General features: G+C 40.1%; 3 protein-coding genes and 1 pseudogene across 12 annotated transcripts in view; 1 reads left to right on the top strand and 3 right to left on the bottom strand.

Annotated features, from left to right (window-relative positions):
* Positions 1 to 578, bottom strand: part of RIPPLY1 (ripply transcriptional repressor 1) — a 6620-nt gene extending 6042 nt beyond the window's left edge. For all 8 annotated transcript variants that reach the window (XM_066249456.1, XM_066249454.1, XM_066249457.1 and 5 more), the window contains exon 1: positions 326 to 578. In XM_066249456.1, coding sequence (XP_066105553.1) covers positions 326 to 468 — 143 coding nt within the window. In that variant the 5' untranslated portion in view covers positions 469 to 578. The remainder of the gene's footprint in view (positions 1 to 325) is intronic.
* Positions 579 to 40532: 39954 nt separating this feature from the next.
* On the top strand, positions 40533 to 43395 carry CLDN2 (claudin 2). Its single transcript, XM_066250008.1, has one exon. It carries the CDS (start codon positions 40706 to 40708, stop codon positions 41396 to 41398), a length of 693 nt encoding a protein of 230 aa, XP_066106105.1. The 5' UTR covers positions 40533 to 40705; the 3' UTR covers positions 41399 to 43395.
* A 6620-nt stretch (positions 43396 to 50015) lies between these two features.
* MORC4 (MORC family CW-type zinc finger 4) lies at positions 50016 to 112512 on the bottom strand. Of its 3 annotated transcripts, none has more exons than XM_066249464.1 (17): positions 112161 to 112512; positions 111970 to 112042; positions 103520 to 103652; positions 98351 to 98568; positions 97502 to 97649; positions 90952 to 91084; positions 90503 to 90631; positions 87458 to 87577; positions 85562 to 85662; positions 73910 to 74008; positions 70226 to 70354; positions 68370 to 68438; positions 67938 to 67989; positions 66391 to 66566; positions 56223 to 56916; positions 55434 to 55679; positions 50017 to 55081 (listed from the first exon to the last, which is right to left on the bottom strand). In XM_066249464.1, exons 1-17 carry the CDS (start codon positions 112260 to 112262, stop codon positions 55001 to 55003), a joined length of 2703 nt encoding a protein of 900 aa, XP_066105561.1. In that variant the 5' UTR covers positions 112263 to 112512; the 3' UTR covers positions 50017 to 55000. The 3 variants fall into 3 exon arrangements, with proteins under 3 accessions (XP_066105562.1, XP_066105561.1, XP_066105560.1); XM_066249463.1 differs by having other exon boundaries at positions 50018 to 55081; positions 55396 to 55679; XM_066249465.1 differs by lacking the exon at positions 111970 to 112042 and having other exon boundaries at positions 50016 to 55081; positions 55396 to 55679.
* A 3309-nt stretch (positions 112513 to 115821) lies between these two features.
* LOC136317639 (tigger transposable element-derived protein 1-like) lies at positions 115822 to 125864 on the bottom strand (annotated as a pseudogene).
* Positions 125865 to 144179: the final 18315 nt, after the last annotated feature.

The raw sequence follows: 144179 nt of genomic DNA, 5'->3' as shown, positions 1-144179 counted from the left end.
CCACCACCCCACCTCTTCTGCCAAGGTCATGTTAAATCTAGGTTTGACAGCGTTCTCCCGTGTGCTTCTCAGTGGACTAAGCAGTCCTCAAGTCCCCTACTGTCACCCAAAGGGATTAGTGAAGTGAAAAGTCAGTTGAAATATTCTAGTCTGTGATATGAAGGAAACAATTCTTGAGAGCTGAGGCCTTTGCCTTTTTTGTTTGTTTGTTTTCCTTTACAGAGAACAGGGACACCTTGGACATCTCATTTTCTTTCCTCTCCCAGGAAACCCACTGAGCCAAAGTTGCCAAAGTTCAAGTTGCCAAAGACCAAATTCCACTTACCTTTCACTCCCATCTAGTTGTGGTCCAGAGGAAGGAAGAGGTGATTGGCCTAACAGGCCAGGGAGTGCCAGGGGGTCCTGAGCTATGTTTAAGGCCATGGCTGGGACAGTGGCAGCAGCAGCACAGGGAGCAGAAGGATCCATTCTTAGAGTGTCAAGACCAGGCAGGCTGTGAGGGCTCCTATTTCTCAAAACCTGATGCACTCTTGGCCTTTCCCGGAAGACCCTTTATAAGACCTGCTTGGACTCATAAATTATTCAGGGAAGTACAGAGGTGGGGGACTTGGGGCGGTGAAGATTTAAGAAAGGCCCTCAAGGAGGGAGAGCTGGGTTCCTGGGTGTGAAATCTTTCCCAGTTGAATAAACAGAGAGTCAGTGGGGGGTGAGAGGTTATCTTTACCTCCAAGTCAGAAAGGAAAACACAGAAGGGGCAAATCACACACCATTTGTGCGAATTCTCCAGGCAGTAGCAAGGCCAGAGGAGGAAAAGGTGGGAAGCTCATTAGTACCAGAAACCACAGAAAGTTGTCAAGCACAGAGGGCTGGACAGACAGGCTTCTAGTACAGCTCATTCCCCTCATGAAGGACAGCTGACTTGGCTAAGGAGAATAAGGAACTCAAGCATTATTTCAACTCAAACCCCAAATATACTGGTCGCAAAATTTAGGGGATATTTCAAGATAAATATGAAGCAATAAAGTATCCTCTCATTTTTGTGAGCAGTGTATATTTGCCAGGCGGACTTGAGATAAGGAGACTGCCATTAAGCGTACTACCTGGGTTAGGAAAAGAGTGGGTTCTAGGTGGAACAGGTCTAGTTGCCTATGGGGTAAATCTCAAGTCTTCTTTCCACACTCTCCCCTTTAGAGGCCAGTTCATTTACAAAAGTGCCCGAATCCCCTTTCCAGCCTCAGTGGTAAGTGGTTCCATAAAGGAACACAGGTAGAATTTTAAGGGATTTCAGGTCAGCTTCCAGGTTTTAGAGCTCAACTTCCAGTTCAAGAGCCAGGGTGCTGGCGGAGGCAGACTTTTGTCTACCTTCAAAGCTGCTGAAGGATCATCCCTGGCCCAAGGGCTTCATTTTCTTCACGTGTGAGACCAGTGTGAGCTCAGTGGTCCCAAAAGGCCCTGCAGCGCGAACACTCTGTGACATGGGTTGAGTAAATGGGTACTGACCCCAGGCAAGCCCAGAGGCTCAAACACAGACTTGGCCTTAGCCAGTCTTCTGGGCTTTTGACAAAACTTCCAGTTACAACCACTGGCAGGCTTCTTATTCATTAGAAGTCCCCAAAATATTTTCCTGACCTCATTTTCCAGCACCAGCATGAATTTAGCTTTTTGGATAGTCATCACAGTCAGATTTGTAATGGTAAAAAATTAGAAACAACCTAAAATGTCCAATAATAAGAAACTGGTTAAGCTAATTAGAGTATGTTCTTGCAACCGAATACTATGTAGACACTCACAATCATGCTTTAAGAAGTGCGATTATCCACAGAGAAAATGAAAATAAAAAACAACAACAACAAAAAAAAAACCCAGATACTAAAAGAGGATAAATAATTTGATTCAAGGGCTTCTCTTTTCTCTGTTCACCTACCCCCTACCTCTACCACCCTTCAAATTCCAGCTCCACTCTGTTCTTTACAGCAAAGGAAAATTGGAATCAACCTAAATTTCTAATTTTAGAGAGCTGATTAAATAAATCATTGAATAGTTATACAAAATTTTGTATTACAGTTGTCTATTAGAAGATTGGGGGAAAGTTAATGTATTGAAGAGAGAAAAAAGGAGCCTTTACAGTATGACCTAGAGGAGGGTCTCATTTTGATAAGAAAAGAGTATAGAATATATAGTATTTAGGGAGGGAAAAGACTGGTTAAAAGAAAAGAGAATGTTATAATGGTTGATTCTGGGAGTAATACAGTATTATAGTAGATCTTTATTTCCTTCTTTATGCTTTTCTGAATTTTCTAAAAAGTTCCGCAAAACCTGATATTATTTGGATAATAAAATGTAACGACACATCAAAATACAAAGAAAGAAATGCTTATCTACACAGGAGAGAAAACTCTTGTGGAAATGGCAGCCATTTTCAAGTATCTGAGGATTAGACTGCAATGGGATTGCACTTGTTCTGTGTGACTTCAAAGGAGAGGGTAGATAGAGGCCCAGTGGTGAACGATATAAGGAGACATTTTGGCTCAAAGGAAAACTTTCTAACTGTTCAGCCACCACCTAACCCAAGGGCCTGGCGCTGTACTGGTCCTTAATAAACAGAGGTTTATTACATGTGGTGAAACGGGGTTAGCTCTCTCTCCATGAGCTGTGGAAGTGCAGACCGTATCCTGGATCCTTTGAAAAAAAATCTTTGGGGATGAAATGATGGGTGCTGGGGAGCCTGAGTTTCTATCAGACCTCTGAGGGTTCTTGCTAAATTTACCTCCAGAAGATGAGAATTTGCATACTCTGTATTATTGACTCAAAAGAGGAAGGAGGCTGAGAGAGACTACCAGGTCGAAGTGATTGAGCTGGAAGGAGATAGTAAATGAGAAAGAAATAGACAGACTGACCAGGTGGTGGCGCAGTGTATAGAGCGTGGAACTGGGATGTGGAGAACCCAGATTCGAGACCTCAAGGTCACGCGGGCTCATCTGGTTTGAGCAAATCTCACCAGCTTGGACCCAAGGTCACTGGCTTGAGCAAGGGGTTAGTCGGTCTGCTGAAGGCCCGCTGTCAAAGCACATATGAGAAAGCAATCAATGAACAACTAAGGTGTCCCAACGAAAAACTGATGATTGATGCTTCTCATCTCTCTCCATTCCTGTCTATCTGTTCCTCTCTCTCTCTCTGTCTCTGTAAAAAAATAAAAAAAATAAAAAAATAAAAAGAAAGAAAGAAAAGAAATAGATATACTGTCATACCTGGGAACTTTTTGGCCTCTGGGTGGCCATGGTTTCTGAAAATAGGCAGGAGGAAAGAGGGAAAAGAAGAAGAGGTAAACATTATTCCTGAGCCTAAGGTTCATATCCAACCAGACTTAACCATGTCACCTTTCACCTTGAGCAAGTGTTCATTCAGCCATAATCCCTCATGACTGGGGCTGTCCAGAGCCTTCACTCCCTTGAGCAGCAGTCCTCACAACCTGCTTTCCTGGAGTGCAGACAGCTTTCAGGCTGATCTCCATGGCTCTTTGTTCTATCTGTACAACTGCTCTGTCTTGCTACTTTCTAAGAATTGCCTCAGCTACACTCAGCTTATGAGAGATGCAACCACTGGCCTCTCTTGTTGGCCTCTCTCCAGTCTAAAGGATTTAAGGCCTGCTGCAAATGTTGTTGGCAAAAGTGGGAGCCTTGTTGTCCTCCATTACACTCAGCACAAAGCAAAAGTAAGGTGGCCAACAAGGTGGCAGGAAAGGCCTGGAACAACCAGTGAAGAACTTCTCATCAGGGCAATTACGGCCCTACCTCTGTTTCCCCTAACAGCCTTATAGTGCTTCTGGCTGTTTTCAGTGATTGCTTTGGCAAGTCCTTCCAAGAGGGCTGGGTGCCTCCTCTGGGCCAGATACTGCTGGGCATTGTCAGGCCAAGGAATGGGCTAGAAATAAGAAAGTCCTGCGGATTCTGCCTCATGGTGCTTACAGCCTAGGAAGGGAGACAAGACCTGCACAAGGGAAGACACTCAGTCAACGTCATCTGGGCCCCAGTACCCCTCAGCCACAGTTCAGCACATTCCCTTGTCATGTTCCCAGCTCCAGCAGTCACATTTTCCTGGGCCAAACTCCAAACATTCTTCCACTCCCTACCATGTTCCTGGCCCATCCCTCTCCCTGAACAATTTCTCCTCCCATTTCCCTGAGAAAACAGAGGCCTTTGAGCATGAATTACCTCAGTGCCCTGCCCCACCCCCCAAAATTGGCCTGTCTTTCCAACTTCCTTCCCCTCCAGACCTCCCTTCTCAGGGGACAAGGTGCCCATCTCTCGTTAAAGGCTAATCCCTTCCCCTGGGCTTTGACCTCATCCACTCTCTTTCACTGGGTCCTTCCTTCAGATGGTATGTCTCTTCTCTTTAGGAAACTTTGGCTTCTTTATACTAGTGTTTTCTCTTTCAATTATAAAATGCCTATTTCTGTTATCTCCCAAAACAAGCTCCCTTCCTCTTCAAAAGGATTCTTTTTCTTTTAATCTATCTATCTATCTATCTATCTATCTATCTATCTATCTATCTATCTATCATCTATCTATCATCTATCTATCTATCTGTCTATCTATCTATCTTAGAGAGAGAGAGACAGGCAGACAGACAGACAAGGAAGGAGAGAGATGAGAAAAATCAATTTATGGTTGCAGCACTTTAGTTGTTCATTTTTTGCTTCTCATATAGGCCTTGATCAGGGGGCTCCAGCCAAAATCCAGCGACCCCTTGCTCAAGCCAGCAACCATGGGATCATGTCAATAATCCCACACTCAAGCTGGCAACCCCACACTCAAGATAGTGAGCCCATGCTCAAGCCAGTTACCTCGGGATTTCAAATCTGGGGTCTCAACATCCCAGGTAGATACTCTATCCACCACACCACCACTGGTCAGACTGAAGGGTTCCCTTGCTTACCTAACTTGCTCTCTTTCTCTCTTTGAATCTCTTTCTTTCTCCCCATTCCCTCCTTCTCTCTCTGTTTTCTTGCCTTTATTTTCAAATTTGTTGAGAGTAGAGTCTGTACTCCAAACTGACAGTTTTCCCAACATCCTCTTCACAATTCAAACTTACTGAAATTTGGCCCCAACCCCATCCTCTGAGTGAAAGGGCACTACCAAAGGTCACCAATGACCTCCTAATTGCCAAATTCAATGATCGCTTTGAACTCCGGATAGCAAAAGACACTGTTGGCCAAGTCCTCATTTCTGAATTCTTATTCCTCTTTTGGTCTCCATGATCACTCTCTCCAGGTTTTCCTCTTATTTCTGGAATCATTCCTCTCAAGCTCTTTTGCTGACCTCTCTTCCTCTGTCCAGTCCTCAAATCTGTGGTTCTCATAGTCTATAAGCCAGGATGATACACAGTGATGTTTACTAGAGGTCATAGCAAAAGGGGGGAAACATCAAATGTAGTTTTTCAATGTATTCAATTATAAAGGACTGCCTTTTATTCTGAGATTATGCCCTCCTTATATTTTGTGTGTGGCAAAATATTCTCTTTTTTGAAATAATGGAAATGGTTGATGTTACTTTATTTCTTTTATTTTTACTTTATTTTTTAATGTCAAAATAAAATGTTAGTTTCTCTATATTGGTTTCATGAACATGTTTTGAATTAAATACTGAGAATTACTTTCCAGCCTGAAATTCTTCCAATGGTATCTCAAACTCATTCCAAAATAGAATTGGTTTTCTCTTCCTTCCCCAGCCTCCTCTGTACCTGCTTTGGTAACCCTCATATTGGCCCAGTCATTCAAGCTGAACACCTCAGCCAACAAGCCCTGTTGCTTGTAGTCTTCACCATCTATCTCTCACATCTGTCAACTTTGTGCTCCCCATTCTCCCAGTTGTTTCTACAATTATGGCCTCATCTTTCCTTTCTCATCCGGATGCCTGAAACAGCTTCCAGACAACTTCCCCTGTCTTTGACTTGGCCTTTTCAATCCATCTTCACAGCCACCCCAGTGATCTTCCTAAAAACTAGGTAAGGTTTTCCTGTACTTAAAATCTACCAGTAAGCCCTAATTGCCTATAGAAAATGTCCAAACTCCTTTGTGTGGCAATCGAAGCCAAGCTTGCCTCTCCAGTCTTTTGTCTCCAATGCCTTCCACATACCCTTCATTGCAGCTCCTCTTGACTTGACTTGCACTCTGTAAACAGGCAATGGCCTTTCAACTGTAATCTTTTCAAGATTTAGAGCCTCTAAAGGTCTTAAACTCACCTAGTACAGGGCTTACCACAGAGAATATTATGGATCATAACTAAGGACAGGGCTTAAAATTTATTTAGTTACAACCTGCATTTAACAAAATGAATGAACAGCAAATAGAAGAGTAAATAACATGTGGTAAGGGCACATATTGTTCTGTGAAACTTTTGTTTTAGTCATAAATCTAAATCTAGATTTAAAGATACACAAACGTATGTACTAGGACATGTTGTAAAATATATCTCTTACTGTGGGTTCCAGTTGCAAACTTTGACTGCTTTAAAGAGGCTAGATGTTATTTTGTGATTCATTTAGTCAGTGCTGTTCATGTCACAGTTCTTGCTCTCAAAATGGGTCTAGTTTCACTGAGGAGTATAATGGAGGTCAGGAGAATGAGTAATGCCAGGTAGACCTCATGGAGGAAGGGGTGATTGAGCTGAGCTGGGCTTAAGTAGGCAATGAGAAGGGGAAATGTAATCCTGGCAGAGAGAACTGGCACAGAAGTTGATAGTGAGAGGAGAGAACATTTGTTAAACATTTATGTACCAGGCACTGTTCTAAGCATTTTGCATGAATTAATTTAAGTCTCTCACAAGCAACCCTCTGAGGAAGATACTATTACAAGCCTCGTTCTATAGATAAGATTGTTACTTGTCCAAGGTCACAGAGCTAAAAGTGAGAAGGCTGGGATTTGAACTCAAATAGGCGCTTTGCTCTCAATCACTACACTACACTGCACTGCCACTGGGCACAGTGAAAAGAGGGCTTGTCCAGGGAACGGCGAGAACCTAGGCCAGCAGGAAACAGATGGAGAGGGCTCTATAATGCTAAGTTGAAAGCCTTCAAGTGGGTTTTGCTCTCATCTTGGGAAAGGAGATCTTACTCTTTCCCTCCAACCTCTACTTTTTGAGCCAGAGCCTTTGTGGTTAGGAGCAGGAGGCCTCATGAACCAGTATGGGGCCAGATGGAAGTAAGAAGCAAGGCAAGATTTGCTCTGAGAAAGGAGGAAAGGAAAAGATTCTCTCCCCCGCCCAAACCTGTCCCCAAAACAAAAATAGCAAATGGTGCAGGAGACCTCTGCCCTCAAGTCCAAATGTCCCAAATGTGCCAAGTCTTGGACCCACTTTTGGGTTCCTGGGAAAAGGGGTCTCCTCTGGAGAAGAGTTTGTTGCTGGGTCAGCTCCCGTCCTGCATCCTGTGACTCTTAACCCACCATTTGAGCCAGGGCTGTGACCCATGTGGTGCACGACTCTCTTGGAAGAGCCTCTAGCAACTTCCCATTTGCTCCTCATTTGGACTACAGGGGCCTAGAAAAACAGAGCTCTGAAGAAGCAGAACAGTTTGTGGGGGAGGGTGGCTGGGAAGGTCACTTCTAACCAGGCTCCTTCCCTACCCCATTTAATCAGCCAGCCTCATCCCTGGCTCCTTTAGCAAACCTCTCTAGCCCCTGGGCTCTGCCTCAGTCTCCTTTCTCAGCCTGGCTGGAAGCCACAGAAAGATGCAGCAATGCTGAATTTTCAGCACATTCTCTTCTCTTTGTAGTCTTGGCACCCTGCTGATCCTGCCTAAGTAAAAAACAGATACTGTTGACTAGTGGTGGTTGTCTTCCTGAGAGGTAAATACTGACAAACTAACAATAATAACCACCACCACAACAAAAATCAGTGCCATTAACCGAGGACTTACAATATGCTATACTGAGCACTTTCTTACTTTATTATTTTATTTACTCCTTATGAGGTACCTAGTATTATTGCTTCCATTTAAAGATGGGCAGGAAATTAAGGCACAGAGATTAAGTGATTTACCAAGTAACTAGTGAGTAACAGATCTGAGACTGGAATTCAGTGTTTTAATTCAACATTTTATAAGATTTTAGAATACAGCTGTGTGGAGAGTATGATCCATTTGACAATTGCTCCAGGCGCCTCGCTTAGGGCCACGTGTGCTGCTGTGGAGTAGGGCAGATTGCAGAAGGGGCCAATGGAAGTGGGTGACTTGTGCCACAACCTGAGCAAGCCACATAGCCATCAGCAAATTTCTGGGCTGGGCCTCATCTGTTAACTACTCATCTCACAACTACAAAATTGAAGCAGCCAGAATTTCTGTCAGTGCTTCCTTCATGACAGCTCTTGACTCAGCCCTAACTAGCCATTGCTATAGAGTGGTTTGAACCACTCCACCTCAGATCCTTATTATCATTGAATGTCTGTATTTCTGCAGTAGACCTTAAAGTGAAAAAGCTTGAGCTCTAGAAATAAACTTGAGTGTGTGTGCCAGCTTCAACACTTACCTTTGTGGCCTGGGGCAGATGACTTAACCTCTTTTTTCTTAGTTTTCTCATTGTGAAATGATAACAAAATGGACCGTATCTCACAGGGTTGTAGTGAAGATTTAGAGCAGGGGTCCCCAAACTACGGCCCCACGGGCCGCATGCGGCCCCCTGAGGCCATTTATCTGGCCCCCGCCGCACTTCCGCACTTCCGGAAGGGGCACCTCTTTCGTTGGTGGTCAGTGAGAGGAGCACATTGACCATTTCATTAGCCAAAAGCAGTCCCATAGTTCCCATTGAAATACTGGTCAGTTTGTTGATTTAAATTTACTTGTTCTTTATTTTAAATATTGTATTTGTTCCCGTTTTGTTTTTTTACTTTAAAATAAGATATGTGCAGTGTGCATAGGGATTTGTTCATATATTTTTTTATAGTCCAGCCCCCCAACGGTCTGAGGGACAGTGAACTGGCCCCCTGTGTAAAAAGTTTGGGGACCCCTGATTTAAAGAAAGAGTGTGATGAAAGATTGTTCAGCCTAACGCATAGTTAATACATAATGTGACTGTTATTATTATATATTATAATTATTCCTTTTCCCCACTCCATCATGGGTTATTTAGAGCAGAGGCTTTGGGAGCAGGCCTGGGCTGTAATCTCTCCTGGGTAGTTTACCATCTAGGTGACCTTGGGTAAGTTACCCAATCTTTCTCAGCCTCAATTTTTGGGAGATGAAAACAATAGTATCCATCTCACAGGGCTGGAATAAAAATGAAATTAAACACTGTGGGTAGTTTCCAGGCCCCTCCATATTGTTGCAAAAGGTAGTATTTCCTTCTTTTTCATAGCCCTATAGTATTCCATTGTATATATGTACCACTGCTTTTTTTTTTTTTTTTTTTTTTTTTTGTATTTTTCTGAAGCTGGAAATGGGAGAGACAATCAGACAGACTCCTGCATGCGCCCGACCGGGATCCACCCGGCTCGCCCACCAGGGGTGATGCTCTGCCCACCAGGGGGTGATGCTCTGCCCAACAGGGGGCAATGCTCTGCCCCTCCGGGGCGTCGCTCTGTTGTGACCAGAGCCATCCCCAGCGCCCGGGCCATCTTTGCTCCAATGGAGCCTCGGCTTAGCGGGAGGGGAAGAGAGAGACAGAGAGGAAGGAGAGGGGGAGGGGTGGAGAAGCAAATGGGCGTTTCTCCTGTGTGCCCTGGCCGGGAATCAAACCCGGGACTTCTGCACGCCAGGCCGATGCTCTACCACTGAGCCAACCGGCCAGGGCCTGTACCACTGCTTTTTAATCCACTCGTCCACTGACGGACACTTGGGCTGTTTCTAGATCTTCGCTATTGTGAACAATGCTGCCAAAAATATGAGGGTGCATTTCTTTTTTTCAGTCGGTGATATGGTGTCCTTGGGATATATTCCTATTAAGTGGGATGGCTGGGTCCGTTGAGTGAAATAAGCCAGGCAGAGAAAAAAAATATCATATGACCTCACTTATTTGAGGATTCCAAGGAATAATGAGAACTGAGAAACAGAATTGAGACAGAGGAGGGATCAAAGGGACCAGAGGGAAAGCGAACAGAGGGAAAGGGGATGATAGGATGGGATAAATCTGAAGGGAAGGGGGGAGGGCGCTGTAGGGAAGGGGGCAGGGGAGATGTTGAGGGGAATAGGGAGTAGGAGGGAGGCATTCGGGGTGACCCTAGAATCTATGTAAACACAATTAAATAAAAAAATGTTAAAAATAAAATAAAATAAATATGGTGGGTAAATTATTATTTCTTTTGGTCCTTCACATTTTCAGTTGTATTCTGCAAATTTAGCCAGAGTTGGCTTCCTAAAGCACAGCTTTCATCCTGCTCGTACACCTGCATTGGGAACCCATGACTGACAGAATAAGCCAGACATTCACCATTTTCCTTATATCTTTAGCTTTGCCTCCAACTCCACCTAGCTCTCTTTCTCTCTCACTTGCAGCAGGCTTGTCACTATACTGGCCTTGCACACGATAATCTCTGCTCCCCTGCTTAGGTCTAGAATTCCATCTCTGACCTCCATGATTAAAAATCTACCTCTCCTTCCCAGGTCCTCCTTAAACCCACACTTACACCAGGAAGTATCCAAGATGTACTAATGTCTGCTTTCTTTCATAGCCCTCTTTTATCAGCTCCTTTTTCAGTTGTGAAGCAAGCCTTTCTATTGACATGACTAGGGAAGGTACTATGGCTTTATCACCCCTCTTCTCTTCCATCAGCACCTGACACAGACTGGGTACATAGTAGGTGCTCATTCCACGTAAATAGAATGCATTTGACACAAAGTAGTTGGTCCAAGAAGACTAACAAGATTCAGTCTGGCAGAGCCTTGGGCATTAGGGTAGGGTGGCAAAAGGTCATGGGCCAGGATGGAATTCTTTATTAGTGTTTTGGACTTGCAAGATTGAACATCCAAGATCTTAGGATGGCGTAGATTTGCAAGGTAGTTGTTTCCTTTGTTGGGATAGTTCAGGAAGAAGGCAAGCAAGAAGTAGAAAGCAGCAGAGCAGAGATCCTTGGGAGAAGAAATCTAGAAATTCTTTCCTCTTTTTTATTCTAAATTTCCCCCTCTATCGACCTATCAACATGATATTTTTAAACCTGATTAACTTTTTTTTTCTGAGTGAGAGACAGGGAGAGAGATGAGAAGCATCAACTAACTCTTAGTTGCAGCACTTTAGTTGTTCACTGATTGCTTCTCATATGTGCCTTTACTGAGGGGGCTCAAGCTGAACCAGTGTCCCCTTGCTCTAGCCAAAGACCTTGGGATCAAGCCAGTAACCTTGGGATTATGGTAATGACCTCATGCTCAAGCTGGTGAGCCTGTGTTCAAGTCAGATGAGCCCGTGCTCAAGCCAGCAACCTTGGGTTTAGAACTTGAAACCTCAGCTTCCCAGGTCGACCCTCTATTATCCACTGCACCACCACTGGTCAGGTTCGGCATGATTACATTTCTATCTCCATCTTTTTATATCCCTCCTCTTCCAGCCTTGGCCTGGACAAGCAGCCCTAAAAGTGTGGTCCAAATCCCCTGGGAACCGCCAAGATTCATTCAGAGAGTTCAGTCAAAACTATTTTTATGATAATGCTAAGACATTATATGCCATTTTGGATGTGCTGGCACACTGATGAAGCAAGAGCAATAATGGGTAAAAGTGCTGGCACTTATCATGGATTAAGGCAGTACGCCAAACTATATTCATGTTATTTCTTCATTAGCAATGTATTCCCAGTAGAAGAAATGTCAATTTTATTTAAGAAAGTCTTGATGAAACAGCAGAAATCTCTATTTTTTCATAATCAATCCTTTGATTACACATCTTCTTAATAATCTGTGTGATATAATAGGAAGAATGTATAAAGCACTTCTACTATCAATATATACCAAAATATGATCATTGTCATGGAGAAAAGCACTTGTGCAATTGAATTGCAAGCTAAACTAGCCATTATTTTTATGGAACACTTTGTTTTTAATTGAAAGAATGAATAACAAATTCTTGTTATTGAGACTTGGGTATTTGTTTAGCCTTTTGTTGAAAATGAATAAAGTGATCCTGTTATCTCAAGGAAAATGATTGATAGTATTTGTTGTCAATGATAAAATTTAACCTTTCAAGTAAAAAAATAGAATTTTAGAAAACTTGCATCTGCCACTGTGAGCTTGAGAGTTTCTCAACACCCTAAAGACATTTCTGATAAGATTAGTAGTAATATTATTAATGAATGTGGTTTTTTATATTGTATAATCATGAAATGAGTCAACAATTGGAAGATCTATATAACTGGTTGGGCCAATATTTTACAAATGACTAATGCATGATGTTACAAAATCATGCATGGATAATAGATCCATTCAAAGTGCAATATAGCCCAATGGATTTCAATGTCACAGAGTACAAAAAGTTCATTGATATGGTTTCCGATTCAACGTTGCAAATAAACATTAAGAAACTACCACTTCTTGAGTTTAGGTGTGGTATCAAAGAAGAATATCCACAATGTATTAGTTTTCTATTGCTGCCATAAAAAAATTAACCACAAACTTAACAACTTTAACACAACCCCTGTTTATTATTTCACAGTTCTGTAGGTCAGAAGTCCAGATGTGTTCACCTGGGTTTTCTGCTTAGGCTCTCAAAAGGCTGAAGTCAATTTGTTGGCTGTACTAGGCTTTTATCTGAAGACTGTGGAGAAAAAATCTGCTTCTAAGTTCATTCTGAATGTAAAAAAAAAAAAAAATGAGACCTTCAAGTTGTAGGTCTGAGATCCCCACTGCCTTCCTGGCTGCCATCCAAAGTCCACTCTCTGCTCCCAAAGGCTGCCCACTTTCTTTTTCATGTGGCCACTTCCATTTTTGAGCTATCGATGGCAAGTAGAGTTCGTCTCACATTTCAAATCTCTCTGACTTCCTTTACTACCACTAGGCAAAGAAAGCTCTCTGCTTCGAAAGGACTCACATGATTAGATTAGGCTCACTTGGATAATTTCTCTTTGTCAAAAAACTAACATGGGAATGGTAAACATCATAAATGCCTACTCTCATAGGACAAAAAATTTATACACAATTCAGGGTAATTTATGAGTCATTCTTAGACTTCTGCCTTAAAAAGCTGTTAAATAACCCCCTTCTTTAACTACATTTCTTTTTCTTCTTTATTATTGATTTGAGAGAGAGAGGAAAAAAAAGAGAAAAACATTAACTCATTGTTCCACTTATTTTATGCATTCATTGGTTGATTCTTATATGTGCCCTGATCAGGGATCAAGCCTGCAACCTTGACACATCAGGACAATGCTCTAATCAACTAAACTACCTGGCCAGGGCTTAATTACATTTCTTTGTGAGGCTGAATTATCTTTATACATTTTAAACAAAACAACATATTGCAACAGATTGAATGCAAGAACAAATATGAGAATCCATCTGCCTTTTATTCAGCCAGATGTTAGATTTAAAAAAAATGTAATACGATGTTGCTTTTCTTGCTAAAATTTTTTTTGTGGGGAAACAGTTTTTTATAAACATGTTACTTATTTTAACATTCAGTTGGTTTTCCATTACCACTTTAAATTAAAAATAGTTTCTAAATCTATCAATTACTTTTAATATGGTAAATATAAATATATATAACCTGTAAAAATAAAAGTTTTTGGAATATTCAATTACTTTTTTATAAATATTTATTAATTTTAATGGGGTGACATCAATAAATCAGGGTACATATGTTCAAAGAAAACATGTCCAGGTTATTTTGTCATTCAATTATGTTGCATACCCATCACCCAAAGTCAGATTGTCCTCCGTCACCTTCTATCTAGTTTTTTTATATATATAAAATATATATATTTTTTATATAATATATATAAAATATATATATATTATATATATAGATTTTATATATATATAAAAAATATATATATTTTATAGTGATTGAAGCCTTAAGCAAACTCTTGGCCAATACAGCAAGAATCCTAAAAGAGTAGTGTCCTTAACATGTTCACCAAGTCCAAGTTGGCACCAACACCATTCCAAATCCCTGCGAATGCCACCCAACCCCAGTTCAGTCCATTAGTCCAGAGCAGGAGTCCAGAAAAAGTCCACATCCAGGAAAAGTATGCATGGCACTGGAATTGTTGTCACAATTCTATACTTTGCAGCTCACGTCCAAGTCCCAATGACTGCTGCTTCTAGCTGCTAATGATTCAGGTAGACTGGAAGAGCATGTGTGGAGATGGAGCCTCTGTTCTCTGCCTGGAGAGATGAGACCAGGGTGCTTTTCCCTGGAGCTCTGCAACTGTAGCGTGGTAAAGAGAACCTTAAGATACACTAAGCTGGGAGGCAAAGGTAAATTCACAATAGAAGTTGGCAAAAGGGGGAGAGAGAGCTCTAAATTAGGAGTAGGTCCCAGCTGGAAATATGAGTGGGGCATTGAGGTAGGGGGAATAAAGGAAACACTATATATTAAACAAAGCAGCAGAAAATAGGACTATCAACACCCACAACAGAGATCTTCGAGGGAAGAATAAAAAACCTGACTATTCAGGCAAGACATAGTTAAGTGGCCCTTGTGCAAATGAGATCAGTTTACCTGCTTTTTGGAAGAAATACCCTAGGCTGGTGTTTCCCAACGTGGGGCCCACATCCCACAGGGGGGCAATTCGATAGTTAAGGGGGGCAATTTGAAAATAGACTCGACACGACTTTAACGCTAGATATCGGTGCCAAATTTAACAAAAAATGCAATTCTTAAATAATTGTGGTAAATAATTATTAAGTATAATTTCGTTTGATGAGACCAAAATATCAACTGGGTGATTGGCGTCATCAAGCAAACTTGGTCCTGGGTTCACCGCGGAGCGTGCTGTCTGCCACGGGGAACCCCGGACGTTTTAAAAATTCACTAAACAACGCAGTTATTTTCACCTAATTGGCCCATCACAACTTCTGTAGTGTTTCACATCATTCAGTTGGTGTTAATTTGAAATAAGTGTCAGTCAAAACTGTTGTAAAAGCTCATTGATTTAATAAATATACATATATATATAGTATAGATATAATTGGTAAGTATTTGATTTTATTTTTATCAATATTAAACTCTTTATTAAGTACTTCTTGCATCAGGGCTAGAAAGCAATAATATTTTATAAATATTATTGGGGCTATAATAGTGCATGCATGACAATTTTAATTTTAGAAGCATAACTTTCCAGAAAATTTTGTCAAGTGGAAAAAATATAGATACCTTTTGATTTGTGGTGGTAGTGTAGTAAATGTGTTATATACACTTAAATAAATATGAATTTTTAGTATACGTTTACTCTATGTCACATTGAATATATTTTAACACATATTTTAATATTAGTTTTTAATTGATCTTATTTTTATTTCTTATAGCCCATAGTAAAATGAGTGGTGCAAACAAGAAAAAAAACTCGTCAATATTCGGAGGAATATTTAAAATTTGGGTTCATACCCGCTGTTCATGATGAGCAGATTCCTTTTTGTCTTTTATGCCAGCAATGCTTGACCAACGAATCAATGAAACGAGGTCGTCTTGAGGCGATTTGAAGGCGAAACATAGTGCTCATATTAATTCAGATTTGAGTTACTTTAAAACTTTAAAGAAAAATTTTGAAAAAAGAACAACATTAAAGTCTCTATTTACTGCTCATACTTCAACTAATAATCATGTTCTTGAGGCTAGTTATCAAATTTCTTTATTCATCGCTAAAACTGGAGAAAATCACACTATAGGAGAGAATTTAATAAAACCATCAATATCAGCATTTCTTAAAACGGTTCTTGAAAAATATGACAAAGATGTAAAAGCTATGCCATTCAGTAACAATTCTGTTAGCAGAAGAATAAATGAAATGAGTGAGAATATTGAAAAACAACTTATTGAAAAGTTGAAAACAAGAAAATTCTCCTTGCAAATGGATGAATCAACTTTGAGAGACAGTGAAGCAGTTTTGATAACTTCCGTAAGATATATTGATAAAGGACATTTTGCTGAAGAAATGTTGTTCTGTAAAAGATTAGAAAGCACCACTACCTCCAAAGATATATATATAATAAGCTAAAAAACTACTTAGATGTCAATGATATACCAATGAAAAATATCACATCTTGTGCTGCAGATGGTGCTCCCAATATGATGGGCAAGAAAAATGGCTGCTTAAAATTGATGAAAGATGCGAATCCAGAAATAATTCTTGTGCATTGTGTTATTCATAGGGAAAACTTGGTAGCTAAAAACATCTCACCTGTTCTGAATGAAGTATTACATACAGTAATAAAGCGTGTTAATGCTATTAAAGCTAGTGCCAAATGTGAGCGTCTTTTCAAGCTATTTTGTGAAGAACAAAATGAAGACCATGTGAGACTTTTACTTCATACTGAAGTAAGATGGCTATCTAAAGGAAACTGTTGGAAAAGATTTATGGAACTGTTTGATACTCTTAGTGATTTTTTAAGCGACAAACCTGAAATGAAGTATCTGTTAACAATAGATGGTAAAGCATTTGTGAGTTATTTAGCCGATATCTTTGAAAAACTAAATATATTAAATAAGCAACTTCAAGGAACAAATAAAACTCTTGTCGATGCAAAAGCAAAGATATTTGGTTTCATTACCAATATTGAGTTATGTCAGAAACATATTAACAACAAAAACTTTAAATAGTTTCATTGGCTCCAAAAATGTGAAGTAACTGATACCGCTTTACTTGTTATTGTCAATCATTTGAATATTCTATCGGCTGATTTAAAAGAAAGATTTTCTGATTTAAAACAAATTGATTTCCCAACATGGATGATGCAGCCAATGTTAGTGGATTTGTCTGATATATCAAATATGCAGTATCAAGAAGAACTCGCAGAATTGCAAAATGATGAGTCAGTTAAAGCTTTATTTAATATCAAAGGAGCGATAGCATGGCTTTGTAAGGAAACAGAAATCAAATAACCAAATTCAACCAAATGTGCAAGAAAACTATTGCTACCATTTCCATCTTCATTTTTAGCTGAATGTGGATTTAGTGCTGTAAATGATTTACTGGTAAAAAAAAAAAGAAATCGACTGAATATAACACAACGTGGAGACTTGAGACTAAAGCTAACCAAATTGGAACCTAATATAAAATCTCTGTGCAGCAAGCATCAAGCGCAAGGATCACATTAAATTAAAATAATAAATTAATATAGAAAAATCTGTATTAAAATTATTTGGAATTTAAATTTATGTTTTTCATTATATGTTTTGAAAGTTTACTTACTGTGTTTTGTTAACAATTTCATAGTAATTTCTTCCTAGAACCTATCATTTATGTTTATTAAGTGAACAAATCAATTTTATAATGTTAAAAATTATGTATGTTACATAGGGGGGACATAAAAATTTTAGAAAGGTTAAGGTGGGGCATGGCACAAAAAAGGTTGGGAAACACTGCCCTAGGCTCATCCACAGTGTCGTAGATGGGGCTGATGGCCCTGGGCACCTTCAGCCTTCAGTGGCAAACCCCAGCATTCTGGGCAAGGTTAGGTCATAGGTGGCTGGAGCAGGGCTGGAAGAGACTGAACCCTCCCTTAGAGGAGCGAGGGGGAAGCCTACCTTTCAGTGTCCCTTTTTACTCACAGCAAAGGCATGTAAGCCTGGCAGGCTTTAGCTTAATGACCTTCCTTTTCACTATTGAAGCAGGACCCAGATGGATTCCTATGAGACTCCTTTGGGGCATTGGAGCCTTTAAGGGCATATCCTAAAAGCTGGTAGTTCACCTGATCTCTATTGGGCTTTTTCTGCTTCTTGGTACCTTAAAAGCCATGCTCAGAAGATCTTGCTGAGGGGTTTGAGGATCCCCATCCGCCTATATAAACCTTTTCCGTATATCTGGAACTATTTGGAAAAAGACAAAACAGTGTTATTAGCTGGATCAAATAAAAGAAGGTAGAAGTTTGCAGGAGAAGATTTGGCATCTCCTGTTCATCAGCATTCAAAAGAAATTTAAATTTTTTTAAGTAAAAAGCATGATATAGTAGACCCTTAGGAGTTCCAGGATATGACTCCCACCTTTTAAATTTTTTTAAATTGACCTTAAAATATTTGCTGGGTATGCTTTAATAATACCTTGACTTTAAAGATTGTAAGAAATGCCCATAATTCGAAAGGTCTGACAAATGCTTGTAGTAAATGTTTTTGTTACATATGCAGGAGCATTGTCAGTTTTAACCAGTTTAGAAAATCCAATAATTAAAAAAATGTATACAGACAATGACCTATAACCTGCTTAGCAGCCTCTCTTGTTCTGGCAGAGGTTACTATGTATATAAATCCAGAATAAGTATCCACTGTAACGTGGACATAGGGCTGTTTGCCAAATGAAGGTATATGAGTAACCTCCATTTGCCAAAGTTGTCCTGGTAGGAGTCCTTGAGGCTTAACTCCAAATGAAGGGGAAGATTGTAGTATAGGACCCCTTGGACAGGATTTCCCATTCTGCCGTGCTGCTTCCCGAGAAAGTTGAAGCTGTTGACACAGGGCTGCAGCGTTCTGGTGATGAATAGTATGAGACTGAATTGCTCAATCTGTCATGGTTGCTTCAAATAATTTTCTTTTGGGTAGCTTGATCAACAAGGGCATTCCCTTGTGCTAAAGCTCCAGGGAGCATGGAGTGAGCTTGAGTATGTCCTATAAAACATGGAGCTCTATGTTGACATACAAGTCTTTGAAGAAGGAGGAACTGCTGAAATGGTTCATCTGCAGTTGTCCCTAAGACAGCAGTCTCTATAGTGGAAACACCATAAGTAAATATTTGCTGTATGTATATAGATTAAAGGAGGAATATGGCAAATGCTAAAGAGCCATGATAATGGCATATAATTCCAGTCTCTGAGCTGATTTTAAATTGACTGTTTCAGTATAAAGTTGTCCATTGATTTGCAAAAGTGATTTGCCATTTAGTGGAAGTTTCCCAGAGCCATTGTTGTTGATCCTTTGAAAAAAGGAACAACAATAATTTTGAGGATCAAAACCTATAAGCTGTAAGGGTCGCCTATGCCTCTTGATAATCAAGGAGGCGACAAGATCAAAATATGGAAGTGTATTCCATGGGCTATTCGATGGTTCAATGTGCCCAAGCTGTAGCTGCTCTTGTACCAATCAAGCAGCTGCCCTAAGTTTCTCCTGAGAAAGGGGCCATTGGTCTACCCATACAGATAATCCCATACAGGATTATCTGATTTCCAAGTAATTGGGTCTGCACAATGCATTATTGGGGTAGCAGGAGCTACCAAAGCCCCTATGCCAAATTTTGATATCCTAATCCACACCTTCTGGTATTGGGTGCCATTTCTATGGGTGTGAGAATTTCTCTCTGTTCTTTCCCTAGTCCCTTAGTGGGCAAAAATCCCCGATCAAGCATCTGAATACTGACAAAACCATTAGGACTGACAAGCAATGCTCCCATATTTTTTCAAAACATCTCTACCCCAAAAATTAACTGGCCATCCAGGGAGTGCATAAGGCTTAAATAATCCAGAATTACTTTAAAATCTTCCAATGTAAAAAACTAGAACTTTGTTGAGGGGATTTACTCTGCCCCATACCTTGTAATTCTGTGGCTGCTGCCTGAGTGGGCCAGGAAGGAGGCCAATGTAGCTTAGCAATAACAGATACATCAGCTCCAGTATCTAAAAGTCCTTTAAATTTATGCCCTTGTATTGTTAGTTCCATTTCAGGGCATTCGTGACCTATTTTTTAAATCCAGTTGGCAAAATCAGAGGAGCCAAATCGCCAATTTTCTTGGGGCCCTTTTGCAGGATGTGGCCCGAGAAACAGAATTAGTATCCTTATACTATTCTTCTAACTGCCTGAATTAGCCCTGAGACAAATTCTTTTCTTTGACATTGGGGTGACATTGATAAATCAGGGTACATATGTTCAGAGAAAACAGCTCTAGGTTATTTTGACATTTGCTTATGCTGCATTCCCATCACCCAAAGTCCAATTGTCTTCTGTTACCTTCTAACTGGGTTTCTTTGTGCCCCTCCCCTTCCCCAACCCCCTCTCTCTCCTCCTTCCACCCTGTAACCCCAACACTCTTGACCATGTCTCTGAGTCTCATTTTTATGTCCCACCTATGTATGGAATCATATAGTTCTTAGTTTTTTCTGATTTACTTATTTCGCTCAGTATAATGTTATCAAGGTTCATCTATGTTGTAAATGATCCGATGTCATAATTTCCTATGGCTGAGTCGTATTCTATAGTATATATGTACCAAAGCTTTATAATCCACTCGTCCTCTGATGGACACTTGGGCTGTTTCCAGATCTTCACTATTGTGAACAATGCTGCCATAAACATGGGGGTGCATTTTTCTTTTCAAACAGTGCTACGGTGTTCTTGGGGTATATTCCTAACAGTGGGATAGCTGGGATAAAAGGCAGTTCGATTTTTAATTTTTTGAGGAATCTCCATTCTGTTTTCCACAGTGGCTGCATCAGTCTGCATTCCCACCAGCAGTGCAGGAGGGTTCCCTTTTCTCCACATCCTCGCCAGCACTTATTCTGTGTTGTTTTGTTGATGAGCACCATTCTGATTGGTGTGAGGTGATATCTCATTGTGGTTTTAATTTGAATTTCTCTAATATTAGTGATGTTGAGCACTTTTTCATATGCCTGTTGCCATCTGTATGTCCTCTTTGGAGAAGTGTTTATTCATTTCTTTTCCTCATTTTTGGATTGGATTGTTTGTTTTCCTGGTATTAAGTTTTACAAGTTCTTTATAAATTTTGGTTATTAACCCCTTATCAGATGCATTGTCAAATATATTCTTCCATTGTGTAGTTTGTCTTTTTATTCTGTTCTTATTGTCTTTAGCTGTGCAGAAGCTTTTTAGTTTGATAAAGTCCCATTTGTTTATCCTATCTTTTATTTCACTTGCCTGTGGAGACAAATCGTCAAATATATTGCTGAGAGAGATGTCACACAGCTTACTGCCTATGTTTTCTTCTAAGATGCTTATCGTTTCACGGCTTACATTTAAGTCTTTTATCCATTTTGAGTTTATTTTTGTGAATGGTGTAAGTTGGTGGTCTAGTTTCATTTTTTTGTAGGTAGCTGTCCAATTTTCCCAACACCATTTGTTGAAGAGGCTGCCTTTACTCCAATGTATGCTCTTACCTCCTTTGTCAAATATCAGTTGTCCATAAAAGTGTGGGTTTATTTCTGGGTTCTCAGTTCTGTTCCATTGATCTATATGCCTGTTCTTATGCCAGTACCAGGTTGTTTTGATTACAATGGCCTGGTAGTATAGTTTGATATCCAGAAGTGTGATATCTCCCACTTTATTCTTCCTTTTCAAGATTGCTGAGGCTATTCGTGTTCTCTTTTGGTTCCATATAAATTTGTGGAATATGTGTTCTATATCTTTGAAGTAAGTCATTGGTATTTTATTCAGTATTGCATTGAATTTATAAATTGCTTTGGGTAATAGAGACATTTTAAAGAATGTTTATTTTTCCTAGCCATGAGCATGATATATGTTTCCACTTGTTTGTATCTTCCCTGATTTCTTTTATCAATAATTTTCCTAGTACAAGTCTTTAATCTCCCTGGTTAAATTTATTCCTAGGTACTTTATTTTTTTTGGTTGCAATGGTAAAGGGGATTGCTTCCTTAATTTCTCTTTCTAACAGTTCATTGTTAGTGTATAAAAATGCCTCTGATTTCTGAGTATTAATTTTATATCCTGCCACCTTGCTGAATTCATTTATCAGGTCTAGTAGTTTTTTGACTGTGACTTTAGGGTTTTCTATATGCAATATCATACCTTCTGCAAATAATGATAGTTTGGCTTCTTCTTTTCCAATTTGGATGCCTTTTATTTCTTTTTCTTGTCTGATTGCTATGGCCAGGACTTTCATAAGTATGTTGAATAAGAGTGGTGAAAGGGGGCACCCCTGCCTTGTTCCTGATCTTAAGGGGATTGCTTTTAATTTGTGCCCATTGAGTATGATGTTGGCTGTGGGTTTGTCATAGATGGCCTTTATCATGTTGAAGTATCTTCTCTGTATTCCCATTTTGCTGAAAGTTTTGATCATAAATGGGTGCTGGATTTTATCAAATGCTTTTTCTGCATCTATTGAAATTATCATGTGGTTTTTCTCCTTCCTTTTTTTATGTGAAAAATCACATTGATTGATATTTGAATATTGTACCAGCCTTGCCTCCCCAGAATAAATCCCACTTGATCATGGTGTATGGTTTTTTTCATATATTTCTGGATCTGGTGTGCTAATATTTTGTTGAGGATTTTAGCATCTTTATTCATCAGGGATATTGGCCCAAAATTTTCTTTCTTTGTGTTGCCTTTTCCTGGGTTTGGAATCAGAATTATGCTCGCCTCAAAAAAGGAGCTTGGAAGTCTTCCTTCCTCTTGAATTTTTTTGAAATAGCTTGAGAAGGTTAGGAGTTAGTTCTTTGAATATTTGGTAGAATTCACTTTTGAAGCCATGAGGCCCAGGACTTTTCTTTTTTGGGAGTTCTTTGATAATTGTTTCAATCTCATTTGTTGTATTGATCTGTCTAGGTTTTCTGATTCTTCCAGATTAATTTTTGGAAGATTATATGTTTCAAGGAATTTGTCCATTTCATCTAGGTTGTCTAGTTTTTTGGTATACAGTTCTTCATAGTATTTTCTTACAATATTTTGTATTTTTGTTGTGTCAGTTGTTATTTCTCCACTCTCGTTTCTAATTTTATTTATTTGAGTACTCTCTTCTTTTTTCTTGGTGAGTCTGGTTAAAGGTTCATCGATTTTGTTTACCTTTTCAAAGAACCAGCTCCTGGTTTCATTGATCCTATGTATTGTTTCTTTAGCCTCTATGTCATTTATTTCTGCTCTGATCTTTATTATTTCCTTCCTTCTACTAGCTCTGGGGTTTACTTGCTGTTCTTTTTCTAGTTCTTTCAGATGCAGGGTCAAGTTGTTTATTTGAGCTTTTTCTAGCTTCTTGAGGTATGCCTGTAATGCTATGAACTTCCCTCTCAAGACTGCTTTTGCTGTGTCCCATAAATTTTGAGTTGATGTATGCTCATTATCATTCATTTCTAGGAATTTTTTAATTTCTTCTTTGACATCATTGTTTACCCATTCGTTATTTAATAACGTGCTATTTAGTTTCCAAGTGTTTGAGTATTTTTCAGTTTTTCTCTTGTGGTTGATTTCTAGTTTCATGCCATTGTGATCAGAGAACGTGCTTGATATGATTTCAATCTTCTTAAATTTGTTGAGACCGCTTTTGTGTCCCAACATGTGGTCTATCCTAGAGAATGTACCATGAGCACTTGAAAAGAATGTATATTCTACTGCTTTAGGGTGAAAGGTTCTGAAGATATCTATTAAATCGAGTTGATCTAATATGTCCTTTAAGTTTGCTGTTTCTCTGTTAATTTTCTTTCTTGAGGATCTATCTAGTGATGGTAGTGAGGTATTGAAATCCCCTACTATTTATGTATTGCTGTTGATCTTTCCCTTTAAATCCATCAAAGTCTGCTTTATATATTTAGGTGCTCCTATATTAGGAGTGTAGATATATATAATGGTTATATCTTCCTGTTGGATTGCTCCCTTTATCATTATGTAGTGACCTTCTTTATCTCTTACTATAGTCTTTGTTTTAAAGTCCATTTTGTCTGATATAAGTATTGCTACCCCAGCTTTTTTTTCATTTCCATTTGTGTGAAATATTTTTTCCATCCTTTTATCTTCAGTCTATGTGCATCTTTTGTTTGTGTCTCTTGTAGACAGCATATGTATGGGTCCCGTTTTCTTATCCACGCAGCTACCCTATGTCTTTTGATCAGATCATTTAATCCATTTACATTTAAGGTTATTATTGATATGTAATTGTTTTTGCCATTTTATTCTTTAAAATTGTATTCCTCTTTTGCTATATTCTTTTTCTCCTTTGATCTGTTTACAACAGGCCCCTTAGCATTTCTTGCAGCCTTGGTTTGGTTGTAGTGAATTCCTTGAGTTGTTTTTTTTTTGTTTGTTTTTGTTTTTTTTGTCTGGAAAGCTTTTTATTTCTCCTTCAATTTTAAATGATAGCCTTGCTGGATAAAGTAGTCTTGGTTGTAGGCTCTTGTTCTGCATTACTTTGAATGTTTCTTACCATTCCCTTCTGGCCTCAAGTGTTTCTGTTGAGAAGTCGGAAGTCATCCTTATGAGGACTCCTTTGTTAGTGATAGTCTTTTTTTCTCTAGCAGTTTTTAATATTTTCTCTTTACCACTTAGCTTTGGTATTTTAATTATGATGTGTCTTGGTGTTGATTTCTTTGAGTTTCTCTTTAATCGAGTTCTCTGTGCTTCCTGAACATGTGAGATGTTTTCCTGCCTTAATTGAGGGAAGTTTTCAGCTATGATATGCTTGAAAAAAGTCTCTATTCCTTGTTCTTTCTCTTCCTCTTCAGGAACCCCTATGATGCGGATGTTATTTCTCCTCATGTTGTCACAGAGCTCTCTTGGAGTTTCCTCAGACTTTTTGAGTCTTTTTTTTTCTCTGCTCTTCTTCCGTGCCTTTATTTATTGTGTCCTCTAACTCACTGATTCGATTCTCAGCTTCATCCAGACTGCTTTTAATTCCTTCCATTGTGTTCTTCATTTCTGATATTGTACTTGTCATTTCTGACTGATTCTTTTTTATTATTTCAATGTCCTTTTTTATATTTGCTATCTCTTTATTTAGGTGTTCGTAATGACCATCTATTGATGTTCTAATATCTTTGAGCATCCTAACAATCGTTATTTTAAACTCTGCATCTGGTAATTTGGTTATATCTGCTTCATTCAGGTCCTTTTCTGGGGATTTCTCTTGATTCATTTGTGTTGCATTTCTCTGCATTCTCATCTTCTCTGTGTAAAAGAAGGTCTTGGCCAGTGGAGTCCACTGGGTGTGGCCTCTGTTCCTTAGGTATGGTCTGTCTGCAGGCCTGCCACCCCCTCTGCTGTTGCTGCCTAGGGCGTTTGGGTATGGGCATTGCCGGTGCCTGCCCACTGGAGCTGTTGCTGTGGTTTCCACCTCTCCTTCACGGAGTGACTGTGATCACATGCTCGGGTATACAAGCCTTGGTGGCTTTTGCCTTCACCCTGTTCTCAAAGGTGGCTTTATGCTCGGCCCTGAGGGCTATGGCGATCTCCTTTGCTCAGCTGCAGGTCTCCGCCTGTTTCCAGGCTTCTGCCTCACCCTTTCAGGAGGAGCTTGCTCATGAGGCGGCTGCAAGCCTTGTCTCCACAGGCCAGGCAGGACTGCGTGCCCATGCTCAGTAGCAGGACTCTGCCTGTTCTGGGTTTTTGGCTCCACCCCGTGGGAGGAGCCAGCTCCCAAGTCAGGCCACAAGCCTTGGTTCCATGGATGGGGCAAGGCTGTGCTCCTGCACCCTTGGTCAAGGGCCAGTCTCCACCCCTTCCAGGGTTCCCGCCCTTCCCCTGCAGGCTGGATTACAGGCAGCCTGCAGCTGGTCTTGACAGGTTTTGCACACCCCCTCCTCCCCAGCTGGGCAAGACTGAGCTCACACCTGGGCCCAGTGTTGGCCATCCGGCTTCCGCCCTTGCTGATAGAACTGCGCTTCCGTGTCCCGCCGCTGCCCACCCTCTAGCGAGCCCTTAGCCATGTGGGTGGGGGTGCTGCAGCTCAGATCCTAAGACTCACTATTGTAGCCCTGAAAGCTCCCTCCTTCTAAGCGACTCTGCTCTGAGTGCCGCAGGAGAGCTTGTTTGGCTGTTGTCCTGCTTCCCTTTGCTGGTATTGCTGTTGCCAGGGGAAATATTCACTTCAGATTTGGGAAGTGACTCATCCCAGGGGTTAGAGTGGCTGTCTCCCAAAATGTTTCTCCCTGTGCATCCTAGATTACACTCTCTTCCTGCTACTCTGGTCCTCTCCTCTCTCCCTGACCCCTGGAGCCTGGGTGAGTGGTTGTGGGAGAGGTGTTCTGCACGGTCCCTTTAAGAAGAATCCTGGGTCTGAGAAATCAGTCTCTTTCTCATAAACAGTATCCTGTCTTGTTTCCAGCTAAATACTGTCCATACACCTCTTCTAGGCTCTGGGGCTGCAGGCTGGGGCTTTGTTTCTGGGATTCAGGAACCTCCCCTCTCTGCTAAACTCACTTCCCACCACGCGAGTCTCTCCCGGCTGCCGTTCACTCCGGGGAGAGTTCTCTCCGCATTTCCGCTTTTCCTACCAGTCTCGTTGTGGCTTCTCCAGTGTTCCTTGGTTGAAGAGTCCTCTTAGTTTAGTCCAAAGTTGGTTTTTCCAGATGATAGTTCTTAAAATTAGTTTGAAATCCACTTTGGTTCTGGGAGGTAGGAGTTGGTACATCTGCCTACTCCATCACCATCTTGTCTCTCTATTTAATTACTTTTGGTTGTTTTTTTTGTAACAGAGACAGACAGAGTCAGTGAGAGAGACAGATAGGGGCAGACAGGAAGGGAGAGAGATGAGAAGCTTCAGTTCTTCATTGCAGCACCTTAGTTGTTCATTGATTACTTTCTCATATGTGCCTTGACTGGGGAGCTCCAGCTGAGCCAGTGATTCATTGCTCAAACCAGCGACCTTGGGTTCAAGCTGATAATCCTGCACTCAAGCTGGTGAGCCTTGCTCAAACCAGATGAGTTTGCACTCAACTGGTAACCTTGGGGTTTCAAACCTGGGTCCTCCACATCCCAGTTCGATGCTCTGTCATCTGTGCCACCACCTGGTCAGGCTACTTTTAGTTTTTTTTAAACTAATGCCTTTTATTTATTTAGTTTTAAATATACATAACTGTCATTCTCTGAGCCAACCAGCTAGGGCCAACATAAATGTCATTATAATATTCTGTGTGATAAAATGTGGAAGGACACATAAAATTCATTCATTTGGGTGTATAGTTCCATGAATTTTGACAAATACACAGTGTTATGCAACAATTGTTACTGTCCTAACACCCATAATGATTTCCTGTGCCACACCATCCCCAAACACTGGCAACCACTCAATTGTTCTCCATCTTTATAAATTTGACATTTCAAATATGTCATATAAATGGAATTATAGAATTATTAGCCTTTTAAATCTGGTTTCACTCAGAATAATACATTTGAGTTTCATCCATGTATTTGTCTGTATCCGTGGTAAATTCCTTTTTATTGCTGAATAGTAATCCATTATACAGATGTACCACATTTGTTTATCCATTCACTAGCTGAAGGACAATTTTTTTCTCTGTATATTATCTTTACTCATTGAACAGAAAATGCAAATGAGAAAACAGAAAAGACAAAACAAAAAAAGAAGACTGAATGCTCTGCCCCATAAATCTACTTTTGTTGTCCACAAGCAATTTTCACAGCTTTCTAAAATCTCAAGCTTTTTACATTTGTACTTCTAAAAGAATTTTATCCAAATTGGAAGGCTAAGATTCTAAAAAATATCAACCATATTCTTCTTTTTTTTAAATTTATTGTATAGAGAGAGGGGGAGAGAGAAACATTGGTTTATTGTTCCACTTAGTTATGCATTCATTGGTAGATTCTTATATGTGCTCTGACCAGAAGTGAACCTACAATCTTAGTGTATTGGGACAATGCTATAAACAACTGAGCTACCTCACTAGCGCCTTGCTATAGTCTTGAGAAGTCACACCTTGAGCAAGTCACTTCCTGGCCGTGAATATACTGCCTAAGGTGTCTTGTTTCTTTGTTAGTTAAACAAAATGTGTACAGAACTGTAGAATGTGTGTGTTGTCCTGAGTGTACCTGATTGCACACATAATCATCAACTAATTCAATCTTCTCACAGGGAGTGAAAAAGAAGGTATAGGAGGAAGGATTCGGAATCCCAAGGGTCTAAATCTTGACAAGGTCACTTCTTAGCTGAGCAATCTTGGGCAGGTTACCTAACCTCTCTGTGCCTGTTTCCTTACTTCTAAATAAGTTTTTAAAGTGTAAAGTGGTTCTAAGATCACAAATTTTGAGAAATGGTGGTAATGGGGGTGTTTTTACATGGAAAACCGTTACGTGGGTGAAAGAGCTATATTTTGGAGATAAGATTGAAACAACATGCATATCAGATGAGATGTGGTGTGGAGGGTCAGAGAAAGAGAAAAGAGTAAAATTAAGGCTAACTCACTTTTCACAAATGGTGGATTAGTTTTAATTCCAAGGGAACCCAGGATATATTTTGGACATGTTGAGTTTTCGAGGTTTTTGAGCCATCCAAAAAGAGATGTAAGTCTATAAGGGGTCTGAATTTCAGACAAGTCTCGACTGCAAATGATGATTTGGAAGTCAGTAAAGCAGGGTAGTTGAAAGCATGAGAGATAAATGAGACTTCCAAGATTGGGGATGCAGAGTGAGAAGGGAAGAAGGCCTAGGTCCAGCTTCTGAGAAACAGCTATATTTAAGGATTTAGCAGAGGAAAGGAGTCAATGAAGAAGTAGCCAGTGAGATAGAAGGAACACGAGGGGAGAGTTATATATATCACAGAAGCCAAGAGAAGAAAACATTTCAAGAAAGGCAAAGTTATCAAGAAATTGAATGCTGCAATAGAGATCAAGGAAGTTAAGCACTGAAAAGTACCCATTGGATTTGCTGACTTGGAGTCATTTTTAACCTTGACGAGAACTTCTCGGTTTGGTGGAGTGGAAGGGATGAAATGTCAAGAATCATTTCTCTGTCTTAGACCTTAACTCCTCCCTTAGTCCTCTCACCCATGCCCCATTTCCCCTAGAAGCTTGTATTTCTTTTTCTAAACTCCTCTTTTCACAGCACCATTTCCTCCTTCTCTTTTAAAACCTTGCTTATACAGATTTCTTAGATTTTTTTCCTCAAAGACCTCTTTTCTTCCTTAACCCATCCTGCTTTCTTCCTTAACCCATCTCTACCCAGATCCTCACTTTCCTCCCTTTATTTTCTCACTGCTCACTCTTCTCCTTACCAGATACTACATTTCTTCTCTTCTTTCAGTTCCCTATCCATTCCCCCACCTATTTAGGTTCTCTGGATCTCAGCAGGAGTCCCAGCAGGTTACTAAGGAACCTAACAAGTTGAACACTGAAGAGTCATAGTCTTTGGCATGATTCCACCAGGATCTGACAGTGCCGACTAATAGGAAACACATTGTAGAACCTTGCTTGTCCTTGAATGATTGCCAGTCTGGTAACCACATCCTGCCAACAGAGTACCTTTATCTGCCCTGGCACCTTCCCCTAAGATTATGCCTTTTCTTATTCTTTTTTAAATTAATTAATTAATTAAGGTATTTATTTATTACCTTTATTTGTTTACCTTCCCTTATTCTTGGAGTTAATAAGGTATTTCTCTACTACTAATTCTATCTTACACTCAACCACCAGTTTTTATTTGTCAAAATGGTTTTATATTTATTAGTCCAGCCTTGGGAATTCAGCTAGGTTAAACCTAGAGAAAGAAAATATGAAGGCTTGCCCTAGGTCATACAGATTGATTAAAGGATTAATCTGTTATTCCTCCCATCCCTTCAATTTTGTTTTTCATACCCAAATAATCCCAAAACCTGAGCTTAAGCATGGCTTCCCTTTCAGCTTTTCCCAACTTGTCAAGGGGTAACACTCTGGGAGTACTGCCAGGGGTCAGTATTCCATTTGCACCTGCAAGACAGTTATGGGCCACCTTGTGAAGAACAATGATTTCTGGTTTGCTCCACTGGATTTTGTTGGGGACCAAAAGTCAACAGGGTCTTTGCAGTTTAGATTTTGGGGGGACAGAGGTGTGGGAACTGGCAATAAGCTGACAGTCTTCCCAAGACCCCACCTCACTTGTTCTGTGAAGTTGCTAAAGGCTATTTTTTTCTACACCTTCATGTTAGCTATAGTGCTGGATTGTTTATACTCACCCTAGCCCCCCATGTCCCTCAGAAAGACTTGAATAAAGTTTCTTCTTATCCTTTGCTTTGTGAAGTTAAGATGTTATGTATGGTGGGGGTTTTCTGCACTTGGGAGAATTCTTGGGATGCCTTGGAAATGTGATTTTGTTTTAATGATCTCTGATTTGCTAGTGGCCTCACTTTGCCCTTTAAACAAAGCAGGTAGGGGGATGGAGAGATGCTTTTTGCAAGCTATCTCTTGCATTGCAAAAAGACCTTTTGATCCCATCCTTCTTCTCTAAGCCTATTTTTCTTAATTCCGTACTGTTCCCACTCAGGACCTGGAATTACTAGCCATGCTGGTTTGCAGCAGAATTTACACTAAGCAATAAATCTGACAAATCTCTTTAGTATAACTTCAAAATCAAAGTACAGAATAATGATTAAGAGCCAAGATCCAGAGCTAGCCAGGTTTGGTGCCCAGGTCTGACTCTGCAATAGCTCAGTGAAACAATATATAGAAAGGCTTCAGCAGTGTCTGACACTTAGAAAGTGTCCAGTAAATAGTGGCCACTAATCTAATCATTTTTACATACAAATCCTTGGGAGGGAGTCAGTGGGGGTACACTGACAAGTTTACTGAACCAGACATCTAGATAACTAGATGCTAGGTCTAACTATTACTGCCCAACTAGGTACTAGGTATGAAGGGTTACTCATTTATTTCATCTCACAGGGCCTAGGCTTTCTCATCTGGAAATAGTGATAGCTACCCAACTTGTGTAGTATATTGTTTTAACCTTTAAAGAATGCATCCTCTTTGCCCTAGCTATTCTATTCCTAAGAATTTGTCAATATTATGTGCAAAGATTCTAGGTTATAATAGTGAGAATGGAAATAACAAAAATGTCTAATAATTAACAGTTAAATAAATTATATTTCTATATAATAGAATGTAATGTGGCCACAAAAGGATGATCCAGATCTATTTTTTTATTGATTGCTTTTTTATAGAGTGACAGAGAAGGGAGAGAAAGAGAGAGAAGCATTCATTGTTGTTCCACCTAGTTGTGCATTCATTGGTTGCTTCCTGTATGTGCTCTGACCAGGGATAGAACTCATAACTTTGTCATTTTGGGACGATGCTTTAATCTACTGAGCTAACTAGCCAGGGCCAATCTAGATCTATATTTAATTGACATGGAAATAAGACCATGTTAATGTCATATCATTACACTATTCAGAAATGATAGCTTATAAAATTACAGGGTATAATGTGATCCAATTTTGTAAAAAATATTTCTATTCATGTCTTTTACAGTACATCAATATGTTATCAAGACCTGGATTTCCTTCTTCATCCTTTGTTTTCTGAATTCTTTGCAATAACACTTAGTATTTTTTTAAATCAGAAAACATGAAAGCTTCACCTCCCCCCCCCCCCAGTTTGGAAAGGAAACTCCATCTTTGCACTAGACTCCATAGACCTTATGGGAGACTGAAATGATATAAAGTATGCTACTCTTGTATGTGGTACAAAAGGAAGACCTATGGTTGTCATAGCGACTGCTGTCCCACCTTGTAGGGACCTGCTCTTTGACCCCACCTGCAGTATACTTGTTTGCCTTTATACCTTGGGGTCAACCTTAGGAGTGGTGCAGGGCTGGGTGCTTGCCGGAGAACAAATCTGGGTGGAAGAGTCTACAGGGTTATAGGCAGCACAGGGTTGCTTAGACACTAGCTCATTTGGCTGAGGCTTACTTCCTGCTAAGCTGTAAGGCCACTAGCCAGGAACACCTAATGGGCATAAGAGAACCTCCTCCTCTCCCTATTCCCAAAGCTGAAATGTTCTGAATTCCTCCTTGGGCCAAACTGCTCTCCCCCCAAGGCCTCTCCTGGGCTCACAGAGGTCACCACACAAAAGCGCAGCTGGAGTTTTTGACAGGAAAAACACAAAATTCACCAAAAATTTTTTTCAGTACCTCAATCTTCTACAGTCTCCAGGGGTTTAATTTTCATTCTGATCTGTAATAAGTCTCTGATCCAAGGCTGAAATTTGTAGATGGACTTCGCTACGCTGTTGCTGACAATTAGAAATCCTTTATCACCTCAGCCTGGGGTCCCTTGCACCTTGCTTCCCTACATCAGGATCCCTTCAGGATCCCCTCCAGGGCCATACATCTCTTCCAAGGCTCTGCAAAAAGAACTGCTTTGTAAGTGTCTCAATTCTGATTTATTTGCTGCCTTTTAAACTTACTTATGTGGTCTCTTGTTTCCTAGTTGCTGTCAATTTGGCCCGTGGTGCAGTCAGGATGGGCCACCTTGGGTTTCTGAGGGAAGGATATAGGAGGGAAAATTCAGATAGTTCATGGGTTGATAATATTTGTTTCCTCACGGCTACCACAAAGTTTCCAGTCTTTGAAACTACAGGGCTAGAGGAAGCATTCTCCAAATCAGGCAATAACTTCTAAATGGAGTTTTTGAAGGCAAAGGACTCAGATAAAAAGATGGGAAGAAAGACGCTACAGTTCACTCCTCTGTCTAACTTGGGGGGGGCGGTGATTAAACCAATTGGAAAGGGTGCTCTCTCACAACCAGGATCAGTGCTTTCCTCAGCATGAAGGTTCAGGGAGTCAGCAGTTGGTGGAATCTGAGTGAAGTCATAAAGTTTCTCTTTCAAGCCCTTAAATAACTCTCCCTTACTGGTCTGCAAGTTTGTCATTAGAAATTCTTTTTTTTTTTTTTTTGAAGGAAATCCTGCTATTTGGAACAACATGTTGGACATTGAGGGCATTAAGCCAAGTGAGATAAGCTATACAGAGACAAATACTATATGATCTCACTATGTGAAATCTAAAAAAATAAATAAATAAAAAATTCTGAGCTCATAGATATAGAGAAGGGATTGGTGGTTGCCAGAGTCAGGGGTAGAGTGGGAATGAGTGGATGAAATGGGTGAAGGTGGTCAAAAGGTACAAACTTCCAAGATAAATAAGTCCTAGGGATGTAATGTACAATAGTGGTTACTATAATTCATGGAACAGTATTGTGTATTTGAAGGTTACCAAGATAGTGGATCTTAAACATTCTCATCGCAAGAAAAATAAAAAAAAATAATGTAACTATGTGGTATGGATGCTAACTAAACTTACTATGGTGATTATTTTGCAATACATACATATATCAAATTGTCATGTTGTACACCTAAAACTAACACAATGTTACATGACAATTATATCTCAATAAAAACAAAAGAAAATTCTTCTTTGGATAGAGACATTATTCTCTTTGAAAACAGAGCTTGAACCAAAACATTAACAGCATTTTAGCTGGAGATCTTGTAAATGATGTCTATTCTCTAAATTCTACCTTACTGTATTTCCTAGCTTTCTAAAATGAGCATGTTCACTTTGATGATTAGGACAAAAATAAACTTATTTTGAAAGCATTTAGAAAAATCTCTCAATCCATTTGTAGTTTCCTGAGCCATCATTAATCAATTGATACAGAAGGAAATGTGAACTGCATCAAGGACAAACTTTCCAGGAAGTAGGGCTTCAGAGGAATGGGTTTGCCACTTGCTAGAGTCTTCGGCAACAGGGGTTGAGGCACAGAGAGGAGAGCAAGTGTCTTGGATTCCTGTGAGGGGCTGTGAGACCAAAAGAGGGATAAATGAGGCTGACTGGCAGAAGAGGGTTGTGGTGGACTCTACCTCTCCCAAAATGCTACAAGAGGTCTTTCTTTGTGTGTGAGAATTCCACCTGTTCTGTCTCACCCAGTCTTAGGACAGTGCTCCCAAAGAAGGGATACCATTTACAGAACCCTTGAGCAAGATATGATGGATCTAGTGGGGCAATTATCCAGGAAAGAAGTGGTTAATTGAGAAACTGCTGTCTCGATCCCCCTAATCCTCTCTTGCACTTGCAATCCCTCTCCTAAGGAAGATTAAGGTAAGGATTCTAAATGAAGCTTTCTTGCCCAGCCCTTGGGCCATAGAGTGTGTTGGTACCATGCCCAGAAAAAAAAATTCAGCTGGCAAGGCCTAGGACTCCCTGTTATTCCAAGTGCTGGGGTTTGACTTTTAGGGGAATCCCTCATAGAGAGTAGTTTGTTTAAGAGCTGCCTGCTTCTAATAACAGCTGTCAAATATTCTAATATTGGTCAAAGTGGCTTCCTGTCCCCATTAACTTACTTGAGATTTAAAATCTTGGAAATAAAGATACCAAGGCCTGGAAAAGTTAGGGGACTTCCTGAACCAGGTCAAAGAAGAACCAAAACACGCACATTTTGATGTGACTTTGACACTACTCTTTAGGTTGCCAATATGCTTAAAATACAGTCAACGGTTTGTTACGGACATACTATCTTCCATGATCACACTGAGAGACAGGTGTCATCACCATTTTACAGATGAAGAAACTAAATTATAAAGTATTGAAGTGACTACTCCAAGGCCACCCAGTTAGAGAATGCAGAGGCAAGACCAAATCCTTGTCTGACTCCAAAACCCAGGCTTTTTTTCTACCACACCCTACTACCTCTTGTGAAGCTGATTAGTCTCAGCTTCTTCTTTTGATAAGAATATGCTAGGCCCTGGCTGGTGGCTTAGTGGATAGAGCATCTGCCTGGCATATGGACATCCTGGGTTTGATTCTTAGGGCACACAGAAGAAGCAACCATCTGCTTCTCTTCCTTTCCCTTTTCCCCTTCTCTCCCTCTTCTCCTCTCACATTCAGTGGCTTATTTTGTTCAAGCATGGCTCCAGGCACAGTTGGTCCGAGCACAACAGCCTCAGGTGCTAAAAATAGCTTAGTACTCGAGCATCAGCACCAGATGAGGTTGCCAGGTGGATCTTGGTCGGGGGTCCTCACTATATCCTCTCCACTCACCTCCCAAAGAAAAAGAAAAGGAAAAGAAAGAGAGAGAGAAAGAAAAAAAATATGCTAAAGCCAGTGCACAATAATAGAATTTTTGATTTTTTATTTTTAGGCCAGGACTCTCTCTAAACCCTCCACTGCTCATCACACAAACAAAGATAAGATATAACCTGGACCATCACCCAACCACTTTTTATTTTGGTCATCCCTGCCTTCTTGACCTTGGCTGAAAACTAACCTGCAATGGGGCATTTCTCCCAATGGAATAAGCTTCAACAACTTGTTCTTCCTCGTGCCCAGCTATGCTAAATAAGACTCCCTAGAGATTCCAAACCTTGGTGATGGCATTTTTTTTTACCCTGCTTCTTTCCCCCCTATGCTAAACTACTTTCCTGCTTACTCTTACTGAGTCAAGACTGGGTCTGGGGAGAGGATCTCTTCTTGAGGACACTGTTGAATTTTATGGGAAACTCAAGCTGGACTTTCCTGCCACCATCCCAGAAAAGCTGAAGTAGGAACTGCTTCTCTGTGAGTCAGGGGTTCTTTTCCAAGAAAAATTCAAGGTAGCTCATCAATGTTCAGATAGGAAGTATAAAGAAAAAGTATTTAACCCAGCCTGGGTAGGAGGAGGAGTCAAAAAAAGGTTTCAAGGATAGTATGAGTCCTGAAGGATGGCTAACAATTAGGCAAATGGTGGATAGTAAAACGGCATGCTTAAAGACATGGAAACTGAGAGAAAAGCAAAAGAGAAGTACATGTGTTCAGGTAGGGCTGGAATGCATGCATGCGTGCATGTGTGCATGTGTGTTTATGTGTATGTGTGTGGTTTGAAACTAAGAAGAAAAGCAGGAGTCAGACAATAGAGGGATTTCCTGACCTCCTGGACTAGGTAGTTTGTACTAAATCCTGAAAGCAAGTAGGAGTTCCTGAAGTATTTTTTTTTTGTATTTTTCTGAAGTTGGAAACAGGGAGGCAGTCAGACAAACTCCCGCATGCGCCCGACCGGGATCCACCCAGCATGCCCACCAGGGGGCGATGCGCTGCCCATCTGGGCTTTGCTCTGTTGCAACCAGAGCCATTCTAGCACCTGAGGCAGAGGCCATAGAGCCATCCTTAGCGCCAGGGCCAACTTTGCTCCAATGGAGCCCTGGCTGCATGAGGGGAAGAGAGAGACAGAGAGGAAGGAGAGGAGGAGGGGTGGAGAAGCAGATGGGCGCTTCTCCTGTGTGCCCTGGCCGGGAATCAAACCTGGGACTCCTGCACGCCAGGCCGACTCTCTACCACTGAGCCAACCAGCCGGGGCTCCTGAAGTATTTTTAAGCATAGCAAAGAGGTAGGGTGACACTTATGATTTCATTTCTATTTTAGAAAGATCCATGACTACTAGATGGAGAATTGATTATGGGGGTGGGGGCAGAGTAGAATTAAAGAAACCAATTTGATGTGTCTATGAGATTTCCAAATGGACAAGAAATAATATTTACATCATTTGAACTAAAGTTTAGGCAATGGAAATGGGAAAATAAAGTGGACTTATTTAGGGTACATTTTGACAGTAAATCTGATAGGACTCCATAAATGATTATGTATCAAAAAGAGGTGAGGAATCAGGATGACTTGCATGGGATATTAAAGGAATGATGGTCTCTTTAAATAGAGAATACTATGTCAGGGTTTGGGCATAGAGAGAGAAGAGAGAAGATGCTTTCAGCTTTGAAAATGATGAGTTTGAGGTGCCATTAAAGCATTCAGATGGGATCATTTCAAATGCAGATATATATACAAATTTTGAATTCAGGAGAGAGATCTGTGCTAGAGATCTAGATTTAGGAGTCATTGCCATAGAAACAGACTGGATGAAATCATCCACAGAGAATGTGCAGAATAAAAAGTCTAGAAGTCTAGATGAAACCCTAGGTGGAATAGTCAGATTTATAGAGGAAAGAAGATGAAGAACTTATAAAGGAAACCTAAGATAATAATTTTGAAAGGCAGGGGAAACTCAAAGTGATGTTTCAGAAAGTAAGGGAGAAGGCAGTTTTATGAAGAATGAGGACAAGGTCAGATGACAGAGATGTAACATTTGGATTTGGTGACAAGGAAATTGGTAATTTTAGTGAGAATATGTTTGGTGGAAGGCTAATAGCAGAAGCAAGACTACAGAGGGTTCAGCAGTGAGTAGAATAGAGACATGAATATTAAATGATTTGTTTAAGAATCTTGGCTGCAAAGAGGATGCTGTGGATAAGGTAATAGCTGCAAAGGATAAAGAGAGGGTGGCTCAAAAAGAGTGATAATTATTTGAAGTAGTCACCTAGAGATGTTCACCATGGAGATATAGAAGGACTTCCAATCAGCACTGAAAGCCCAGTGGAATGCACAATCAAGATCAGGAATTGTGCTCCATTTAGCAATAAGAAAATCAATGCCTGGGAAAGACTTACATAGGGTCACAGTTGATAAGTGATAGAGCTGAGGTTCAAATGAGATTTCTTTTCTCACCTCTTATCAAATGTTTATTGACCCATGCTCTGCACTGTTTTTGTTTGTTTGTTTTACAGAGACAGTGAGAGAGAGACAGACAGGGACAGACAGACAGGAATGGAGAGAGATGAGAAGCATCAATCATCAGTTTTTCGTTGGGACACCTTAGTTGTTCATTGATTGCTTTCTCATATGTGCTTTGACCGCGGGCCTTCAGCAGACCGACTAACCCCTTGCTTGAGCCAGTGACCTTGGATCCAAGGTGGTGAGCTTTTGCTCAAACCAGATGAGCCCGCACTCAAGCTGGTGACCTCGGGGTTTCGAACCTGGGTTGTCGGCATCCCAGTTCGACGCTCTATCCACTGTGCCACCGCCTGGTCAGGCACTCTCTGCACTGTTTTGCATCAACATTGGCATTGTCACATCCATCATGGATGGATACTATTGATTATCAACTGTGTGTCCAATGCTGCAGAAACACAACAGAAGTTTCATATTTGCTTTCCCCCTTCAAATTGTTTAGAGTTTGGTTGAAGAGACAAGATATTCAACAAATACATATACATATAAAATGATGAAACTTTGTTTTTTTCTACTTGCTTCACTTTTTCTCTGTATCTCTTGTTGTGACTCTGTCACCACTTTGGGTATTCAAATGCACTGTATAAGGCACATGAGATACAGATGCTTATTGTTAACATTTGTGAAGTGCTTATAATGGTCACACAGAGCCATTATAATAGTAACTACATAAGTGTTCTTATTATTATTACTATGATGGAGATAAGCAACACAATATATTGTAATAACATAGAGGGAGGGCCTGACCAATGGTGGCTCAGTGACTAAAGCATCAACCCAGAATGCTGAGATTGTAGCATTGAAATCCCAAGGTTGCTGGCTTGAGCAAAGAGACTCAGTCACAGCCCTGATCAAGGCTGTACAAGAAGCTCAATGCACAAGTAAAGTGAAAGCAACTCTGAGTTCATGCTTCTCATCCTCTCTCTCCTTGTTTGTGTGTGTCTCTCTCTCAAAAAGCAAAACAAAACAATAACAACAACAAAAAGCATAGAGAAGGGACATTTGATCCTGGCTAAAAAGTAAGAGATAGCTGAGCTGAGTCCTAAATCATGAGAAGGCGCTAAACACAGGGAGAAGAATGCCAAGCATTCTACATAGAAGGAATAGTCTGTGCTCAGATTTGTAAGCAAAGGACATTATCTGATTGAACAACTGAAAGTAATTTAGTTCAGCCAGAGCATAATGTATGTGGAGGGGAATGGAGAGAAATGAAAACTTGAGAGGTCATAGAGTACAAACAACTTTGGACTTTATTCTTTCGCTGGTGGGGAGCCACTGGAATGTTTTATGTAGAGTAGTGACTTGATCAGATTAATGTGTTGAAAGATCACTTTAGCAACAGTGTGGAGAATGAATCGGAGGAGACAGGATTAGAAATAAGACCAATTAGGAAGTCATTGCTATAGTCCAGGAGAGAGAGGATGGAGAAGCCCTGAATTAGGGAAGTAGCAGTGTAGATAGAGATGGTACAGCCATGGATTTGAGGCACAGCCAAGAGGTAGAATTGGTGAGACAGTGACTGTAGAGAGTGAGGAATAAGTGTGAAAGACATGCCTGACCTGTGGTGGTGCAGTGGATAAAGCGTCGACCTGGAAATGCTGAGGTCGCCGGTTCGAAACCCTGGGCTTGCCTGGTCAAGGCACATATGGGAGTTGATGCTTCCAGCTCCTCCCCCCTGTCTCTCTCTCCTCTCTCTCTCTCTCTCTCTCCTATCTAAATTGAATAAATAAAATTAAAAAAAAAAAAAAAAAAAAAAAAAAAAGAAAGACATGTCAAGAGTCATCCCAAGATTTTGGTCCAGCATAAGGGATGAATAGAGGTATCATTCAGTGTGTATAGGAAACACAGGGAAGAACTGTTTGGTGAGAGGTGCAATGAGATAGGTGATGATTTCTCTTTAAAACACATCAAATTTGAGGTACCTATGATATTTCCAAGTGAGCATTTTAAATAGTAATTGTTTTATCATTCTTGAAGCTCAGAAGGAGGATCTATGCTAGAAATACAGGTTTGGAAATACCAGTGGCTGAGTGTGAGATTAAGTCATGGGGGCATATAAGTATGTTCAGGGACAGAGTGTTAATTGAGAAAAAGGATGAACTGAGGAAAACTCGTTTAAGATATGAGTAAGGTAAGAAATTTTGAAGAAGACTAAAATGGAATAGCTGAATTATGGTGCATTGAAAAGTTAGTGGGCTGGCTGGACAATCTTGCAGAGGATGGGAGGGAGGATGGATCCTTGATCCTAAGTATCTTGAGTCTTAATGAGAGTAGAGGCTCCTTGAACACTGAAGACTCCTGGACAGCTCTGAGATTCCAAAGGATTGATTTAGATGTTTTCCCCTTGTAAAACCCTCTATTCACCTTCCCTTTCCTCTGTCTATCTTAACAGAGAGCCTAGGGAGTATCGGGGTTCCGTCCAGGCCCTGAACAACCTTTGCTCCATAGTCCTCCCACATCATCTGAGAGGTCTAAGGCTAGTGTGGGCATCTATTAGGAGAGAAGATGGGAAATATTTGGGTATATTATATATGCAGGAGGCCATAAGTTACCCTGTGAAGGGGGGTTTGGGCAGGTCCTAAAGGGTCTGTACTCTCAGAGCATAGACAGAAGACTTTGGTGCCTGCACCAACCTGCCCTGGAGTAGATTCTCACAATGGGTAAGGTGACCCAGAGCTAAATCACTGTTTTCTAGGCCTTTGAAGATTCAAGAGGCCGCTAATAACCTGGAGTCCAAGGCTATGTTCTAGGACCTGTTCCTCTTGATCCAATCTCCTGGAGTTTGGCCTCCATCTGCAATTGAGGGGCCCTGTGGCACTGTTGCTGGGAAATGTGTTAAACAGAGGCCATGGCGATGGAGCCACGCCAGCCAACAGCCTAACCTGAGTTAACACTGTCACTACAACTGCCACTGCCATCAACACCTTCTCGGAAATCAGCCACCTGTCTGGCCCTGAGTTTGTCTGGCTGCCAACCTAAGGCATGTGCCTACGCAGGAGGTGATGACATTCTGGCTTCACATTCAAACTCCCCCCCCCCATTCCTTTCTCATGTGTTATTTCTAAAGATAACAAAGGTCAAAAGGCACCCAGCATTTTCTGGTTTCTCATAAGCTTCTGGTCAATATTTAATCTGGTTTATGGATTTTTTTTAGGTCTTCTAGATGCCTTCTTGAGTCTGCTTGTGGCCACCCACAGACACTTCTAAGAAGGAGAGAAGTCAGCGTAGCAGAGATACTCTGAAATTAGAAAATAGAGGCTGGGATCCAAGGAGCAAGAGCGGCAGCCAGAACACAAGAGAACAAACCCAGAAGATACTTCTATTGAGAGGTCTGTCATGGCCTCTCTTGGCATCCAACTTATAGGGTATATCCTGGGCCTTCTGGGGCTGTTGGGCACCATGGTGGCCATGTTGCTCCCCAGCTGGCGAACAAGTTCTTATGTCGGTGCCAGCATTGTGACGGCTGTCGGTTTCTCCAAGGGTCTCTGGATGGAGTGTGCTACACACAGCACAGGAATCACCCAATGTGACATCTACAGCACTCTTCTAGGCCTGCCCCCTGATACTCAGGCTGCCCAGGCCATGATGGTGACATCCAGTGCAATCTCCTCGTTGGCCTGCATTATCTCTGTGGTGGGCATGAGATGCACAGTCTTCTGCCAGAATTCCCGAGCTAAGGACAGAGTGGCAGTAATGGGAGGAGTCTTCTTCATCCTTGGAGGCCTCCTGAGCTTCATCCCTGTTATCTGGAATCTTCATGGGATCCTGCGGGACTTCTACTCCCCACTGGTGCCTGACAGCATGAAATTTGAAATTGGAGAGGCTCTTTATTTGGGCATTATTTCTTCCTTGTTCTCCCTGGTAGCTGGAGTCATCCTCTGCTTTTCCTGCTCAGCCCAGGGAAATCGCACCAACTACTTCGATGCTTACCAGGCCCAGCCCCTTGCCACTAGGAGTTCTCCAAGACCCGGTCAACCGCCCAAAGTCAAGAATGAGTTTAACTCCTACAGCCTGACAGGGTATGTGTGAAGAACCAGGGGCCAAAGTTGGGGGTGGTGATGGCTGGGTTTGTGAGAACCAGTGGACAGCCCCCCATACACAGGGCCACAGGTGAGGGACATTGCTACTGGATCATGTCAGGACATGCTGCTGAGGATAGACTGACTTTGGCCACAGGATCAAGAGAAGGCAAAAATGGGTGCTGGTGTGACAGTGTCCAGGTTGAAATGTCAAGATGCTTACCAAGCCAGCCTTTCTGTTTCCTTCACCTTGGTCCCCCACCCCATACCCTGAGTCCTCCAGCCCTCAACTCCAAACCCACCCCTATAATCTAAGCCAGACTCCACAGGCTCTCCTCTTTGGTTTACCTGGCAATCCATCCATAAACTCACTAGTCACGTCCCATGGGCTGACCCTTTCTGTGTTCCAAGACCCTTCCTTTGGCTGAGGTTGGCTCTCAGCTCATTGCTGGGGGTTAGAGGAAGGAAGAGTGGTAGCTTTTATGAAGAAGGTTCTAATTCTTTCTCCAGCTTTCCTCCAAATAAACTGATTGGCCACTAATGGGTCCTGGAGCTTCCATCTAACTCTTATGATTCTACAGTGTCCAGACTGATTTGTGGTTGAACAGAAATAAGGCCATCACACTGTACCGAGGGAATAGAGAGCAACTGGATTTAGGATGAGAGAGAGGGAAGGTAGCTGAAGGTCCCAAAAGACTAGAAACACTGCCCAGAACAATTTTCAGAATTCCCTCACACTTGTGGGTTAAAGATCTAGCCCATAGCTGGAGGAAATCACAAGGAAAGAAGATATTGCGGAAAGCTGCAGGCAGCAGCAGACTCTTACTCTACTGAGGAACTGCCTCAGAAGCTGCAGCCCCAAATTTCACTGAAGTTTCTTCCTCCCTAAGGGGCACCTGACTTGGCCTCCTGCTAAACAACAAAGCTGAGAGCCCTACCCAATGGTTTCCTTAGGAATGGGAAACTAGTTTTTCTAGAGATGGCTCTTGGCTGGAAGGTGACATTGTGGAAACTGTGGGAGACTGTGAAAGATATCACTCCTTGATGCTGCTACCCAAGAAAGAATAACAACTGTGGTATTTAAGAAGCTGGGTGGACATGTGTGGTCCTCCAATAGGTGTTTCTATTGGGCCAGAAAGAATCAGACTCCCAGAGAATCTTCAAGCCTAATAGAAAATCAGCCCAAAGGCTGAGATCAGGCCCCCAGAAGTTTACTGACAGAAAACACTACAGAGACTCTGAAAGACCACAGCACAACGGGGGCCTCCTGTTACCCTTCATATGCCCCCTAACACCACCATCTTTCACGAGACATTTCAAAGTTGCTAGAAGGCATCCATGGGCTTCAGTTTGGAATAATCATGCCCAAGGTTCTATGGTCCTGGTCTGAGTGATAGCTGAGCCTGGGATTTCAGGTGAGGTGGTTAAGTGCAAAATGGTTCTCAGGCAGACAGCTCCAGTTCCAAAACCTGAAAATGATCCATTTTCCCTGGGGTCAGGGTAGGAGTGGGAGTCATAAGCAAACCATTTTTCTTCACCAGCCTAAGCATGACTAACTTTGGACAAACTCCAGTACACCTCCCTAAACTTCAGTGCCTGCAGAGAAGGGGCCCATTCATTGTCTCTAGCATGCCTTGCATTTTTCCTCTTCCTTGCCTATCTTTAAGCTTTTCTTCCAAACTGGAAAGCCTTATCCCTTTTGCCAAGATTTCCTTACACTTGAACAACTTGCTCAGCACCTCCTCCTTCACTAAGCCTCCTCTGACTACTCTGTCCCTCTCCTACCACTCCCTTAATGTACAACTCACTTCTTTGATGCTTATTATTCATAATTTTGATGTATAGTTATATTTTCATGTGTGTATATCTGATTTCACAAATATATTGTAAACTTTTGGAGGGTAGAGGCCATATCTTAGACATCTATGTATCCTTCAGACTTATAGATAAAGACTATTTGTAAGAATGTTTGGCACAAATTAGATAATGAATAAACATTTTTTGATTGAAAAACTGTTTTATTCATTCAAAGGGGCCCATACAGGGCAGGTGTGTTGAAGAAAATTGGTCTAAGGGGAAAGTAGGATGGAAACCGATCATTCTTTCCATTGGGTGGATGGAAAATTCTAGACTTTTCTGAAGCAATTAAGAAAATAAGACACCCTTCCTTCTCAGGGAAACTTTAATCTTTCCATCTTGCCCAGGGCTCTTCTGTCCTACAATAATAGTTTCATTTAAGTTACTTACTAAATTTGCTATGTGTTTATTCTTTTCATTCTCTGAATCAAAATTGTAAGGAAGGTAGAATAGGTTTGATATTATCTATTTAGCAAATGGGGATACTGAGGCCCACATAAGGAAAGAGATTTTCCCAGGTTTACACAGTTGGTGTTATTGTCCCAGTCCCCTTACTCTCAAAACAAGACTCTGCTAATCAAACAATATTCACAACCAATGGAAGAGCTTGCCAGATGTCCCTAACCTGCTCAAGGATGACAACTTACAGCCAGCAAAGTAATACTGGAGACACATAGGCTCTCCTGGTGTTCTGTGAAGGGCAATCTGGGTGAGAGGACAAATTCATGAGCATACCACCTGGAACTTCCCCTCCTGCCATGCTGGCCAGATAGCTAGCCTGGCCCAGCTAACTGTCCTATCAGGGAAGATGCTAAGCTTACATTTGAATAAGTCACAAAACCTCAGTTCCAATTCCTCTAATTCTGGAGGTGTGGAAATTTGGGAGGTCAATGACTTGGCCATGTTCCAACCTCATTTGGAATTAGCAAAGCCGAATTCATGAAGATACTAACTGTGGCTGCACTGACTGTAATGGGGCCCTGCAAGATTCAGCATACCCTGCCCCTGGATCTAGTGGGCCTCAATACACAGAAGTCTGTTTTAACAGGCACTGCTATCATTGCACTACTGAAGTGGGCTTTCTTTGGTGCAGAGACTAGGAACCCAGCATCCAAGCCCATTTAGAAGGAATGATGGTAGGCAGGAATAAGGGTGAAGAGAGAGAACTCTATGAACAGAATTTTAATAAGAGGTCATATCTCTGCTCTGGCACCAGAAATCCAAGTGCCCTTGACTAGGAGTCACTGAGGGTTAGAAGACGAAGTTGCTTTGTTGACTCTGCTATGCTAAGTGGGCAGGAGTCTGGTATGGGCTCCTATGTCCTACCACCTGTCAACCAAAGCACATTCAGATCCACCTTACTTCATTGCATGCTCCATATACACCAACAAAACAGGTCTTTTACAGGAAACAAAATGGAGGCCCAGAGAGGTAAGTTCCCTAAAGTCACTGAGTATCAGATTCTGAACATAATCTTGGAAACCCTTCCCAAAGGGTCTGCGATTATGCTCAGAAGGCATTAAAGTACCTGTTTCTCTTCAGATTACTGCATCCCTCTTGCCCCTGTCTTCTACCAGAATCTAAGGGCCTTTGAGTGAAACAGGTCACAGACTTCCCCTTCATGTTAGGATGAAGCTAACCTGGGAAGTCTTCCTTCCTTTAAAAAAAATTATCTATGGATTTTTTATAGAGAAAGAGAGAAAGGCTGGGGGAGGAGCAGGAAACATTAACTTGTAGTTGTTTCTCATATGTGCTTTGACCAGGCAAGCCCAGGTTTCGAACCAGCAACCTCAGCATTCCAGGTCGATGCTTAATCCACTGCATCACCACAGGTTGCACCCCCCATTTTAAAATAAGAGTTTATTTGTGCTATACTGATGAAGTCAACTGTTCTTCCCCCTTCCTTTTAATCTGGGAAGATTCTAGGGAAGGAGAAGTTCATCCTCAGCTAGAGAAAGCAGGGCAGATCTAACAAAGAGCAACTGGTTGAGCAAGAAAAGCTTTGATATAAGTAAAGCTTTTTTTTTATTGATTTTCCTTTTGGTTTATTGAGCAAGAAAAGCCTTGATCTAAGTAATTTTCTAGAAATCTCCTTGAGTCTGGGTCCATGTCGAACAGCTTTCAGGTAATCCCAATGCCTTCCATCATAAAGTAATTTAGATTAGCCATAGACCAAGGGGATAGCGAAGGCCATTGTGTTTATGCTTCAGCTTCATGGCTCTGACCCTTGCACAAGGAGAGATGTTTCTGCCCTCCCTCACTCCTCTGATAATAGGGTGATTCATGTCTTCTCCCCCTTGGGGCCCTGGTGACCCACTGCTATGGGATCATTAATGAGGAGGTAGAGGCTAAAACTGGCTTCTTAGTGGAAAGGAAAGTTCCAACCTCCTGTGAGACCTTTATCTAGCCAGTTAAACAGCCATTCAACCAGCTCTCTAGCCAGCCAGCCAACCCACACCTACTGCACTCTTAGTCTATGTCAGGCAATGTGTGTTTTGAGGACTACAAGGCTGAACAGGGGTAGTCTGTGCCTTAGAGGGGCTGCAGATCAAGGGAAGACAAGATATGCAAACTTAAGGCACAATATAGTCTGTCTCTCAAGAAGGGGAAAGTGCCATAAATTGGGGTATCAGGGGCTAGTTTAAAAAGGTATGTAAATCTCCTCAAATCTTAATTCATATGAAATGAAGCTCTGGCAATAATGGCTCTAATAGAGAGTAACTCTGGGGTTCGGCCTCGTCTGCTTAATTTCTTTCTCTTGGTCAGGTCTGTTGAAATTGCTGGGGGCAGCATAGATTGTGCCCATCTAAGTAACCTGAGACTTTTTGGCTTTGGACCAGAGGAGAAACACTGGTGTGGGAGAAGGGGCCCAGCTGTAAAGGAAGGTAAATGAGGCCTTACAGAATCAATAGTTCCTTCCCACGCAGCCCCAGGCCATGGATAGATGATTTTTTTGTGCCTTCAGCTGTCTACTCTGGGACATGGAGGCCCTAGGCTGGGAAGTGCCTGTGCTCTTCCTCAGCTAGCTGAAGCCTGGCCTTCACCCAGCCTGGTCTCCCTGCCCAGGCGGCTCCTACCTTTGATGAGAAATTCTGTTATCTCAATGGGGGGTGGAGGGGGAGCTTCAAACAGGAAGTCCAGAAAATTATCTCTCTCTTTTGCCCAAAGTAGTGGCTCAATGCCTGGTATGATGTGATCACTGATAAAATATTAACAGGCTGTTATCAGCCACAGCAATACAGAAGCTGTAATCTGATCACCCTCCCCCACCTCACACAATTTACCACTTTCTTGCCAATTGCAGCTCAGGAATTCCTCCTTAACTCTTGCCTACAATTCCCTGCTCAGAGCCTAATTTCTCCACAAAACATGTCTTAGGGCTTGGCAAAGCATAAAGTCACCATACAAGGTCACATCATCAGGTCTTGCTTTCCTGTTATTCCTGAAGTCCCATTCCTCCAGAATGGCATAATTACCACTTTGTCAGAGGGCTCTGAAGAACTTTCTATTTGCAAATGTGACCTTGTGGAGATAACGCTGAGAAAACTCACATGCTGTCAAACAGATATTAGGAAGTATAAAATGGGATGTGAAATTAGATGACAAATGAGTATGAGTACTGTGGCAGACAACTCAGCATTTCAGTGGTAACTCATTTTTTTCCAATAGCACTTTCAAAGTCCATGATATTTGAAGAAGTTCTGTTGGGTTGCTCAAGAGAAAGGCCAGTCACACCAAATACAAAAAGAAAATGCTCCTTGAAGCCTTTCACTTGAATTTATTTCTGGAATTACCCAATGGGTTGCAAGAGGGTGAAACAGCATCCCTCACAAAGGATATCCGATGATATTGTGAAGACCTTTATTCTCTTGGGTTAAAGGCACTGCATGTCTTGGTTAAAAAGCAAGTATATTTTATGGGAAGGGAAAAACATTCAGCCAAAGATTAGCTATCAACACCAGAATTTGTACTAGTTTCTTGGTTTAGCCCTAAAACGAGCCAGAATGAGATGAGTCTAATGATTTTATTTTGTTTTATTAATTTATTCATTGACTTGAGAGAGAGGAAGAGAGAGAAGGGAAGAAGGGAGAGAAAGAGAGAAAAGCATCAATTCATTGCTTCACTTAGTTTCTCCATTTAGTTGTGAAATCATTGCTTCTCATATGTGCTCTGACCAGTGATCAAACCCACGACCTTAGAGTGCTGGGACAACACTTTATCCACTGAGCAACCCAGCCAGGGCTGAGATGAATGATTTTAAAATATATAACAGTAATTTGGAGACAATGGACACTGGAATTTGGGGGAGCAGGGGACTTCCTGAGTAACACATGTACCTTTCAACTTCAGTGGTTGGCAAACTCAGTCAACAGAGCCAAATATCAACAGTACAATGATTGAAATTTCTTTTGAGAGCCAAATTTTTTAAACTTAAACTATATAGGTAGGTACATTCCTTGTCGAGGTAGCGCCCGCACATGGTATTTTGTGGAAGAGCCACACTCAAGGGGCCAAAGAGCCACATGTGTCTCGCGAGCCGCAGTTTGCTGACCACTGAACTAAATGATTCAACAGCTTCAGGAATGGAGACAAAGTAGAACACAAGAAAAAGGCAGACAAGATGAGAAAGGTGGTGGCATCCTCCCCTTGGCAATTCCAGAGGCGGCTCATGTGGTTAATTTTACTCATCTGTGTGTAATAATAAACCAGTATGTTCTCAAGTGTCCTTCCCCAAGAGATTTTCCCAACTCAGCACTCCTGGGGTGGAGGTGGTGGGGTAGGGGGTGGTGCAAAGGAACCAGTGAGAACACTAGAAGACAGAGGCCAACAAGTACAAGACCTCCTGGAGTGTAAGAATAGGGTCTTGATGGTTATCAGGAAAGCTGCCAAGTGACAGCCTTGAGTGAAAAACCCAGTCAAGAGGAAATGAATTTCTATGTTGTTTGGAGGGATATTCATTACATAAGTGAACAATTTCCTGATCATGAGGACAGTTAAACATTGTGTGGGATTGGAGAACTTTCTTCTTTGGAAATTCTTATTAGTATGGGCTGGCTTTAGCATTTTCTTATCAAAAGAAGAAGCTGAGACTAATCTGCTTCAAGATGAGTAGTATGATGTGGCAGGAAAAGAAACAGCTTTGGAGTCAGACAAGAAGTTGGTGTTGCCTCGGCACTCTCTAGCTGGGTAGCCTTGGGAGAGTCACTTCAACTCTTTACACTTTAGTTTCTTCATCTATAAAATGTGATGACACCTGTCTCTCAGTGTGGTCATGGAAGATATTAGGCCCTCATCAAATAGTTGACTATATTCTAAGCATACTGGTTACCTAAAGGGTAGTGTCAAAGTGACACCAAAAGGTGTGTGTATCTTTGGAGAATGGGGGCAGCTGAAAATATATTTTCTACTATAGATCTGAATCTACATTAGCAAGAGGATATTTTTTTCTTAGGCCAACATTTCTCAATATTCTTCCCAAAAGTCTGAATACTTTGAAGACCTTGAATTAACTTCTATTCATCCGATTCCATTAATATAAGGAAGAAGAAAAGCCGACTCCAGAAGCTGGAGAGGAAAGGGGTGGTCATCAGAGGCGGATTAAGGTCAGTTGAGGCCACAGGTGCAGAAGAAAATATTGGGCCCCTTAAAAGAGAGAGAGAGAGAGAGAGAGAGAGAGAGAGAGAGAGAAGAAAAATAAAATAACATGTTAACCATATTTTTAAATAAATAAAAAATATTATGTACTATTCATGTTAAAATTACATATACGAAACCAAACGTGGTGTCATTAGAAAAAAGTGTAAAGTTGCAGTTTTGCCAGGCCCTTCAGAAGTCGGGGCCCAGGGCACGTGCCCGGTGCACCTGCTGTTAAATCCGCCTCTGGTGGTCATGGCTCTTTGACTCTTATCTAGTTCTGTGAAAAATCTGAGGTGAAAAAGAACCATGATCAATCAGGTTCCACCACTACAGAAAAACTTAGTTAAAGGGAACTGTAAACTGTGGTTAATCTCCAAATCTCAGGGACAACTAAGGCAAGTTCAACAGCCACTTTCTAACGCATAGGCTATAAGGCTCCATTGTTAAGCAGATTTAGCATGGCCTCCATCTTACTGGCATTCCGGAGCCATTGGTCCATTCTGTTCCTTAGGCTCCAAATTGAGTAATTGACTATTTCTCACACTCTCTTGGGTGTTCCTTTATTTACACCCCCTCCAACCAGTCTTGTGACTTTGCTTATACTATTGTCTATACCTGAAAAACTTTTCCCACACACCTCTACCTTTTTAATCCTTACAAGTTTCCATAGCCCAACTGGTAGATCAGGCCTTTTGGGAATACTTTTTGACCTTCTGCCTAAAGTCAATTAGCCTGACCCTGAGGACTCAATGGGCAGATGAATGGAATATGTTTGGCACACAGGAGGCACCCAAAACATTTGAACTGTTCTAATTAAAAGTTTCTTGGGAGATTTCTGGTGATTCACATGGAGACTTTAGGCTTGGGGATAGAGACAAGTAACAAAACACATTTCTTCTGCAGATTTTATTTTCCATCAGAAAATGAATGCTATTTATGTTTCACTTAAAGACTAAAGCTTTAATATACCACAAACTAAGTCAGCTCTTTCAAAGTATCTAATTTATTAACCATGTGCCTTGACTTTTGATTCAGAAACAATGGTTCCTGAATGTCCCCTCTACCTAAGATAACTGCTGAGTTAGGAATGTCCCTCACCAAGCACATTATTCTTTTTTAAAAATTTATTGATTTGAAAGAGAGAAAGGAAGAAAGATAAAGAAAGGGGAAGGGGAGGGAGGGAGAGAGAGAGAGAGAGAGAGAGAGAGAGAGAGAGAGAGAAAGAAAGCATTGACTTGTTCCACTTATTCATTAGTTGCTTCTTTTATGTGCCTGACGGGGGATCGAAACTGCAACCTTGGCATATCGGGACGATGGTCTATGAACTGAGCTACCCAGCCAGGGTGTACAAGTTATCCTTTTGAAGAAGTTATGCTTGACTTAACCTGAGCTCACTCCTTGATGCTTTCCTGAGCGTACATCCATACTTACTCTTAACACTGTACTAAAGAGGCTTTAATTCATAGCACAGAGCCCTGAATCACATTCTATATGGACATGACCCTTGGGAACCGGGAGTCTGACAACTAAGACTCTGCCTCTAATTGTTACCCCACTCCTTTGCAATCACTGGACACGGGCAAGCAAATCTCCGTCACCTGGGGCCACAAAGTCGCTGACCTAGTCCTCTTCTCAGTGCTGATTTATTCATCCAATAAGCATGTACTGCCTTCCTAACATGTGCCAGGAACTTATTTCCTTGAGGCTTGTTGTCTGTTTTTTACTTAATGGATAGATTTCTCTTTCTTTTCTTGAAATGAACTGTTGCTGCTCTTGGAATAAGTGAAAAGTCTCCTCAGAAATTTTTTTCTCCTTTCACTTCTTACTCTCAATATCTGAATTCTATAGACTTCTTCTGATTATATTCTTTAATTATCAGTATTTCAAAACTGCATACTAAGAAACTTCCTTTCGATGATATTCACAATGTCTGTGGTAAAGAACATCCATATTCCCTTTCTCCTTTGGTAGCCTAATTATTCAAGTCAAAGATCAGCGAAAGAGGAACACTAGGCCACCTCAGCTCACACTGATTGTTCCCTGTAACTTAGTAGCAGTTATTGCCTCATACTTTTATTTTCAGAGTTTCATGTTACAATCTATCTTATTCATACTATATGTATCCAATACCTTCTATGAATGGGGCATTGTTTTAGGTTCCTAAGGGAGATGGAGATATGAACAGAATACAGTCCACACTACTACAGTTATTTATTGATTACCTACTATATACCAGGACCTAAGATAAGCTGGGTGATACAGTGATTGGCAAAAAATGGGCATTAACCCTTTCCCTCACGGAACCTATTCATGAAAGAGGCAGAGACCACATGTGTTGGTATTTATCACTGCATAGCATATAACACATAGTAGGCTCCCGATAAATATTTGTTGAATGAGTGAAAGTAAACAGCCAAACAGATAACTGCAAATTGTGAAAAGTGCTATGAATTAAACACAATAGGAAACAGTGATAGAATAGGGTAGAGAAAAAAGGTTGCCAGGAAGACCTGTCTGAGAAAGTTACCACTTTACACCAAGACCTGAAGGATAAGGAATAGCTAGCCAGACTGGAGATAAGAGTATTGTCAGAGAGAGAACAGTGTGGACAAAGGCTCTGAGGTAAATCAGAGCCTGATGTGTTTCAGTGGTAAGACCACAATTAGCAAGGGGAAAAGTGTGATTTGATGAAGAATTGCAAGAGAAAAAGTAAAAGTAGGTAGAGGGCTTGTAGGACATTGTAAGAAATATGGATTTTATTCTAAGTGAATAAATAAGGAGTCTCTGAAGGGCTTTAAGCAGGGAGTCATATGGTTTAAAAAATCACTTGACTTGTATTTAAAAAATTACTCTGGCTATAGTGATAAGACAATCGTGGGAATAAGAATGAAAGAAAGGACACCAGTCAGGAGTTGCAATTATCCATGGGAGATGATGGTGTCTGGACTAAGGTAGTTGTGGTAAAAGTGAGTGAAGCCGAGATATATTTTGGAGTTAGAATTGACAAACTTTCTGGCAGACTGGACGTGGGGGACTAGAAAAGAGGAAAATTAAGGGTGACTTTCAGGTTTTTATCTTAGAGAACTAGGTGGGTGGAAGTACAATTTTTTAAATGGAAGAAAATTGAGGGAAGGAACAGTCCTGGGTGTGTCATTGTTTATTTTTAACACATTTTATTTGAAGTGCCTGTGAAACATGTAAGTGTAAATGTCAAGTGGGCAGCTGAATATTTGAATCTCGAACTTTCTACTTGGGAAGACAGGACAAGGAAGTTTATGATAAGAGCCTTGTAAGTGACACAAAACTTCCATGTCCAAAGGAAATATCACATCTGGCTGGATCAAGCAGAGAAATTCTCAGGGGAAAAAAACAGTTGACATTTGAGCCAAAGGAAAGATGACAAGGGAGAACATCCCAAGCAGAGGGAAGGAATAGAAAAGGTAGAGATGACAAAAATTGTAAGAATGGTTCAGAAACTGAGAAATAGTTCTTTTTGGATAGAATTTGGTTTGTTTGAAATGTTGAAAGATGAGCCTAGAGAACATGGCTGAGGCCAGATGGGAATTGGCATTGCACTTGCTGGGCAACTGGGAGCACTAGCAAATCTTTGAGCAGTGGCATAACCTGATGAGACCATTCAAAACAGTTTTGTGATAGTGAGTGGGGTGGATTGCAGGAGTGAGGACAGGAGGTAAGAGAGGCCAGTTAATCTAATTCAATGATCAAGGAATGAGATAATAAGAACCTAAATGTTGACTGTGGAAGTGGGAAATTAAAGGGAAAATGTGAGGGACACCTGAAAGGAGAATTATGATTATGTTAATCTAACAAGATAGACAGGAAGAGGGCACCTGCTTTTTTCTTCTACATGTCATTTGACTCCACACTGCTTCATAAGTTCTGGTAAGGCTGAGTGACTCTTTTCAATCTCTCTACCATGGCATTTAACATTGGTTAAAGGGAACTCATCTGGTATGATTTCATTGCATATGGGTTAAAAAAAAAAAGAGGTAGCTCTGGTATTGCAGTAAATAGACTGACACAGGTAACTTGCTGGAAGAAGCAATACAGGGTTGGGACTAGGAAATGGGATGAGAGTAAGCACTTGTACAGAATTAAATGAGTTAAAATTTTCTGTTTTTAAAGCCCAATTGCCTATCCTCCTTCCTAGTCTGCTCCCTCGCTTACCCCTGCCTCTCTCTCATCTCTCTCTCTCACACACACACACACACCAAACCTTCAATTGTCTGTCTTTCCTACACACCCTCTCATCCATATTGTCCATATCTGTGCAAAGCTCCACCTTCTCAAAGCCCCCATCTGAAGAACAAGTATCACTGATAGAATGGCTGAATGTGCTCTCCCGTCTCCTCTGAGTAATATTTAGACAACTAGGGCCCTCAAAATCATAGTCCAAATGTTTCACATGAGGAATAATCACATGGCAAGCTAGAGCTGCAGAGAGGTGAAGGTAAGGGGGCAGGAGATATTTTTAAGTACTTATTCTAATGGTGAAGCTGGCTCTGTCCTCCCCCTATTCCTTATTGTCTCGTTAGAATATCTGTGATGGGCCTTGTTTCAAAGGAGATAAAATAAGTTTGGGAGACTCTTCTAAAGTAACTCAGCAGAAGAGAAATAGAACTAATATCCAAAACATCCTTCTGCACTACCTAATCCTTTTGCAATTGCTTGAATCCCATCTCCCTTTTATTATTTCTCCTTTACTTTATAGTTTTCACTGTTGCTATGTTTTTTATGTGTTCAATGTTCAATGTCTTTTGAAGAGTACCTTGAACTCTTTGGAGAGCATGTGTTATATAAATACAATAAAGCAATGAATAAACAAAATGTCTACTTTTACAAGAGTGTGTGTCTTACTATTTCTGATAATATGAAATCTACCCCTCACTTATCACTAGTCTGAAGAGAGTGTAGGTGGTGTATTTAAGGAATATCAAACAGAACTCCCTGCTCTAGAATAGCTCCCCCACTACATGAAACCCCACAGTTTGGTGATCCATATTTTTTGAATTTGGGTCTTGAAGATTTCTTTTCCAAGAATTCCTTGTTAAAATGAAATGCCACAGACAGAGGTGGGTAGATGGGTCACAATTTAACCTCAGTTCCCTTTACATTAACCCATTACTCCTACTAAACACATTTTTCACATTCCAGTTTTTTCGTGCCCCTGTTCATGCTATTCTTCCAGAGGTAATGAGAAATATAACAAAAATTATAAATACAAAATTAGCTTAGTTTCACACAGTCTCTCATTTAATATCTAAATCCAAGCCTACTCATTCTTTTAAAAAACAATTTATTTTTTCCAACATAAGAAGAATAACAGGTTTATTATAGAAAATTTGAAAAGGGCAAGAAGATAGCAAGAAGAAAAAAAAATATCAACCATAGTCCTACCACCTAAAGAACAACTGTTATCAAGTGTGGTTACGCTCATTCTTTAAACAAACCTTAGGTTAGGTCCCATTTCTGATGTGATGCCTTCCTTGAACTTCCTCTTCCAGACCTTCCCTATCATGCTTGTACTACTCTCTTGTACAAGTTAGTTAACTTGGTGTGTGTCTTGTGTTTCCATCTAGATTGTTAGATCCTTGAAGGCTGAATCCATGAATTATGCTTCTAGCTTATCCCAAAGCACCTAGTACATTGGACCCAATATTTGTTGACCGATTTAACCTAAATGAAAACAAACCATTTCAGAAAGGATATAAAGTAGGCCATGTATCTAAGTCAGGAAAGTTAAAGCTTTCAGGTCACCTGGTTTGGTGACTATTGCTTTTCTGTTCCTGGAAACCCTGAAAGCCTATTAACTAGCCTCTTTCCTCACATCGGACTGAATAAGAAGCAGACTGATTAAGAGCCAGGATTTACTCAAAGATTCTCTATCTAAGGCATAATGGTGAGAGAGAGAGAGAGAGAGAGAGAGAGCAAGAGAGAGAATGAGAGATAAGTGGGGGAGGGAGGAAAGGAGAGAGAAGAGAAAAAGAGATAAAAGAAGGGTAAATAGAGTATATAGTCTAGTGCTCAATCCAGTATGTGATTTGCCTCCAGCACCGTATACAGGATCCCATCCACTTGTTCTGAGTCAAACCCGATCTCACGAAGCTCCAAGTGAGGGAGGACAGAAGTAAGGAGATAGCTGACGTGGATACGCAGCCGCGTAAGCTTTGCCAAAGCCCTGTATGATGGAGTGAGGGGGCAGGAGAAGAGATGACATGAAGTCATTAGCCAACAGAACAAAATGAAACGCCTTAAAAATGGGCCTACATTTCTCAACAATTATGTTTCCATTAGCTACAAAGAAAGAAGAAAAAGCACAATGCCACCAAGCACAGGGAGACTGGCTGCAGCTCTTTAAGAAGTAATTCCTCAATCCCTGGTGGCCTATGAATTGATTCAGACTTCCTCTATTATCTATGACCGGTTACTGGGGTCCTAAGGGATGCTTCCCATTAGCACTCACAAGCTGAGAACTAAACCCTAGTAATTAACCTTTCTAGGTCATCTCCCTCTGGGGTCCGGTAGGAGACCTGAGCCTTCTGCAGCACTTCCAGGTGTGTCTCTATCTCCTTCAGTTTCTCTTTTAGTTCTTGCTTTTCCTCCTTGGTTCTTTCTAGCTCAGCTTTCAGAATTTGGAATTCAGCTTGACGATAGCCCATGTGTTTCTTGCTCCAATACAAGCCTTCTGTTTCCTGGGTACTGTAGGTCACCAATTCATGTTGGACTTTCTTGAATTCAGAATGCCAGTGATTCCTCTCCTGTTCCAGCTCCTCCACCTGCAGTCCAAGAAATAGAAATTCAATGACTCAACATGCTACAAGAGTGGCAAAAATTGCCTCTAATATATTCACTCAGTGATTCCTCTGTACATATTCCTCTATTAATGGACCTCTTCTATCCCCAGCTATGGGAGGGAAGCCCATTAGGGTTCACCCAAGGTGAAACATACCACAGAATAGTTCCATGGCTTATTTTGTTTAGAGGCCTCAGAACATAAAATCACCAAATCTCTAACTCTCTGGTCCTTTGGTTACAGTGATATCTCTCTCTCTCTCTCTCTCTCTCTCTGTAATTTTAAATTATTGATTCTAGAGAAAGAGAAGGAGAGAGAGAGAGAGAGAGAGAGAGAGAGGAGAGAGAGAGAGAGAGAGAGAGAGAGAGAGAGAGAGAGAGAGAAACAACATCAATCTGTTTCTGTATGTGCCCTGACCAGGGGTCGAACCCACAACCTCTGCTCTTCAGGATGAAGCTAACCCACCGAGCTATCTGGCCAGGGCTACAATGATCTCTTATTCCTAGTGGTAAGGTGCTGCCCTAACCTTTTGCTTGAACAAATTCCTTTCAGCCAGAACATGTTCCAATTTTTCTGTGGTTCTTTTTAGTTCTTCCAGCTCTCCCTGGTTCTTCATCTTTGGCGTATTACGACCTCCACTCTCCTCATAGCCTCTTCCTTTCTCCCCAGCGGCTGCAGCGGGGGTTGTAGCAGAGGCCACAGAAGAATAAGGCACTGGGTTCCAGGATTCAACTGCTTTTCTTCTTTCAGCAAGCTCCTCTCGGTTAAAAGGGATCAGCTGAATGGGAGCTCCTGAATCTCGAACACCTTTTGCAACACCGACAACAGCTACAAAAGGTCCCTTGTTTACTTCTTCCTTGTTTATGTTTGTGCTGCCTCTGTTAGATTCTTCTGCTACCAATCTTGGCATCTGATCTTCTAATTCTTCAGGGAGCAGGGACCCCTGGTGTTGTTCTTGGGGCCCTGAAAACAGAACTGAAACCTCCCTACTTTGACTGGTACTTTTGCTTGCTTCTGGGTATTCTGGAGAAAGGTACGGCGGTGTGCTTCTCTCAGAACTGGATTTTTCATGGCTGTTCTCCCCTTCTGGATAAGCAACAGCTGCCTCTACCCTCCTGTAAGAGCTAGGCATGGAATAATCTAGAGGAGGTGTTATTGTCTCATTCTGGAGCCTTCTTCGTTTCTCCACAGGTTCCTCACCTAGGATCCATTTGTATTTACTGTAAGAAGAAGAGAAAATTAAATTTTCAGCTGTCAAAATATAGGCTGAGTATAATCGTACTTTATAGAGCCCCATCTTCAAATTTCCCATATTAAAACTGACTCTACCTGTTATCCACAGCTCATTTCAGGTCAGGATTACAACTTTACCCCCAATTCCTGACCTCTTCACTTATGCAGTTTGCTGAGATAGCAATTGATCTTAAAGGAGAGATGAAATCAAAAGGTATGAAGAGTCAGTATCTGGATATAACCCGACCAAGTTGACCTTGGTAAGAATTCTGAAAATAGAGCCCTGGCCGGTTGGCTCAGTGATAGAGTGACGGCCTGGCATGCGGGAGTCCCGGGTTCGATTCCCAGCCAGGGCACACAGGAGAAGCGCCCATCTGCTTCTCCACTCCTCCCCCTCTCCTTCCTCTCTGTCTCTCTCTTCCCCTCCCGCAGCCGAGGCTCCATTGGAGCAAAGATGGCCCGGGCGCCGGGGATGGCTCCTTGGCCTCTGCCCCAGGCGCTAGAGTGGCTCTGGTCTCGGCAGAGCGAGGCCCCGGAGGGGCAGAGCATCGCCCCCTGGTGGGCATGCCGGGTGGATCCCGGTCGAGCGCATGCGGGAGTCTGTCTGACTGTCTCTCCCCGTTTCTAGCTTTGGAAAAATACAAAAAAAAAAAAAGAATTCTGAAAATAGGATTGAAACCAGCCTGACTAGGAGTTTCAGAAATGCAAGTCAAAGAAGAAAAACAAAAAAAATATATACACGCAAAATCCCCTAATAAGAGAATGGGGGGAAAAAAAGGTCATAAAAAGCCTAGTGAATTATGTGGAGGGGAACCGAACCAGCTTGTTAATTTTAAAGTGTCACAAAAGCCTTCCAGTATCTGAGACTTATGCACAATTTTTTTGTATTGCAACGAACATCATATAGTTCCTTTACCAACTAACTGGATTGTAGCTATTGCCCATTATTCACTTGTAAAAGTTAATTAAAACACAGAGTCCTGGGCCCTGGCTGGTTGGTTCAGTGGTAGAGCGTCGGCCTGGCATGCATGAGTCTAGGGTTCAATTCCCAGCCAGGGCACACAGGAGAAGCGCCCATCTGCTTCTCCACCCCTCCCCCTCTCCTTCCTCTCTGTCTCTCTCTTCCCCTCCCGCAGCCAAGGCTCCACTGGAGCAAAGTTGGCCCGGGCGCTGAGGATGGCTCCATGGCCTCTGCCTCAGGTGCAAGAATGGCTCTGGTCGCAACAGAGCAACGCCCCAGATGGGCAGAGCATCGCCCCCTGGTGGGCATGCCGGGTGGATCCCGGTTGGGTGCATGCGGGAGTCTGTCTGACTGCCTCCCCATTTCCAACTTCAGAAAAATACAAAAACAAAAAACAGAAAACACAGTCTTGTTCATAAACAAAGAAACCAAAAGAGCCAATTCAAGCCATTTCCCCTTATGGCAAAAGAATTCCATTTTGTTGGGGTAAACAGGCACTCCCTCGGATTTTCAGGAAAGCCCAGGATGGTGACCTCAATCACCTTCCATTTCTGGCTGTTATATGCACTAAAGATTGAAGGAACAAATAAAACAACTTGTGCCAGTGAAATCCATGGGCAATTTTATATCTTGAGGCAGGATGGGACACCCATTTCTATCCTTATAACTATTCTGTGGTCTCTGCAGAAAATCAACTAATTTCAAGGTAAAAATCGACTTTAAATTTCTAATGGAAAAAAAGTCAGGCATGTTCTTGGACAACATAGCGCATTTTAAGGCTGCTTGTATTTCTCTGCAATTTCTGAGAACATCTGTAAGACATCTCAAACCCTAGTTTCTTATAACACCCTGAATGGTCATCAAAACTAATGTTCACCCAGAAATAAAAGTTGCCTGCCATCTTAATATATCTTGTTGTGTAAGGCTTAGTGGGAAAGCAAAAGGATTTAGGGGCTATGGAAGAACACATTTATCTGTCTTTAAATGCATGTCAGGGCCACTGCAGACAGTCTATTTAGCTCTGGTATTGAGGAAGATAGGAAAACAATCAGTTTGCAAGTATAAAGAAAGGGTGAATGGTACTGGATAGCAACAACAAGGTATTATGAAAGGCAATGAATGTCAAATTACCCTCCTTCTTTTCATTTTCCAATCTCTAAGGGTTTCGTCCTTAATTCTCTTTTCTCCCTACTTTGGTAATTTTCCCCCTTTGGTAATTTCACACAACCTCTTGTTTATAACCTCTGGGCAGTAATTCCTAAGTCATTCCCTCAGCCCTGATCCCCAGCACTGAATTTCCTGCTGCCTGTTCCACAATTCTTCTCAGAAGCCCCACTGATAAGTCACTCAGAATGTATAAAATCAAGCTTTCAGTTTTGTTTTGTTTTTTTTTTTTTTACCTTTAAACCTAGCTCCCTCTCCTGTTTCCTATTTGTGTTATGACACCACTAAACTTAGTTCTACCACTATCAGGACTCAAGTTCAAGCTCTCACTACTTCTCCTGAATTACTGTGGTGGCTTCCCCCAGTCTTCCTTCTCTCACCTCCAGATCACCTACTGCTAAATTAATCTTCCTAAGTAAGGCATTGCTCTAATTGTGTCACTCCTTTATCTGAAATATTTATTTATTGCTCCCACGTCTAAGTGCAGATCAAATGCCACTTCTGAATTCCTAGAGCATGTCTATGTCCCACTCAAATGGTACTTCTCAGTTACTATAGAACTTTAGCCCTCTCTTGTACGTATTACTTTCGACCATGAGTGTCTGCGTGCATGCATGTATGCATGGATTGCAGGTTCCCTAAAGTATGACCTCCTTGACAGAAAGGAGCTTAATTAACTGTGCTAGATAGGGATGAAGGAACAAAAACTTTGCACATAAGATCCAATCAAAAAGAAAGTATTATGTGAAGGAGATAAAAATAGATTTTACTTATTGGCTCTATAAATCCTTATCAGTTTTAAATGTAAAGGTCTGGTTCTTCCCTCTAGGAATAGCTTCTTATTCCAAACCTGTATTCACACATTTAATAAAGATTAATTTAGAGTTTACATACTAGGAATTCTTTGCATTTTCTCTCTTCTTTTTGTCATCTTCATTGTTTGCAGAGAAGCCAGCTGATATTTCATAGAGATACCTTGAATCTGAAGCTCAATTTTGGAGGTATTTCTATCTTAACAGCATTAAATCTTCTCTTATCCACAAACATGAAATGCCATTCCACTTATTTAGGTCTTCTTTAACCTCATTCAAGAACATTTGGTAATTTTCAGTATACAAAGTCTTGCTTGCATATTTGTTAAATATTTAAGTATTCTTAAATATTTTTCAACTACAGTGTGTCCGTAAAGTCATGGTGCACTTTTGACTGGTCACAGAAAAGCAAAAAAAGACGATAGAAATGTGAAATCTGCACCAAATAAAAGGAAAACTCTCCCAGTTTCATACCTATTCAGTGCAGTTCGATGTGGGCTCACACACAGATTTTTTAGGGTTCCTTAGGTAGCTATCCCGTATAGCCTCTACAGACTCTTCACTGATTGATGGCCTACCAGAACGGGGTTTCTCCACCAAACTGCTGGTTTCCTTCCACTGCTTATCCTACTGAGTAATGTTATTCCTTTGTGCTGGCGCTTCGTTATAAACACGCCGACATTCATGTTGACTTTGGTCACAAATTCGAATTTAGCGAGCCACAGAACACACTGAACTTTCCTGTGTACTGTCCACATCTCGACTGGCATGGCCATGGGCTGTTTTGCTGTATACACGGTGTTACGTCATCATCTGCACATGCGCACATGCTGCCACATCATCCTACAGAAACTGGGTTTTCCTTTTATTTGGTGCAGATTTCACATTTCTATCGTCTTTTGTTGCTTTCCTGTGACCAGTCAAAAGTGCACCATGACTTTACGGACACACTGTACTATAAATGGAATTATTTTCTTAATTTCTGTTGTTTTTTCAAAGAGCCAACTTTTGGTTTCACTAATTTTCTTTACTGTTTTTCTGTTCTGTATTTCATTTCCATTCTGATTTTGTCATTCTTTCTTTCTGCTTGGCCGGGTTTATCTTGCTCTTGTTTTTGTAGTTTTTTTTTAAGGTGGAAGTTTAGGTTATTAATCCAAGATCTTTCTACAAGGCCTTACAAATACAATTTTCCCTTCGAGTACTTCTTTAGTTGCATCTCATGAGTTTGAGGATATTTTGTTTTCATTTTCATCTTCTTAAGACACTTTTTAAATTTCCTTGTGATTTCCTCTTTTACCCATTTGTTATTTGAGTGTTAATTTCCAAATATTTGTGAATTTTCCAAATTTTCTTGTTGTTCATTTTTAATTTTATTCTATTACATCTGGAGAACAACCTTGGTATGATATCAACCTTTTTAAATTTATTGAGGCTTCTTTTATGGTCTAACATATGCCGTACCCTGGAGAATGTCCCATGTGTATGTACTTCAAAAGAATATATATTGTGTTATTTGGGGGTAAAGTGTTCTGTATGTGTCACCTTCATTTTCTGAAGATATTTTAACTGGATTTAAGATTCTTGGTTGACAGTCTTTCTTTCAGTACTTTGAATTTGTCATCCCACAGCCTTCTGGTTTGAATTGTTCCTGATGAGAAATCTGATATTATTCTTAGTAGCCTTCTCTTGTATATGATGAGTATTTTTTCTTTTTGCTGGCAATATTTTCTCTTTGCCTTTGGCTTTATATATTTCCGTTATGATATGTCTGGCTGTGAATCTCCTTTGTGAATACTATTTTGGGTTTGGATGCGAAGATTAACATTTTAAAATCAAATTTGGGAGTTTTCAGCCATTATTTCTTTGAATATGTTTCTACTCCTTTTCCTCTCTCCTTTTTGTACTACTATTTTGCATTTGTTGGAGCACTTAATGTGTTGTTGAGTCATTTCAGTAAAAATTTCAAGTAGTTATTGTAATTTTCATCTCCAGACTTTACACTAGGTTCTTTAAAAAGTAATTTATGTCCCTTTATTGATATTCTCCACTTGATGAGACAGTCTCCTTTAGTTCTTTGATCACATGTATAATGGCTGCTTTGAAGTCTTTGCTAAGTATTAGCATCTGGGTCTCTTTAAGAGCAGTTTCTGTTGCCTTCTTTATCATTATTTTTTTTGTCCCTATATATAGGTCACACTTTTTTCTTTCTTTGCATGTCTCACTATTTATTTTGTTGACAATTTTTAGATAATATAGTATAGCAGCTCTGGACACTGATCCCACCTCCCTGAGTGGTTGATTTATTTCTTTGGTTGTTTATTTAGTGACTTGGTTGAACTGACTCTACAAAATCTATTTCTCTTGTAGTAACTCTTGCTCAGACTTCTCCTTGATTTTTATCTGTTACCAGGCAATCAAGGAGTCATCCCTGGGTCAGCATAGGGCACTTATTGGTCAAAGGTTGTGCCTAAATCCCTCTTAGCTAGTTAGATTTTTACCTTCTACCACGAGATACATATGTGTACTAGATGCTGCTATCACAGTTAAAGAAGTTGATGTTTCTGCCCCATACTCAGTCAGGTAGCAGTAGTGTAGATTTTCTAGCCACCACTGAGAAACACAGCCTTGAGCATGCATAGTCTTCCAGACTACCAAGTATATGTGTGATTTTCTTTTTACCCTGGCTTCTTAGAAGTTGCCCCTGGGTCAGAGAGTACCTTACTGTCCAGCCAGTGGTTGCTTAGAGGTTGTGCTTAACACTGTAGTGCCATTGAGGCTCCTGTTCTGTTTGATCCCTGTGAGGTTTAGGGACTGCTTTCAAATCCACCTTATGTCCTGGTCTGATTGCACCTGAGAGCATTTGAGCTTAGGCATAGCGTTCCTAACCCCCAGGGTTGACTATGACCCCAGGAGAACTCTTCTTGACTATCTTTCCTCCTTGGTTTTCTCTGTTGCCAAACATCTGATCGCTTGGTTACTTTGCTTTCTGTACCTTATATTGTAGAACTCTGAGTACCTTCTTAATTGTTCTCCACCAAGATGTACATAATTTTTGATGTTCTTTCAGGTAGAGCTAAGGAGTTCTTCATCTTTAAAGCCTACCTCTCTCCCCTAAGATAGAGGTGGGGGCAGAGAAAGTGGCCTACTTCTGCAAGAGTGAAACTTTTATGAATAAGTGCTAGAATCTTTTTGGTTTGCTTCTTCTGGCATGAACCTCTGCCCTATAAGCAAACTGGGGCTGGAGCAATAGGAGCCCAGTATTTTTGTCATGCCTTCCCTAGGTGAGTCCTTAATACCTTAGCTGGGGCTGGATGGGGGTAGAGAAAGCTAGTTAGGAAAAGTGAGACCCAGTCCTTCTTGGGTCTGTCTGGAATAGAGCTTCTGCAAGACAAACTGGGGAATGTGAGAAATGGCAGAGGCCTACCCCTCCCAAATGGAAATATAGCTTCTAGACTAGGAGCTAGGGGAAGATGGAGCCCCTGTCTTCTTGATCACACCCTCCTGGAATACAGCTCCCCGACTAGTTATCATAAAACAGCAGCTTGGAGGATGATGGGAATAGGCTATATGCCAAAGATTCTTGCTGTTCCTTCTGAGATTTAATAAATTTCCTGAATAAATGTTTCTCCATTTTCTGTATGCCCCTAAGGCAATTTCCAGGGACTCAGAATGATTGTTATTATGGTTTAATAACATTTTCCAGTTAAATGGTTATTTGTTGGTGAAAGCACCCCCTACACTCCTCATTTCTACATTCTGGAAATCTTTTTCAAAGAATGTATTTTAAAATGTTAATACTAGCCCCTGAATCAACTTATTCACTAGAAAAATTGTTCTTTTATTTCTTCTTCATATTTGTTGTTTCAAACATTCTTTAAACATACTAAAATGTCTCTTTTCTCCTTCTACCATTATAATGTAGTTTGGATTTTTTGGTTATTCCTCTTAAACATAAACCAATTAGCCTTTGACATATAACTTACTCAAAGTCTCTCTAAATAGCTAAATAACAGCCACTAATTCTCTTCTTTGTCCATATACTTATGGCTACTTTAGACCTTAGTCTGTACTACTCATATGAAACTTAGCATGTATTGGGGATACTTAGATATAAAACTTTGACTATCATAATAAAAGAAGCTCCTTCTTCTTTGATTCTATCACTGCCTTAGAACACTGCCTTTTATACAGTAAGTACACGAATATATGTAGAATAAGTGAACAGAAAGGAATGATTTCCTTTAAAATAAATAAACTCTTTTCCCCAAAAGATTATGCCTATTTCATCCTGGCTGAACCTATTAAATATTACAGGCGCTCCCCTGCCCTTGTTAGATTTGTGAGACTCATAAAACTGTTTCCAAAGACACCTGGGAAAGCCTTACTACGTCATATAACCTGTCCCACTAGGATTTTTAAAAACTTTCTTGAGTAGTGTAGCTTTATTTTATCTGAAGTAAGAGAGTTGCACTATATGACCTAAGTCCCCTTATCACTTTCAGGTTTTGATAATAACAAAAGAGACCCTTATAATAACTCTACTAAATCAATAATTTCATTAACACTGTTTTAACAGAAAACCCTGTTATTTCATAGAACGCTTGAGCACTTTCATTTTCCTTTATAAAAAGGCTGACTCTTTCCAATCAATATGAATCCCCGTATATATGTAGCTTGAAATGACATAATCATTTACTGACCTTACATAAAACATATGACATCAGCGGCAACATCACATATCTCTTTCTCTTGAAAGGATATTGTTATCAAATTAAAGCTACACATGAAGAATCAAAGTACTTTATCTCTATGATAAATACCTCTATGTCCTCTATGGCCAAAACCCAACTCTGGGCACAGCAAGATTCACAAAGACTCATACAGAAAGCTCAATAAAAACTGATAAAGTATGCCACCCAATGGATGTACTGACATACTGCACTCATAAAATACACATACATAGGCTAGCATTTGTAATTTCCTTCAGGTTACCAAGTCAGTATAGAGTAACAAAAGAAACACAGACAAAAAAGGGAAATTGGTCCATCAGGGAAAGTATAGCCTTCAAGAGCAACAACACCTTGATATTCTAGTGGCAATTCTGATACATAACCATTTCAAGGAGACAAGTAGAGATAATAATGTGCTTCAAAAATACACAGCATGTTGTTACTGTACAACCTTCCCAACCTACAGTGGGAGCTGGAAAACTATAGATGGGGACAGAGGAGAATTATGCTTAAGCCCCTGCTACTGACAAGACGATACTGCTTACCGCCTTGCTACATAGTTCAACCTTAGAAACTGCTCCTCTGATATGACTCAGATTCAATTATTAGTTATTGAGTACCTCTAAATTCTTTCATACAAGTTCTCATTTAATTCCTTTAGAGTTTTATTAATTTTGCTCCTAATAGCTTACTTCCTCTTCAGACTTTTTGTTCATGTTCAGGGGGGTCATGGGGTTCTTCCAATATCTACAGGGCTTAATTGTGGAAGAATCACTGAATAGGGGACTTGCACACATGTAGAGATGTTTGTCTAGATGAGAAGCTGAAAAGACCCACCTAAGAAGCAAGAAACAAGGGAAAATATCAGTAACATTGGGGGAAAAACAGGAGTCATTTTTACCATATCATGCATTCCATTGCATCTTTCCTAAATTAAGAAGATATCCAAAGTGAAGAGGGTCAATAAAAGTTCATAACCTACTATATAACAGTCACGTTCTTGATGACTGTATAAGTTTCTACTATTAGAGAACAAGTCTACCTGACCTATGGTTTGGCTTTGCCAGAAGTGAGAAGCCTAACAGAGAGGAGAAAGCAAGTCTTCATCAAGAGTCCTAGGTTCCAGTTTCACGGCATTATAGGGGCACTCAGATCATTAAGTGCTTCAAATATTCCCAATAATTACAAAAAAGAAGAAGTGTGATCCTTCCCATTATAAAGATTAACAAAATAATATTGATGAGAAGCTAGAAGATAAACAAGTAAAGCTGGAAACTAAACTTATACTAATAATTTCCTCTAGGAAACCATGAACTAGAAGGCTTAGTTAATGGCACAAACTTCTAATGATTATTTTTATATGTGACCAACATGTGCTAGGCCTATGGAAACCCACAGGACTTCAATATTCCTAATCTTGCTTAAAGAAACAATGCTGATCTATGTAACTTTAGCTTACAATGTGTATAGCATGTTATGCTTTTCAAAGAGTTTTCACGTCTATTATTTCACTTACACGATTCCCAACATAATGTATATAATACATAAAAAAGCATTTGTCAGAGGGTCACCTCAAAAAAGTAAATAAAAAGGACAGATAGACAGACATGACATAGCAGTTGTAATGTTAAATAAGTGAAGGTACATGCAACACACAGTTCTGTCAACTCAAATGGTGTTTATCCTTCTGAATTCCATCCTTACGAAAAACATAAATGTGATAACCATACCAACTTATTTTAGAGGAAAATGAACCCTGAAGCTTACTATTTAAAAAAACTATATTTTACCCACCTGGAAAACTGGAAAACACTGGAATCCAGAGGCTTAAGTTGAAGAGAAGGTGTTTTGCTTTCTTCTCCAACAGATGGAAGTCGGCTAGGGCTATCAATTTCCTCATATACAATTGTTTTGTTATTTAAGTCATCCATCTCTTGAACAGGAGGGATCTTCAGTGGATTAGTGAATACCTAGCAAAGGAAAAAATGATGCATAAAAAATCCCAATTTGAAACTAAATACCAAAGGATGAGTCAATCCTTCTGATGCTAGGAAAGAACACTTGGCCAAATAAAAACAGTGTTTCCTACACACAATGGAGAGCGCACAGTAATGTACACTAGAACACTGAACTCAGGCACATTCACTTATAACCTTATCAGCTGGACGCCAACAGACCTCCCCAACTCACTTATTGGCTCCTAGAGTCATCCCACCCACAACGTAAACCCAGGCCCCCTAGTCAGTGTCTAATTCTCTCTTGTGACCCAGTTTAAGGCTGGACTGTCACTCCTCTGAGATCTGTGACGAGGGTAGGGATGGAGGGAATAAGCATTGCAGCATGTGTCGGGGCTGGTTTTGGAGAAATGCATGCGAGACACTAACATATTCAGAGTACACACACACAGACATGCATCTGGGATCTTGTGGGAGAGCCAGCTTATGAAAATAGTATGAATGATGGTGAAGGAATATAAAAGGGAGGTAAACTGAATGAGGACAGGGCAGTGCCAGGAAATCTCCCAATCTCTAGATCAGACTATTAAGCCAAGACAGTAGGGTATGAAACCTGAATATTCATATTCTTGGGTCTCAGTACACTGTCAGAAGAATAATTAGTATTAAATTGCCTCTATCCTCACCAGTCAGACCTACCCTGATTGAGTGGGTGGAAGGTGAATCTAACATGCGACTAGTAGACATCTCTGGGATAAAGGATCAACAGGAAAATCATGCAGAAAGGCAAGCTTGGGGGAGGAGATATATGGGTGCTATGGTGGCTGTCAGGAAAGGATTGTCCCTGAAAGGACGGCCAACCTTATTGCACCCTTCAGCGTCCGGAGCTGGGCAACCATGTCCGAGAGACAGTGCTCCTGAAAATTCAAAACAGCAGAGTCTTTATAAAGCCAGCCAGCCTGAAAGCAGGGATGGGGGACGGGCACAAAGAACCACCCATTCTTCCCAAAAGGAGGGAAGAAGAATCACCCCTGGATCCTGGAGAAAAGGAGACTGAGGAAAGCCAGACACTCAACAGGAGCAGCCTGTATGAGGACAAAACATAACCCTGAAAATTCAGTGTCACCAAAGGTGATATTCACACTGTCCAGAATCAGTACTGAATCCAGATATGAGAAATAAATGATTTGGCTCTTCTACTTTTGGTGATCTGAACATTAGCAACAGCAGATCAAAGCAAAATCAAAAGATCCAATGAAAAAAGACCACCAAACGAAATGGTTCATTATCTCTATGCAGCTTTCAAGATTGCTGCTTCCTTCAACCTATGTCGTCTGTTGGGGAAAACTTTGTGTGAGAAAAGGAAGAGGGCAGACTGTCTCTCACCTGGTGGTTCTCATTTTCCATTGGCACCTTCTTCTTCTCAACAGTTTGATCTCTAGGAGAAGATGAAAGTGCTATTTAGTTCACTGATGAAATTTCTCAGTCTAAAATGGATTACCAATTATAGATTGAGCTTTTAATGTTCCTTCCAAATTAGAAATAGTGTGGGCCTCATTGAGTAGCTAAGGGTGCCTTCCTGAACTCTGCTACTGAAGGGGAAGGCCGGGAAAGAAACTAAAGACAATGACTAGTTGAGAAACTCAGGTGATGATTAGAAGGAATAAAGAACTGGAAGAACAGAGAGGTGAAGAGGAAAATCATCAAAAACCAAAACAGAAAAAAAATCATCCCTCTTTTCAAAACTCCCCTGTACTATTAGGAAGGGTCAGCCTCCTCTACTGTATGACATAGAATACCACCTTAGGCATACTCAACTGTTTCTTAGCTTTGCTCAAGTAAAGATCTTCGTCAATGAGTTCTTGTTCCTCTGGAACAGAGCATCTCCTGCAGTAGAGAGAAGAAATCATCTTTTGGAAACAAAATGTGTCATTTTTACCCCTTCCCTTCCTCATAATTATGACAAGGCAGCTGAACAATCCTCTAAGCTTAAAAATCTCAGATTCTACCCACATTACAGAACCTGCCTGTAGGTTAATGTGTAGCAATTCTTATTTCAAGACATATCGTTATCTAGTTATTTTTGGTGCATATATCACCTTTCTCCCAAGACATTCAAAGTATTTGACAGCTACAAAATTCATATTATGGTGGACAGCATGAAGCATAATTTCTGTTCTTACACAGTGAAGTCCAAGCACATGAGAGACTTGCTTGAGGTTCTATACAGAGAGAAAGCTGCTGAGACTAGAGCCTAGGTATTTTACCTCTCATTTACTAAGAAAGTAATTCCTAAGATGCCGTCTAGAATCACAAGAATCCCTAAACTGGGTGATGATGCCCGAATAAGATAAAGAAAGGCTAGTATAGAAGGCAGCCGGCAACAAGAACTAGGAGCCTACATCATAAAAAAGAAAAGTACAGAGACTAGCAAAGAGAAGAAAAAGAAGAATCCTATAAATGAAAAGATAGACAAATATATATATTTGCTATATGGAAACCACAAGGAAGAAAATTTTAGAGGAGTAAAAGCTGAAAGCAGTACTAGAAGAAGCATGCAACGGTCAAAAGTAATCCCAGAAACAAATAAAAGTTAACAATAACTGGAAACCCTATGCTATACCCATTTTATAAGGGGGCACAGCATTCTGGAAGGCTATGTGTCCTGGACTAAGTGTACACCAATAGGAGATACAGGATTCAAAAATTTCTAAGCACTCCGTCCCATTTTCTAATCCCAATCCCAATTAATCTCTCTGGAGAGTGGTTTAGGCATAGCTGGAAACTATAAAGGAATATTTACTCATTATAGATCTAGAATTCATTTATTTAATTTCCTCCATTTTAAACATTTATTTCTAGAAAATATACTCTGTTTTATTTCTTTTTTTCTGTAAACATTTATCCTGAAGGGAACAAATTATGTCACAGATAAAATGAAGCAAACTGAGTTATTATATAAACTTATATGACTACTGAATCAAATAAAAAATATTTGTTAAATTTAAATGAATGCTCATGGATATGCCAGGCACTATCTATATGTTAGATGCTATAGGAACATACATGTAGTAAGAACACAAACAGGTAAACAAACGACACTGAATGTACAATAGGTACTACAACAGATTCAGGTATAGGAAGCATAGGAAGAAAACGATCAACTCAACCCAAAATGTAAAGCCCTTGTTCTCAAATAGCTTACAATCTCTTGAACAGTGAAAGTATAAACATATGAAAAACATCTAAAAAATACAAAACAGTATGTGAACAAATGTCAAGAATTAAATACCACAGGAAGTCAGAGTAAAATCGCTGTAAACTATTGTCAACAGGAGAAGTATCACACAAAATACTTAAGCATCACAGATGGATATGATTTGGATAAGCAGATGGAATGCATAAAGTCACTGTAAGCAAGTGGAATGGCACTATCAAGTCACGGAGGAAGGAATGAGTGTGACATGTGTGGGGAATAGTGAAGCCACAGCCTGACAAAAGCATAGGGTTTGTGTTAAGATACAGTGAAAAATAATGCTGGATTTGTATGGCGGGACCAGTTGGCACAGGCTGGAATGCCAGACAGAACAGTGTGGACTTGAGACGAAAAGTGTTTTAGAATGTATAGACAAATCAGGAGTTATCTCTGGCATAATATTGGGTCCTAAGCTTACCTGTACTTTGGATGGGAATTATAGTAACAAAACCATCTTGCAGGTAATATAGATGGATCAACCTTTCCAGGAAGCTTTCTCCATTTAAGACATTCATCACACTGCACCCACGTCTGGTCAGGAATCTTCCTGAATGAAGGAAAACAGATGTATGACTGTGTGTAACCTAGCTTTGTGCTGTCTTACATTAGAAAGGCACACCCTAAAAGTGAATGAACATAATTTTACATATGAAATGCACTGTAACTGTTACAGTCTAAGTGTCTAAAACACATACATCTTGAACACAGAAAAAATAACTATAGAATTATGCCAGATATGGATATGAAAAACAGTAACAAATATTAACATAGTGTTACCATTCACTATCATGGAGGTCAATACTATTTATCATGGAATCTCTTGTTCTAAGCAAACAAGAGGTTAAAAATAATTATTTTTAGAATTAAAATATTTAGAAAAAAAATTATAGATTACAATATTACTAATAAATAAAACCCACAGAATCATTTTATTTAGTTCTATCAAACCCATGAAAATTTAAAATGCATTTGCGGGAGTCATTAAAGAATTGTCATCAAAACCTCTCTATTTCCCTACATACACCCTCTTCCTATTTTTTCATTTTATAAAGTCTTTGTTTATACTTTAATCAAAATGTTATTAGCCTGACTAGTGGTGGCACAGTGGATAAAACATTGACCTGCGGAGCTGAGGTCCCAGGTTTGAAACCCTGAGGTCGCCGGCTTGAGCACAGGCTCACCAGCTTGAGGACAGGGTCACCAGCTTGAGCACAGTGTCACCAGCTTGAGTGTGGGATCATGGACATGATTCCATGGTAATGGGCTTGAGCCTAAGGTCGCTGGCTTGAGGAAGGGGTCATCAGCTTGTCTGGAGTCCTCCAATCAAGTCACATAGAAGAAGCAGTCAATGAACAACTATGGTGATGCAACTACAAGTTGATGCTTCTCATCTCTCTCCCTTCCCGTCTCTCTCTCTCTCTCTCTTTCTCTCTCTCTCTCTCTCTCTCAAACACACAAATGTATTAGGTTGATATTTCCAGTTAATCTTAAAAAGGAATATGAATTTGATTAAATTTAGTAACTAGAAATGGTGGCTCCAGTCCAACAATTGGGTTAAATTATTAGGATAAAGTCAGAGTTCTACTCTTAATACTACTCTTAATACACATACCCTCTCCCTTCACCCCCAGGACCCAGGAAGCAGATCAAGTCACCATCACCTTAATGCAAATTTGTTTCTCTATGAAAGGAGGTGGTCCATATATAATAGAAATAGTAAGCATCTAAGGTGTGAAAGCCATGGGAAGGGGAAAGGCTGGGGAAAAGGCACAGAAAGAGGGTAGAAGGGCACCAGGGATTAATTTGAAAAACGTAATTTAGCTTAGGGTGGGTTTTGTGTGTTACATATATATTGCTCTTATATATACTAGACATTTTAATAGAGTGATGTGTTTTTTTATGTCTTAGTTCAATATTTTCTTTATCTTTATACATAGTGCTTTTTTTTAGTCATAAAAGTAGTATCAGCTCATTATAGGAAAAAAACTGGGAAATACAAAAAGATATAAAAAGAAAATAGTCAAACTCATAATTCTACCACTCAAATACAATGTCCTCTTCTTGTTTAAATCTCTGTTTTAAGAAAGAGAATTCACATAGATTTTTGGAAATATAGCTTCCTATCTCCTAGGCCAGGCTGCTCCAGCCTTGCAACCTCTTCAGCTCTAAGCTCGGGCCTGACCTCTGGTGTCTGTATATTTCCATACAGCTGTTGTTTTATTTAGAGCCAGAGCGGCAGGAACCAGTTTCAGCAGTAGTGGAAGGGGAGAGGAAAGGTCATATTTGCTCTGGGTTTACATGCACAGAAGAGTCTCTCACAGAAGCATGTCAATATTACTCTCTCATGGACAAACACTAAAGATAGCAACTCCCTGCCTTAGGTTACATGCAGACACTAATAGATAACTTCTAGCCCGACAGAGAGGGAAGGCTTTTAGCTTGTGCTTGCAATAAATAGGTATTGCAAGGGGCTATAGCATATTATCCTCATTGCATCCTTCCAGGAGAATGCCATGGTCAAGAACTTGAGTTTTGGAGCCCAATTGCCTATATTTGAAACTTAAAAAAAACTACCACTTTCTGCCTGTGTAATTTTGAGCAAGTTACTTAAACTCTCAGTTTATCAGTGTCTACATTTATATGGAAGTAATAAGATCATTTATCTCGTAGGGTTCTTGTGATGAATCAATACATGTAAATAGAAGTAAAGAACTTAGACCAGTGCCTGGTATATAATAAGTACTCAATAAATAATAATCATTATTACAATTTTGCTTCCAGAAAGATTATATAACATACATATACACACTCCAGCAATAAATATGTGAACATCTGTTTTTATCACATTAACCACTGCTTATTTGAAAGGCCAAAAAATGGCATCTCATCTTAATTTTCATGTCTTTAAAAACCATGGAGGTTGGACATGAGGAAAATAGAATTAGGAGTGATTTTTATATAGCATTCAGGTTGCATCTGAAACAAAGTGTTATATGATACTTTTTCTTGATTTCCATTAAAACACACACACACAAGTATTATAGTTGCCTACCTCAAAATGAACTTCTAATACTCTAATCTTTGTCTTGATGGTGGTGTAACTGACTGTATGTGTGCTGATACACATTCTAGCCTCTGTATTATACTCCTCTCCTGGTCTATGGAGGCATTTCATCCCGATCCACAGTTCTGTAACTCCCTGTCTTAGATTCAATAAATTTTACATTTTGTCTTAAATACTGGGTTCTCTACTTCTGTTAATTCCTTGGTACAGTTCCAACAATGTTCACTAGGAATAAAGAGATGGAAAGGTTGCTAACATTTCTGAATACCTACTATATGCCAGGCACTGTGCTAAAAATGTTATACATCTAATTTATTATACTCAGAGAAGTGAAATGACTGACTTACCCAAGCTCACCCAACTATTAAGAAGCAGATCCAGATTTTCAACCCTTGAGTGTCTGACTTAAATGACCTTTATCCTCCATTATATCATACTGTCAATAGGAGAAACTGAACATACTAAACTCTTTATATTTATGATCCAAACCACACAAGTGTTAAACCAGGGGTCCCCAAACTACGGCCCGCGGGCCATATGCGGCCCCCTAAGGCCATTTATCCAGCCCCCGCCACACTTCCAGTAGGGGCACTTCTTTCAATTGGTGGTCAGTGAGAGAAGCACATTGACCATCTCATTAGCCAAAAGCAGGCCCATAGTTCCCACTGAAATACTGGTCAGTTTGTTGATTTAAATTTACTTGTTCTTTATTTTAAATATTGTATTTGTTCCCATTTTGTTTTTTTACTTTAAAATAAGATATGTACAGTGTGCATAGGGATTTGTTCATAGCTTTTTTTTATAGTCCGGCCCTCCAACAGTCTGAGGGACAGTAAACTGGCCCCCTGTGTAAAAAGTTTGAGGACCCCTGTGTTAAACCATTCTGAAGAGGTCTAGAGAATGATATAACTAGTACCTGTGATTTCCCAGTATTAGTTAATTAATCCTCCTTATGTGAAAAGCACCGTCTTCTTGCTCCTTCCGTTTGCTCTATGGACATTACCCCTAATACCTTTATATTCTATATTTACTACTCACGGTATTGTCCTCGCTATGGCTGAGGTCTCAAAATTCTCTTGGGAAATCTTTTCCTTCCAATAAGCATTGAGCTTCTGCGCAAGGGCATTTATTGTCAACCTGAAAGAAAAAGCAAGAAGCACATTAATGTTGACAATCTGCTGAACAAGTTTGCAACCTATGAGATGCTCCCATCTAACAGAAGCCAACAATTTAAAATATTAAGCACAGGTTTGAACATCTACACTTATGAGAACTAGGATAGGAATCCACTACTTTGCAAATTACATGTCAAAATGACAGTCGGGATGCTGAGTAGTCACTTGATTGAAAAAGTAAAATGGTCACAAGTCCTAAAAAGTACTGTGTTCTCCAAATTTTCACGGATTTTAGAATCATGGGGGTGGGAAGTTGACATTAAAGAAATGACACAGGACTAAATTTCAGAGTTAGGACAGAGCCAAATACTGGTAAGTTATTTGATTGTCAGATAACTACAGGGAAACAATTCAGGACCAAGCTGAAAGTCAGAGGATCAAATACTGTACCCTATCTATTATAAGTCAATCAAATACAAACTTAACAATATCCATACAGTTCAGTTCCTCTTCATGCAGATGTTGATCAGAGCAGTCGTGGTACCATTGGGTAACAAAGTCCCCTTCAACGTTCTACAACACAGCTGTTAGTGCAAGCTATACCACAGTTCTGGCTGTTGCTCTTTTTCCCTTATCTCTTTCCAAATTAACAACAGTAGACCCAGGGTCAAAAAATGTAATGTGTTGCTAACTTGAGCACAGGCCACTGGCTTGAGCATGAGATCACTGACAAAATTCCAAGGTCGCTGGCTTGACTAAGGGGTTATTTGCTCAGCTGGAGCCCCCCGGGGTCAAGGCACATATGAGAGACAATTAATGAACAACTAAAGTGCCACAACTATGAGTTGATGCTTCTCATCTCTCTCTCATCCTGTCTACCTGTCTGTCTGTCTCACTCTAACTAAAAAAATAGTAATAATAATAAAATCAATCAATAAATAAAAATAAAAAAGTGCATAAGTCAAAACTAGAATTTTACTTTCAAAAACTGCCAATTTCTAATAACTAATTCCTATTTAATTCTACAACCTAGGACTACTTCATGTACAAACTGTACACACTTGAAATACTAAAAAATTAGTATGTTTAAAATCTCTTGACATCCATCATCATTTCCCAAGGCTTTATAGACCTCTTTTCTCTCTAAGAGGATTTTTCCCTTACCTCCACTTTGTTCATATTAAATTACCTTCTGACTACATGGAGAAAATTACAGTAATCATACACGAGTGCCCCTTTTCCCCTCCAACCTACCGATGTTCCTACCTTTATTATATATCCTTCCTTCAAGTGACAGATGAAGAACTATTCCTTGTTTTCTCTGAAAATTATACTTTAAGTCAACTTTTAAAAGAAGTCAATTAGACAGGATTCTAGGAAGACGGTAAAGTAGAAAGCACCAAGAATTTTACTCCCCACTTAGACAACAATGTATGACAGAGTGTATGGTAACTATTTGGAACTGTGGAGTCTAATGAAGGCTTAGATGGTAAACTGGCAAATTTCAGCTCTTAGCACAGTAGTAACTACCATCTTCTTCACCATCTCAGTGATAGGCAGCTCTGCACACATCCTAAGAGAACTTCAGGAGCCAGTGTGGGCAAAAAGAACTCTGTCCTTCAAATATCAGGGGTTTGTGCTTTAATAGCTGTTTGCTGCTCCTGATCACAAGATAATGTGATTCCCATGGTAACCACAAAGAAAACAGCCATAAACTGCACAAAAGGAAATAATAAGTGTTTCACTAAGAAAAATCAACTGAAAGCAAAAGAGGATAGTAATGCTGGAAATGAAGGTTACAAAATTTACAAAGCATATAGAAAACAAATAAAATGACAGGAGTCCCTCCTCATCAGTAATTACTTTAAATGTAGATAGATGAAACTACCCAATCAAAAGACAGAGATTGGTAGAGTAAAAAAAAATAAAGATCCAAATATATGCTGTCTACATGAAACAAACTTTAGATACAAAGACACATACAGGTGGAAAGTGAAAGGATGAAAAACGATATTTCACGTAAATAGTTACTTAAAGAGAGCAAGGATGGCTATACTAATACATATTAGACAAAAAAAAAAATTAGTCCCCCACCTGATCTGCAGTTTTGCTTTCTACAGTTTTAGTTACCCATGGTCAACTGTGGTCTAAAAATATTAAATGAAAAATTCCAGAAATAAATAATTCATAAATTTTAAATTGCACACAGTTCTCAGTAGTGAGATGAAATCTTACACAGTCCTGCCTCATCCCACCTGGGGCATGAAACATCTTTGTCCAGCATTTCCATATTGTATGTAGAGTACAATAAGATATTTTGAGAAACCACATCCATATAACTTTATTATAGTATACTGTTATAATTGTTCTATTTATTATTGTTGTTAATCTCTTTCTGTGCCTACTTTATAAATTAAATTTTATCATAGGTCTGTATATATAGGAAAAACATAGCACATATAGGATTTAGTACTATCTATGGTTTCAGGTTTTCATTGGGGGTCTTGGAATATATCCCCTGTGGATAAGGGATTTAGACTATAAATTACAACAGCTAAAATGTGGGAATAACTCAAATGTCCATTAATGGTTGAATGAAAAAACAAAATCTAGTATATACATACAAGGGAATATTATTTAGCTTTGAACAGGGAACAGGATTCTGACACATGCTACAACATAGATGAAGCTTGAGGACATCATGCTCAGTGAAATAAGCCAGTCAGAAAAAGACTAATAACTTATGTGAGGTATTTAGAGTAGTCAAAATCATAGAAACAGAAAGTGGAGTGGCAGTTGCCAGGGACTGGTGAGGGGAATGGGAAATTATTGTTTAATGAGTATAGAATTTCACTTTGCAAGATGAAAATAGTTCTGCAGCTGGATGGTGTTGATGATTGCTTAACAATATGAATGTACTTAATACCACTGAACTGTACACTTCAGAATGGTTAAGATGGTCATGTTATATGTATTTTACCACAATAAAAATTTAAAAAAAAGGAAGTAGATAGGCAGTTGCCAGAGGTTGAAGGGAAGGAGAAATGTGGAGTGACTGATAATGAACAAGGGGTTACTTTTAGGGGTTATGAAAATGTTTTGGAGTTAGACAGTGATGATGGTTACACAATTTTGTGAATATACTAAAAACCACTGAATTGTATATACTTTAAATTGGTGACCTTTTAAGGTATGAGTTATATCTCAATGAAAAATAAAAATAAGCTTCTGTTCTCATGTATTCAGGGAAAATTTACCGAGATAAAATTTATACAGAGTAAAATTCATCTTTTTCAGTGTGCAGTTCTATTAGCTTTGGCAATTGCATGCAGTCATGCAACCACCACTTCAATTAAGAGATCGTTCTCATGTATTTTGAAACCCCGTTCCTTTTGACAAAAACCCTGGATTTACTCTACTATTCCATTAATCTCCTCTTTACTTCCCGAATCCTGGTATATGTGGTCTAATCCACTATCTCTTCCTCAATCTCAATTTAATCCTGTGCAATCTAGTTTCTACCATTGGCACTCCATGAAACTGTTCCTTTTCCCAATCTTATTATTCTATCAATGATCTTGTCTACTAAATTTGAGAATTTGAAGATCTTTGATCCTTCCCTCTCCTTTTTTTCCCATATGCCATTATCAATGTATCATGAAATTCTTTTGATTTTTTTCATAAAATCTGTCATATACTTCTTTTCACATGGCTGCTCTCATTTCAGACCTTCACCTCACACTTAGATTACTCCAGTAGCCTTTACTCCTTCCTTCAATCCATCCCACACCCTGTTGTCAGATATATCAACTGACATAATTCATGTAAAGCACCTTAAAAACTATTAACTTGTATATAAATATAATATACAGCTGACCCTTAAACAATGTGAGCTTAAGCTGTGTGAGTCCACTTATACATGGATGTAAAAAATATATATTAAATCTAAGTATGTGGCCCTGGCTGTTCAGCTCAGTGGTAGAGCATCAGCCCAGTTTGTGGTGCTCTGGTTTCATTTTTGGTCAGGGCACATAGGAGAAATGATCATCTGCTTCTCTACCCCACCTACGTCCCCTTCTCTCTCTCTTTTTCTATCTCTCTCCCTCCTGTAGCCATGGCTCCATTGGTTTGATTGAGTTGGTTCTGGGGGCTGAGGATGGCTCCTGGCCAGTCACCTCAGTGCTAAAAATAGCTTGGTTGCCAAAAAACAGAGCAAGGGCCCTAAATTGGGTGGAGCATTGCCCTGTAGGGGACTTACTGGGTGGATCCTGGTTGGGGCAAATGCAAGAGTCTTTTTGTCTCCCCACCTCTCACTTAATAAAAAAAAATCTAAGTATAGGTGGACTTGCAAAGACTAAATTCACCTTGTTCAAAATCCATATATTACTGAACCTGCAAAGTTCAAACTGGTGTCGTTCAAGAGTCAACTTTTGATCTGCAGTTGGAAATTTGTATATCTAGAGGGTCGACTTAAGTTGTATGCAGGTATTCAACTGCATGGATAGCCTGGTCCTATAACGCCCTCATCAAGATAGTGTTTCAACTCATTCCTCTATTTAAGAACACACAATAAATTCTCACTGCCTAAGGCATCAACTGCTCTACCCAATGTTTCTCTAAGACAGAAGTTCTCAAACTTTCTCAGTTCATGGCACCCTTATGTCAAATTATGTACCAGTTCCATTTATTAGCTATAAACAATTTAGTAAATATTTATGAACTAAAATTTAGAATCTATTTGAAAAAATAATACATATAAGGTTTAAAAATTCCATTTCATTCTTAAATAACCACAATTATTTACTAATGGGAGGTGTATGCCTGTTGGGTACTGTACTTCTCAAACCTTAGAATCACACTGGACACAACTTTCCTAATTTTTTAGTTAACACTTATTTTCATGCATTATTTGCTTTGTATAAAAGCAACCACTGAAAGCCTAGATTCACAAGGATATGTTGTAATTAAAAGGAATGCAGCAGCTTTCGGTACATGGAAGTAGGGGATGCTGCTATAACAAACACCTAAAACTGTGGAAGTTGGTTTAGAATTGGGCAGTGGGCAGAGGGTGGAATCATTTGAGGAGCACAATGTAAACAGCCTACATTGCCTTGAACGTACTGTCAGTATACATACGGATGTTAAACACCCTACTGGTGAAGGCTCTGAAGAAAGTGAGGAACACAGCAGAGGAAACAGAAATTCCCTTAGATGATACCAAAATTATTGTGAACAGACTGTTAGTATAATTATGAGTTCTAAAGTTATTGCTAGTAAAGGCTCAGAAGGAAATGAGGAACATGTTATTGGAAAACTTGAGTGAAGGTAATCCATGTTATATATGTGGCAGAAAGCTTAGCAGAATTGTGTCCGACAGGTAGGTGGAAAGCAGAACCCGTAAGTAAGTGATGACACATTTAATTGAGATTTCCAAGCCAAGTGTTAAGTGTGACCTGATGTCTTCTTGCTGCTTATGTAAAATGTGAGATGAAAAAGATAAACTGAGGGAAGAACTGTTCAACAAAAAAGAACCAGGATTTAATGGTTTTGGAAATTCTCAGCCTATCCGGATTATAAAAGATGCTAAAATTTTGACATTTGCTGTTAAGAAAGCATGCTCTAGAGAAAAAGACAAGGCTGCCACTAAACAACCTTTGGTAATAGTTCAGAAAGATCAAAAGGTCAGGGTATTCAGTCACATGAAAGGCTCTTTGAAAAGATTAAACATGTTGACTCAGATCTCCACAGTCATCTCAGTGATAAACTAAGAACAGAAATAAGATTATCCAGGAAACACCGGCAGGAGCCACTTATCTGATGGAGTAAATATCCATGACATACATGAAAGACCCAAAAGGTTCTTGAGGATGGAATACTAGCACAAAAACTGCTAGATTGGACCACAAGGGATTAAAAGAGTAAAAAATGAAAGAAGGCAGTTAGGCCTCCAAAACTCTATACTAAGGATAAAGGCTGATGAAACATTTTAGCTGTAAATACATGCTACCCTTCATGAAAATGAAAGATAATTTTGAGGGTAGAACTCTGAGCCCAGAAAGCGGAACCTTAAATCCAATCCCCCAAAGATTATTCCCAGGCCTTGAAATTTAATGAAGTTAGTTTGGCTAGATTTTGAAATTGCTTGGGACCAGAGACTCCTTTTTCCTTCCATTTTCTTCTCATCTGAACTGTAATATCTATAACTGGTATCCTATGTCTGTTCTACCACTGTATTTTGGGAGTAAAATATAAAAATAAAAAGACAGGCTTATAAATGGAGAGTAATTTAACCCAAAATGCATCATACTCAGAGAATCAGCCATATCTGATGCAGATGATGAGATTTTGCAATTTTGAGCTGATGACATTAAAATGAAAGTTTAGACTTTAAATTGCTGGACTAGTCGAGACTCTGGGGAACAATGGAATGGGGTGGATATAAGCATGTGAGCGAGATCTAAGTGGATATTAGGGGGCCAGAGGGTGTACTCTGATAGGCAGAATAATGGTCCTTCAAAAACATCTATGTCCTAATCCCTGAAACCTATGAATGTGTTAGGTTATATATAAAGAGGGAATTCAGGTTGCGGATGATATCAAGATATTAATATGATATTAAGATATTAAGATGATATTAAGACTTTACAATAGATTTTCTTGAATTATCCAATGTAACCACAAGGGTCTTTAAAAGTAAGAGTGTGGCAAGAGTGAGAACCAGAGATGTGATGATAGAAACCAGGTCATTGGAGTGATGTGATGTGAGGACTCAACATACCATAGTTAGCTTTTAAGATGGAGGAAGAGAGCCGCGGGCCAAGAAATGCTGGCAACTGCAAGAAGCTGAAAAAGGCAAGGAAACACATTCTCCCCTGAAGCCTCCAGAAAGGAATGCAGCCTTGTCAATACCTTGATTTTAGTCCAGTGAGATCCATGTTAGATTTCTAACTCACAGAACTCTTAAGATAAGAGGTTAGTGTTGTCTTAAGCCACTAAGTTTGTGGTAATTTATGACAGCAACAGAAAACAATTTCTATTTTTATAAATAAAAGTCAAGTATCACTGCATTTCCTTCAAAAATTTAAAACATCTCATGGTTCCCCTGTGAGCTAAGTATGTGCAGCTCAGCACAGTTTGAGAACTGTGGCTCTAGAACAGGCCTTGGCAAACTATAGCCTCTGGGCTCAATCCAGACCACTGCCTGATTTGTTTACAGGTGCTTTCAAGCTACAGCATGACTGAATAGTTGTAACAGAGACTGTATGGCCCACAAAGCCAAAAATATGTATTTACCAACTGGCCCTTCACAAGAAAAGTTTGCCAACCTCTGCTCTAGAATATGGCCCTACTCCAGGGGTCCCCAAACTGCGGCCCCCTGAGGCCATTTATCTGGCCCCGGCTGCACCTCCGATAGGGGCACCTCTTTCATTGGTGGTCAGTGAGAGGAGCACAGGATCCATCCTGCCACAAAGCATAGCATGGCTCACATACAGTACTACTTCCGGTGACGTGGGATGCATGCATCACGGCTCCGGAAGCGCGTCATATCACCTGTTACGGCTAGCAGTGACAAATATGGAACCGGACATTGACCATCTCATTAGCCAAAAGCAGGCCCATAGTTCCTATTGAAATACTGGTCAGTTTGTTGATTTAAATTTACTTGTTCTTTATTTTAAATATTGTATTTGTTCCCATTTTGTTTTTTTACTTTAAAATAAGATATGTGCAGTGTGCATAGGGATTTGTTCATAGGTTTTTTTATAGTCCGGCCCTCCAACGGTCTGAGGGACAGTGAACTGGCCCCCTGTGTCAAAAGTTTGGGGACCCCTGCCCTACTCTATCCATCTGACTGGATTTCCCTCACTCTATATCCGCTTACCCTTAGTCCCCATTGTTTTTACAATTCTGTGTTCCTTAGCTCATGCTGTAATTCCATCTTGAAATTCCTTTGCCTCACTTTTCTAAATCCTGTATCGTTTAAGGCAAATCTTAAGTCATACTTTCTACCAAAACCTTCCTTATCTGTTTTCTCAGAGTATTTTTCCTACATCATACCACTTAGGTTTTGATGGTTCAAATAGCCATTTTATTACTCTATAAATTATTTCATGTATATGACAATCTGCTATTATAAAGAGACTACAAGCTCCTCAAAGACAGAAACCATGTCTGAATATCTCTAAAAAAATTCCAGAGAGCTTAGTCACTGTGTTGTGCAACAGTGGGGTGCTCAGTATGTGCTGATTGCACTTCTTAAGCTAAAATGGACTCTAAAGATATGTAAGTTTGAGCTGCAAGTTTTACTTGCAGCTAAAATATGATATCCACAAATATTAAAACTGATATTACAGATACTTTATTTGAAAACATTCCAGCAGTATGATGGCTGTTATCTCTTTTATCATTTGTAGTTTTGATAGCTATAATATTCTTAGGATGAGTTTGTGATAACAGCCAGCCTTCTCTAATGCACTTCTCAAATTTCCTTATTTGTTTTTAACTGAACATCTTTTCATTTTATATAAAATAGAGTAAAAAACTAAAATGATGCCAGAGTTAGAACTAGAGTTATGGAAAATTTTATCTTCAAAAGATTCTATATGCAGGATAGTATACTAGTTTCCCGTTTTAATAAAATTTATAGTGGATTATTAAGCTACTTAAGCCAGAAATCCTTATGTTTAACTGAATAAACCTACTGGTGATAGAACACACGTAGATCCCTTGCAACCACCTCAAATTCATCATACTGAAACTACACACCACAAACCAAGGGGCTGACCTGTGGTGGTGCAGTGGATAAAGCACTGATTGACATAGAATGCTGAGGTCACCGGTTCAAAACCCTGGGCTTGCCTGGTCAAGGCACATATGGGGGTTGATGCTTTCTGCTCCCCCCTTCTGCCCTTCTCTCTTTCTCTTTCTCTCTCTCTCCGCCTCTTTAAAACAAATAAACAAAAAAAATTTTTTTAAACCAAGGGTCTAATACCTCAAAAACTTTAAAGTTAGATAAGTTAGATGGCGGTTTGGCAAAGATGATATAAGAAAGATGTTAAATAATTTTTGGTATCTAACATTTAGATTTAACAGATCATAAGTATTTGCTTAATCTTCAGAAAGTCACTATTCCTTTTACTCAAGAGAAATAGAATGATTTGGCTCTGAGACTTCTGCCCACTAGATGTTATTTCTAAACTTTCACTCTTAAGAGTCATGGCCTAGTCACAGATCTCCAGGATGGGCCAGAGTCATATTTAAAAGACCATTTAACTTATACCTGGAGGGCAGGTAGTTATCATAACCATGGAGTAGTCCTAGTGTCCAAGAACCAATTACCCCAAAATTAATTTGGGGTTGCCATCCAAATAGTTGTCTCTTTGTCAAGCCCTAATCTTAAATTTATTATGGTTCCAGATAAATTAAGATACAACACTTTTTTAAAAATTAAGTGAGAGGCAGGGAGGTGGGGAGGCAGAGAGAGAGACTCCCGCATGCATCCTGACCAGGATCCACCTGGCAAGCCCCCTATATAGGGCGATGCTCTGCCCATCCGGGGCCACTGCTCTGTTGTTCAGTAACTGAGCTATTTCAGCATCTAAGACGAGGCCATGGAGCCATCCTCAGCACCTGGGGCCAACTACGCTCAAATAATTTGAGCCATGGCTGCAGAAGGGGAAGAGAGCTGTGTGTGGGGGGGAGATAGAGAATGGGGAGAGGGAGGGTGGAGAAGCAGATGGTTGCTTCTCCTGTGTGCCCTGACTGGCAATCGAACCTGGGACTTCCACATGCTGGGCTGATGCTCTACTGCTGAGCCAACCAGCCAGGGCTCCAAGATGCAACATTTATCCATTCTTTTCTTTTCTTTTTTACAGTTCTGGGCACACATTTACACACACAAAAAAAGAGATCTGGGGAATTACTTTTCCCTCACTCTAAAAAAAAATGCTACTAAGACTTCAAGGAAAATGAAAATGTCCTTATACCTTCTTTCTTCACACTCCCAGAACATCTCTTGACCTTTCATGTCCTTGCATATACCTCCCTTTGCATAGATTGTCCTTTTTCTATTTACCCACTAGCAAACTCCATTTTTTCCTTCAAGTTTAAGCTTACAGCCTGACCAGGCGGTGACGCAGTGGATGGACCGTCGGACTGGGATGTAGAGGACCCAGGTTCAAGACTCTGAGGTCTCAAGCTTGAGCGCGAGCTCATCTGGTTTGAGCAAAGCTCACCAGCTTGAGTCCAAGGTCGCTGGCTTGAGCAGGGGGCCACTCAGTCTGCTGTAGCCGCCCAGTCAAGGCACATATGAGAAAGCAATCAATGAACAACTAAGGAGCTGCAAGGAAGAATTGATGTTTCTCATCTCTCTCCCTTCTGGTCTGTCTGCTCCTATCTATCCCTCTCTCTGACTCTCTCTGTCTCTGCCACAAAAAATTTTAAAAAAAAAGTTTAAGCTTACATATAACCTGTTTTGTGAAGCCTTCCTTGATTACTATATACATGTTTAAAAGTTTTTCCCATTTTGCATATACCCTCCATTAAAGCAGTTACTTTCTAGGTATTTAACTTACTTATTTGTATAAACTTCATCCCATTTATTCAGACATCAGGATTCTTCTTTCATTATTATATCCCTAGTACATGGCACATAGGAGATGTGTCATAATATTTGATGAAAGAAGAAATGAGTGATTCATTCTTTCCCCAAAGTTTTAAAACAAACTATTATATCCTGGTTTTAACAACTCCTTTCTTGGTCTTCTAAAAATATCCTTGCCAGTTTGGCTTCAATGCCCAGTTCCTGTCTGATTCTTACCTATTTGTGTTACCTTTTAAATCTGGATGCTGCTATGAAAACACATATGTCTTTCCTGCTGCTCCAATAGTTTCCTCTCAATCTGTTCACTGGCTTCAAGGAAATGTTTTGGAACAAATTTTAAACTGCTGGATTTTCCCCCAACATATTCAGTAACTTCAGATTCACTCATCTTTTTTCATTAAAATCTAACGAACAGAATAAACTAAATAAAATAGAAACAGACTCATAAATAGACAGAACAGACTGACAGCCATCAGTGGAGAGGGAGGTTGAAGGGTTGGGTGAAAAGGTGAAAGGATTAAGCAAAAAAAAAAAAAATCACAGACCATAGTATGGTGATTACCAGAGGGGGAGGGAGGTGGAGGGAGGTAGAAAAGGGTTTAGGAAGGATAAATAGTGATGGAAGGAGACTTGATTTTGGGCAGTGAACACACAATACAATGTACAGATGATGTATTTAAAAAAGGATACTCCCAAGGCTCTTTGTTTCACCAGAAGAATTGTACTAAATGACTCCTATGCTCTTTACATAATCTTTTAAAGTAAGATTTATCTCTACTAAGCTCCATATATCATGTATCAGTAAGCTTTAATTTAAAAGTCAAATCGTTTTATCACTCATGTTGGAAAATAGATTTGAAGGAATTCTCAGTTAATTTATCTGCCTGGTATTTAGAGATGCTTTTAGAGGTTACAGAACAGAATCGTATCTGAACAAACTATCAGAAACACCTCAGGTTGGGAGTGACTCACCGGTACTCCTTGGTGTACTCAAAGTCTTGTTTGTTGTAGGCAGGTTTTAAGAAATTGCACTCAATGACTCCAATTACTCCCACTCCTTCTCCATGAGTTGGCTTAGAAAAAAATATTAATTTCAACACTCACATTACTGTTGACTGCCTGAGGCATTTCCTTTTGATTCCAAACAATAATAGAAAGGTTGCATAATGTTCATGGGCAAAGAAAGGCCAACAAGATCTAGAGAAACCCTCAGAATATACTTCAACAGACTTCAAATATTATATTACACTGAACTAGAACCTCTGGAAATTTCTAGAACAAAATTTTCAAACTATGGGCCCTGGCCCGTTGGCTCAGTGGTAGAGCGTCGGCCTGGCGTGCAGAAGTCCCGGGTTCAATTCCCGGCCAGGGCACACAGGAGAAGTGCCCATCTGCTTCTCCACCCCTCCCCCTCTCCTTCCTCTCTGTCTCTCCTCCCCTCCCGCAGCGAGGCTCCATTGGAGCAAAGATGGCCCGGGAGCTGGGGATGGCTCCTTGGCCTCTGCCCCAGGTGCTAAAGTGGCTCTGGTCGCAACAGAGCGACGCCCCAGAGGGGCAGAGCATCGCCCCCTGGTGGGCAGAGCGTCGCCCCCTGGTGGGCATGCCGGGTGGATCCCAGTCAGGCGCATGCGGGAGTCTGTCTGACTGTCTCTCCCCGTTTCCAGCTTCAGAAAAATACAAAAAAACCCAATTTCAAACTATGATCCAAAGATCTTCTAGAATTCTCCAAGGATTAATAGCCATCTCTACTTTTTCCCACAATACCTCCATTGTCAATGGTTTTATATTCTGTGATTGAATTCGACCTCATCTGAGCGAAAAATGACACTGCTAAAAAAATCAAAGTTATATACCACTGTTCTGTGGAACGGAAACCAAACCTCATCGAAAAAAAATTTTAAGGATGCTACGTAATCACCACATTATTAAAATTAACAATTTTTATATATGTAGGTCACTAATCAACTACTAAAGTGAGTCAAACTTGCAGTGGTTATTAATTACAAGTTGATACAAGATATTTTTGGATTGAATTTTTTTCTTTATTCTTTAATAGAAGGAACTGAGTCAAAGTGTAATTAGAGTAGCATACAAACACGCGTTGTATGAAGATGATATAACAAGGAAAATCAACACAGGCTGAAAACTAGCTATCCTGGATCTATATGCATTTGTCCTACTGTGTAATATAAAGCAGTTGACCATTTTTCATGCTTCAGCAATCTTTAAATAGGAATGAATGGAATACCTGTGGATACTTCTACTTTAAATTGCCATTAAAAGATGACGGTAATATCTGTATAGTTCAGTTTATATTTCAAATAATTTATCCCATTTAAATCTATCAGTCTTGTAAACTGTAAGGTAGGCAGAGCAGGTAAAATTATTATTGTTGTTCCCATTTTACAGGTAAGAAATTGAACCTCACAGAAACTAAGTGATTTACCCTAGGTTGCATATCTTGTAAGTAGAAAAGTCAGGACTCAAATCCTGGCCATCGGCCACTAAATTTTACGCATCTTCCACTATGCTTTATTGTCTCCCCAAGAAAATACATATAAAAAGTTACCTCCAACACTAATAAATTTATACACTTGGTAGATTTGCTGGTGTTCTGATTCTACCTCTTATTACCAGCTACCTAGAAAACACATTCAGTAAAGTTTCGCTGTCAACATCTATGAAGAATGAGAAGCACAGTTTTTCAGCACAAGATGGCTCACTGTTAACATAGAATTCCAGGATAAGATTTAACAATTATCATAAAATGGGAATTAAAGTCATTAATGACTTAATATCCTTTTCTAATTTTAAATCCTCTCCTTACTCCTTTCAGCCTCCTATGACAAAGAAACATTAATCACTCACCTTTACCTGGCATCCCACCTTCTCAAATGACTTTATGAGTCGATTGTTGTGATACATCATTACTCCAAACTGGTTATTATTCTTGCAAGAGAACCCAAAAGTTATTTTCACCTGCTTATTCTGAGAAGAAAATCATTAAGGAGACAAACACCAGGAGCTTTGGCAGAAAAAAATTTTGAATTCTATTATAGCAAAGAACATTGGATATAAATTGGAATAACCTTTCTAGAGTACATTTTAAAAACCTGTAGTGATAGTTTTACAAATATTCTTAATCTTTGACCAAGTAGTTCTCTTTCTAGGAATTTATCCCTACAGAAAAGTCAAGGAAGCCCAAAACGGTTTATGAATTACAGAGATTTATCAATTAGGTATAATGGAAAAAAACATAAATGATTTAAATGTTTGACATTAAGAGAATGATTAAATAAATGTTGGTAACCCACATGGTCTATTATGTACTTTAAAAATTATGTTCTTGAAAAATACTTCATAATAGGAAGTGTTCCAAATATAATAACAAGTATTATCTAAAAATAAGTATATACAAACATATACATAGAAAAGACTGTAAGGATATATACCAAAATGCCGTAAAAAATTTTAAAAATTGCCTGGCCGAGTGGTGGCATAGCAGATAGAGCATCGACCTGGGACGCTGAGGACCCAGTTTTGAAACTCGCTAGTTTGAGTGTAGGCTCACCAGCTTGAGCCTGGGATCATAGACATGACCCCAAGGTCGCTGGATTGAGTAAGGGATCACTGGCTCAGCTGGTGGCCTCCCCTTCAAGGCACATATGAGAAAGCAATCAATGCCACAACTACAAGTTGATGATTCTCATCTCTCTCCCTTCCTGTCTGTCTTTCACTAAAATATTTTTTTAAAATTTATAAATAATTAAAACATTTCTTAACCCTTGCTAATTGCTCAATTTTCTGCCAGGTCTTCTAGGTTCCGGTAAGAGTTGTAAATGGTACAACACAAAGCTACACAATTATAAGCAACAATGTAAGTCATGCTAATTATATGAAACAATGACAACAAAAACATGAAGAACCAAATCACTTCTACAGGTAAAGGATGAGGAACAGTCTTGATATAATATATACTACTCAGTGTATTTCATGGGACGGGACGAAGTTAACAAGCTTGAATAGATGAAATAAAGAGAACTATTACACATAAAACATGAACAATGATGAGTTGTTAACAAGTCTGATTTGATTCAAAAAAGTAAGAGTGAAAAAGATAAAGGGGAGAAAGAGTAACCGATTTTCATTAACAACGAATACTAAGAAATCTTCATGTCCAAACTAAATAAAAATTTATTCTCGTTACTTATTTTTAAAATGATATCAATATCCCCCTCTAAATAAGAAGCTATTGTACAAACCCAAGTGATAAATGGGCCAGTACGATGGAACACGGTAATATTTAGCTCAGAGCATACAGTGTGCCACAATTAAGACCCTATTCAAATGCAAATACAAAACTAGATAAAACTCATCGAAACAAACTCAAACTCTATACCATAAAATTAACATTTTTAAAGGTAACGACTGTTGCATACTTTCTTTCTATGTTATACTTTTAAAATCCTAAATTATGGGGAGGGAGTACACTGGGACAGGAGGTTCCCCAAGTCAGGATAAGGAGAGAGGGCAAGGAGGGGGAAGCCTTTGATAGCAGGAATAAATAAATCAGCATCAGTAATGTTGTCCCTCAGTGACCTTGGGGAAAATGTTATTAGAAGTTTCATTTTATTCATGTCTATAGTTAATTTGTTTAGCTCAAATTCTAAAAGAGAGGGTAACTAGTTTAATAAGAAGACTGTTAAGAAGAGTTAAGATACATGTAGAATGCATGCAGAGGAGTCACCCTGATAGAAACCCATAAAAGACAGAACTGGTGACAGAAATGTGGCATATCTTGAAAAGGTTGTCAGAAAACAATTCTTTAGACTGGTTCTGTTAAACCTATGGCACTAATATTCTGACCTACATACAGTGATGTAACTAATCAACTTACAGATGCGAACAGAGCTACCTCTGGCTTTGTTAACTTGGGTTGGTTTAGGGCTTTAAAAAAAATTTCCTAATAAACAATGTATTGTTTCCAAAAAAGAGAAAATCAAACTGCTTAGAGTAACAACTACACAGCTTTTTTAAAAGGAGACAGTTTCTAATTTTTGGTCAGGGAAAGAAAGACAAAGCAAGATAAATAATGCCTTTGATAAAGTAAACAGAGTGTGTTTCTTAGTCCAAGAGCTGTACTTAGTTACTAGAAAATAAGTTACAAGAGCAATTCTTTATAATTGCTTCTGAGTTCTCAATCTTTCAAAGACTTTGTTTTTATCCAAAAAATAATCAACAAAGATGAACCTAATTTCCATAATCTTAAGATTTTCTCAAGTGTTCGAAATCCATTCCTAGTGCAATGGGGGGTAGAAGTGAAAATTAGTAATTACTTCGCTGAGTGGCTGCCATTATGAGAAGTACCAGGAAATCCATGTCAAACCTGCTTAAGATTTATCTCATCCTACAAAATCAACCTTTAATTTCCACTCTCCTAATTTCCATCAACATAAGTCTGGATTTGTCATGACAAAAATCGTACTATGGACAAATAATTTACAAGTTCTAGTCGACACTTTGCTTATTTCAATCAATGTAATATATAACACAATTCCAATACAAACCAAGTGGTGTGGACCTTAAAGCAGAGAGTCCTAAACCTGGCAACTCAATAGAATCAGCTGAGAATTTAAAAATAAATATTTCTTATTTAAAAACAAAAAGATTTCAGAACCTACTGAACCAGAATCTCCATGTGTCAGGACTTTGTGTTATTTTAATCATTTTCAGGGGGTTTCTAAAATAAAAAGGTATATAGATGGCACTTAAGAAATACAGAGTACAGTGTAATAGGATTTGTACCATAAAACATATTTTTGAATTGGAAAAGGAAAGGTTTTGTTTTCCTGTGCCAACTTTGAAATCTAATCCTGAAACAAAGAGATAAACTTAATGTAGTTTTAAGGATACTGTGAAGGTAGGTTTATATACATCATATGCTACATTGGCCAGGCTCTTGGCAATCATCTGGGTAGTCACCTTCTTTTGACGCAGAAAAATTTTCATTCGTGGCTTCATATACAGAATACTACAAAATGCCTATGGAACAGTGAAGGGAAAGTTATATAATATTGCCAATTCTACTGACATCCCCTTAAAACACTGCTAGCAATGGAGGTCTATTCTGGGCAAAGATTTAGCTCAGTTTCCATACCAGGTTATACTATGTCAACTATCATACTAAATTACTGTTGAATCGATTCACCATACTGTTTTGGTGGAGACAATGAAAAGGAATCCTAACACAGAGCTAAAGGGCTGTCATCTTTATATAAACTAAAGTGAGATACTGTTATATATATTTTCATGTTATAGGAAATCTTACCTCTCATTGTTGAAGAAAAGCCACTCTTACTCACCCGTAAAGAATACTCTGTTTCTGGCAGTTCAGAGGTAACACCACCAGTCTCTTTTTCTTCTGTGCCAAAGTCTGATACCAGGATGTCATATTGATCTGTATCAAAGTCCAACTCAGACTTTCCATCTTTATTTCTGGGTAAAAGAGACAAGTACCAATCTAACAAAAACTGGTTCCAAAGGACAAAAATGCACTAGGAACCCAAGAGAAAAGAAACAACATGAGCCCAAACTCAAATACCTATTTATTTCCCTACCAGTATTGAGCTACAAATTACTCAGTTTGAAGACCACACAATATCTAGAGTATCTGCAGTCTAAACAAATCTATTATATTTCATAGAGGTGGTAATGGCAAGTACAGAAGGAAAAGGGGGGACAGGTGTGTATGTATGTGATCTGATAAATCAGATGGATATCAGCTATCCTCGAAGAAGGACCTTATAATATAGATCCCAACCTTCTGGGTCTTGTTCGGTAGGTCATTCAACATCATTTTCCCTAACTGAATAAATAGATTAATCAAAACCTACTTATTCTAACTTCAGCAGCTGTGTAAAGACTAATGAGATACCAAGATTTCCCCGGATCTTATCTCATTTCTTAGAAAGAAAAAAAGGTTATTATAGAAAGAGCATATATTTGCTAGTTTTCTAGAATATCATTTATGGAACTATCATTTAAATATAATAGTACTCTAGTCCTTTCATAAGCACTTTTCTTCTCCTCATAATCCTTCTGGGTCACTTTGCTGTGGTCCATTCCAAGACCCTGGGTTATATCACTAACAACTTCAAGGGAAAAAAGCCAAGACCCAGTTTTGTACCTGATGGGTTATGGAGAAAGCATATATATCAGAACAATAGTTTCCAAAATTTGTTCTTTCAAACAGTAGTCTCCCCAAATACTCTTAGATAGATATTCTTAGATGAAAGAAAGAGAGAGAGAGAGAGAGAGAGAGAGAGAGAGAGAGAGAGAGAGAGAAATAGGAGACAAGGAAAGGAAAGAAAGAGAGAGAGAAGAAAGGAAAGGTAGGTTGGTTGCATGAGTGACTAAAATTGAAAAACAATTCCTGGCCCTCAAAGTCACCTCAAACTCTAATGATAGATACCTCCCTCATACTTCAGGCTTTGCGAGCTCAGAGCTGCTGTGGTGGAAATGTAGCCTTTCCTTCAAGGCTGGCCCACAGCCATAAATGGTATGTAGCTTTTATAAAGCCCATATCACTATAATAGTATATTCTGGATTTTCCACAATAATCCTAATTCTTGCTACCCCACCTTACTCTAACACATACTCTGAGAAGATGCCCTGTCCTTGCCCCTCATCATTCAACATCCAAGGAAAACAGGTCTGGAGAAATTTTTTTTTTCAATTACATATTTTCAATGCATACTGAAATAATATTAGCATATGAAAGCCTCTAAATCAGGGGCCTCAAACTGTGCAGCCCGCAGACTAATCCACGAAGTTCAAAATATTTTGGATAAAATTAAGTAAGCCTAGGGGCCTACTTGTATTTTTCATTTCTCTAGCATCCTAGCTAGATATTAGCTTAGTTAACAGCAGTTGTGATGCGAACTACAGTTTCTGGTCGTTTTGTGACACTGAGTAAACTGCATGTACGATTGTGCTTGTTGTACTGATTTTTTTTGTTTTGTTTTCAACTGCAGTGAGAAAAGTGTTGCGTAACAGTTGCCTTTTGTAGACCTAGTGCGGCCCTAGAACGGCTGTGATCTCGCTCTGCGGCCCACATGCTGAGTTGAGTTTGAGATCCCTGCTCTAAGTCCTGTAATAAAGCAGCATGGTAAACTTTAAGACAGTTTTTTCTGAAGTTATATGACCATGGAATCCTTTATTTATGTAACATGTACTACTATACAACTGGGAAACAATGTACAAAGAAAAAAAGTTTGCTTAATGTGTTTAAGTCACTGGAAATACCTCAGGAAAATGATCCATTATAATATAAATTATATTTGAGGTTTTCCCAGTAAGACAAAGGAAGACCTATATTACTAAAATGTGAAAAAATTCTTTTACTTTTTTTTATTTTTAGTTGAAAGTATTTTCTATACAAACCAGCATGATTTTTATATACATTTAACCCAGCTATGAAAATGAGATAAAACATTTGATTTAAGGAGAAAAAGAATAAATATACCTGATACTGTGTTCTATTAAACATAAAAATAGGCCCTGGCCGGTTGGCTCAGCGGTAGAACGTTGGCCTGGCATGCGGGGGACCCGGGTTCGATTCCCGGCCAGGGCACATAGGAGAAGCGCCCATTTGCTTCTCCACCCCCCCTCCTTCCTTTCTGTCTCTCTCTTCTCCTCCCGCAGCCAAGGCTCCAAAGATGGCCCGGGCGCTGGGGATGGCTCCTTGGCCTTTGCCCCAGGCACTGGAGTGGCTCTGGTCAAGGCAGAGTGACGCCCTGGAGGGGCAGAGCATCGCCCCCTGGTGGGCAGAGCATCGCCCCTGGTGGGCGTGCCGGGTGGATCCCGGTCGGGCGCATGCGGGAATCTGTCTGACTGTCTCTCCCCGTTTCCAGCTTCAGAAAAATGCAAAAAAAAAAAAAAAAAGTAAACATAAAAATAGCACCTGTTTTATATTAAAAGTTTTTAGGCTTTAGTGGACACTGTTAAAAGTATTCCATTTGACATGACTAGATTATATAAATGACATATTCTAGAGTATTTTTAGATTTTTTAATTTAAAAAGTTTTATTGATCGATTTTAGCAAAAGAGGAAGGAGGAAAGAGGGAGAGGACAGGAACATCAAACCATTCCTGTGTGTGCCCTGACCAGGAATCAAACAAGCAACCTCTACGCTTTGAGATGATGCTAGAACCAACCGAACTATCTGGCAGGGGTGATTTTTAAATTTTTTCTTTATTGATTTTAGAGAGAAAGGAAGGGAGAGAGAGAAACATTGATTTCTTGTTTCATTTATTTACGCATTCATTGGTTGATTCTTGAATGTGCTCTGTCCAGGAATTAAACCCACAACCTTCGTGTATCAGGACAATGCTCTCCAACCAAGCTATCTGGCTAGGTTTCTAGACTGTTTCATTAGCTCTGAACATATGACCTGAAGTCAACTTCATTATAGTTCAAATTTATCTGCTTCAAAGGTATGTCTACTTCTAATTCAGCAACTCTAATGTACTAATATATAGAGGTCCTTATTTTTAAAGATTGTGCTGTGCTTTGTTACCCTAAGGCAGGCGTCCCCAAACTACGGCCCGTGGGCCACATGTGGCTCCCTGAGGCCATTTATCCGGCCCCCCACTGCACTTCCGGAAGGGGCACCTCTTTCATTGGTGGTCAGTGAGAGGAGTACTGTATGTGGCGGCCCTCCAACAGTCTGAGGGACAGTGAACTGGCCCCCTGTGTAAAAAGTTTGGGTACCCCTGCCCTAAGGTCTCTTTTTTTCTCCCCCCCCTTATTGAATTGAATATATTGGGATGACAATGATTAACAAAATTATACAGATTTCAGGTGCACAATTCCATAACACAGAATCTGTACACTTTATTGTGTGGTCACCACCCCAAGTCAAGTCTCCTTCCATCACCTTGTATCCCCACGCTCTCTCCCCACCCCTCCACTGGCAATCACCACACTGTTGTCCCTACTCATGAATTTTTTGTTTTTTTGTTTTGTTTTGTTTTGTTTTGTTTTTTTTTTTACAGAGACAGAGAGTGAGTCAGAGAGAGGGATAGACAGGGACAGACAGACAGGAATGGAGAGAGATGAGAAGCATCAATCATTAGTTTTTCATTGCGTGTTGCAACACCTTAGTTGTTCATTGATTGCTCTCTCATATGTGCCCTGACCACAGGCCTTCAGCAGACCGAGTAAGACCTTGGGTTCAAGCTGGTGAGCTTTGCTCAAACCAGATGAGTCTGCACTCAAACCGGTAACCTCGGGGTCTCGAACCTGGGTCCTTCCGCATCCCAGTCTGACGGTCTATCCACTGCGCCACCTCCTGGTCAGGCCAGTTTTTCTTTTTTAATCAATCCCTCCACGCTCCCCACTCCCAGACCTACAACACCCACCTACAGCTGTCAGCCTGCTCTCTATCTATGAGTTTGTCTATATTTTGCTTGTCAGTTCATTTTGTTCATTACAGTCCACATATGAGGGAAATCGTATGGTGCTTGTCTTTCCCTGACTGGCTTATTTCACTTAGCATAAAGCTCCGCAGGTTCATCCATGCTGTTGCAAAAGGTAAGATTTCCTCTTTTTTTTTCTTTTACGGTTGAGTTGTATTCAATTGTGTAATTGTGTAAATGTACGGCAGCTTTTTTATCTACTCATTTACTGATGGGACACTTGGGCTACTTCCAAATCTTGGCTATTGTTAATAACACCGCAATGAACAAAGGGGTCCATATATCCTTTCAAATTAAGTGTTTTGGGTTTCTTCGGATACATTCCCAGGAGTGGAATCACTAGGTCATAAGGCAGTTCCATTTTTAATTTTTTTGAGGTAACTCCACACTGCTTTCCACAGTGGCTGCACCAATAGGCATTGTCACCAATGGTGCATGAGAGTTCTCTTTTCTCCACACCCTTGCTAACACTTGTTGTTTGTTGATTTATTGAAGACAGCCATTCTGACAGGTGTGAGGTGATATCTCATGGTGATTTAAATTGCATTTCTCTGATGATTACTGATGAGCATCTTTTTATATATCTATTGGCCTCTTTGTAAAAGTGTCTATTTAGGTCCTTTGCCCATTTTTTTAATTAGATTTTTTTGATGTTGAGATTTATAAATTCCTTATAAATTTTGGATTTAGCCCCTTATCAGATGTATAGGCAAATATGTTCTCCCGTTCAGTCAGTGGTCTTTTCATTTTGTTGATGGCTTCCTTTGCTGTGAAAAACTTTTTAGTTTGATGTAGTCCCATTTGTTTATTTCTCCCTTGCCTTATAAGATACATTAGAAAAAATGTTGTCATGAGAAATGTCCAAGAGTTTACTGCTTATGTTTTCTTCTAAGATTTTATGGTTTTGAGTCTAACATTTAAGTCGTTTATTCATTTTGAGTTTATTATTGTGTATTGTGTAAAAAAGTGGTCTAATTTCATTCTTTACACATATTTGTCCAATTTCCCAACACCATTTATTGAATAAACTATCTTCATCCCATTGTATATTTTTGCTTCCTCTGTCAAATATCAATTGATTATAAAAAACATGGGTTTAGCCTGACCTGTGGTAGTACAGTGGATAAAGTGTTGACCTGGAATGATGAGGTCACTGGTTTGAAACCCTGGACTTGCCCAGTTAAGGCACAAATGAGAAGCAACTACTACATGTTGATGCTTCCTGCTCCTCCCTCTTCTCTTCTTCTCTCTCTCTAAAATCAATAAATAAAATCTTTAAAAAAAGATATGGGTTTATTTCTGGGCTCTCTATTCTGTTCCATTGATCTATATGTCTGTTTTTATGCCAGTACTGTGCTGTTTTGGTTACTATAGCCTTGAGTATAGTTTGATATCAGGTAGCATGATTCCTCCTTGCTCTCATTTCTCAAGCTTGCTGTGGCTATTTGGGGTCTTTTCTGGTTCTATATAAATTTTTGAAATATTTGCTCTAGTTCTGTGAAATACACCATTGTATCTTGATATGAATTGTGTTGAATCTATAGACTGCTTTGGGTAGTATGGATATTTTAATGATGTTAGTCCTTTCTATTCATTAATATAGTATATGCTTCCACTTATTTATATCTTCTTCAGTTTCTTCAGTGTCTTATAATTTTCTGAGTATAAGTCTTTTATATCCTCAGTTAAATTTATGTCTAGCTATTTTTTTAAGCAACTGTGAATGGGATTCTTTTCTTAGTTTTCCTTTCTCATAGTTCATTATTGATGTAAAAAGATGCAACTGATTTAGGATGTTTATTTTGTATTCAGCTACTTTACTGAATTCATCAGTTCTAGTAGTTTTTTTCATGGAATATTTAGGGTTCTTTATATACAGTATCATGTCATCTGCAAATAATGATCGTTTTACTTCTTCCTTTCCAATCTGTACACCTTTTATTTCTTCTTCTTGTCTGATTGCTGTGGCTAGGACTTCCAGTATTGTGTTAAATAAGAGCGCTGAAAGCAGATATCCCTGTCTTGTTACCAATCTTAAGGGAAATGCTTGTTAATGTCTCTTTTACATACTTTATTTTAATTGTCAAGTTAGTTAAATAACTACCATTTATCTATCTCCAAACAGTGTCCACCAATATAAAATAGATATTTATAATGGATTATAAAGATTTTAAACTAATATTGAACCGTCCTGATTATTTATGGCAATAACCTCAGGATATGCATATCTCTACTTTATCCAGACTTCACATTTTACTAATAAGAACCACTATCTCAAACAAACCTGTGGTTGTGAGAAAGTTAAAAAATGTATGCAATAAGATACAAATATCTATTAAAATTTATCTACTCTGCTTCTCTAGAGATTTATTAAAATGTACTTCATCATACTACCCTTGCTTATTACAATCTCTCACCCTTGGAATACTATACCTGCGGATGTTCCAAATGAGAACACGGGTGCCTTTTTTGCCCGGGATGGCATCAAACTGAGACAGCAGGTCATTTTCACTGTTGAAAATTGAGTAGTTCAAGATGGCTTCTAGGCTGGGCAAGGAATCTTCAGTAATGATCATTTTTTGTAAAACCAAATATAGTCAAAGAAAAAAAACAACATTTTTAAGATGATGCTATCAGTTAGGAAGATATGCCTTTTGAATTGCATGTTTAGACACGATATAGGAATAGAGACAAAAAGCATGGGCATGCTGCAGAAGAGAAGAAAGACAAAATGAAGAAAGGCTGTAGAGACAAACATCAAAATCAGTTATCCCTGCAGAATATAGCTTCAAATATAATGTAAATAAACAGTCTTATATTTAGGAAATAGATCAAAGGCTAAATTTTTAGACTCTTTGGAAGCAATGAGTTCAAACTTTACTGCTACACTGGTTGGGTCAAGATGACCTGGTATCTACCAGAAATAATAGCTTGTCCAGGAATGGGGAAATAAGTTTCTGCCATCAGATAAGCTGATGAATAGAATGTTTCTAAAAGTATGATACAAATTTAGCTACCCTTAGGGGAAAAATAATGAGGGAGTGGTGGGGGGGGAGATAGAGATCAAATCACATAAAAATGAAATTTTCCATACAACAAAAACATTTCTCAGCTTCTGTCAAGGGTCCAATCATTCTTTTAAAACATTTACTAGAAAAAAATTCAAGTTAAATTTAAGACAGTTGAATTGATAGCTAGATTTGACTTCAAGAAATAGGCTTCCATTAAAATACCAAAGTAGACTAATTTTTAACCAAAATTCTCCATTTCCAGAAAGGATATTGTTTTGCTGGTTGAATGGAACAATTGGTACAATAACTGCCTGGGCCTGTACACATTCCAGGTAGGTCTGTGATAGGAGTCCAACAGTGAGGGTACCCCCATTCTTGGTGAAGACAAGAGCGTCCTTTCCTAGCCGCATGGAGCCTGACTTGAAACCATTACCAAAGACCCCGATGGGACATTGGCTCTTCTTTATTACTTTATCTGTAAAGCCAAAGCTGTAATTATACAAGAAAAAAGGAATCAGGAAAAAAGAAACCAGAGAGGTAAAAAGCATCCTAAGATAGGTGACAGGCAATGAATAACACTTGTAAAAAGTCATTTTTATTTTCTTTAGATATTTCTGGGCAAAACTATAGTTAAAAACATAGAAAATTACTATGGGGTAATGGGACTGATTTTCCTGTGTGGTTTGTGTATACATAAACACTTCCAGAAAATTAGTCACACTTTAAAAATGGAACGGAGGCCTCTCTTCACTAACAAAGATAGCTGGAGAAGGCCATAGGTAGTTTTCTTTTTTTAGAGAAAATGGCTCTCATTGCTAATAGTAAGGTTAGGGTAGGGTAAAAAGAGTGGTTATCTCAGAGTACACTGTATAGAGGGTAACAAAAGTACCAGATAGCAGCATTGGTCAGAAGGACCAGACTAGGTATCTGCTAACCTGGTTATTTCACCTTCTAGAAACCTCTGACAGTCAGAGTTTATATATCTTAACAATTTCAACTATTCATTCAAAAGATAATACTTCCAATTCTTACCCTCTGTTCCATATGCTGGGACAGTTCATTGGAATGTGGCCAGTGGATAAAAATAGGTAGTTCTGTCTCTGAATATCAAGCAAACAGCTGCAGTATAAAGTCTTTCTTGTTCTATTAAGGGTATTTCACTGAGTCACTTCAACAATCTCGAGCTTTTTATGATCAGCTTACTCTGGGAACCAGATCCTTTCCCTTTCATAGATTCTCTACTCAAACATGCAACAAAATAATAGAACCAAGAAAACTGAAGATATGAAATCTAGAAAATGATTAATCTTCCCTCACCACAAATAAAACTAATTTTAAGGAGTGTTTCTCTTCAGACTGACTAAATTTACAATGTTGTACACTGCTATTCATTCAATAAATATGAATACTTAGTAAGTAGCTACTATGTGCCATGCTTTGTGCTAAATACTGAACACAAACCTGTCAATAAAAGAGGCACGATTCTTGCTCTTGTGATTTACAGTCTAAAGAAAGGTTTCATATAATACAGATTAGACTCCTCTCCAACATCAATAAAATAGACACTCTACGTGCCATGTCGGAGCAACATGGCCTTGGCTCTTACACTTTTGTACAGGGTTGAGTTGCCTGGTTTCCACTTCTTAAAGGCCGTGGTTTGTGTTTATTCCCTGAGAAGTACCACCTTTCAATTTACTATTTCAAAGTGTTATACAATAACACCATTAAGTCCTTCTAGAGTAGATAATTTGCAAGAGTTTTGTGCATCCTACAAATAAATCTAATGACAGAGAAAAGAAGTTTCTAGGATAGTACTTCCTTTGAAAATCCCAAAGGAGTGTTCTATTTCTGCTGTCTGAGGGCCTTAGTATTCTAGGAATTAAACTTACAGAAGTTGCTAAGTTTCAGGCTGTCCAATTCCTCTTTTGAAAAAACTGACTAGAAAAGATGTGGTCATTCCAAGGATTAAATTATGTACTGTATGCACAATATATAATAAAGTAGTATTTAAACTTGAATTTTAAACTAACTCTGGAAGTCACTCTGAGAATTGGCATGTGCTGTCCTCTAGCTCTACTTCAGGTCTAATATCATATCTAAAACTCAGGGCTCTTCATAAACAGTAGCCTCTCACTTGAAATGAATCTACACAGTTATCTGAACTTAAAGTTTCTCTAATGTTACAAAAGCTTCAATTACGTGGCCCAGGCAAAGTGGTGAAAATCGAGAGACTATATTACTCTCTGAAGTTCCTAGCCATTCCTGCCTTTTCTGCCATCTCTTCTCTTTTCTCCTTTGTGAGCATAAACCCTGATTGTGTTACTTAGTTTGAGAAGACCAAATGATTATACAAGGTTGAGAAATAAGTAGCAGAGCAAAGCCAGACCAGAAATGAAAAAGGCTAAGAATAATGAGAAGACAGAACTTGGAAGCTTTGGGTAGCGTTTTGTTACACTTGCTTCTTCCTGTGTGTTCTTTTATTCCACTTTCTAGTTCCATGCTAGGTATTCTATTTAACTGGAAATTGTAGAATGGATGCCAGATACTAATCAAATAACTACCTAACATAAAAGCCTTCCCAGAAATAATGGAATTGCTTTATACAGTTCGTTATAGCTCCTTCATTTTTCCCAGAGGTGGCTTGGCTTAGGAAGTGGTTTCTCTTTACTAAGTCCTGTTCTATCTTCTTGTCTAAGAGGTAACAGTAAACCAGGAAGACAGCAGCTTGTTCTTGACTTTATTAAAATATCAAGATTCTAAAATCTAGAGAGGTAAATTTAAAGTGGGACTCTGACCAATGAAACAAACCTTAACAAATTCATGGACATACAAGGTGGGGGAACTGCTGTTTCCTAGATATACTGGTGATATAATATGCAGTATAAAAAACGAGAGACTGCTAAGCACACCGCTATTCTCTGGTAGTTGTTTCAGAAAGGACTTACTAGGAAATGTACTGAGCAGAGGTAGCAGATGCCTTCTATCTATGGATCTGTGGCTGCTTTCAATCCTTGACCTCTGAAAAAAGGTTTCCACCTTGCTGAACAAGGCAGCTGAATATATAGACTAGCCAGTTCACATACTAACCACAGAAACGAAAGAGAATTAACTGTGGACCTTAAAGAAATTTAAGGATACTTTTCCTTTTTAATTTGATGTTCATGGGATTCTGTATTGATGGGAGAAGTTGTTGCTTCAATTACATAAGTATTTTATTAGCCCGAAAATAGGAAGATTAGCATAAAGAGCTGGAAAGTGTGGATAGGATTATAAGAAATACTATAGATCAAATAGGATTTCTGTAGGCTTAATAATCCTGCATAACTACCTCTATTATTTTTCCAAATATAAAAGTAATATGCCCCCAAACCAACAAAGGAAAAATTAATATACTTAATAATTTTCAAAGCTACCTCTAAAGTTCAATTATTTAAAAAAGAAATTGTGATAAATGGTTAAAAGTTAGGATTGGATTATGGGCCCAGCACGCTTCCGCTGCTCAACTCTGCTAGCGGTTAAAAGTTAGGATTCGATTAAATGATGTCTTCTAAATAACAGATTCAACTTTGTTTTAAGACACAATCAACAGTTCAAATGCTATGGTACTGTTCACCTGAAACCTATGTACTCTTATTGATCAATGTCACCCCATTAAATATAAATTCTAAATAAAAAAGATACAATCAGAAATAAAATCCAGCATATATACCATGCATAATCTAGGACTCATTAAAAATTCTCTAAAATTAATTTTTTTAATATGAGAAACAATTTTCCCAGATCCCATTAGTGGGAAACATATTTGGCATGGTAACGCCAAAGAATTCTATGGCTAAAGAGGTTTCTGTCTGTTTAGCTATTTTATTCCTCGGAGAAAAAAAAATGAAATTTTAAATGAACAACACACGTCCTTCATATTTCAACTCAAATGTAATTTCTTCAGGGTAGCCTTTTTGGATTCAATAGATTAGGGCAGATCACTCCATTACATGCTCGCCTGGAACTGTACTCTTCCTTCACAGCAGTTACCACTCGGTGGGATAGCCTATTTAGTTGTATCCACCACTAGTCAATCCTTTTATATTATATATTTCTCACTAAACTCTCAGCCCCTTGAGAGAAAGGATCACGTCTGTCTGATTCACCTCTTTATCTCCAGTGACTTTCACATGGTGATCAATAAAATGTGTTGAATGAATCGGGAACAAAAATTGTTTGAATTAATTTGAAACCATCCTCTTTCTTCCTCCTGCCTTACAACTATAAGCACCAGCTCTCACAGATGTAGTTCCACAGACAAAATGGGAAGCAGTCACAATATCTGCTGAGCCCACTATTTGATACCCATGTCACTGGGATTAGGTGTGGCATGAAGGAGTCAGTAAGAAGATAAGTGATTAAGGGGGAAAAAAAAACTAGTACAGAATTAAACATATATTTGGGTTCCACTCCATATAAAATTGCATATATCTTAATATAAAAATTCACTTGAGATAAAAGTGATGCTGTAAGTTGAAAAATAGGGCCAGCTCTATAACTTCATTAACATACTGGCCATATTCTTATCTCACTTCTAAACGCTGTCCCCAAATATTCTTCTAATTATGTGGGTTTGTGACACAGGTACACAGACTGCTGAGTGGTAAAACATAACCACTTTTATAATGGGCTTTTGTCTAAATTTCATTTCTTTTCTCTGATGGATCAAAGGGATTTCTCTATAAACAGGGTTACAGAATTAGAATACCCTCAAAGAAAACTACAACTAGAGGAATGTTTTCTGTATCTGCAGTTTGAGGCCCTTTCCCTCCTCCATAGGATCCCTTCATTGTTACTTATGCTTCACACATTAGATGACCCGAGAGTCCTATGTAAAACTTTAAAGATTATGTATATAAACACCTTCTATTTATCTTTTATGGGTCTTGATTTTACCCAGGTATTCATATTTTTAATCCAAAGATCATTTCCATTCCAATACTTCCCACTTAAGAGTGAATATAGGTTAATATAATTTGGAGGTCTCAGTCCAGTGATGGTCTTTACGCTTGTTCTTCTCTTTGCCTGAATTGTCATGCCTGGTCCCCTGTTCCTTTACCTTGTTCAATTCCATTATTCACCCTTACATCTCAGCTTAAATATCACTTCCTCTGCAACACTTTTGCTGACCTCCTGGATCAGACTGAGTTATAATTTCCTATCGTTATACTTAATTTTTATTATGATTATCGCCTAAATAGTCTGAATTGCCAGCCAGACTGTACATTCTGTGAGGGCAAAAACACTGCCTATTTCATAACCAGTGCCCTAGCACATAATAGATGCTCAATAAGGGTTTGTTGAATGAATAAAGGGAAAGCAAAATATTAAAGAAAATCAATACACCTTAACTAGAGTTCACGAATTCAAGACAAGAGACAAAAAATGAAGACATTTTTACCTGAGCATTCGGTGTAATTTATGAGGTGTCATTCCACATCCATCATCAGTAAAGGTCAAACAAGATTTATTCTTGACCTCCTCAACATCTATAAAGACCGTCCTGGCGGATACATCTGGATCTACAGCGTTATCTGCAAAAGGTAGAAATCTGTGATATTAGATCTCTTTTTCTAATATTTTATTAAAATCTCTAGTTCAGTGCCCCCTAAGACATAGATAATATCCTTTATTCCCTTCATGTGGATGTCCCAGAAGGTAAGCAGGAAACATTAATGGTAGTGCACATACTAGGTTATAGGGAACAACAGATATGAAGGCAGATGGGGTTATAGGCTGATTTTTATTTCATCTAATGTCTGATCAGCAATCTGCTTTTCTCCCTTCAATCTTCAGGTTCCGTGGGAAAAAAGAACTCTTCCTAAGTACAAAGCATTTTGGTCTGTTTTCATCTTATTATTTCTTGTCTTTAAGCCACTTTACTACTCATGAACTCCACCATAAAAGGGGGCTATGGAGAAGAGCTAAATCCCAGTTTTGGTACAAATAGAGGCATATTACACACATTACAATTTACTTGTGAAAAATTTATTTTCTACTTTTTTATATCACCTCCTCTGTTAAAGAACACAGATATTATTATCACCATCCTTGCTTACAGCCTAAGAAGCATTGAAAGAGTTAGAGGTTAAAATGAAAACATTTCATTGCCTGCCTAGATCCCAGTGACGGTAGCAAGCTTGCTTAGAGAGAAAGACTGATTCTGCTGGGATATTCTAATAGTCTTAAAGGCAACACTGTCCAACCCTCATTAAATGGAGAACACAGAATTAAAGTAGAAAAAGTATATAGAAGAAGTTTCATGGCCCTGGCTGTTTGGCTCAGTGGTAGAGCGTCAGCCTGGCGTGCAGAAGTCCCAGGTTCAATTCCCGGCCAGGGCACACAGGAGAAGCGTGCATCTGTTTCTCCACCCCTCCCCCTCCTTCCTCTCTGTCTCTCTCTTCCCCTCCCGCAGCCGAGGCTCCATTGGAGCAAAGATGGCCCGGGCGCTGGGGATGGCTCTTTGGCCTCTGCCCCAGGTGCTAGAGTGGCTCTGGTCGCAACAGAGCGACGCCCCGGAGGGGCAGAGCATCGCCCCCTGATGGGCAGAGAGTCGCCCCCTGGTGGGCATGCCCAGTGGATCCCGGTCGGGCGCATGCGGGAGTCTATCTGTCTCTCCCCGTTTCCGGCTTCATAAAAAAAAAAAAGAAAGAAAAAGTTTCACAATTCCTCCTGAGATGGGTCTTTAGAATAGGTTATTTAAAACTCCAAAGATATCAAATATAGTTATATGCTAACATATGCACCATGTCCACAATGCCAGGGGTACCTTTGTCTAGTGGCCACTTCTTTTTGCCACAGATGCCACTTTGCACAATTGTCAGTCACTGACACATGTGGTGCCACTGTCTCGTTAGGACTCAATGGCCCAAGTGGGAGAGCAGTCTGTACAGTCTGTTGGGTAGGTTTTTGAGCACTCCTGTCTCTACTGGCTCTCTAATCAAGACCGAGACCTTTTCTTCTACCTTTTTCCTGTTCCGTGGCATTCCACACTGCTTTACTGATACCACATGGCTGGGCTGAGAGATCCAATGGGGGGCTGGTTGTATACTGATCCCATTACCACTGTTCAAACTGTGGCATTTCTCCAGTAGGAACATCTTTTGCAAGTAACAGAACTATTATACATATTCAAAATATCAATTTTTACAAGACAATTAACAGTATCTGTTATAGCCACTTGGATATGTGGAATGTCCATCAACTAAAACAAGACACAGAATAATTTCAAGGGCGACAATGATGTTGCCAGAATCAGTGATAAAACTGTCACTGATTATAACCTGAAAAAATGTGTAACAGCCACAAGGCATCACCAATAGTCCTGGAAGGGAGTTAAGAGCTCTGATGGACTCAATCTGTAAGGACTAGGTAGGTCTAAAACCCTGTGCTATGCTGCAGATCAAGTGAGCCAACTTTGGCAAGAATTGTAAGTTTGACATGCAAGAGCGGTTTTATCAGAAATACATGTTTTACTTTGTATATGAGGCAGCACCGTTTTTTTCTTTAACTGACAGAAAAATTCAGCATTTTGAAGCTGCCTCTACTGTTTCAAGAAACCACTTGGGAAGTAGGCCTTGAATTGTTTTAGGATCTATCAGTCATTCCTGCTGGCAGGAAGCCAGGGTCATTAAGAATGACACCTTTAACTTGTCAACCAACAACAGGACATCATGTCTACTTTGAAAACTTTGCACACAGAGAAAATTTTTCTAACACTTTATGAACATTCGCAATTCAAACATGCAACACACATCAGTTCTTATTCTGTGTTCATATAACAGTACATTCAATGAATCCGCTCAAAGGTCTCTCATAAAATCACTTTTACTTTTTTCCTCTTTACTGCAAAATTTGCCCAAACTTTACCACGTGCTTCTTTACAGGAACACATCAAAGGATTTCCAATACAGGCACTTCAGGAGTTACAAGGTAGCTGCCAGGAGCAGCTAGATATTTTATCTCCTTGGCTGGAAGCTGGTGGAGTAGAGGGGGGAGGGGGCATGCAAGAGGCTTGGGTCAGCTGGAGCAGCAGGGAAGAGATCAGCGAGGCACCCACACCAGTAAGATTAGCTTTGCATTTGCTTTCAGTTTTAAGTGGCCTTTCACTTGGCCTCAACAAATGAAATGATAACAATAATAAGATCAGACTCAACAAATGAATTTATAATAAAGCACCAATATGGCAGCTGATTTCAATCCTACCTCTTGCCACTTGACCTTCCAAAAATGGATGCTGCCAGATCCCAGGGAGTCTATATCTATATTCTCCTGTGACCTAACCCACCCAGCCTTATGAACAGGAAAGACAATGAGAAAATTCCTATTCTTCTCCCCTCACCCTCTACTTACGCAAGAGCTGCACTAGCAGATCTTGAGATGTCCTTCTCCCCTGACCTGACCCACACAATCTCATGTTCTATGGGATCCCAAGGAGTCATATCTAACCTGCCTCATCCTAACCCTTAGTGGGAGGACCCTATACCTACCTCTCCTGATCCATCACTTAGTCTAGAGAGCATGAAAAACCAGATTGCAGGCAAGCTATCTTATTCCTTAATCTTGTCCATCCAATACCTGATCTTCTAAAAAAGTATTGTATCTGAAGCCTCATTCCTCATCAGAACCCTGAGGGCAATGAGAAATTGTCCCATGACAGCCTACCTGGAGAGACAGGTTGGAGAGCGGGGAGATGGCCTTTCTGGATTTTTAATTGAATTTACTGGGGTGACATTGGTTAATAAAATTATATAATCTTAAGTTTATAGTTCGATAATATATCAACTGTATATTGTATTGTATCATGACAAATCAAATCTCCTTCCATCACCATTTATCCCTCTGGGGAGATGGCTTTGAGGTAGCACTTCACAAGTCTCCCATCTGCTCCTGTCCCAGAAGGATGGCCTATGTGGATTCCTGCAAGTTCAACAGGGCCAAGCTGCTGTCCTACAGACATCCTGCAAGTATCCAAACATATTGTTTAAAATTAGGTCATCGGCCCTGGCCGGTTGGCTCAGCGGTGGAGCGTCGGCCTGGCATGCGGGAGTCCCGGGTTCGATTCCCAGCCAGGGCACACAGGAGAAGCACCCATCTGCTTCTCCACCCCTCCCCTTCTCCTACCTCTCTGTCTCTCTTTCTTCCCCTCCCGCAGCCAAGGCTCCATTGGAGCTGAGATGGCCCGGGCGCTGGGGATGGCTCTGTGGCCTCTGCCTCAGGCGCTAGAATGGCTCTGGATGCAGCAGAGCGACGCCCCAGAGGGGCAGAATATCGCCCCCTGATGGGCATGCCAGGTGGATCCCGGTCGGGCGCATGAGGGAGTCTGTCTGACTGCCTCCCCTTTTCCAGCTTCGGAAAAATGAAAAAAATAAAATAAAATCAATAATAAAATTAGGTCATCATCTCCTGACACAAACTATCCTTCTTCTGTTCCACACACACACACACACACACACACACACACACGGTGGGGCAAAAGTAGGTTTACAGTTGTGAATATGTGAAACACAGAGTTTATTCTTGTATTATTATTTATTCATTATTGTATTATTTTCCATATGAACTGTAAATCGACTTTTGCCCAACCCTCTTTACACACACACACACACACACACACACATACCCACCCATAGTGTTAGCATTCAAATGACCACAAGTTTGAAATCCAACAGCCTAATTTATCCCTCTCTCTCTGACACTATACATCCCTAGGCTTTCTCACATCTTGCTATTTCTATTCCCATTGTCATTTTCTTAGTTTACAGAGTTTATTCCCTCTCATCTGAATAATTGTGATCATCTCCTTACCAGTCTTTTAAAGCCATGTCGCTCTCTTCTCCAATCCATCTAATACACTGATGCAAGATAAATTTTCCTGAAGCACAGCTCTGATGATGACATTCCCGACTCAGAAAATTTAGGACTAAAAGGCCAAATATCCAAGCCTCCCTGTCACATCCTGGTCTCAGTGGGCCTTTATAACCTCATTCTCTACTTGGTACTTGTCATAAAAAAGACCTGTGTTTGAATCCTGGATCTGCCACTTACTAGATATGGAACCTTGGAAAAGTCAATTAAAAACTCTGAGCCTCAGCATCCTTATCTGTGGGATGAGAGTAGTAGTAGTAGTAGTAGTAATAATAATACTAATAATAATAATAATATTTACTTCAAAGGGTAAATTAAAAATATATTTGTGAAAGCTCTTTGTAAGCTCTCTAAGGACCTAGAGTTTTGTCTACTTGTGAACTTCATGCTCTAATTAAATTCAACTACTCAGTATTCTTCATGCCTTTGTTCATGCAGTTGTTACTTTCCCCTGGAATGCTCTCCCCTCCCCACACCCATATCCACATGTCCCAATCCTTCAAATCTCAGCTCAAATGTCATGTCTACAAGGCTTTTCCAAACCCTCTTCTTCCTGGTAAGCTGGAAGTCATCCCTCTCTCCTCTGAACTGCCCATAGCACTCGTTGTATATATCTCTACTGATTCATCACTTTTATTTTGTTGTTGTATAAAGCATAAACCTTCTGTACATATTTCATCTCCCTTACTAGAAGAGTAATTTTTTTTTACCTACAATGGTGGCCTTGCCCACAGTGAGTACTCAATAAATATTTATTGAATGAATGATTCACTAGAAAATTAATGTACACGTGGAGGAGAAAACTGTTGGAAGGAAAATCTACAATGAGAGTTTTGGATGACCAGTTAACACTTTGCTCTCCCTTTTCCCTATTATTAATATGACCACAAATAGCTGTGATTTCGTTTTAAAAATCTGTGGAATTTATGGAACAGAATGGAGAGCCCAGAAATAAAACCACATATATATGGACAAATAATCTTTGACAAAGGAGCCAAAAACACACGTTGGAGAAAAGAAAGCCTCTTCAATAAATGGTGCTGGGAAAAGTGAAAAGCCACATGCAAAAAAATGAAACTTGACTACAGTTTGTCTCCCTGGACAAAAATTATTTCAAAATGGGTCAAAGACCCTAAATATAAGATCTGAAACAATAAAGTACATAGAAGAAGACAGAGGTGCTAATCTTATGGACCTTGGCCTTTGTCAAATTTTAACCCCAAAGGCAAGGGAAGTAAAGGCAAAAAATAAATGAATGGAATTATATTAAACTAAAAATCTTCTGCAGGGAAAAAGAAACCAACAATAAAACAAAAGGGAAGCCAACCAATGGGAGATGATATTTACAAACCACAGCTCTGATAAGGGGTTAATATCTAAAATATATAAAGAACTCACAAAGATCAGCAACAAACAAGCAAGCAATCCAATTAAAAAAATGGGAAGAGGACCTGAACAGACACTTCTCCCAAGAACACATACAAATGGCCAACAGATATATAAAAAGATGCTCAGCTTTGCTACCTATTAGTGAAATGCAAATCAAGACTACAATGAGGTATATCACCTCACACCTGTTAGATTGGCTGTTATCAACAAGACAGGTAATAACAAGAACTGGAGAGGCTGTGGAGAAAAAGAACCTTCATTCACTGCTGGTAGGAATGTAAACTGGTACAGCCATTATGGAAGTCAGTATGGTGGTATCTCAAAAAATTAAGAATATAATTATTATATGATGCAGCAATCTCTTTACTGGGTATCTACCCAAAAAACTTGAGAACACTAGTATACAAAGACACATGCATCCCTATGTTCATCGCAGTATTATTCATAGTGGCCAAAACATGGAAACAACCAAAGTATCCTTCCATAGAGGATTGGACAAAGAAGATGTGGTATATATATACAATGGAATACTGCTCAGCCATAAGAAATGAAGACATATTGCCTGACCAGGTAGTGGCGCAGTGTATAGAGCGTCAGACTGGGATGCAGAAGACCCAGGTTCGAGATCCCGAGGTTGCCAACTTGAGCACGGGCTCATCTGGTTTGAGCAAAGCTTACCAGCTTGGACCCAAGGTCGCTGGCTCAAGCAAGGGGTTACTCGGTCTGCTGCAGCCCCATGGTCAAGGCACATATGAGAAAGCAATCAATGAACAATTAAGGTGTCACAACGAAAAACTAATGATTGATGCTTCTTATCTTTCTCCGTTCCTGTTTGTCTGTCCCTATCTATCCCTCTCTGATTCTCTCTCTGTCACTGTAAAAAAAAAAAAAGAAGACATTGCCATTTACGACAGCATGGATGGACCCAAATACTGAGTGAAATAATCAGAAAAGGCTAAGAACTGTATGATTACACATATAAGTGGGAGATAAAACTAAAGTAGTTACGGGGAGGGAGGTGGAAGGAAGGGAAGTAGGGGGACAAATATATGGTGACAGAAAATGAGTTGACTTTGGGTGATGGGCACACAGTGCAATCAACAGTTCAAATACCATAGAGATGCTTATCTGAAACCTATGTACTCTTATCAATCAATGTCACCCTGTTAAATTTAATTTCTAAATAAAAATAAAAATTGTGGATTTGTATGTATGTGTGCAGACATGTGTGTGTGTATAATACTCATAAAAACTTGTACTCATATAAGACATGTTAGGCCAGGCTTAGGTTAATGCTTCAGACAAAAATCCTATGTATACAGAATTAAAAATCACTCATAAAGTTCAGTACACAGTAGGTACATATGGCTTTTCACAGCTTCACCGTGTGCTGACCTGAGCAGAAAAACACATTTGTCCTCATTCCCACTAAGTAAAATTTTACTTTTCCCTCTTTTTCTCTGTTTTAGTTACATGCACACAGACCTCATCCCACTGTGCAGTTTCACTCAAGGCATTGTACAAAACTTTAAAGATTTGGTCCCTGTTCTCTAGGATTCAAAACCTATCAACGTCACTTTTTCCCCTGCACTTTCTAATGGACAATCATACACATCGTAAGCATTCTGCTTTATGGTCAAACTAATCATGAAAGTTCCCTGTCAGCCTTCCAAACAACTCTCCTGACCATCTCCTTCTGCTGCCCACTGACTTCTTGCCCAAGACAACGCACACTGCATGACCCCAGCGATTGCTTAAGTAGGAACTGGGGCTCATTTGGGAAGCTCTGAAACCATTTTCAAGATTTTTCTTGTGCTACCTTGTCCTGTAAATATTTCTCTCTCCTTTAAGTTTTTGAAAAATTTTACAGTGTGCTTTGTATGCTGCTGTATCTTGTCCAAGAATGCTTTTCTTCTTTGCTTTCTACACAGTATTTAGCATACTACTGCAAAAGCTGGTGGACTTGGCTTCAAGAGATCAACTGCAAACGCTTTAAAAGCAAACATCGGTGGAACAGAGGTTAAGTGCTCAGTGTTCATTCCAGCGGTGTGAGGGCGCTCGTGGACCACGGACCCGGCCCTCCGCAGTCGCAGGGAGCCAAATGCACTCGTGTCATCTCTTAAGGGATGTCCCATCATTCCCAGATTCTCTGGTCCCCAAAGTTAAAGAACTCCTTTTTCCAGACCTTTCCTCATGATCCTGCTGGGTCCACTACAATGCCCCTTTGCTAACTTGGAGCTTTTCGCCGGTAGCCAGTCCCTGTGGAGCCCAGCTGCCTTGGGACCCCATCTCCTTTTGCTTAGAAACTAAACTATCCGAAAATGCCTGGAACATCACGAGCCAGAGAGAAAAACCGCACAGGAGTCCTAACTCTTCGGACACATCTTGTTTCTTCAGCTCTATACGCGGAACCTTGTCCCTGGCTAAAGAGCTGACCCCTCCTCCGCCTGCGGAGCGGGGGCCAGTCCCGACGCCCCCAACCCAGTCCCAGCCCCCCCCCCCACCCGCGGCTCCACACATTCCGCTCGCATCCGCGGCACCACGCTGGCACCACTGCCTTGGGCGATCGCGGCCAGGCCCGCCCTCGCCACTCACCTAGCAGCTCCGCGATGGCACTGAAGGGTCGCGTGTGGCTGCTGGAGTTGCTCTGTAGATAGCGGGGGCTCATCTGGGGGCGAGAGAAGGTCCCGTCCCGCGTGAGGCCTCGGCCCGCCGGGCCCTCCCCGCGCGACCCCCGCAGCCCCGGGGCCCGCGCGCGCGTCCGCCCCCTCGGGTCTCCGACCTACCGTGCTCAGGCGGATCCCAAACGCCTGCGGGCCGCCGCCAGGGCGGGCCAGCCCGCTGCCCGGCGCGCCAGGGCCCGCGGGGGCCCCTCGGTACAGGAGCATTTTTTTGGCCGCCACGATACTCGGTTGCTGTCTCCAAACTACTCGCCCGGCCGTCCCGGGCTGGAGCTCACTCTCTCGCACTCGCAGCTGGCGGCGGCTGTCCCGGGCCCGCCCTCCCTCGCTCCCACCCGCAGCTGGCGGGGGCGGAGCGCGCTCCAGCCACCTGTCCTGGGCGGGAGGGGTGAGGCCGGCAGAGCTGAGCGGCGGCCCCGCCCTGTTAGCACCTCTGCCGACCCACCGACTGCCGGGTGTCCTCTGGGCCGTACAGAAATATGGCGACCTCCTGACAGCCGCTCCTTGATCCCCGCCCCTAATTAATTCTTGGCGTTTGCCATAGGCCAGGCAGCCGAGCGGGAAAGCGCGGGGGGAGGGTGCGTGGGGAGCGGGGGGCGGGGGGAGTACGTGGGGAGGGGCGGGAATGAGGGGAGGAGAGGGAGAGGGTGTAGGGATTTCTGGAACAGAATCCCAGTTAGGCTGCATGACTAACGGGCAGGATAAGGCAAGTCTTACAAGTTCTAAAGACCGCAGTTGTGCTATCTGGGTAGATAGCAGGCTGGCCTGGTGGGAAAGCATTCTGACTACTCTGGCTTAAGTGTCTCCGGAAACACCCGAACTTTTTAGAAGGCAAGTGACAAATCATCTTCAAAGTTTTGCAAGGCTGGGGGTAGTTGTTTATAAAAGAGTAAATGGAATGCACTTAAATACCCCAACGTAGGGATTAGTTGTTACAAAGTGAATATTGATGTGGAAAATATTCATGAGGAAATGCAGGAAACAAGAGGTTACAACATACTGTGTAACTTGATACCTTTTAAATTTGAAAAACAAGTATTGGAAAAACAAGTATACATATATATGCATGTGAATTCTCTCTCTCTCTCTCTCTCTTTCTTTCTCTCTCTCTCTCTCTCTCTCTCTCTCACACACACACACACACACACACACACACACACCCCTGAGAAAACTTGAAATGATATATTCCAAAATGACCGACCTCTCCCCGTCTGGAATTGAATTTTTTTTTTCATTATGTGTACTTTCTAAATTTTGTACTGTGAAACATACACTATTTGATTACTGGAAAAAAGTTTATTAAACAATATAACTTTCCCTAGTATGGGTGAACCATAATTTGACCGTTCCTCTATGACAGGGGTCCCCAAACTACAGCCCGCGGGCCACATGTGGCCCCCTGAGGCCATTTATCTGGCCCCACCGCACTTCCAGAAGGGGCACCACCATCTCATTAGCCAAAAGCAGGCCCATAGTTCCCATTGAAATACTGGTCAGTTTGTTGATTTAAATTTACTTGTTCTTTATTTTAAATATTGTATTTGTTCCCGTTTTGTTTTTTTACTTTTAAATAAGATACGTGCAGTGTGCATAGGGATTTGTTCATAGGTTTTTTTATAGTCCGGCCCTCCAATGGTCTGAGGGACAATGAACTGGCCCCCTGTGTAAAAAGTTTGGGGACCCCTGCTCTATGATAATTCAGGTGGTTTTCAACATTTTTTTCGATAATACAAAAAGTGCCACTTCAGACATCCTCATGTACAGACCATTAATTTTTGGTACTGTTATTTCTCCAGAATATTGCCGTGTCTAATATCATGTTTACTCTTAATAAATACTTACTAAATATTGGGAGGTGAATTATTCTCCCAGAAACAGAACTAAATGTTCCTGATCTGATCTGGGCAATCTTTTCTTCTCCCCCTCCCCCTCCCCCTCCCCCTCCCCATCCCCCTCCCCCTCCCCCTCCCTGTCCCCCTCTCCCTCCTTCTCCATCCTCTTCCCCTTTCCCTCCCCCCTCCTCCTCCTTCTTTCTTTTTTTTTTTGCCAATGTTTTGAACAAAACTGGTGTCTCCATTATTGTTTTAATTTGAATTTCTTCAACTACCAATAAAACTAAATATCTTCTGCCCTGCCTGGTTGGCTTAGTGGTAGAGTGTTAGTTTGGCGTGTGGAAGTCCCGGGTTCGAATCCCGGTCAGGGCACACAGGAGAGGCACCCTTCTACTTCTCCACCCCTCCCTCTCTCTTTTCTCTCTATCTCTCTCTTCCTTTCCTGCAGCCAAGGCTCCATTGGAGCAAAGCTGGCCTGGGTACTGAGGATGGCTCCATGGTCTCCACTTCAGGTGTTAGAATGGCTCCAGTCCCAAGGGATCGACATCCCAGATGGGCAAAACATCGCCCCCTGGTGGGCATGCCAGGTGGATCCCAGTCAGGCGCATGCGGGAGTCTGTCTGTCTGCCTGCCTCCCGGCTTCTCACCTCGGAAAACAACAACAAACCCCAAAAAGCAAAAAACTAAATATTTTCTCAAACATTTATTACATATATATATTTCTTTAAGTGCCTGTTTATAGCTTTGAGCATCATTTCCCAATCCCCCTTGAATCCTTTGCATTTGCCTTTTTTTTGGGAGGGATACTTAATTTTTTTTAATACACAAAAGTACAAAGAATGATATAATGATATAGCAAATCTCCAAATACTTATTACTCAGATTCAAAAATTATCAGGACTTTACCAAACCTGCGTTACATATTCTTTTCTTTTTTATTTTAGAGCAAATCTCAAATATCCTGTCATTTTACCTTATACACTTCAGTCATCTGAAACTATGGAAATTTTCTTGAGAACATAATGACATTGCCACTTTCACACTAAACAAAATTTATAACAATTATTTGATGTGCAGTCTATATTCTGATTTCCTCAATTATCTCAAAAGTATTTTCTTTTTACATTTGGTTTGTTTAAATCTAGATCCAAATAAGATGTACACATTGTACTTGGTTATGTGTTTTCGATCTACTTTAAAGCAGTCTTTCTAGTTTTTTCATGCTATTGAGTTGTTGAAGAAGCTAAGTCACTTGTACTGTTGAATGTCTACATTCTCATTTGTCTGCTGGTGTCTTTGTGCTGTCACTTAGTTTGCTCTTCTTGTTAGAGGAATAAGTGTAAATATAAATCAGAAGTTGACTCTAAAGGCTTCATTAGATTCCAGTACAAGTTTTTAAACCAGGAATGCTCATAAATGGAGCTGTACGTATGCTTCCTATTGCATCACATTAGAAGGTACATAGTATTCAACACTTACTGATATTCAGATTGATCAGTTGGTTCAGGGGGAGGTAGCCTGTATGTTCCACTGCAGAAATGCCTCAGCGATATTTTGGGTTTGGTTCCAGACAATCCCCAAAAGTGAATATTGCAATAAAGCAAGTCAGTTGAATTTATTGGTTTCTCAGTGCATATAAAAGTTATGTTTACACTACACTGTAGTCTATTAAGAATGCAATAGTGTTACATCTTAAAAAATATATATCCCTTGATTTTATTGGGGTAACTTTAAAAATAATAATAATTATTATTTTAATAATAATATTTATTATATTTATAAATATATTAAAATAATAATCATTATTATTTTAATTGTATATATACCTTAATTTAAAAATACTTTACTGATAAAAATACGCTATCATCTGAGCCTTAACCATCTAAGTTATAATCTTTTTTTTCTGGTGAGAGGTCTTGCCCCAATATTGATAGCTACTGACTGATCAAAGTAGTAGTTGCTGAAGATTGGGGTGGCTGTGACAATTTCTTAAAATAAAATAACAGTGAAGTTTGCCACATCAATTGACTTTTCCTTTCAGGAATGATTTCTTTGTAGCATTAGATGCTCCTTGATAGAATTCTACCCACAGTAGAACTTCCAAATTTGGAGTCAATTATCTCAAACCCTGCTGCTGCTTTGCTAACTAAATTTATGTCATATTCTAAATCCTGTGCTGTTGTTTCAACAATCTTCATGGCATCTTCACCAGGAGTAGAATCTATCTTAAGGAACTATACTTTCCTCGTTCATCCATGAGAAGCAACTGCTCATCTGTTAAAGTTTATCTTGAGGTTGTAATAATTTAGTCAAATCTTCATGCTCTACTTCTAATTCTAATTCTCCTGTTATTTCTACCACATCTGCTGTTACTTCCTCCATTGAAGTCTTGAACTCCTCAAAGTCCTCTGTGAGGATTGGAATCAACTTCTTCCAGGTTCTAGTTAATGTTGATATTTTGACTCCTTTCCATGAATCACAAATGTTTTTAGTGACGTCTAGAATGGTCAATCCTCTATAGAAGATTTTTATTTTATTTTGCCCAGATGTATCAGAAGAATCACCATCTATGGCAGCTGGAGCCTTACAAATTGTATTTCTTAAACGATAAGACTTGAGAGTTGAATTTACTCCTTGATCCATGGGATGCAGAATAGATCTTGTGTCAGTAGTCATGAAAACAACAATATTCTCAGTGTTTATCTCCGTCAGAGCTCTTGGATGACCAGGTGCATTGTCAATGAGTGGCAATATTTTGAAAGGCATCTTCTTTTTCTCAACAGTAGATCTCAATAATGAGCTTAAAATATTCAGTAAACTATCCTGTAAACAAACGTGCTGTCTTCCAGGCTTTGTTGTTCCCTTTATAGAGCACAGGTCGAGTAGATTTAGGATCATTCTTAAGAACCCTAGGATTTTTGGAATGGTAAAGGAGCATTGGTTTCAACATAAAGTCACCTACTGTGTTAGCCCCAACAAGAAGTTCAGACTGGCATCTACTTTTAATCTAAGGATATTTTGTCTACATTGAAAATCTGTTCAGTGTAGCTACCTTCATTAATTATCTAGATTTTCTAGAAAACTTGCTGCAGCTTCTACATTAGCGCTTGCTACTATACCCTGAACTTTTATGTTATGGACAAGGCTTCTTTACCTGAACTTCATGAACCAACCTCTGCTAGCTTCAAACTTCTGCAGATTTCTTACCTCTCACAAGCTTCATAAAATTTAAGAGAGTTTGGGCCTTACTCTGGATTAGGCTTTTGCTTAAAGGAATACTGTGGCTGATTTGATTATCTACCCAGACCACTAACATTTTCTCTGTATCAGGAATATGGTTGTTTTGCTTTCTCATTATTTGTGTGTTTATAGGTATAGCACTTTTAATTTTCTTTTTTTTTTTTTTTTTTTTTGCATTTTTCTGAAGCGGTAAACAGGGAGAGACAGTCAGACAGACTCCCGCATGCGCCCGACCGGGATCCGCCCGGCACGCCCACCAGGGGGCGACGCTCTGCCCACCAGGGGGCGATGCTCTGCCCATCCTGGGCATCGCCATGTTGCGACCAGAGCCACTCTAGCGCCTGAGGCAGAGGCCACAGAGCCATCCCCAGCGCCTGGGCCATCTTTGCTCCAATGGAGCCTTGGCTGCGGGAGGGGAAGAGAGAGACAGAGAGGAAGGCACGGCGGAGGAGTAGAGAAGCAAATGGGCGCTTCTCCTGTGTGCCCTGGCCAGGAATCGAACCCAGGTCCTCCGCACGCTAGGACTTTTATTTTTCTTCAAGAACTTTTCTACTTTCACAAGTTGACTAATCACTTGGTGCAAAAGGCCTAGCTTTTGGCCTATCTTGACTTGCAACATCCCTTTCTCACTAAGCTTAATAATGTCTAGCTTTTTATTTAGAGTGAAAAGCATGCAATTCTTTCTTTTACTTAAATACTTAGAGGTTATTGTGGGGCTATTAATTGGCCTAATTTCAATATTGCTGTATCTCAGGGAGTAGTGAAGCTGTTGGAGAGGAAAAGGCCAGCCAGTTGGTAGAGCAGTCAGAACACTTATCAATTAAATTCACCATCTTATATGGGTGTGGTTTGTGGCACCCGAAACAATTACAATAGTAATAGCAAAGATGACTGATCATAGGCCCTGGCCGGTTGGCTCAGTGGTAGAGCGTCGGCCTGGCGTGCAGGAGTCCCGGGTTCGATTCCCGGCCAGGGCACACAGGAGAAGCGCCCGTCTGCTTCTCCACCCCCCCCTTCCTCTCTGTCTCTCTCTTCCCCTCCCGCAGCCGAGGCTCCATTGGAGCAAAAAGATGGCCCGGGCGCTGGGGATGGCTCCTTGGCCTCTGCCCCAGGCGCTAGAGTGGCTCTGGTCGTGACAGAGCGATGCCCCGGATGGGCAGAGCATCGCCCCCTGGTGGGTGTGCCGGGTGGATCCCGGTTGGGCGCATGCGGGAGTCTGTCTGACTGCCTCCCCATTTCCAGCTTCGGGAAAGTAAAAAAAAAAAAATGACTGATTATAGATCACCATAACACATATAATAATAATTTTAAAAGTTCGAAATATTGTGAGAATTACCAAAATATGACATAGAGATACAAAATGAGCAAATGCTGTTGGAAAAATTGCATTGATAGAATCGCTCAAGGCAGAGTTGCCACAAGTCTTCAACTTGTAAAAAAAAAAAAGAAAAAGAAAAAGAAGAAAAGCAGTATCTGTAGATAAAGTAAAGCACAATAAAAAGAAAAAGTGTGCTTGCACAAAGTTCCCTGTCAACCTTTTACTTTATGATTTCATCAATTGATGGTCAATGAAAAAATAATTATTGGTATTGCAAAATGAAGATAAACTAACCCCATAATTTCTTATACTTTACTAACTGGATCATTTTGCATAGAATTTTGTCTCATCAACTATGGCTCTTTGATTACTCTGAAATACAATTTATATGGGAAGGATAGGACAAATGCTTAATTCTTTACTTTTTTTGTTTTGTTTTGTTTTTTGTTTGTTTGTTTGTTTTGTATTTTTCCAAAGTCAGCAGCAGGGAGGCAGTCAGATAGACTCCTGCATGCACCCAACTGTGATCCACCTGGCATGTCCACCAGGGGGTGATGCTCTGCCCATCTGGGGCATTGCTCTGTTGTGTCCAGAGCCATTCTAGCACCTGAGGTAGAGAAAATGGAGCCATCTTCAGTGCCAGGGCCAACTTTGCTCCAATGGAGCCTTGGTTGTGGGAGGGGAAGAGAGAGACAGAGAGAAAGGAGAGAAGAAGGGTGGAGAAGCAGATGGTTGCTTCTCCTGTGTACCCTGACCAGGAATCAAACCTGACACTTCCACACACTGGACTGACTCTCTACCAGACAGCCAACCAGGCAGGGCCTAATTCTTTACTTTTAATTGAAGTTTTTTAGAGTAAAGGGTTGATGCCTATAGTGGATACTGTGATGTGTCAGCTCCTGTCTCTCCTATTTCAGTAAAGAAATTTTTGGCTGAGCTGCTGAGAGAACTGTTGGCAAGCAGTCTTCAGGTGTTAGCCTCTTCAGGAATTACCTCAGGTACAGAGTTACCTCATTCAAGGTCATAAAGTTTTCTGGGGCAGCCCACAATGCCTAACCAAAGAAAGGGTATAAAGGCTTGACTGTCTCAGTACAAGTTAGGACAATTCTGAAAGGTCACTCCAGATCCCTTTCTGGGGTTGGCTGATGTTACTGTTGGGCTGGCAATGCAGCTCGATTCCCTCTCTTCCTATGCCTGCTTCTTTCCATAGGTGTTAATCTGAAAGACACCTCCTAGTAAGCATTCTGCACACTACAGTCTGTCTTGGAGTCAACTTCCTGGACAACTCAAATTATGACATTTGAAACTGAGAGTTATACAAAAAATCCATCACTTAGATGAGATTTGGGAGCTACATCACTCACTGCACAATTGGCATTGAGGACCACACGCTGAAGGTAGGTAAAGCACAGGTAAGCCCCTGCCACAAGGTGGCAGTCCTATTATTGTTACAATGTTCACCAGGTGGTGAATTAGGATGGTATACTGGTAGAAGGAGATAAGGAACTGATGTGATGTATCAAGTGTTTGAGAAATTTAGAGAAGAGTAATTATAAGACAAATATAATTTGGTGTTTATTCAACTTCAATGAAGATTAAACTCTCAATGGAGACAGGTTTGCTATGCCAAAATCAGGATGCTTCCTAAGAAATAGTAGGACATTGACACATAGTTTGGGGATATCTACATTGATGCCTCTAAAAACTTGATCCCCAGATTTCCCTCAGTCCTCTTAGCCTGCAGAATTAGCATAACTTCCTTACTGATAGTGCCACCTACCTCTTGCTCTGAGATGATGCAGAGCTTCTCCCCCCACAAGATAATATGTGCACTCACTTCTCTTCTGGCCACTAGGCCTATAACAAGGCTTAAGGCACAGCATAAACATACCAGCCCTGATAAGAGAGGAAAATTACTATACCCTAAGGAGTTGCAAGGCTGAGCCAGCATGAATTGGGAGGAGCTTCAAGAGTTCACTTGAAATTGAATTCTGAAAATGCTTGATCAAAGGAGCTGGAACTATAAGGTTGGATTAAAGAGTTGGATAAAGGAGAATTTATCAATGTGCAAACACTCTCCTGGAATATAAGACTTAACATCTTTGCAAGGATTACAAAAGATGGTGCAAACTCATTATTAGGATGGTTCTTGGTAGTAGAGAGATAGTGATGATCACATTAAGTGAGGATACAATGCCAGCATTGCTGTGGCAGTAGTGGAAGAAGGAATGAATAGATTCAGAAGTGAACATACTAGAGTAAATAAACTGAACAAAACTGGAAAACTCAAATAGAAAGGTACAAGATACTCCATTTACCAAGGATGGGAAACAAGCTGGTAAGAGGATCAGCAGTACTGCTAATAAATTCAGCAGTGGCTCTCCTTTGTAGGTTAGGCCTGACAATGGAAAAGGCCATTACAAATCTAGGCTCATGATAGAAGTAGGGATTGTAGGGTTCTGAACAGATAAAGATTATATAGCTGAGTACAACCATCAAGAGTTAAGTGGGTATAATCTTCATCAAGAGTGACACGTGGGAAGAAAAATCAGAGGAGCTGAAAGAGCAACTATGGAAATGGTAAATAGAACATAGCATTCCTAAGGAACAAATAGATGATCAGGGAAAATAAATGGCCATTATGGTGATGTTTTAAACAGAAGTCTAATGTCTGGATCATTCTTAGTCTTTCTTGCAGAGTAACCCACAACCATTTCTTCCTTTCAGCACAGAACATTTTGAAAATATTATTTGGTTTTTGCTGTTTTTTGCCTCAAGACTTGGACCTTCAGTCTGACCGGTGGTGGCACAATGGAGAGAGCATGACCTGGGACACTGACAGTGGTAGTCAACCTGGTCCCTACTGCCCACTAGTGGGCGTTTCAGCTTTTATGGTAGGCGATAGCGGAGCAACCAAAGTATAAATAAAAAGATAGATTTACCTATAGTAAGTTGTTTTATAAAGATTTATTCTGCCAAACTTAGCAAAAATCTGACATAAAGTACTTGGTAAGTAATTATTATTATATGCTTCAACTTGCTGTGACTCTGCTTTATAAATTTTATAAAGTAAAGTTACTTCCCTACTTTATAAATCACCATTACTGTGGAACCGGTGGGTGGTTAGAAAATTTTACTACTAACAGAGATGCAAAAGTGGGTGGTAGGTATAAAAAGGTTGACTACCCCTGGACACTGAGGTCCCAGGTTAGAAACCCTGAGGTCACCAGCTTGAGCATGGACTCAACCAGCTTGAGCACAAGGTTGCTGTCTTGAGGAAGGGGTCACTGGCTCAGCTGGAGCCCCTTAGTCAAGGCACAGTATGAGAAGCAATCAATGAACAACTAAAGTGCTGCAACTATGAGTTGATGCTTCTCATCTCTTTTCTTTCCTGTCTCTGTCTCTGTCTGTCTCTCCCTCACAAACAAAAAAGGACTCAGAACTTCTAAAACTGCCCATTTACTGACTTCTTCTAAGGTGTGTGATCCATCTATCTCACATGCTCTGGGACACTGTGAAAGCTGCACTAAGTATTGGTGTGTTTACTACTTGAAGGACTTGGTATATAAACAAAAACTTTATTTCTCCCAACTATTTGGCCTCCTTATTAGCACTTGGGGTCAAAGGATTCTTCTCAGTTTCTCTCCAGTTCCCCAAGACAGAAAAGCAATCCTAAGTGGCCAAGGGAACAGCTGAAAGTCTAGGGTTTTGCCTCTTCCAAGCCTTGCAGCCACTGTGCACCAATAAACAAAAGCAGCAAATGACTACATATAAATCCTATCTCTGTGAATCCACAGGGTCATAAAAATACCATAACACAGGGTTCCACATACTACACCACCAAAGAGGGCAGCAGCAGCAGCTGACACGTTTGTGAAGGTGGACTTCAGTGAACAGAGTCTGTCAGTGGGCACAGCATGGAGCATGGGTGCCAGTGGTGAAACCCTGGATCTTTTTTTTTTTTGTATTTATTTTTGAAATTGAGATATAATTGACATATAACATTGTATTGGTTTTATATGTGCAACATAATTATTTAATATATGTATATAGTGCATTTTAAATCTATCTATCTATTTACTCATCATCTATAGATATTTATTTCAATCATCTATCTCTCCTACTGGTTGAACTCTGACTGATACAATCACCTTTTTTATTATTAATTTTAATGGGGTGACATTGATCAATCAGGGTACATAGGTTCAGAGAAAACATCTCTAGGTTATTTTGACATTTGATTATGTTGCATACCCATCACCCAAACTCAAATTGTCTTCCGTCACCTTCTATCTGGTTTTCTTTGTGCCCAACCATCCCCCCCCTCTCCTTCTCTTCCATCCCCCTCCCCGGAACCACCACATTTTTGTCCATGTCCCTGAGTATCATTTTTATGTCCCATCTATGTATGGAATCATATAGTTCTTAGTTTTTTTTCTGATTTACTTATTTCAATCAGTATAATGTTATCAAGGTCCATCCATGTTGTAAATGATCCGGTGTCATCATTTCTTATGGCTGAGTGGTATTCCATAGTATATATTTACCATATCATCTTTATCCAGTCATTTTTCTTCATTCGCTATTAGAGAAATGCAAAACAAAACTACAATGAGATACCACCTCACACCTGTTAGATTAGCTACTATCAACAAGACAGGTAATAACAAGTGTTGGAGATGCTGTGGAGAAAAAGGAACTCTCATCCCCTGTTGGTGGGAATGTAAAGTAGTACAACCACTATGGAAGAAAGTATGGTGGTTCCTCAAAAAATTAAAAATAGATATACCATATGACCCAGCAATCCCTCTACTGGGAATATACCCCCATAACTCAAAAACACTGGTACATAAAGACACATGCAACCCCATGTTCATTGCAGCATTGTTCACAGTGGCCAAGACATGGAAACACCCAAGAAACCCTGGGTCTTACTGCACAGCGAGGAACAGGGAAGTACTTGGGTGGGGCATCAGAGAGAGGGTGGTGGTGGTGATAGTACGGAGGGGCAGAGGGAAGAGTGTGTCTTAGATGCCTAGGAATCCTGCCTCTGTCTTGGGACAGGCCAGTCTCACCCTGATCCATGTCCTCAGGTCCAAAACCCTAAGTTATCTATATGATCTTTATTTTAGCCTGGTCCAGGCTGAGTTCTCCTAGCCACAATCTCAGGCAAATGAAGGAGCCAGGAGGAGCCACAGAGGCACCTGACATCACCTCCTCGAATTGTTCAACCAATATACACTCATTACCATGGAGGGGGTGCTCTCTAGGGGAGGAAGGGGGTTTCTCTTAGCACCTTTTGATTCAGTCTCTAAGGTCACTTGTCCCAAGTTCCCACGTGGATGTGACAGAGAGAGAGAGAGCGTATGAGGAATTAGTGTGAGAGGTGAGCCGGGTGTGGTAGGAAGGTTGCAAATGAGAAGAAACGTGTTTCTGTCCCAACTCCATTGGATTGGCCTGTGACCTTGGGGGTGTGTCACAATCCATGTTTCCAGGGAAGCAGTGTGAGACAGAGCTTTGTGGGCAGGAGGATTCTTGGGGAGCACTCCAAAAATCAACACCTGTCGGGGGTGAAGAAAGCAGGACTGGGCAGAGAAGGAAGTTGAACTGCAAAGCAGCTGCAACAAAGGTATCTGCAGGGAGCTCTGGAGCCAGCGTGGTCACTCAGAGTTGTCCTAAATTGTGGTGAAGGGGCAGTGATTTATGCCTCTGCATTGACCAGTCCCCTGGGATGGGCACACAACCTTGGGCCTGTGGCTCTCTTCAGCCAAAGGCCATTCCTGGAGAAGGGCACAGAAGTACGCTGTCATCATGAACACTCCCTATAGCTGGGGAAATGAGGACTTCAGCACTAAAGGGGAGGGGTGGAGCTAAGTGGTGCCCTAAAATATTTTTTTCAGCAAGCCTGTAGCTCTCTCCTGGCCCCAGTTTTCTCATTCGTCAGATGAGTGGTGCAGTGGTTAGAGCAGTGATCTGGGATGCTGAGGTCCCTGGTTTGAAAACCTGAAGTTGCTGGCTTGAGTGCATGCTCACCAACTTGAGCGCGAGTTCGCCATGTTGAACTCCAGGTTGCTTGCTTGAGCCCAAAAGACAATGGCTTGAGTCCAAGGTCACTGACTTGAGCCCAAGGTCGCTGACTTGAGCAAGGAGTCACTGGCTCAGTTTGAACCCCATCCCTCCACCCCCCACCCTCATAGTCAAGGCACGTATGAGAAGCAATTGTTTAACAACTAAAATAAGTCAAGTACGAGTTGATGCTTCTCATCTCTCTCTCTCCTTTTCTACTTCCTGTATTGGTCTCTCCCTCTTTCTCTCTCTCCCTCTCAAAAACAAAAAAAAAAAAAAAGAAAAGAAAAAGGAATGAGCTTCCACTACCCCACCCACTCTGTTCTTATCATCGCCTCTTCTTCCTTAGGCTACAGCTAATCTGACCTCCCACCCCTTCTTAACTTGTTATAGTGAATCCTCACTGACTACGATAAAGTACAAATTCCTTAAGTGACTTCCAAGGCCCTGCACAATGCAGTTCTGACCTAACCCTTCAGCCTCCATCTTCATTATTTACTTTCCATGGCAAACATTTGGTTTCTACTTGTTTTCCCTGAAAACATTCTCCCTCCTTTCCTCTGCTCTTCCAACAAGGATGTATCCTTTGGGCATTCATGAGCAGGGTATATATAGTGGAAAGGGCTTTGGAGCCAGACCTGGGTCTACCTTTCTTATCAGCTCTCTGAGTTTAAGCAGGTCACTTAAACTCCTTGAGGCTTAGATTCCTCATCTGGAAGAATGGGGATGTTATTTTGTATTGATGTGCTTTTCATATACTTGTTGAGAGAAGCAACTGAGGTAACATATGTAAAGGACCTAGTGTGAAGTATAACAGAGCTTACTCCTCAGTAAATGTGTTTTTTCTTCCCTCTTCCCTTTGTTGAAATAGCGGAACCTAAATAATAGCATCCAATGATTAGTTTCAAATACATTTTGAATGAATAAATGCTGTATATATTTTGGTAGTTTTGTCACTAATCCTTAACCCAAGAAAAATCAAGTCACTCGGAATCATTAGCCTGGTGCCCCACGCATTCCCAGTCTCTGCTCAAACTATCGCGGGTCTGTGCCTTTCTTAGCAGCCAAGGTATCTCTGCCTCAGTTATAAGAACTTAAGAGGCATCGGTCAGCATTACCTGGGAACTGGTTGGAAACACTTTCTGAGCCATCACCATCCAAGATGTACTGACCAGAAGCTGTGGGGGTAGGCTCAGCAATCTGGATTTTACCGAGCACCCCTGCCCCAAGTGACTGGTGAAAGCTCAGCTTGAGAACTCCCTCTGCACTAAAGCACAGGGCTAATCTTGGACCATGTGTCCCAGAGATTATTGGTGCCTCAGTTCCCTCCAGCACCCAGAAAGAAGGAGGCATGCTGTCAGGGGTTAGGATAATCCAGTAGAGACTCGGCCTTTGGCAGGAGATCTCAGGTATAACCAGTCTCTTTAGCCATAGTAGCAGCCCCAGGAATAGTTGTTGGGCTCTGCCCAAGACCTACTCTCACTGAGTTAAAACCTCCTCTGAGCAAGTCATCCCAGAACCAGAGACTCTTTTTTTGTATATGTGACAGAGACAGAAAGGGGTACAGATAGGGACAGACAGGACAAACAGGAAAGAGAGAGATGAGAAGCATCAATTCTTCATTGTGGCTCCTTAGTCTCCTTAGTTGTTCATTAATTGCTTTCTCATTTGTGCCTTGACCGGGGGGTTACAGCAGAGTGAGTGACCCCTTACTCAAGCCAATGACCTTGGTCTTAAAGCTAGTGACCTTGGGCTCAAGCCAGTGACCATGGAGTCATGTCTATAATCCCATGCTCAAGCCAGTGACCCCACACTCAAACTGGTGGGTCTCCACTCAAGCCTGATGAGCCCGCACTTAAACTGTCAACCTCAGGGTTTTGAACCTGGGTCCTCCACATCCCAGTCCGATGCACTATCCATTGCGCCACTGCCTGGTCAGGCATAGAGACTTTTGACTTTCAAGTTTACTCAGCACAGCCCCTAAAGTAGCGGTTTTCAAAGTGTGGCTCCCAGACCAATAGCATCAGTGACACATGCTGGAAATAAAAATCCTCAGGCCCCAAACCAGACCTATAGGTGATTTTGATTCCAGTTCAAGATTGAGAACCACTGGCCTAGACTTTACAAACTAATATAACTTAGTTTTTCTAACCTCCTCATTCTCTGATTATTTCTTTCTTACCACACAGACTATAAAAAGAAAGATCAATATATTGATGGAAAGAATATATAAAACCCTGTTTCCTAATTCAAAGGGACTCTTTTTTACTTTACTCTTTGGATCATCTGTTCCTATCAGCCATTTCAATTAGGACTCATGGTTGGTCTAACCTGATTTACATTTGGTGTTTATTTCTCCAATGACTTATTGTGATTGGTAAAAGCTTCAACACACACACACACACACACACACACACACACACACAGAGAGAATACTTGGAATACAATATGAATAAGCATTTGAATACATATTTAGTTTCATTACAGCCATTGACATGGTGTGTTTTACAGCTCTGATTTAATTCCAGTTGTGAAGACGTGGGGAAGGCAAACAGATTTCAGAAAATAAAGAGCAGAGGTTGGGGAGATATACTCTCCAACTGGCAGATCAATTAGAGATCTAAATAGACCTAGAGGACTAAATTAGCTAGGCAGTTTTATAGCAAGGGGAACAGGGGAATGTGAGAAGCACAATTAAGCTTTGGAGTCCTCACTGGGGAAGGAGGAGACTAGAGCACAGCAGATCTGTCTGGGGCTAGATAGGAGACCAGGAATGGGACAGAGCTCTCTAGGAGAAGCCCAGAGGGCATATCAGTGACTCAGGCTTAAGGTCCAGGGCCACACAGGTAACTAAAGGACTTCCTAACCAGACTGATGGCTCAATCAAAGGCTTGCTGGGAGAGGAGTAGGCACTCACCTGTGTACGTGCCAATTTAAAGATGACATGAATAAAGTGTTAAATGAGCTTCCTGTTCTTCCTCCACCTCAATCAGGCTTGCAATCAACTTGATAGCTTTATCCAACTTGCCTCCAGCTCAATGCCAGGCATAAGGCTTATTTAGAGAAAACCAATCTCCCTTCTAGGCTTCATTGGTTTATAGATGGATTTCTTCCTTCTTTCTGTTCTTAGAGTCTTATTAGGGGCCTGAATAGGCCTGCACAGGACTGCTGCCTTGGTCAGCACGGAGCATGCTTGCTCCATGATTTTCGTTTTGCCATCATGACTCTGGGCAGCTCTTCTCCTCATGGTTCTTACCTGACCAGAATCCCAGAGCATCTCAGGGGGAAAAATGAAAGTTCGAACAGCCTAGAAGGACAGGAAGTGGGGAACCTATGGGGAAGAGTCAGCTCCAGACCAGGCAGGAGTGTGCTGTTAGGTCACCGAAAGCTAACTCTCTTGGGGAGTGCTTTTGGGGCCAGCTAGTCATAGGGTCAGTCTTCAGCTGTGAGTCAAGGAGGTGTATTCCTTGGGTACAGGGGTTTCAGGAGGAAGAATGTACCTATGCACAAAAGACTGGATGAGTAACTTATTAGCTCACCCAGGTGGGGTTAGTCCAGGTGTGTATATTTGTTTTTGGGGTGGAGTTACTGAAATAGCATGATAAACAGGCTATATGCATTTCTCAAAATCATTAAATGGTATTCTTAAAATTTGTTCATTTTGTTATTTTAAAATTTTACCTAAAATAATAACTAAACAAACATTGATCTCTAGCGATAAACATGCTGAATTAATTCAAGGGAAGCTCCTGCTGTCTGAAACTTACTTTGAAATGCATCAAAAAATTAAGAGCTGTAGATACCTGACCAGGCAGTTGCACAGTGAATAGAGCGTCGGGCTAGAACACAGAGGACCGAGGTTCAAAACCCTGAGGTTGCCGGTTTGAGCATGGGCTCATCTGGTTTGAACACAGCTCACCAGCTTGAGCCCAAGGTCGTGGCTTGAGCAAGGGGTCACTCGGTCTCCTGAAGCCCCCGGTCAAGTCACATATGAGAAAGCAATCAATGAACAACTAAGATGCTGCAAAGAAGAATTGATGTTTCTCATCTGTCTCCCTTCTTGTCTGTTTGTCCCTATCTGTCCCTCTCTCTGTCTCTCTCTCTATCTCTGTCACACACACAAAAAGAATATAGTCAATGTCTATATGAGTGTTAACTGTAACATACTTTCAACCTTCTTAAGTTAGAATATTTTCCCATAATGTAGTAGTGGGGAAAATAATATTGTATTTGGCAGGGAAGTATGGAAATTAGTGTCATTCTTAATGATCTAAGCATACAGGGGTGTTAGAACCTGCCATATCTATATTTAATTCATTAATCTGACCCCTGGAAAAAAAGAAGATAGATCCTGGTAAATGACAGAGTATTGAGAACTCAACCAAGTCGAGGCCCTAGCTTCTGCCACAGTGGTAAAAGTGGGATATTTGCTAGAGCAGATTAATACAGTCTCAGGCACATGGTGTGCTGCCATTAATTTGGTGAATGTGTTTCTGTCAATACTATTCAGAAAAGAGAATCAGAAAACCTTCAGATCTATATGGGACAGATGACAATACACATCTGTAATTTTGTAACAAGGCCATGTTAATTCTCTTACTCTGTCATAATATAGTCTGAAGAGATTTTGACATTCAACAGAACATCACATTAATCTATTATATGAAAAAAATTGTGCTAATCAGACTGGATGAGCAAAAAGTAGCTTTCAAATTGGTAGATTTGGTGAAATACAATCACTCACAACATGGGAGATAAACATTATAATGATTCAGGTGCTTGGAATATCAATACATTTCTTAAGTGTTCATTGGTTAGGGGCACACTGAATAATTCTATCCAAAGTAAAAGACAAGCTATTGCATTTGGCATCTCTCACCATAAAGTAAGGAAATACAACTTCTGGTATGCCTCTTGTCGTAGAGGTAGTATATTCCTTACTGGGGAATACTGCTCTAATCCATAACCTGGATGATGTGAAGACTGATACTTTTAGTGGAAATCAAAGCCGGGAGAACTCTGCAGCAAGTCTATATATGACAGTGCAAGCAGCCCTGCTGCCTGGGCCAAATGAATGGAGTACCCTATGGTATTGAAGGTAGTAATGATGGGAAAAAATGGAATTTTTGGAAAATTCCATGGGATAATCATAGCGCAGACCCCTGGGGTTTTGAAGCCCGGTCATGCCATCTTCAAAAGAACTATATGTCTTTGAAAAATAACTCCCAGCACACTACTTGGTCCTGATAGAAATGGAGCAAGCTGCTCGTGCGACACCAGGTGAGCATGTGGCCACAACTGCTGGTCATGAACTAGGTTCTGTCAGACCCACCAAATGTTAAGGTCAAATGGGCATAATAATAAGCTCCCATAAGGAAATGGTAAATCTACACAAGTAAAACCAGAAGAGTGAGCTGCCATAAACATGGGGGTGCATTTCTCCTTTTGAATCAGTGATATGGTGTTCTTGGTATATATTCCTAAAAGTGGGATGGCTGGGTCAAAACGCAGTTCGATTTTTAATTTTTTGAGGAATCTCCATACTGTTTTCCACAGTGGCTGCACCAGTCCGCATTCCCACCAGCAGTGCAGGAGGGTTCCCTTTTCTCCACATCCTCCCCAGCACTTATTCTGTGTTGTTTTGTTGATGAGCGCCATTCTGACTGATGTGAAGTGACATCTCATTGTGGTTTTAATTTGCATTTCTCTAATGATTAGTGATGTTGAGCATTTTTTCATATGCCTATTGGCCATCTGTATGTCCTCTTTGGAGTAGTGTCTATTCATTTATTTTGCCCATTTATTGACTGGATTGGGTTTTTTTTTGTTTTGTTTTTTTGTTTTGTTTTTTTATAATTTTATTTTTTTAATGGGGTGACATCAATAAATCAGGATACATATATTCAAAGATAACAAGTCCAGGTTATCTTGTCGTTCAATTATGTTGCATACCCACCACCCAAAGTCAGATTGTCCTCCGTCACCCTCTATCTTGTTCTCTCTGTGCCTCTCCCCCTCCCCCTTTCCCTCCCCCATTCCCCCCTCCCCCCCCGTAACCACCACACTCTTATCAATGTCTCTTAGTTTCACTATTATGTCCCACCTACATATGGAATAATACAGTTCCTGTTTTTTTCTGATTTACTTATTTCGCTTCGTATCATGTTATCAAGATCCCACCATTTTGCTGTAAATGTTCCGATGTCATCATTTCTTATGGCTGAGTAGTATTCCATAGTGTATATGTGCCACATCTTCTTTATCCAGTCATCTATTGATGGGCTTTTTGGTTGTTTCCATGTCCTGGCCACTGTGAACAATGCTGCAATAAACATGGGGCTGCATGTGTCTTTACGTATCAATGTTTCTGAGTTTTGGGGATATATACCCAGTAGAGGAATTGCTGGGTCATACGGTAGTTCTATTTTCAGTTTTTTGAGGAACCACCATACTTTCTTCCATAATGGTTGTACTACTTTACATTCCCACCAACAGTGTATGAGGGTTCCTTTTTCTCCACAGCCTCTCCAACATTTGCTATTACCTGACTTGCTAATAACAGCTAATCGAACAGGTGTGAGGTGGTATCTCATTGCCGTTTTGATTTGCATTTCTCTAATAGCTAAAGAAGATGAGCATCTTTTCATATATCTGTTGGCCATTTGTATTTCTTCCTGGGAGAAGTGTCTATTCATATCCTCTTCCCATTTTTTTATTGGATTGTTTGTTTGTTTGTTGTTGAGTTTTATGAGTTCTTTGTATATTTTGGATATTAAGCCCTTATCTGAGCTGTTGTTTGAAAATATCATTTCCCATTTAGTTGGCTTTCTGTTTATTTTGTTATCAGTTTCTCTTGCTGAGCAAAAACTTCTTAGTCTGATGTAGTCCCATTCATTAATTTTTGCCTTCACTTCTCTTGCCATTGGAGTCAAATTCATAAAATGCTCTTTAAAACCCAGGTCCATGAGTTGAGTACCTATGTCTTCTTCTATGTACTTAATTGTTTCAGGTCTTATGTTTAGATCTTTGATCCATTTTGAGTTAATTTTTGTACAGGGGGAGAGACTGTAGTCCAGTTTCATTCTTTTGCATGTGGCTTTCCAGTTTTCCCAGCACCATTTATTGAAGAGGCTTTCTTTTCTCCATTGTGTGTTGTTGGCCCCTTTATCAAAAATTATTTGACTATATATATGTGGTTTTATTTCTGGACTTTCTATTCTGTTCCATTGGTCTGAGTGTCTATTTCTCTGCCAATACCATGCTGTTTTGATTGTCGTGGCCCTATAATAGAGTTTGAAGTCAGGTATTGTTATGCCCCCAGCTTCATTCTTTTTCTTTAGGATTGCTTTGGCTATTCGGGGTTTTTTATAGTTCCATATAAATCTGATGATTTTTTGCTCTATTTCTTTAAAAAACGTCATTGGAAGTTTGATGGGAATTGCATTAAATTTGTATATTGCTTTGGGTAATATAGCCATCTTGATTATATTTATTCTTCCTAACCAAGAACAAGGTATATTTTTCCATCTCATTATATCTTTTTCAATTTCCCTTAACAATGGTTTATAGTTTTCATTATATAAGTCCTTTACATTCTTTGTTATGTTTATTCCTAAGTATTTTATTTTTTTTGTTGCAATCGTGAAGGGGATTATTCTTTTGAGTTCCTTCTCAGTTGTTTCATTGTTGGCATATAGAAAGGCTATTGACTTCTGTATGTTAATTTTGTATCCTGCGACCTTACTGTATTGGCTTATTGTTTCTAGTAGTCTTTTTGTGGATTCTTTGGGGTTTTCGATGTATAGGATCATATCATCTGCAAAAAGTGATACCTTTACTTCTTCTTTTCCGATATGGATGCCTTTTATTTCTTTGTCTTGTCTGATTGCTCTGGCTAGAACCTCTAGTACCACATTAAATAAGAGTGGAGAGAGTGGACAACCCTGTCTTGTTCCTGATTTAAGGGGGAAAGCCCTCAGTTTAGTGCCATTTAATATGATGTTAGCTGATGGTTTATCATATATGGCCTTTATCATGTTGAGATATTTTCCTTCTATACCCATTTTGTTGAGAGTCTTAAACATAAAATTGTGTTGTATTTTATCGAAAGCCTTTTCTGCATCTATTGATAAGATCATGTGGTTTTTGTTCTTTGTTTTATTGATATGGTGTATTACATTAACCGTTTTACGTATGTTGAACCATCCTTGAGATTCTGGGATGAATCCCACTTGATCATGATGTATTATTTTTTTAATATGTTGTTGTATTCGATTTGCTAGTATTTTGTTTAGTATTTTAGCATCTGTATTCATTAGAGATATTGGTCTGTAGTTTTCTTTTTTTGTGCCATCCTTGCCTGGTTTTGGTATGAGGGTTATGTTGGCCTCATAAAATGTGTTTGGAAGTATTGCTTCTTCTTCAATTTTTTGGAAGACTTTGAGTAGAATAGGAACCAAGTCTTCTTTGAATGTTTGATAAAATTCGCTGGTATAGCCGTCAGGGCCTGGACTTTTATTTTTAGGGAGGTTTTTAATGTTTTTTTCTATTTCTTCTCTACTGATAGGTCTGTTTAGGCTTTCTGCTTCTTCTTGACTCAGTCTAGGAAGGTTGTATTTTTCTAGGAATTTATCCATTTCTTCTAGGTTGTTGAATTTAGTGGCATAAAGTTTTTCATAGTATTCTACAATAATTCTTTGTATATCTACAGTGTCCGTGGTGATTTCTCCTCTTTCATTTTGGATTTTGTTTATATGAGTTCTTTCTCTTTTTTCCTTGGTAAGTCTTGCCAAGGGTTTGTCAATTTTGTTGATCTTTTCAAAGAACCAGCTCCTTGTTCTATTAATTTTTTCTATAGTTTTTCTGTTCTCTAATTCATTTATTTCTGCTCTGATTTTTATTATCTCCTTTCTTCGGCTGGTTTTGGGTTGTCTTTGTTCTTCTTTTTCTAGTTCCTTAAGGTGAGAAGTTAAGTGGTTCACTTGGGCTCTCTCTTGTTTGTTCATATATGCCTGAAGCGATATGAACTTCCCTCTTATCACTGCTTTTGCTGCATCCCATAGATTCTGATATGTCGTATTGTCATTTTCATTAGTCTGTATGTATCTTTTGATCTCTGCACTTATTTCTTCTTTGACCCATTCATTTTTTAAAAGTATGTTGTTTAGTTTCCACATTTTTGTGGGATTTTTTTCCTCTTTTTTGCAGTTGAATTCTAGTTTCAAGGCTTTATGATCAGAAAATATGCTTGGTACAACTTCAATTTTTCTGAATTTGCTGATGTTGTTTTTGTGGCCCAACATATGGTCAATTCTTGAGAATGATCCATGTACACTGGAGAAAAATGTATACTCAGTCACTTTGGGATGAAATGTCCTGTAGATGTCTATCATATCCAGGTGCTCTAGTGTTTTGTTTAAGGCCACTATGTCTTTGTTGATTCTCTGTTTGGATGACCGATCTAGAGCCGTCAGCGGTGTATTGAGGTCTCCAAGTATGATTGTATTTTTGTCAGTTTTTGTTTTAAGATCAATAAGTAGCTGTCTTATATATTTTGGTGCTCCTTGGTTTGGTGCATATATATTAAGAATTGTTATGTCTTCTTGATTCAGTGTCCCCTTAGCCATTATGAAATGGCCATTTTTGTCTCTGAGTACATTTCCTGTCTTGTAGTCAGCATTATCCGATATGAGTATTGCTACACCTGCTTTTTTTTGGATGTTATTTGCTTGGAGTATTGTTTTCCAGCCTTTCACTTTGAATTTGTTTTTATCCTTGTTACTTAGATGAGTTTCCTGTAGGCAGCATACAGTTGGATTTTCTTTTTTAATCCATTCTGCTACTCTGTGCCTTTTTATTGGTGAGTTTAATCCGTTTACATTTAGTGTAATTATTGATACTTGTGAGTTCCCTATTGCCATTTTATATCTTGTTTTCTGTTAGTTTTGTGTCTTGTTTGATCCTTCTCTTTCGTTTTTCTATCTTTTGTTTTTATTTGGTTGTATTCCATACATCTTTCCTCTGTTGCTATCTTTTTTATCTCATGTGCTTCTGTGGTGGTTTTTTCAATGGTGGTTACCTTTGAGTAATGAAAAGGGTCCCTACCCTGTTCATTGTAGCGAACTATTTTGTGAGTACTTTTGCACTCCATCGTCCTTTGCTACTGTTAATCTCCATCTTCTCCCCCTCTTTCTTTTTGTTGTTGTCACAGTTTAAATTTGGTTTTATTGTGTTCTTCTTGGAGCTTTTACTTGTGGCTCTGTTTTTTTTTGTTCTTTGTATCTGATTGGAGAACCCCCTTTAGTAATTCCTGGAGTGGGGGTTTTCTGATGATAAATTCCCTCATCTTTTCTGTATCTGTGAATGTTTTTATTTCTCCTTCGTATTTGAAGGATAGCTTTGATGGGTATAGTATTCGTGGCTGAAAGTTCCTCTCTTTCAGGACTTTAAATATTGGGGTCCACTCTCTTCTAGCTTGTAGAGTTTCTGCTGAGAAATCTGATGATAATCTAATGGGCCTTCCTTTATATGTTGTATTCTTCTTTTCCCTGGCTGCCTTGAGAATTTTTTCTTTGCTGTTTGTTTGTGTCAATTTCATTATGATATGCCTTGGAGTAGGTTTGTTGGGGTTAAGAAAACTCGGAGTTCTGTTTGCTTCTTGAACTTGAGGCTTTAGTTCTTCCACAGGCTTGGGAAGTTCTCATCTATTATTTGTTTGAGTATGTTCTCCATTCCATTTTCTCTCTCTTCTCCCTCTGATATACCTATTATTCTTATGTTATTCTTTTTGATGGAGTCAGATAATTCTTGTAGGGCTATCTCATTTTTTTTAATTTTTGAGTCTCTTTCTTCTTCTCTCTGTTGTGCCTCAAGTTGCTTGTTTCTATTTCACTAATCCTCTCTTCTATCTGACCTGTTCTATTAGCTAAGCTTGTTATTTCGTTTTTCAGCTCGTGAATTGAGTTTTTCATCCCTGTTTGATTTGTTTTTATAGTTTCAATTTCCTTGGACATATATTCTTTGTGTTCATTGAGTTGTTTTCTGAGCTCCCTAAATTGCCTTTCTGTGTTTTCTTGTATATCTCGGAGGATTTTTAGGATTTCTATCTTGAATTCTCTGTCATTTAGCTCCAAGGTTTCCAATATATTAAATTTTTTGTCCATAGATTTTTCCTCATCTAGCTGTGTTACCTCTCTTTCTTTTGTATCCATGATATTCGATTTTCTCTTCCTTAATGGCATCTGAGGGTGGTTTTGTTGATAGTATTAATGAGATTTAATAAAGAATAAAAAGTTAAAAAAAATAACAATAAAAAAATAAAAAATCGAAAAGAGTTGTTTTTTTAAAAAAAAATTAATAATGAAATAAAGAAAAATAAAATAAAAATTAAAAAAAAGGAAATTATTCCCCCCCTCCTTTTTTCCTCTCCTCTCCTCTCCCCTCTTTTTTGAGAAAATCTTGTGGTGGACTGTGAATTATAACAAACAATGCCTGTGATGGAGGGCCTGAATTGGGGAAAAGTAATAAAGGGGCAAAAAAAAAAAAAAAAAAAAAAGAAAAAAGAAAAAAAAAAAGGAAAGAAAAAAGAAAAAAAAAGAGCGTATGGACCCACAAAAAGCAAATAAGGAAAAAATTTGGGTCAAGAATGAAATGATTTGCTTTTAGGTGTTGGTTGTCTAAGAGTTATGATGAGAGGAATAAGAGGAAAACGGAAAAATGGGGGGACAAATTAAAAAATTACTATTGTATTTAGTGGAACAAGAACTAGATAATATGGAGAGCCAGGGATGAGAGCACTGCTAGTGAGTTAAAAAGGTGAAGTAAAAACCCCCCAAAATGCCACAAACATAGGTTTGAGTCCCAGATAAGATAATTTGTTTGTTATTGAGGTTTGAATGAGAGGAGATGTAAAGGAGAAAGGAAGAAACTAATATAGAGGGAGAAAAGAAAGAGAGAGAAGAAAAGAGGTAACCACTAAAAGAAGAAAAAAGAAAGGAGAGAGAGAGAGAGAGTTAAGGGTTTTGGAGTGCAACCCTCATAGAGAGAAAGGAAGAGGAGAAAAAAGATAATGGGAGATGTAACACTTATGGGTAGTGTAGTTCAAGGAGAGGAGAGAGTAAGACCGGTAGAGAGTTAATCGGCCAAATTGGAGGAGGAAAAAAAAGTATCAAGAATGAAGATAAGAGAAACAAACGAACAAATATAATAAAATGGGATAGGTTATAAAGTCTGCAGATTATTCTTGATTTTGAGAGGTTATCTTCTTGCTTTTTCTTTTCTCTCCCTCTTCCTGGTCGGTGACTCTGTACCCCGGGTTCTGCCCCTTTGGCACGCTCAGGTAGAGGTTTGCAGTTGATAAGTCTCTATGGCAATGTCATGTATTGTGCTTTAGTCTCGTTGGCAGTCGAGGCTCAATAGCATTTATAGGCTCCGACAGTGAGAGAGTCCATGTTCCTGGAGCCTTTCTCCTAGTCTTTCCTTCCTTAATTAGTAGCCTGATAATCCAGCTATGGGGTTGCTGCTGCCTCTGCCTGGATAGTAAGAGGCTCAAAGAGCTGGCAACTCCCCACTCTATTTCCACTCAGCACAGGGCTCTGGGTAAGGCTCAGTCAGTCAGAGCTGCTAGCATAATCAGGCGGGCTTTCTGCCCACTCAAAGACCTCTGGCTCTGCCACTCTGTCCGGTAACACAAGCGGGCGCCCACTTCCGGGGCACTTGGAGGAAACTCTCACTCACTGTCTGCGACCAGGATATCCGGCCAGCAGTCTCATGCTCTGAGTGAAACCCCCAACCGCAGGGAAAAGTTGTAGCGTTGGAATTGGCTCTCGCTCCGTCCCCGTGCGCGGCTTTTGCAAGGCGCTGGGGCGGCTCGAGATTCCGCTTTGGCCCACACAAAGGCCCCTGACTCTGCCCCTCTGTGCGATAACACGGGCGCGCACTGCCGAGGCACTCGGAGGAATCGCTCACTCCTTATCTGCACGCGCAAACCAGGATATGAGGCCGGCCGTGGTTCCCTCTGAGTGAAACACCCTCCAGCACGGAAAATCTCCACCATTGGAATTGAGTCTCGCTCCGTCCCCGTGCGCGGCTTTTGCAAGGCGCTGGGGCGGCTCGAGATTCCGCTTTGGCCCACACAAAGGCCCCTGACTCTGCTCCTCTGTGCGATAACACGGGCGCGCACTGCCGAGGCACTCGGAGGAATTGCTCACTCCTTATCTGCGTGCGCAAACCAGGATATGAGGCCGGCCGCGGTTCCCTCTGAGTGAAACACCCTCCAGCACGGAAAATCTCCACCGTTGGAATTAGTTCTCACTCCCTCCCGTGCGTGGCTTTCCCAGGAAGAAATTCTCGCCCACTAACTGCGCACCGACCAGGAGACCGGGTAAAATGGCCGCTCTGCTTTTCTTTCTTTGTTTGGGTTTGGCGCAAGTGTTAGCTTGTATTGCCCGGGTTGCCACAGGATCAGATTTTCCTCGGCTTGGATCTCTATGCCACAGCCTGGTTCGGCCATTTGTGCTGCGGCGGCCTGGATTTATTCACCCCCTTTGCCCGCCTCAATTTCTATATTCACAGTTACCAGAGAAAGCCACCCTGTTTAGGTTAGTGAGGAAGGAGGAGCATTTCTTACTCCCTATTTCCTTCGGGGTTTGGTTATATATTTAGCCAATTTTTCACTCAATCATACCTTTGGGTGTATTGCGAAGCATCTGGAAGCTCCAAGTATAGGTTTTTCTGTTTCTGGTTGAAGATCTTGTTGAGTTTTGGGGGAGATTTATCGGTATCGCTTCCTACCCCGCCATTACTCTCGACTGGATTGGTTTTTTTGTTTGTTTGTTTGTTTGTTGTTATTTTTTTACTGATTTTAATTTATTATGTTTACATAGATTCTAGTGTCACCCCAAATGCATGCCCCCCTTCCCCATATTCCTCACAACATCATTCTTGCCCCCCTCCTCATAGCACTCTCCCCCCTTCCCTTCAGGTTTATCCCATCCTATCATCCCCTTTCCCTCTGTCCTCTTTTCCTCTGGACCCTTTGAGCTCTCCTCTGTCTCAATTTTGTTCCTCAGTTCACATTGTTCATTGGATTCATCAAATGAGTGAGGTCATATGATATTTTTTTTTCTGCCTGGCTTATTTCATTTAACAAAATAGTTTCCAGGTCCATCCATGTTGTTGCAAAAGGTAAGATTTTCTTCTTTTCCATGGCCCCATAGTATTCCATAGTATATATGTACCAAAGTTTTTTAATCCACTCATCCACTGACGAACATTAGGGCTTTTTCCAGATCTTTGCTACTGTGAACAATGCTGCCATAAACATGAGAGTACATTTCTCCTTTTGAAAAGGTGATATAATGTTCTTGGGATATATTCCTAAAAGTGGGATGGCTGGGTCAAAACGCAGTTTGATTTTTAATTTTTTGAGGAATCTCCATACTGTTTTCCACAGTGGCTGCACCAGTCCGCATTCCCACCAGCAGTGCAGGAGGGTTCCCTTTTCTCCACATCCTCACCAGCACTTATTCTGTGTTGTTTTGTTGATGAGCGCCATTCTGACTGGTGTGAGGTGATATCTCATTGTGGTTTTAATTTGCATTTCTCTAATGATTAGTGATGTTGAGCATTTTTTCATATGCCTGTTGGCCATCTGTATGTCCTCTTTGGAGAAGTGTCCTTTCATTTCTTTTGCCCATTTTTTGATTCGATTGTTTATCTTCCTGGCGTTGAGTTTTACAAGTTTTTTATAAATTTTGGTTATTAACCCCTTATCAGATGTATTGTCGAATATGTTCTCCCATTGTCTGTTTTGTCTTTTTATTCTGTTCATATTGTCTTTAGCTGTGCAAAAGCTTTTTAGTTTGATATAGTCCCATTTGTTTATCCTGTCTTTTATTTCACTTGCCCATGGAGATAAATCAGCAAATATATTGCTGCAAGAAATGTCAGAGAGCTTACTGCCTGTGTTTTCTTCTAAGATGCTTATGGTTTCACAGCTTACATTTAAGTCTTTTATCCATTTTGAGTTTATTTTTGTGAATGGTGTAAGTTGGTGGTCTAGTTTCATTTTTTTGCTGGTAGCTGTCTAATTTTCCCAACATAATTTGTTGAAGAGGCTGTCTTTACTCCATTGTATGCTCTTATCTCCTTTTTCAAATATCAGGTCCATAAAGGTGTGGGTTTATTTCTGGGTTCTCTGTTCTGTTCCACTGATCTATATGCCTGTTCTTATGCCAGTACCAAGCTGTTTTAAGGACAATGGCCAATAGTATAACTTGATATCAGGAAGTGTGATACCTCCCACTTTATTCTTCCTTTTCAAGATTGCTGAGGCTATTCATGCTTTTTTGGTTCCATATAAATTTTTTGAATATGTGTTCTATATCTTTGAAGTATGTCCTCGCTATTTTAATTGGTATTGCATTGAATTTATAAATTGTTTTGGGTAATATAGACATTTTAATGATGTTTATTCTTCCTAACCATGAGTACGGTATATACTTCTACTTGTTTGTATCTTCCTTGATTTTTTTAATCAATGTTTTATAATTTTCTGAGTACAAGTCTTTAATCTCCTTGGTTAAATTTACTCCTGGGTACTTTATTTTTTTGGTTGCAATAGTGAAGGGAATTGTTTCCTTAATTTCTCTTTCAGACAGTTCATTGTTGGTGTATAAAAATGCCTCTGATTTCTGAGTATTAATTTTGTATCCTGCCACCTTGCTAAATTCATTTATCAGGTCCATAAGTTGTTTGACTGAGACTTTTTTCTATATACAATATCATATCATCTGCAAATAATGATAGTTTTACTTCTTCTTTTCCAATTTGAATGCCTTTTATTTCTTTTTCTTGTCTGATTGCTGTGGCTAGGACTTCGAGAAATATGTTGAATAAGAGTGGTGAAAAGGGGCACTCCCGCCTTGTTCCTTATCTTAAGGGGATTGCTTTTAATTTTTTCCCATTGAGTATGATATTGGCTGTGGGTTTGTCAAAGATGGCCTTTATCATGTTGAGATATGTTCCCTGTATTCCCACTTTGCTGAGAGTTTTGATCATGAATGGGTGCTGGATTTTATCAAATGCTTTTTCTGCATTTATTGAAATTATCATGTGGTTTTTCTCTTTTCTTTTGTTTATGTGATGAATCACATTGATTGATTTGCGAATATTGTACCAGTCTTGCCTCCCCAGAATAATTCCCACTTGATCATGGTGTATGATTTTTTTTATATATATTGCTGGATCCGGTGTGCTAGTATTTTGTTGAGGATTTTAGCATCTTTATTCATCAGGGATATTGGCCTATAATTTTTTTTCTTTGTGTTGTCTTTGCCTGGTTTTGGAATCAGAATTATGCTCACGTCATAAAAGGAGCTTGGAAGTCTTCCTATCATATTCTTTTCAGTATAAAATACTACCATATTTTTTTAAAGAATATTGTGTTCGTGTGTGAGTGCCAGCGAATACTATATGAGCATAGAGAAAAGTATGTAAGGATACATCAAATTAATATTGTTTTTTTCAAGTAAATGAAACCAGAACGACGAGGAGATAATGTATTTCTTTATATACTTCTGTTATTCTTATTACAATGGGCATGAATCACTTTTGACATTTTAAGAAATCCAGTAAATTTTAAAGCCATTTTCAAGTTGCCTTTTTTTTTTAAGAGAATAAGATGAAGAAAAAGAAGCATTCAGAAGAGTTGTCGTAATTCTTGGCTAAGCCTTTGCTGCAAGCTCCACCACAGCATCAGGAATTTCCCCTCTATTAGGGCAGCTAAACCTGGCCAGTGGTAGATGTGGTTTACACCTAGGTGACCATGAAATAGTTAACAGAGTTTCTATGTTTTTAAAATTTTGGTTCACACCAAAAATAGTTTATACAGGTTGTGTAACAGCTGCTGTTGCAATTATGTCTAATGGAAGGTTTTGATTCACACCAAAAACACTTACATGTGTTTTGAGTGGCTAAAACTTCTGGTTTCCTAGGAACTAACTATACAAGTCTCCCTTGGGGACTCTGAAATCATCCTTCTTACTTTTGCCTGGTTCACTGCCTTGGAAACATTCAAAACACATTACTGATCTGCTTCTAGGCACTGGGCTTTTGAGACTTGCTTGTCCCTTTTATTTAGAAAAAAAATGTTTTTCTGATTATACAAGTAATTACATGCTCACTGTAGAAAATTTGAAAAAGACAGAGAAGTATAAAAAGAAACAGAAGGATCACTTATAACCCTACCACTCAGAGACAACAACCACCATTAACCTTTTGATATTATTACCTTTCAATTTTGGTTTCCATGTGCTTTTTACATAGTTGAGCCCCTCCTGGGCATATAATGTCATATACTGCTTTTATCATGTAATACAATAAAATTAGCAATTTCCAATAAACCATAATTTTATAAGATTCCATTTATATCCATGCACTCTGGATTATTTTATTACACCCCTTTTATTCAACATTTAAGATGTTTCTATTGTTTTTCTATTTTAAGAAACATTGAATCTTGTTTTTTTAGAAATAAAACCATCTGAATTTGAAACCATTGCCCTTTTCTAATGCTGTTGATTTCTACCGCTTAACTTCTAAACTCTAGTAAGGTTCTTAGAACTTTATACCTTGTATTAATCATAGTGAATTCTAGAATACCTAAAACCTATCAACTAAGAGGCCACTCTCCTGAACATAGAGGAAAAGGAAATAAATGAAATTATAGATCCAATGAGAGGAAGGATAAATGTATTATCTTAAAGCCTGAGTATATTAAAACTTGCAGAACAGTGACAGCAAAGATATCCTTTATATTCATCTCAAACTCCTATGTATCTATTCTGCATTTTGTTTTGTTGTTACCTGAAGTGTTAAGCCAAAAAACTTTTCCATTCTGTTGTTCCTGGCAGACTGGTTTCAAAGGGAGAAAGACCAAGAGATACCTTGTCCAGTAGAACTGTGCACTGCTAGTTTAGCTAATGCCATAAAAGAGATTGCACTAAAACTGAGGCTGGCAATTTAATTAGGGCTAAAGACATATCGAGTTTGGAAAGACATATGTTTTTCATTCTATTCACGCACCTTCAAACTTTTCTCAAAAATAAGAGCCTAGTTGCTTTAGAATACTCCAGAAAAATAAAATTTGGCTGTGTGGAAAAAAATGATGAAACTATGTTAATTGTGGTGTTTTTTAAAATAGCCAAGATCTGGAAACAGCCTAAGTACCCATCAGTAAATGAGTGGATAGAAAAGCTGTGCTACATCTACACAATGGAATACTACCTGGCCATAAAAAAGAAGAAAATCTTACCTTTTGCAACTGCATGAATGGACCTGGAGATTATTATGCTAAGTGAAATAAGCCAATCGGAGAAAGACAAAGACTGTATGATCTGACTTATATGTGGAATCTAATGAACAAAATAAACTGATGAACAAAATAGGAACAGAAGCATGGATACAAGGAACAGGCAGACAGCTGTCAGAGAGGAGAGGTTTGGGGAGTTGGATGAAAGAAGGTGAAGGGATTTTTAAAAACCAAATTCATCTAGGCCCTGGCGGTTGGCTCAGCGGTAGAGCGTCGGCCTGGCATGCAGGGGACCCGGGTTCGATTCCCGGCCAGGGTACATAGGAGAAGCGCCCATTTGCTTCTCCAACCCCCCCTCTCCTTCCTCTCTATCTCTCTCTTCTCCTCCCACAGCCAAGGCTCCATTGGAGCTGGGGATGGCTCCTTGGCCTCTGCCCCAGGCGCTAGAGTGGCTCTGGTCGCGGCAGAGCGACGCCCCCTGGTGGGCAGAGCGTTGCCCCTGGTGGGCGTGCCGAGTGGATCCCGGTCGGGCACATGCGGGAGTCTGTCTGACTGTCTCTCCTCGTTTCCAGCTTCAGAAAAAAAAATACAAAAAAAACCCAACAAAAAATAAATTCATCTATAATAGATAGACACAGACAGTGTGGTGATAGTCAAAGGGAAAGGAGGTTGCCCTGGCCGGTTGGCTCAGCGGTAGAGCGTTGGCCTAGCTTGCGGAGGACCCGGGTTCGATTCCCGGCCAGGGCACACAGGAGAAGCGCCCATTTGCTTCTCCACCCCTCCGCTGCGCTTTCCTCTCTGTCTCTCTCTTCCCCTCCCGCAGCCAAGGCTCCATTGGAGCAAAGATGGCCCGGGCGCTGGGGATGGCTCTGTGGCCTATGCCTCAGGCACTAGAGTGGCTCTGGTCGCAACATGGTGACGCCCAGGATGGGCAGAGCATCGCCCCCTGGTGGGCAGAGCGTCGCCCCTGGTGGGCGTGCCGGGTGGATCCCGGTCGGGCGCATGCGGGAGTCTGTCTGACTGTCTCTCCCTGTTTCCAAGCTTCAGAAAAATGAAAAAAAGAAAAGAAAAAAAAAGAAAAGAAAAAAAAAGGGAAAGGAGGTTAAGGGTAGGTGGAGATGAGCAAAGGGAGGATAAATGGCTATGGAAAGAGACTTTGCTTTGGGTGATGGTTGCACAATGCACTGTGCAGATGAGGTTTTGTTAAATTATACACTTGAAACCCATATGGTTTAACAAAAAGATTAATAAAATGTTGATAATTTTTAGAATTAGATGATGGGTATAGATTATATTATTCTCTCTCCTCTTGGTTATGTTTGAAAATCTGAGAGAGAGAGAGAGAGAGAGAGAGAACA

The sequence above is a fragment of the Saccopteryx bilineata genome, chromosome X, assembly GCF_036850765.1.
Source record: "Saccopteryx bilineata isolate mSacBil1 chromosome X, mSacBil1_pri_phased_curated, whole genome shotgun sequence".
NCBI classification, from domain to species: domain Eukaryota; kingdom Metazoa; phylum Chordata; class Mammalia; order Chiroptera; family Emballonuridae; genus Saccopteryx; species Saccopteryx bilineata.
This window is presented reverse-complemented; position numbering and strand designations above follow the sequence as displayed.

Excerpts from the sequence above, each read along its gene's own strand:
- CLDN2 (XM_066250008.1), top strand. The coding sequence starts at position 40,706 with ATGGCCTCTCTTGGCATCCAACTTATAGGGTATATCCTGGGCCTTCTG.
- MORC4 (XM_066249463.1), bottom strand. The coding sequence starts at position 112,262 with ATGCTCCTGTACCGAGGGGCCCCCGCGGGCCCTGGCGCGCCGGGCAGC. Across the intron at positions 103,653-111,969 it reads TGCCATCGCGGAGCTGCTAG|ATAACGCTGTAGATCCAGAT; the intron begins GTGAGTGGCGAG and ends TACCTTTTGCAG. Across the intron at positions 68,439-70,225 it reads AATTCCCATCCAAAGTACAG|GAGATGCTCTGTTCCAGAGG; the intron begins GTAAGCTTAGGA and ends TCTCTACTGCAG.